General features: G+C 39.2%; 2 protein-coding genes across 4 annotated transcripts; both read left to right on the top strand.

Annotated features, from left to right (window-relative positions):
- The first annotated feature begins 6,239 nt into the window (after positions 1-6,239).
- Positions 6,240-42,998, top strand: LOC139746251 (ankyrin repeat domain-containing protein 49-like). The gene is made up of 3 exons (XM_071657259.1): positions 6,240-6,524; positions 39,996-40,156; positions 42,469-42,998. The coding sequence occupies exons 1-3, from the start codon at positions 6,386-6,388 to the stop codon at positions 42,814-42,816; spliced, it is 648 nt and encodes a 215-aa protein (XP_071513360.1). The 5' UTR covers positions 6,240-6,385; the 3' UTR covers positions 42,817-42,998.
- Positions 42,999-43,034: 36 nt separating this feature from the next.
- LOC139746250 (mitochondrial ribosome-associated GTPase 1) lies at positions 43,035-116,621 on the top strand. Of its 3 annotated transcripts, XR_011712118.1 has the most exons (7): positions 43,035-43,610; positions 66,792-66,946; positions 75,158-75,253; positions 76,495-76,668; positions 105,060-105,169; positions 107,167-107,325; positions 115,558-116,621. XR_011712118.1 is itself a non-coding variant. In XM_071657257.1 (5 exons), exons 1-4 carry the CDS (start codon positions 43,035-43,037, stop codon positions 76,652-76,654), a joined length of 987 nt encoding a protein of 328 aa, XP_071513358.1. In that variant the 3' UTR covers positions 76,655-76,668; positions 86,219-88,596. The 3 variants fall into 3 exon arrangements, 2 of the variants coding, with proteins under 2 accessions (XP_071513358.1, XP_071513357.1); XM_071657257.1 differs by lacking the exons at positions 105,060-105,169; positions 107,167-107,325; positions 115,558-116,621 and adding an exon at positions 86,219-88,596; XM_071657256.1 differs by lacking the exons at positions 105,060-105,169; positions 107,167-107,325; positions 115,558-116,621 and having other exon boundaries at positions 76,495-88,596.
- Positions 116,622-126,961: the final 10,340 nt, after the last annotated feature.

The following is a 126,961-nucleotide window of genomic DNA, read 5'->3' on the forward strand; positions in this document are numbered from 1 at the left end:
CTCCACATCTTGATATTTTGTTGAATGACAGATTAGGGCTGAAGACGTCTTGTCATGTTCCGGTGATATATGAGAGGCAGCCATAGCCTGCAAATATCTTTTAATTCGTTGGACTCCGTCCCTCTCTTTATTTTCCATGAATGCATCATTTTCGTGGTCTGATTTATGCCTCATTCATTCGTTTGTCTTGTTTATTCCGTGTTTTTCTTCTCTTTTTATTGTATCCCTATATAACATTATTCTCTTCTCCCTTCTTCGCTTTTTCCTATCCAATGTAATCCTCATTGTCAATCTTTATTTATTCGTCTTTCTATTTTATGGTCATTTTATGCGTATGAGTGTCTTACCTAGTATTCAAGGGGTACAAATTGCTTCTGTTAAAAGCCAATTCTAGTTTCCCTATCCAGAACTCTCCGCCGAGTAGGTAAAAGCATAAGGAAGGTAATTACTCCCAGTAATGAGAGAAATGTCAAATAGAAGAACTGGGTTATATCAGACAGACCCACATCATGGAAATTTGAAGCATCTATCACTAAAATGTTCGTGCCAACCTTCTCACCATGATGCCCAAATTACCTTTGTTTCTATACATTATATACATTATTTTCCTTATTCTATCAAAGCGCTGTGAGAGTAGAGATAAATGAAAAAAAAGAAAATGTACATGGCGGGCGGATCGCCCTAGTGACTGTGAATCTAACTAAATAACTTAATCATTAGTAGAGCTGATAGAAATTTGTAAAAAACAATTCCACGAATGCTCATAGATCCTGTCAAAGAATCTATTATAGCAAATTTTGTTCGGGACAGGGAATCATGCTCTACCATGCCTGAACAGGTAATATGTAAGAAAAATTACGTATAAGAAGATTGATGGAAATGTCGGTACTGATCATACGGCCGACTGAAGGATAGATCAGATGACAGTTTAGGGAGTATAGCAACGGTGTGGTGAGGAGAAAAGCCCATTTGGGGAGGTCAGTAGGCCGCCGCTGACATGATCGCTGTAATGAGAGTAATGAGGCAGGTACACGAACACCCGCCACTCCTCCTCCGCCTCCTCACTGCTTGAAGAAGAGAGAAAACTGGATATAAAGGGAAGGGGATGCCACTCGGAAAGAGGATGACTTAAACGAATGCAAGTTAGGCCTACGTTTTGTTGGTCTGTTTCATTCCTTCGCTGTTAAACTTCAAGACATGGTTTGATGGTTATGATCTGCGCCTTTCAGTTCCCACACCGTTGCACGATATACTACCTCGTGATTTCGTAGTTTCCAAATTCTTTATAAACGAATAGAAGTATCATTAGATTGACAAGAGTTAAGAACTTTGTTTAATGATGCCTCTCTTTCTTTCACAGTTGTATGTTGTACATGTACTCCCTTGTGACCAGTAGATTTCTGTGAACAAACATTTTCTATCCGAAATTGCCTCCATTATCTTTTTTCCTTTTAAGAAATTAATCTTTTTTGGGATCTTCAAATAAATGATCAACCATTTCCCTTTACCTCTCTCGTGAACGTGTCTCCTGTTGCCCCGGAATTGCCTCCATTATTTTTTTTCTTTTTTTAAGAAATTAATCTTTTCTAGGATCTTCAAATAAATGATCAACCATTTCCCTTTACCTCTCTCGTGAACGTGTCTTCTGTTGTCCGACAATGTCAAGCCATCACGGGCCAGCTAAGAACAATTTTTAAGCCATTGATATCTATTATGATATCCAAGGATTATACATCATATGCTACGTGTTTGCCTGAAATCAAAAGGTAAACCCTCCACAGACTCGGATTATCAATGAAACAAAGCGAACCAGGAAGAGAGGGTTTAATGTGGCCACCAGATGGCCATCGCCTACCTCGTCATGGCACCGTAACCCGTAAGACAGGAGGGAATTTTTGTCGTCAGGATCATCCGTCACCGAGGGATGAGGACGAAACGGACCAACGCTCGGGGACAAAATTTGGGCTAGTAGGTTGTCATGCCTCTGACCACTTAGTGGACCCGTTCGCTTGTCATTGATAATAAGGTCGGTAGTCTCATCCAGAATGTCGTAAAAATCAGCCGTAGGAATGCCTGTGATTTTCTTGCGAGTCTCAAGAATGTTTGGTAGGAAGATAAGAGCAAACTGAAGGGGATCGTCCCGTAGAGGTACGGACACACCTAAAGCGAGCGAACTTCGAGCAGCAGACGGCCGCGATCATGCCGTCCTAAGCAGCAAAGTTAGCAACAGTAGCATTACGTTCGTTCGTCATGCTACGGTTGTCGTTCTTGTCAGAAAATAGCTACCGTATTCGCAGATTAGGGAGAAAACGTGTATGGGTTCATGCCATAAACAAACTTCGACACCCATATGGAGAATATCATTACCTGATGCCACAACTAAAACAAAATGGGAGAAAGGTTCAAAGAATATTCACTTTCGTAATAGGACCCCATTGACGTTCGACAGCCTACTGTAATTAGCTCAGAATTCCTTCAGCGAATAAACAACAAATTACAGACCACCTATAAGTGCTGAGGAACATCTCTCTCTATGACTCTGAGGTAAGCGAGCATATCTTTTAATATATAAAACCTGGTTTAGATAACTTTAACTGGTAGGCGTGGGTGGTGGTCGAGACGAAGGTTTAGGTAGGTCTAGGCATTATATCAGAATTGAATTAGTCCTTTAAGAAAAATAGTTATAAAACACTCACGGAGCTTAATAACATTTAGTCCTCATGATTAAAGAAAATATTGATATAGAAACTTTTCATTTCAAATGAGCAAAATGAATATCAGATAATGTTCGACTGCCAGGACTCGGTCGTCAGTAAATTCCCTCGAAACACCTCTTCGTCGCTCCCTCGCTCGATTTCGCCTGGTCGCTTTTGGTGTGTCCGTACCAGAACTTGTACCCCGATGATTATGGAGTTTTACTCGAAGCTTTACCTGCCATGTTTGGTTACCTTTGCACTGTTTGATTTCCTTATTTCTTAATCTTTCCAACATATGGAACGAAAAGTTATTGCACAAACTTGGTCACATTGTTCCTTAGTCGCGGAAGACGTAAAGATGGGGATCCCTGCTGTATAGATAACGGAATTATTAGATATATTTCAACTGGAGTCGATTATCACATATAAAGGTACTTTACAAAACCAAAATCGATATTTCGTAAGTTTTATTATTTTAGAAAGAACGTAAACATGTCAATATGTTTTACAGACAGGGGTCAGGAGAAGGTCAGGTAAGGAATACAACCACATGAAGCAAGGGCCAGGTCATGGAATAGGGTCTTCAACTTGTGATTCATTTTAGCTATGGAGAGATCAAATTTGTGTATACCTAGACTAATACTTATATTGATTTCAGAACTGTTTAATATTTTGCTAGATTTTATGATGTTTCTATCAAAAAGTGTGTCAGTAGATCACGCCTTTTCGATGTAAGTGACAGAGAAGTCATGAAATGAAACATAAGGTATCATTTTCATTGCCTATGTACATTGAAGACAAGGAAAACAGACGACCACTTAGATTTCTGGGAAGAAAGATATATACCGTATGCATAAAGGACCGGGCTCTAAGGTTAAGCTGGGCTTATATACTGTACGCGTAAGGATAAATTGGGTTTATATACATTGTGCATAAGGCTAGGTTGTACTTATAGACAGTGTGCATACGCCTGATTTAGGCTAATAAGCAGTGTGCGTGAGGTAGATTTGAATTTATGTGACTTTACCTCGTGCATTGTATATATATATATATATATATATATATATATATATATATATATATATATATATATATATATGTATGTATGTATATATTTTATTTTGCTTTGTCGCTGTCTCCCGCGTTTGCGAGGTAGCGCAAGGAAACAGACGAAAGAAATGGCCCAACCCACCCCCATACACATGTATATACATACACGTCCCCACACGCAAATATACATACCCATACATCTCAATGTACACACACACACACACACACACACACACACACACACACACACACACACACACATATATATATATATATATATATATATATATATATATATATATATACATATTTGCGCATGCACACAGTTCACACTGTCTGCCTTTATCCATTTCCATCGCCACCTCGCCACACATGGAATAACATCCCCCTCCCCCCTCATGTGTGCGAGGTAGCGCTAGGAAAAGACAACAAAGGCCCCATTCGTTCACACTCAGTCTCTAGCTGTCATGCAACAATGCCCAAAACCACAACTCCCTTTCCAAATCCAGGCCCTACAGAACTTTCCATGGTTTACCCCAGACGCTACACATGCCCTGATTCAATCCATTGACAACACGTCGACCCCGGTATACCACATCGATCCAACTCACTCTATTCCTTGCCCGCCTTTCACCCTCCTGCATGTTCAGGCCCCGATCACTCAAAATCTTTTTCACCCCATCTTTCCACCTCCAATTTGGTCTCCCACTTCTCTTCGTTCCCTCCACCTCCGACACATATATCCTCTTGGTCAATCTTTCCTCACTCATTCTCTTCATGTGCCCAAACCATTTCAAAACACCCTCTTCTGCTCTCTCAACCACGCTCTTCTTATTTCCACACATCTCTCTTACCCTTACAGTACTTACTCGATCAAACCACCTCACACCACATATTGTCCTCAAACATCTCATTTCCAGCACATCTACCCTCCTGCGCACTACTCTATCCGTAGCCCACGCCTCGCAACCATACAACATTGTTGGAACCACTATTCCTTCACACATAGCCATTTTTGCTTTCGGAGATAATGTTCTCGACTTCCACACATTCTTCAAGGCTCCCAGGATTTTCGCCCTCTCCCCCACCCTATGATTCACTTCCGCTTCCATGGTTCCATCTGCTGCCAGATTCACTCCCAGATATCTAAAACACTTTACTTCCTCCAGTTTTTCTCCATTCAAACTTACCTCCCAATTGACTTGACCCTCAACCCTACTGTACCTAATAACCTTGCTCTTATTCACATTTACTCTTAACTTTCTTCTTTCACACACTTTACCAAACTCAGTCACCAGCTTCTGCAGTTTCTCACATGAATCAGCCACCAGCGCTGTATCATCAGCGAACAACAGCTGACTCACTTCCCATGCTCTCTCATCCCCAACAGACTGCATACTTGCCCCTCTTTCCAAAACTCTTGCATTCACCTCCCTAACAATCCCATCCATAAACAAATTAAACAACCATGGAGACATCACACACCCCTGCCGCAAACCTACACTCACTGAGAACCAGTCACTTTCCTCTCTTCCTACACGTACACATGCCTTACATCCTCGATAAAAACTTTTCACTGCTTCTGACAACTTGCCTCCCACACCATATATTCTTAGTACCTTCCACAGAGCATCTCTATCAACTCTATCATATGCCTTCTCCAGATCCATAAATGCTACATACAAATCCCTTTGCTTTTCTAAGTATTTCTCACATACATTCTTCAAAGCAAACACCTGATCCACACATCCTCTACCACTTCTGAAACCACACTGCTCTTCCCCAATCTAATGCTCTGTACATGCCTTCACCCTCTCAATCAATACCCTCCCATATAATTTCCCAGGAATACTCAACAAACTTATACCTCTGTAATTTGAGCACTCACTCTTATCCCCTTTGCCTTTATACAATGGCACTGTGCACGCATTCCGCCAATCCTCAGGCACCTCACCATGAATCATACATACATTAAATAACCTTACCAACCAGTAAGTATATATATATATATATATATATATATATATATATATATATATATATATATATATATATATATATATATATATATGTAATGTGCATGAGTTATAGTTTCATGAAAGTTTTTTATTTAATACTCTGTGAGTAGAAATCTGATCAAAAGAACAAGATAAAAGTTGAAAATTAAAGAAATAAAAGTGTAAAGATTAGCTGAAAGATGAAGTTAAATGAGAAAGTAAGAAAGAGATATTGATGAAATAGCGTGAAGTGGAATCGAGGTCGTTTATATGTACCCAGTGCGGAGTAGATTTTATTTCATTAAGCAAACTAGTTGGTCACATTACCTGTTTAGGAGCTGTCATATCCTGAGGACAGTTTAAGGGATTTTGTCTTTTCTTCAGAGAGTATTAATTCCTTCAAGAGGAACCTAAGATAGATTTGATGACAATGGCTCATTATTACTTAAGGGTCCCATGGTTCAATATCATAGAAAATGGGTAACAACAGCTGATGTTTGTTTTGATCGGCGTGAGGTTGGCGTGTCCATGGAAGTGAGTATTATCCATCGCTGCTGAATTTTGACGCCGCGGAATAAACCGTATATTTTTGTAACAGTTATGTGTTAAGAGTGACTGGATTATTCAGACACCTTTGTTCTAATGAGTGACAACGAGGAAAACGAAGGGACCGCATGTGACGTTGGGGGTGAGGATCTTGAGGAGCCTGAGAGACCCATGACATGGACCTCGGGCTGGGACGATGAGAGCAACGATGTGGAGGCTGACCCGGACCCTCACGGTGCGTCCTGTTACTGCTCTCTCTCTCTAGTCGTCAGCATATTATTGAGCACAGTTTTAGCCTGAACAGTATCTGTGTTGTAACACTTATATTTTTGAATAGCTTAAACTTTATAATCACCAGTAAGCTAGAAACAGTGAGTTGACACTAGTAAGAAATTAAAATTCCGGCACATCTGTTGGTAATAGGTAGAATATAAGACGGTGGTTCAAGGTTGTGGAGTATGTATGTAGCTAAGAGGCTACACTGGTAATGTTTTATCCTGTTGTTACCAAAGAAACGGTTAATAGGAGTGGAAAACAAGTACATCACTGGACTAAAAGCAATCAGTAGAAGGTATATAGAGGGATGCTAATGAGATATAACGACCTCGTGTAGTCCTATTTTAATGAATAAGATGATTGTGGGAAGGTTTTGAAGCATAGAGAGAATTTAGGTTTGAGTGAATTAGATGTTGGCAAGGTAACTTTTTAGAAATTGGACTCCATAAATAAAAGAAGTCAATGAAATTGGTACAAGAGCATCTTTGCATTGTGTAGAAGTGATATAGGGTGTTGAATGTTAGGTGCAGTACCTGTAACTCCATCAGGTCTAAGTGTTTGTTAAGTTGGCTGGGCTCTGAAGTAGAGAGAATGTAGGGTTATGTTGGCTGAGCTGTGAAGTAGAGAGAGAATGTAGGGTTAAAGCACTCAAAATCAGTAGTTTACAGTGTTGATGATGCATTTGTGACAATTTCATTGAAATCTTGCAAATATTAAACAAATAGGAGGGACACCTATGGTGTCTCGACTGTCCCCTCATCCCATTCCTGTTTCCTTCTTGGTCTACCCCTTACCCATACTCCCCCCACGTCTGATTTGTACATCCTCTTATCAGTCTTTTTTCCTTTTTTTTTTTTTTTTTTTTTTGCTTTCCTCTCCCTGCACTAATACCTTTTGAGCACACCCTGGTCAGCTGTGTTAGTCATGCTGCACTTATTACCGCACCTCACTCTTACGCTGTCATCTGTTACATGATTGACCTGCCACACATATAAAGAGGGATTGGTAGAAGTAGGTTCCTTGCAGAGTAGTGAAACCACTTATAGTGATCCAGCATAAAGAAAGGGATGGGTAAGTCCTTCCATGAGACATTTCTGTCCATAAATGTTACATTCAAATTCCTCTCTTTCTCTAAGTGTTTTTCACATTAATATTTCAAGGCAAATGTCTAGGTCATACATCCATTATTGCTAAAGCCACATTGCTTCTTTCCAGTCTGATTCTCTTTGTATGCCACCACCCTTTCACTCACCACACTCCACAAGTGTATATATATCTGTAATTGAACATTTACTTTTGTCAGGGGAGATATAGCAGTTTCTTGTATCTCTCCTGATGATATTTTAATCACATGAAAGTGCACTTGGAATTATTGTGTTTCATTTTTCCCCATGGTTGTCAACAAATATTAGATCACACACATCACTGGGACCTATTGCAATATATGTGCATAAACTTTTTACTTTTTACTTGCTCATCCTATGTTCTATGCTAAAGCACAAAGTGTGAGGAAGTTGGCCTCAACCTAAACCTTCCTCAGAAACGTTGTATTAGAATCAGCTAAAAAGGTCTTTGATATTTGTTTACCACCTTTGTCAGAGATTATCTTAGCTTAGACTTTGTAGGTCTACACTGTGTGGCTCTAGGGATTCCTCCTTTGTTAGAAATTTTAGTTTGCACTGATTCACCCTTGAGGTTGAATATTTTCACCTTTGGGTTTAAACTCTTTACCTGAAAGTTTTTCCCTAAACTTTCTTCCATGGAGGTATGCTCTCATGCTTGTGGGATAGAGTGCCAAGTAGAGAAGGTAGGTTTTGAAATTTGAAGAACCTTTTGCCAAGGTGATGTGAGCATTTTTTTTTCTACCCTTTTCTGCCTTCCACTCCCCTCTTTTTAGAAAGAAAAAACTTACCATGCCAACTTTGACCACCACTGGGTTGATGTCTGTGGTTTGCTTATTCTCAGTTGAAGGATAGGTTGATGACTTCATGTCTGTGGTGGTCTCTGGTTGGTGAAAGGTTCGTCTAAAAGGACCAAGCTGCAGTCTTCCTGTTGCAAGGATTGTGGTGGATGGGAAATGTCTGTGTTCTTAACTATTATTTTTCAAGAGAGTATCAATGAAAGTCTCTCGTGCTTGTTGAATGCTTTCTGGAATTTTTTTTATTATCAAAACTACTTTTTTCCTAGATAAATGTAAATGTCACAGATTACACAAGTAACTACTCATTAGGAAGTACATGCTTATTCTTTTTTTCCATTTTTCATATATATTTGATGAGTTGGTACAACATTTCTTAGCCTTCACTGTTTCTTTTGGATGGCATTCTTATAATGTGAGGCAAATATGAATTTTCTGACACCCTTGAAATAGGTACCTTTGACTTTTATTATTTAGTTTTGATGTTAAACCATGATAAATAAATACAGTAGTATTGGAACAGGAGTGTTTGCTGATGACCTTGTATTAAGCCTTTCAGTCATACAGTGTACTTGATATACTTGGGGCCAGAGACCCCCAAACATGCATGAGATTCTTGCTGATGTTTCCCACCCAATGTTAAATCTGGAACAGATATGAGCCATATATTAAAATATCACCAGCAGTAATAATTTGCCCTCAGAACTTTACAGCTGTCAGTTACCGTATAAGCACCATGATGGAAGGACTATAATTGGAATGTGCGTTTGGCTGAGATATATATGTGGCATTAGAGAGGGGAAGAAAATAATAATCATGCAATTTGAGGGAAATTCTTGAGTAGGAAGAATGTGATGGTAATGTTTATGGGTATGTTTTGTGGGCCGTGATGACAGTTTAGTGGCAGAAATGGGCTTATGTTCATACTGCTGAAGAAACAGCTGCCAGTGAAGTTTAGTTTTGTTCTGTTTGAATGTTTTATGTCATTTAACATTGTGTTGCATTCATTTTTGAACCATTTTTTTTGTATTACTTAAAAGGACCTTTTTATGTCTGTAGAAGAGCATTCCAAATTGAGAGTTTTTTCACATACAGTTGTCAATGCCAGTATCCTGACATCACTGATATAAGGATTATATTCCCCTCCCTTCCTGTGATACATTTTTCAATAACTCAGACTTACCTCCATCATCCCAGCTTGGCTGAGTACAAGATCATTAATGAGTTGGTATTGGAACAGTTACTGCAACATTTTTACCTATATGGACTGTATATTGTATGAGAATTATCTTGAAAACCTGAAGAAGGTGCTAAAGATTTTAATGATGGCCTTAATGAACTTGGAAATTAATAATCCTAAAGTCCAAATATGAAGAAAAAACTGTGTTTAGTTCAGTTTGTCCTTATGAATTTTAGGTACATATTGTGTTAGCTTAGGTAAGATGTTAGGTTAAATGAGGGTTTTTAAGAATTTGGTTGTTTTGTTTAGGTTTAGGTTTGGTAGGGTGTATTTACTGAATCATTCTTAATCTCACATAAAGAATGGTTTATTTTTAATTCCTTGCATTGAAGCACCATAATTTGACTGTACATTTTACCATGTAAATTTATCCTGCTTGTGGTTATACCAAGAGTGAAAGGTTGCCTTTAGTGAGGTTGTATCATCAGAGTGCAATCTCAGCATAGCATAGTGCTTGTCACTCCTTAGGGATCCATCCCTTTTCCAATCACTAATTGTAACAGCCTAGAAGCTGCAGGAACCCCTGAAAAAGGAGTTGTTTGGATTATGAAATTAATGATAATGAATTGTAGTGATATTAGTAATTATAATGATAATGATTATGATAGTAGTAATGATAATATTATAGTACTGTGGGGTTAGGTAACACTGAATATTTAAGACTAAATGATGGAAGATATTTCATAAGTGCCATTGAATTGCCTAAGTAGTTGAAAGGCCTTTGGATGCTCATGAAAAGTGGTGTCAAAATACTATTGAAGTGCTTACTGATGATGATAAGGCCAGACATTATTGATTTTTATCAGTTTAAAAACCTGGAAGATAAACCTTGGTATAGAATTACTGTGCTGTCATTAGCTTATCCAGATGTATACACCTGAAAGTTTTATGTGTTTATTTTGACTTTCATTATAGATGTCAAATAGAAAGCACATCTTCCCAGCTTGTGGTAAACACTAAGTAAAAGTAATTGTTTGCTGGTTATTATCAAACATTAGCCAGGCTGTGACTGTTGTAGTGATGCTTCATTATCAGAATTTTTGTGTTTACCATGGACACTGGGGTACTTTGTGTTGGCACTAGTTAACAGACAAAGAAATCAGTATGTAAAACAGTTATGAAAAATAATCAGACTTGAAAACCTGTTTATTCTGATGGCAGTAGAGTAATATTTTATCAAAACCTTTTGGGAATAAGTCAAGATTAAACATTCCCCCAAAGTACTGGCACATAGCATTTTACTTTTAAAGACTTAGCAGTACTTAAGAAATGATGCTGGACATCCTATTAATTGGCAGCAGTTGATTATAATTGGGATCTGTAAATGGTGTCCCATGAGATGAAAATACATTGTTGTACTTGGGAAACAGTATTATGCAAGCTTGCAATAGAGCCCATATTGAATGCATTTATATGTGTAGTTTTGAATTGTGAAAAGTAAAGATATACTTTGCATCCAGAAGACATGAACCTACCCAGCTTTGGGAAAAAAGAGATGTGTAAGAATGGGTCTTAATGTTTCGTGTACTGTAAATGATATAGGAATTAATTCGTAGGGGGGTATGATAGGTGGAATTAGCAAAAGGCATAATGACATCATTTACAGAATGTCCAAATTTGTAGAAATTGTATTATGAAATGCTAATGATACCTCTTGATATTTTCTTTATACTATCACCACATAACAGGGATTTTAACACTGCTTTTGCAGCATTAGTGAAGTCTTTGAAGGGATAGTTGCATACAGTACTTTGGGCATGCCTTTAATCTTAAACCTGTACTGCATTTTAATTTTCTCCATAAATGCCTAGCTTATAATGTAACATTGCTTTTGAAGGATATGTTGCAGCTATGGAAGTTTTAAGTGCATGGAACAGAAGAAGTATTTTGATAAAAGATTTTAATAGAAGTGTTTTTAGTGATTTAAATTGATGTATTTTGTGGCAAGAGCATTATTTAGATGTGTATTCTATAATACATGTAATAATCTTAAAGGAAAACTGAGAAAACCATGTTCTGTTGGTGATGACATGCCATCTTGGCTGTGTTTGGAACCTCACAATCATCAGTTTCTTCTACCAACAACTACTGGAATTTCACATATTAATAAGGTAAGATTTTCTTTTTTCATTACACTTATTTTCTAAGCCAGGTTAGGGTAAGGAAATTTTAGTTTGAACTAATCCAAACCTTACCTAATGTTTCATAGATGTCGTAAATGCAGTTATTAATTTGTCTATTGACATAACATAGAACATCATATTCCTAGGGGAATGAGGTAATTTGATAATGCGTGTTTAAGAAAGTACACGTCTTTTGTACATTTTATGAGATAAGATGTGATCTTTACAAGTGTACTTTGCAAGAAAGTTTTAGTCATGCACTCAGGCCAGCGACATTTATCAAATATGTTAGTAAATATGCTATTTGAGGTCACTTCACTTCTAACACAGGATTATCATTTATTTCATTCTGCAGTAGCAGTGTATTATACAGATAGTACAATAAGGCTAATGAAATTATTTGGACCATTAATATCTTATATTGCAATAGCAAAAAAGTTGTTAGTGAGGAGGACTATGAAGATCTGGGAAAATGTGGGATTAGATAATGTTGAGGTAGGTAAAACACTTCAAGAAATTAACAAAACCTTTGAGGTTTACCAAAATTTCACTGTTATTTGAAGTATACAGGTTAGCCCAGGTTAGCATTGAGGTTACATACCTAGAAAGTGCAATTTTAAGTGAAACAAAGTGAATCCATTCTTCACATAGGAATAACATTGAGGTTGCATACCTAGAAAGTGCAATTTTAAGTGAAACAAAGTGAATCCATTCTTCACATAGGAACCCTTGTGTAAGGGATGTTTATGTTCCTTGGGACCTAACTCGGGAATAATTTCTATAATAAAAGACTATAGAGAGATATACACTGCATGTCATTTATAAGTATTATTTTGATATAAAGAACATCATAGATAACAGGAGCACTCTCGAGAGATCATTGTAAATTTTGCTTATAGAAGTGGAATGATATGGAGGGGCAAGACTTGAGTTAATGGAACAAATGGGCAAGATAATTTGTGAATGAAGCTGTAAGTGAAATTGTATGTGTGGAAACATGTGGCTTCTCCTGCTGCTTAGATTTGGCCTTGAAGAACTTATCAGAAGTCAAGCAACTTGGGAACTAAGGCTTGTCTAGAATCATTCTCACTGAAAACATCTGATGCTTCTTTGATAAAATGGAAAGCTTCTAGCTTTCATTTTGTAATTAATACTCACTTAGTTTATTCATCAGAAAGAGCTTTTGGACATTGTGATTTGTTAACAGATCTTCTCCATGTGATTCAAGCAATTCCTTTACATCATCAGCTTCAGTGATTTAAGAGACTTCAAAACTTATAGCAAATCTGTTCCTAGAGTGTAGACTGTGTTCCGAGGTTGTAGAGGGCTCTGAAGCAAAGTAGCTTTAATCAGGATCATGTTGCTATATACAGTTCTTTATCTTTGTGACTGTTATTGTCTTAGTGTTTGAATCCAGTTGCTAGGAGATTTCTAGGCTGTGTGTGTTCATGTGCTTACAAACACATCTCTCTGCATGAATGTGTTAAGTGCATATCCTTCACCATGTTGCAGATGACAATAGTGCTGGGATATTTGAGCTACAACATTAGAAATTTAGATATATCTTGGCTGGTAGGGGAAGTTGGCGAGTTTGTAGGGATTCTGTTGAGTTCTCAAGTGTTTCATTGCTTTTACATTCATCATCCCAACTTTTTCTCTGATTTTCATAACCCTTTGCGTTATTGACTTATCATGGTATAGAAGATGAAATGCTTCAAATCATGCATTGCTAGTCTTATTGTATTCTTTATACTGTATTACATTTTACCATTGGAAAATGAAATATTTGATATTCTAAATTTAGATTTGAAATTACCATAACACACTGATGTTTTTATGTCACCCATAAGGTTATGCATGCTTCCTGATAATGCATAAGGCATCACAAAAAAAATGAGCTCTCATTCTGATAATGCTATAAGAGTTATCCGTTTTTGAAGTTCACCAAAAATCCAGTTTTGCATTATACAGTGGATCAGATATAAGAATGAATTATACATGACTAGAAATAGGACAGAAAAATGAGGTGTATTTGAATATATATTGTGGTACTAGTCAGACTCTCATTATTATGTTCTTTCTTCCCTTTTCCTGGGGATGGGAAAAAGAATACTTCCCACGCATTCCCCGCGTGTTGTAGAAGGCGACTATAGGGGAAGAGAGCAGGGGGCTAGAAACCCTTCCTCCTTGTATTTTAACTTTCTAAAAGGGAAAACAGAAGAAGGAGTCATGCGGAGAGTGCTCATCCTCCTCGAAGGCTCAGATTGGGGTTTCTAAATGTCTGTGTATGTAACCATGATGAGAAAAAAGGAGAGATAAGTAGTATGTTTGAGAAAAGGAACCTGGAGGTTTTGGCTCTGAGTGAAACGAAGCACAAGGGTAAAGGTGAAGAGTGGTTTGGGGTTGTCTTGGGAGTAAAGTCAGGGATTGGTGAGAGGACAAGAGCATAGGAAGGAGTAGCACTACACCTAAGCAGGAGTTGTAGGAGTATGTGATACAGTGTAAGAAAGTAAACTAGATAGATATGGGTAAAACTGATAGTGGATGGAGAGAGAAGGGTGATTATTGGTGCATATGCACCTGGTCATGAGAAGAAAGATCATGAGAGGCAATTGTTTTGGGAGCAGTTGAGTGAGTATGTTTGCAGCTTTTGATGCATGAGACCGGGTTATAGTGATTTGAATGCAAAGGTGAGTAATGTGGCAGTTGAGGGTATGATTGGTGTACATGGGGTGTTCAGTGTTGTAAATGGAAATAGTGAAGAGGTGTTTTGTTTTGTGTGCTGAAAAAGGACTGGTGATTGAGAATACCTAGTTTAAAAAGAGAGATATACATAAGTATACATATGGAAGTAGGAGAGATGGCCAGAAAGCGGTATTGGATTATGTGTTAATTGATAAGCACGTGAAAGAGAGACTTTTGGGTGTTAATGTGCTGAGAGGGGCAACTGGAGGGATGTCTGATCATTATCTTGTGGAGGTGAAGGTGAAGATTTGTAGAGGTTTTCAGAAAAGAAGAGAGAATGTTGGCATGAAGAGAGAGGAGAGAGTAAGTGAACTTGGATAGGAGACTTGTGTGGGGAAGTACCAGGAGAGATTGAGTGCAGAATGGGAAAAGGTGAGAGCAAATGATGTAAGGGGAATGGGGGAGAAATGGGATGTATTTAGGGAAGCAGTGATGGCTAGTGCAAAAGATGCTTGTGGCATGAGAAAAGTGGGAGATGGGCAGATTAGAAAGGGAAGTGAGTGATGGGTTGAAAAAGTAAGATGTTAGTAAAAGAGAAGAGGGAGGCGCTTGGATGATTTTTGCAGGGAAGTAGTGCAAATGAGTGGGAGATGTATAAAAGAAAGAGGCAAGAGGTTAAGAGAAAGGTGTAAGAGGTGAAAAAGAGGACAAATGAGAGTTGAGGTGAGAGAGTGTCTTTAGATTTTACGGAGAAGAAGATAATGTTTTGGAAGGAGGTAAATAAAGTGCGTAGGGCAAGAGAACAAATGGGAACATTGATGAAGGGGGCTAATGGGAAGGTGACAACAAGTAGTGATGAAGTGAGGAGATGGAGTGAGTATTTTAAAGGTTTGTTGAATGTGTTTGATGATAGAGTGGCAGATATAGGGTGTTTTGGTTGAGATGGTGTGCGAAATGAGAGGGTCAGGGAGAATGGTTTGGTAGACAGAGAAGAGGTAGTGAAAGCTTTGCGGAAGATGAAAGCTGGCAAGATGGCGGGTTTGGATGGTATTGCAGTGGAATTTATTAAAAAAGTGTGTGATTGTGATGTTGACTGGTTGGTAAGGATATTTAGTGTATGTATGGTTGATGGTGAAGTGCCTGAGGATTGGCGGAATGCATGCATAGTGCCATTGTATAAAGGCAAAGGGGATAAAGGTGAGTGTTCAAATTACAGAGGTATAAGTTTGTTAAGTATTCCTGGGAAATTATATGGTAGGGTATTGATTGAGAGGGTAAAGGCATGTACAGAGCATGAGACTGGGAGAGCAGTGTGGTTTCAGAAGTGTTAGAGGATGTGTGGATCAGGTGTTTGCTTTGAAGAATGTATATGAGAAATACTTAGAAAAACAGATGGATTTGTATGTAGCATTTATGGATATATGATTGAGTTGATAGAGATGCTTAGGAAGGTATTGAGAGTATATGGTATGGGAGGTGAGTTGCTAGAAGCAGTGAAAAGTTTATATCAAGGATGTAAGGCATCTGTACAAGTGAATGTCGGTTTGTGGCAGGGGTGCGTGATGTCTCCATGGCTGTTTAATTTGTTTATGGATGAGGTTGTTAGGGAGATGAATGCAAGAGTTTTGGAGAGAGGGGCAAGTATGCAGTCTGTTATGGATGAGAGGGCTTGGGAAGTGAGTCAGTTGTTGTTCGCTGATGATACAGCGCTGATGGCTGATTTGGGTGAGAAACTGCAGAAGTTGGTGACTGACTATGGTAAAGTGTGTGAAAGAAGAAAGTTGAGAGTGAATGTGGATAAGAGCAAGGTTATTATGTTCAGTGGGGTTGAGGGACAAGTTAATTAGGAGGTAAGTTTGAATGGAGGAAAACTGGAGGTGAAGTGTTTTCGGTATTGGGGAGTGGATTTAGCAGCAGATGGAACCATGGAAGTGAGTCACACGGTTGTGGAGGGGACATAGGTTCTGGGAGTGTTGAAAAATGTGTGGAAGGCCAAAATGATATCTCGGAGAGCAAAAATGGGTATGTGTGAAGCAATAGTGGTTCCAACAATGTTATATGGTTGCGATGCATGGGCTATAGATAGGGTTTGTGGACGAGGGTGGATTTGTTGGAAATTAAATGTTTAAGGACAATATGTGGTGTGAGGGGGTTTGATCAAGTAAGTAATGAAAGGGTAAGAGATCTGTGTGGTACTAAAAAGAGTGTGGTTGAGAGAGCAGAAGAGGGTGCATTGAAATGGTTTGGTCACATGGAGAGATTGAGTGAGGAAAGATTGACCAAGAGGATATATGTGTCAGAGGTGGAGGGAACGAGGAGAAGTGAGAGACCAAATTGGAGGTGGAAGGATGGAGAGAAAAAGGTTTTGAGCGATTGGGGCCTGGACATACAGGAGGGTGAAAGGCATGCAAGGAATAAAGTGAAACGGAACGATGTGGTTTACCGGGGTCGACGTGCTGTCATTGGATTGAACCAGGGCATGTGAAGCATCTGAGGTAAACCATGGAAAGTTTTGTGGGGCCTGAATGTGGAAGGGAGCTGTTTTTTCAGTGCATTACACATGACAGCTAGAGACTGGGTGTGAACGAATGTGACCCTTGTTGCCTTTTCCTAATGCTACCTCGCTTGTGTGCGGGGAGAGGTGGGTGCCATTTCATGTGTGGTGGTGTGGTGACAGGAATGGATGAAGGCAGCAAGTGTGGATGTATACATGTGTATATATGTATTGTCTGTGTATATATATGTATATATATGTTGAAATGTATAGGTATGTATATATGTGTGTGTGGGCGTTTTTGTATATATATGTGTATGTGGGTGGGTTGGGCCACTCTTTCTTCCGTTTCCTTGCGCTACCTCGCTAATGCTGGAGAGTGCGACTATGATAAATAAATTATAAACTTTTTTTAACATATAATGACTATGATGGTTGTACTGGTGGTACATAAAGTAATGGTCTTCATAGATTCTAGTAGGGAATAATTAACAAGGATTATATGTAAAGATAGATAACATTTGATTTGAAATACTGTGTACATGATATAATTATTTATGTATTTAATATTGGAGTATTTTTATATCTTTCTTTTTCTTTCATACTATTCCCCATTTCCCGCATTAGCAAGGTAGCATTAAAATCAGAGGACTGGGCCTTTGAGGGAATATCCTCACGTGGCCCCCTTCTCTGTTCCTTCTTTTGGAAAATTAAAAAAAACGAGAGGGGAGGATTTCCAGCCACCAGCTCCCTCCCCTTTTAGCCGCCTTCTACAACACGCAGGGAATACATGGGAAGTATTCTTTCTCCCCTATCCCCAGTATTTTTATATATCTATTATTATAGGAGCCTCTGAAACCACTGCTTTGAGTTGCCCTCTTCCATGGTCTGTTAAGGGTGAGGCACTAAAAAATAGCACTGGAGACTCTTTTGCAGTGGCCACTTTCTTGAGGGAGTGGCTGAAGAGATTTAGATAGATATTTGATGTTGGAAAACATTCACTCTCAACAAATACATGTAAACAAATAAAAGATGAATGGCCAGTGAAACATTACAGATTAGAATCATTTTTAGATATTCATGGGCTGGTCAGTCATGTGATACATGTAATATGTCAGTGTTCATACACAAGCAAGGACCAGTTATAGCTTCTAGCTTTAGGTTAGGACAAGTTTTGCAAATTTATCACAATCATTATGCCTTATATGATTTTTTCTTATAATTTCTCTACCCAGTGCTTTATGGTAGTGATGAATAGTACATAAGATGTTTTTAGAGAAATGCATGTGACTGAACTTATGAACACCATTTGGACTAAATTTTAATCTATAGTCCTTTGATGAAGCACCCTAATGTAGATGATTTCAAAGACATGTGTTCATAATATATCAGCAGACTATTTTCACCTTGGATATAGTTCATTCTGTATGAATAACTGTAATTTTAGGGTTCATCTTGATCATCTACTATTTGATTTCTCAAATTTTCTGTGGGAATATTGATTTTTTGATCATATGTAATTTCTAGTGGTTAGCATTGTTAAGTGTGATTTCTGACATGGATCCACTTGGGTTTGAATCTTTGGTGTGTTATGTGGCCCACATTCATTCTAGCTGTTAATCCCCTAAGAGTTGGTTGATGAATTGGTTACTTGGCTTGGGCTGGGGTATATGTATATGTAGCATATATGAGAGGCATTCATTTCATTTTGCCACCTCTGATACCATATAAAAGAAAATACACATAGGTTAACTTGTTTATAGCATATACTACAATCAAACATTATTTTTCAGTTTTAGATTGTGTTATTTGTCCAACAATATTCTGTTAACATAAGTTTGTAGCATTTTAAGACAGTGCTCATCTATTGACATAAGTTTGCGGCATTTTAAGACTGTGCTCATCTTAAAGTAGAACTGCATCTAAGCTTAAATGAGAAGCACTGGTTCTGGAATAAAATGTTTTTATACTCGATTACCGTTTCCTGCATTAGCTAGGTAGTGCCATGAACAAGCAAGGAGGCTACATTTGCTTACATCATTTCTCTAAATGTCATGAGTAATGCACTGAAACAACAGCTCCAGGCCCCAAACATTTCCATGGTTTACCCCTTATGATTCACATGCACTTGTTCGGTTCATTAACAGCATGTCAAGCTCTGTATATCATATCATCTCACTTCACTGTATCCTGAGCATGCCTTTCACCCTCCTGGAATAAATGTTCTTTGAATAATTTGTTAAGGTCAGAATTGAGGTTTCTGCTGTAGTTCATTAAAGCTGGCAGTTTTTGCAGGATACCATTGGCTTGTTTCTGTTACTTTTGTTGAACATTTCAATTACATTAGACTAAGAGTGCTAATGAAAGATTTTGATTGCTCTCGACTCTCAGATTAGGGTGTCTTGATAATAGCTTCAGTGACAATATGAAAGGAAGGTATATAATTATTTCCAAGTAATGCACCTGGGTACTGTTCTTAAGTTTTAAACATTCAGGGGAACATTTTGTTAACCCACCTTTCAACACCTGGTGACAGTTTGACAATAGATGTTCTTCATGTCAGATACCCATAGATTTTCATCCAAGATGGTACTATACACAACAGTGTTGTGGATTAACATCTCGTTAATCTTTACATGTTGCAAAGGCAATCATTAGGCAAAATAGCATCTTAGTAAAAGGAATGAGCCAGTACCTTTTACCAGATCCACATCAGAATACTGTTTATTTCTTAGATAAATCAATAACAACAGCAGATCACATAATGACTTCCATCGTTGGTTTAGGCTCAGCATCAAATAATTCTGCAGCGTTGAATGTATGACAATAAATACAGAAGCACAATCTATAATCTGTTCCTGATTCTACCTCACTAATATAGAAAATGTCAAACAAGTATTAAAGAGGAAAATATGAATACTTACTATGTGTCTTGAAAGGTGACTTAAAGGGGAGGGAGTGGGGGGCTGGAAATCCTCCCCTCCAGTTTTTACTTTTCCAAAAGAAGGAACAGAGAAGGGGGCCAAGTGAGGATTTTACCTCTTAGGCTCAGTCCTCTGTTCTTAACGCTACCTTGCTAATGCGGGAAATGGCGAATATGTATGAAGAATTCAAGAGAAGCATATGTACCATTTCTGGCATATAAATTTCTTGGTTTTCATGTAGATAGTGGAAAAATGGGTCTTTTCATAAAGCTGCCAATACTTAATACTGATTTCCCCCCCAAAAAAAGAAATAGCCATGTTAAAGGAGCCAAAACTAACATAGGATTATGGTTCGCTCACAATGAATCATTTCTGGTCATGCAATTCAAAGTATTTAGCAACCATTTTATATTCAATTTCAAGTGAAAATTCATCTAGAAATGTAGGTTAGATTAGGCTAAGGTAGGTAAATTTAGATTAGGTTTGTTGTGACTTGTTTGGTTAAAAACAATACACCATTTTCGTCAGATTTTTACCTTTGTGTACAAATCGGAAAGTATATCTATTGTAGGCTTAGTCATGTGTAATCTGTCTTCGCTTTTATGTGTCACTCTCTGGAAAATACAAAGTTTTTTTAATCAATTGGCATCTCTCTCATTTAGATAATTTCCAAAGAATCCAGGAAAACTTTTTGAGGGGACTGATGATGAACAAGATTTTTTTAGGCCAGTGACTATTTGGTTACCATTGAGCTCAATTATACTTTTGAATTCTTTGGAGTTTTCTTATTTTATGTGTTTTTCTTTGGTACGATTACTGCTTAGGTGGAAAAATTAGCTGTTGCCTAATTCTCCTCCTTCATGTTACCGCTTACCTCTGATAGGCATAATTCCATAAAATCTTCATTTTGTGAATCAGAGTCCCTCATTTCCATCTCATTCTCCTCAGCTGTCAACTGTTTCTTGCTTTACTTCATTTTTTGAAAGAATGGGAGAAAAGTGATGAAAGGGGCGATCTGGGAAAATTTCAGGAGACAGCCATCAGCTGTAAACAGATGCCACAAAATTCTTCAAGAAATGTTGCAAAATACATTGAATATAATGAAGTATTTTGTTATGAAGAGCATCTTTATGTATGTTAGACATTTGCTGAGCTTCCCATGATATATTTTCCATATCCTACCTATTTTATGATGAAAATGCTAAGATAATAGGAATCTTTTTCAGTAGTTTAGTAACCATCAAAGAAGGGTGTTTATTGATGTTTCTAGATACCAATGTTACTGCCAGATGGAATCATTTTGTTGATGTTAAAAACCATCATAGTATTCAGAGAAAACAGTAGATTACTGTTGAGAGGAGAATCTGATTACCACCAGTGACTGTTTCCTGTGCATGTGTACCATTGTTTATCGCATGTACTGTATTGCATATTCAGTGTCATCAAACCCCATAATCCTTTACATTATTTTCTTACCCAGTACATTGCACTGCCAATAGAATGTGATTTACATGCATAATTTTACAGAAATATATGCAGTTGATAGTTATCCATGAGGATAGGGAGAATGATACTGTCCACATATCTCCTTCATATTTTAGAAGGCAACAAAAAAGGGCAGGAGTTGGGTGGGGGGGTGTCTTGAAATCCTCTTCTGTATCATTTCTTTCCAAAAGCGGGAACAAAGGAAAAAGCTGAGAAAAGATTTTTTCTGGAACTTTCTGTTATCTGTTATTCATGCTACATGTTTATAGTGGTAGATAGTAAACAAGCATGAAAAAATAAACAAGTGAAGTGCCTTGAAAGTCGATGAACGATCCCTCGCCATTGATTATGGTGAAAGTCTTCCAAAGTATCAAGTGATTATTATGTCATTCCCTTCTGGAATGATGAGCAGAGTTTAAGGGATTACACTCTCTTCTAGGAACACATTCTGTCATGTAATATTTTTTTACTGAACTGTATCTGTTAGTGCAGACTCGAGTCCTGGACAAGGTAGGGAAGGTTTGGTTTAGTTTGAATGTAGAAATCCCTGAGTCTAACCCATCATTGGAAAAAAGTGTAGTGAAATTTTTTCTTACCTTATTTTTGCATATAAGTTACTGTATTTAGAAACAGGAGCTGATAAATGTAAAAACATTAGATAGACAGGAACTGTACCCATTAATGACAGAATTATTTGAAATTGCATGTATTGCATATGATTTTTATGAAATATGAGGTAATAGTCATACATTCCATTCCTAAAGATTTACATTTCACAGTTTGAAGCATATAGGTGAGGTTTTGCTCTAGAATGTCAATTCCGATAGTGTTAAAGCCTTTACTGTATTTTATCTCATGATTTTATAAGATTATATTGGCTCACCTACATGTTTTTCTGCATGTGTCACTGTTTTGTTGCAAGCTCATGTTTGACTTACCAGTTTCTGTATCTGTACCAAGAAATGTTATTGTGTACTGTTGAATACTTTCTGTGTTTGTTCCCTAAGTGTTAAGCTGAAGGACCATCTGCAATTCTTATTAGTTTGATTTCCATGTATGAATTTATATGATTACAATGCACTCGATCACTGGTTTGCAAAGCAATTTATTTTTTTTATCTGATGGTTGCTTAGTATAAGTCAAATGAAGTTGTTGACATAGGTGTGTGCTTATGTTTTATAACACTTACATTTTGAAGTTTATTGATAGAAATTTATTTATTTAATGAAATGTCTTTGCTTTGAAAATTTTAATGTTTCAGGTATTTATCAACACCACATTGAGATGATACTGTATTTCTAAACTGTAATTACTTAGTAAATAAAACTGTTATATATATATATATATATATATATATATATATATATATATATATATATATATATATATATATATATATATATATATATATATATATATATATTTGTTTATGGATGGGGTTGTTAGGGAGGTAAATGCAAGAGTCCTGGAAAGAGGGGCAAGTATGAAGTCTGTTGGGGATGAGAGAGCTTGGGAAGTGAGTCAGTTGTTGTTCACTGATGATACAGCGCTGGTGGCTGATTCATGTGAGAAACTGCAGAAGCTGGTGACTGAGTTTGGTAAAGTGTGTGGAAGAAGAAAGTTAAGAGTAAATGTGAATAAGAGCAAGGTTATTAGGTACAGTAGGGGTGAGGGTCAAGTCAATTGGGAGGTGAGTTTGAATGGAGAAAAACTGGAGGAAGTGAAGTGTTTTAGATATCTGGGAGTGGATCTGTCAGCGGATGGAACCATGGAAGCGGAAGTGGATCATAGGGTGGGGGAGGGGGCGAAAATTTTGGGAGCCTTGAAAAATGTGTGGAAGTCGAGAACATTATCTCGGAAAGCAAAAATGGGTATGTTTGAAGGAATAGTGGTTCCAACAATGTTGTATGGTTGCGAGGCGTGGGCTATGGATAGAGATGTGCGCAGGAGGATGGATGTGCTGGAAATGAGATGTTTGAGGACAATGTGTGGTGTGAGGTGGTTTGATCGAGTAAGTAACGTAAGGGTAAGAGAGATGTGTGGAAATAAAAAGAGCGTGGTTGGGAGAGCAGAAGAGGGTGTTTTGAAGTGGTTTGGGCACATGGAGAGAATGAGTGAGGAAAGATTGACCAAGAGGATATATGTGTCGGAGGTGGAGGGAACGAGGAGAAGGGGGAGACCAAATTGGAGGTGGAAAGATGGAGTGAAAAAGATTTTGTGTGATCGGGGCCTGAACATGCAGGAGGGTGAAAGGAGGGCAAGGAATAGAGTGAATTGGAGCGATGTGGTATACAGGGGTTGACGTGCTGTCGGTGGATTGAATCAGGGCATGTGAAGCGTCTGGGGTAAACCATGGAAAGCTGTGTAGGTATGTATATTTGCGTGTGTGGACGTGTGTATGTACATGAGTATGGGGGGGGGTTGGGCCATTTCTTTCGTCTGTTTCCCTGCGCTACCTCGCAAACGCGGGAGACAGCGACAAAGTATAAAAAAAAAAAAAAAATATATATATATATATATATATATATATATATTTTTGCTTTGTCGCTGTCTCCCGCGTTTGCGAGGTAGCGCAAGGAAACAGACGAAAGAAATGGCCCAACCCACCCCCATACGCATGTATATACATACGTCCACACATGCAAATATACATACCTACACAGCTTTCCATGGTTTACCCCAGACGCTTCACATGCCCTGATTCAATCCACTGACAGCACGTCAACCCCGGTATACCACATCGATCCAATTCACTCTATTCCTTGCCCTCCTTTCACCCTCCTGCATGTTCAGGCCCCGATCACACAAAATCTTTTTCACTCCATCTTTCCACCTCCAATTTGGTCTCCCACTTCTCGTTCCCTCCACCTCCGACACATATATCCTCTTGGTCAATCTTTCCTCACTCATTCTCTCCATGTGCCCAAACCATTTCAAAACACCCTCTTCTGCTCTCTCAACCACGCTCTTTTTATTTCCACACATCTCTCTTACCCTTACGTTACTTACTCGATCAAACCACCTCACACCACACATTGTCCTCAAACGTCTCATTTCCAGCACATCCATCCTCCTGCACACAACTCTATCCATAGCCCATGCCTCGCAACCATACAACATTGTTGGAACCACTATTCCTTCAAACATACCCATTTTTGCTTTTGGAGATAATGTTTTCGACTTCCACACATTCTTCAAGGCTACCAGGATTTTTGCCACCTCCCCCACCCTATGATTCAATTCCGCTTCCATGGTTCCATCCGCTGCCAGATCCACTCCCAGATATCTAAAACACTTTACTTCCTCCAGTTTTTCTCCATTCAAACTTACCTCCCAATTGACTTGACCCTCAACCCTACTGTACCTAATAACCTTGCTCTTATTCACATTTACTCTTAACTTTCTTCTTTCACACACTTTACCAAACTCAGTCACCAGCTTCTGCAGTTTCTCACATGAATCAGCCACCAGTGCTGTATCATCAGCGAACAAAAACTGACTCACTTCCCAAGCTCTCTCATCCACAACAGACTTCATACTTGCCCCTCTTTCCAAAACTCTTTCATTCACCTCCCTAACAACCCCATCCATAAACAAATTAAACAACCATGGAGACATAACATATATATATATATATATATATATATATATATATATATATATATATATATATATATATATATATATATATGTGTGTGTGTGTGTGAGGAAGTACCAGGAGAGACTGAGTACAGAATGGAAAAAGGTGAGAACAATGGAAGTAAGGGGAGTGGGGGAGGAATGGGATGTATTTAGGGAATCAGTGATAGATTGCGCAAAAGATGCTTGTGGCATGAGAAGAGTGGGAGGTGGGTTGATTAGAAAGGGTAGTGAGTGGTGGGATGAAGAAGTAAGAGTATTAGTGAAAGAGAAGAGAGAGGCATTTGGACGATTTTTGCAGGGAAAAAATGCAATTGAGTGGGAGATGTATAAAAGAAAGAGACAGGAGGTCAAGAGAAAGGTGCAAGAGGTGAAAAAAAGGGCAAATGAGAGTTGGGGTGAGAGAGTATCATTAAATTTTAGGGAGAATAAAAAGATGTTCTGGAAGAAGGTAAATAAAGTGCGTAAGACAAGGGAGCAAATGGGAACTTCAGTGAAGGGCGCAAATGGGGAGGTGATAACAAGTAGTGGTGATGTGAGAAGGAGATGGAGTGAGTATTTTGAAGGTTTGTTGAATGTGTTTGATGATAGAGTGGCAGATATAGGGTGTTTTGGTCGAGGTGGTGTGCAAAGTGAGAGGGTTAGGGAAAATGATTTGGTAAACAGAGAAGAGGTAGTGAAAGCCTTGCGGAAGATGAAAGCCGGCAAGGCAGCAGGTTTGGATGGTATTGCAGTGGAATTTATTAAAAAAGGGGGTGACTGTATTGTTGACTGGTTGGTAAGGTTATTTAATGTATGTATGACTCATGGTGAGGTGCCTGAGGATTGGCGGAATGCGTGCATAGTGCCATTGTACAAAGGCAAAGGGGATAAGAGTGAGTGCTCAAATTACAGAGGTATAAGCTTGTTGAGTATTCCTGGTAAATTATATTGGAGGGTATTGATTGAGAGGGTGAAGGCATGTACAGAGCATCAGATTGGGGAAGAGCAGTGTGGTTTCAGAAGCGGTAGAGGATGTGTGGATCAGGTGTTTGCTTTGAAGAATGTATGTGAGAAATACTTAGAAAAGCAAATGGATTTGTATGTAGCATTTATGGATCTGGAGAAGGCATATGATAGAGTTGATAGAGATGCTCTGTGGAAGGTATTAAGAATATATGGTGTGGGAGGCAAGTTGTTAGAAGCAGTGAAAAGTTTTTATCGAGGATGTAAGGCATGTGTACGTGTAGGAAGAGAGGAAAGTGATTGGTTCTCAGTGAATGTAGGTTTGCGGCAGGGGTGTGTGATGTCTCCATGGTTGTTTAATTTGTTTATGGATGGGGTTGTTAGGGAGGTAAATGCAAGAGTTTTGGAAAGAGGGGCAAGTATGAAGTCTGTTGGGGATGAGAGAGCTTGGGAAGTGAGTCAGTTGTTGTTCGCTGATAATACAGCGCTGGTGGCTGATTCATGTGAGAAACTGCAGAAGCTGGTGACTGAGTTTGGTAAAGTGTGTGGAAGAAGAAAGTTAAGAGTAAATGTGAATAAGAGCAAGGTTATTAGGTACAGTAGGGTTGAGGGTCAAGTCAATTGGGAAGTGAGTTTGAATGGAGAAAAACTGGAGGAAGTAAAGTGTTTTAGATATCTGGGAGTGCATCTGGCAGCGGATGGAACCATGGAAGCGGAAGTGGATCATAGGGTGGGGGAGGGGGCGAAATTTCTGGGAGCCTTGAAGAATGTGTGGAAGTCGAGAACATTATCTAGGAAAGCAAAAATGGGTATGTTTGAAGGAATAGTGGTTCCAACAATGTTGTATGGTTGCGAGGCGTGGGCTATGGATAGAGTTGTGCGCAGGAGGATGGATGTGCTGGAAATGAGATGTTTGAGGACAATGTGTGGTGTGAGGTGGTTTGATCGAGTGAGTAACGTAAGGGTAAGAGAGATGTGTGGAAATAAAAAGAGCGTGGTTGAGAGAGGAGAAGAGGGTGTTTTGAAGTGGTTTGGGCACATGGAGAGAATGAGTGAGGAAAGATTGACCAAGAGGATATATGTGTCGGAGGTGGAGGGAACGAGGAGAAGAGGGAGACCAAATTGGAGGTGGAAAGATGGAGTGAAAAAGATTTTGTGTGATCGGGGCCTGAACATGCAGGAGGGTGAAAGGAGGGCAAGGAATAGAGTGAATTGGAGCGATGTGGTATACCGGGGTTGACGTGCTGTCAGTGGATTGAATCAAGGCATGTGAAGCGTCTGGGGTAAACCATGGAAAGCTGTGTAGGTATGTATATTTGCGTGTGTGGACATATGTATATACATGTGTATGGGGGGGGTTGGGCCATTTCTTTCGTCTGTTTCCTTGCGCTACCTCGCAAACGCGGGAGACAGCGACAAAGTATAATAAATAAAAAAAAATATATATATATATACATATATTTTTTTTTTTTTCAAACTATTCGCCATTTCCCGCGTTAGCGAGGTAGCGTTAAGAGCAGAGGACTGGGCCATTGAGGGAATATCCTCACCTGGCCCCCTTCTCTGTTCCTTCTTTTGGAAAATTAAAAAAAATTGAGAGGGGAAGGTTTCCAGCCCCCCCGCTCCCTCCCCTTTTAGTCGCCTTCTACGACACACAGGGAATACGTGGGAAGTATTCTTACTCCCCTATCCCCAGGGAAAATATACATATATATATATATATATATATATATTTTTTTTTTTTGCTTTGTCGCTGTCTCCCGCGTTTGCGAGGTACTGCAAGGAAACAGACGAAAGAAATGGCCCAACCCACCCCCATACACATGTATATACATACGTCCACACACGCAAATATACATACCTACACAGCTTTCCATGGTTTACCCCAGATGCTTCACATGCCCTGATTCAATCCACTGACAGCACGTCAACCCCGGTATACCACATCGCTCCAATTCACTCTATTCCTTGCCCTCCTTTGACCCTCCTGCATGTTCAGGCCCCGATCACACAAAATCGTTTTCACTCCATCTTTCCACCTCCAATTTGGTCTCCCTCTTCTCCTCATTCCCACCACCTCCGACACATATATCCTCTTGGCCAATCTTTCCTCACTCATTCTCTCCATGTGCCCAAACCATTTCAAAACACCCTCTTCTGCTCTCTCAACAACGCTCTTTTTATTTCCACACATCTCTCTTACCCTTACGTTACTTACTCGATCAAACCACCTCACACCACACATTGTCCTCAAACATCTCATTTCCAGCACATCCATCCTCCTGCGCACCACCCTATCCATAGCCCACGCCTCGCAACCATACAACATTGTTGGAACCACTATTCCTTCAAACATACCCATTTTTGCTTTCCGAGATAATGTTCTCGACTTCCACACATTCTTCAAGGCTCCCAGAATTTTCGACCCCTCCCCCACCATATGATCCACTTCCGCTTCCATGGTTCCATCCGCTGCCAGATCCACTCCCAGATATCTAAAACACTTCACTTCCTCCAGTTTTTCTCCATTCAAACTTACCTCCCAATTGACTTGACCCTCAACCCTACTGTACCTAATAACCATGCTCTTATTCACATTTACTCTTAACTTTCTTCTTTCACACACTTTACCAAACTCAGTCACCAGCTTCTGCAGTTTCTCACATGAATCAGCCACCAGCGCTGTATCATCAGCGAACAACAACTGACTCACTTCCCAAGCTCTCTCATCCACAACAGACTTCATACTTGCCCCTCTTTCCAAAACTCTTGCATTCACCTCCCTAACAACCCCATCCATAAACAAATTAAACAACCATGGAGACATCACACACCCCTTCCGCAAACCTACATTCACTGAGAACAAATCACTTTCCTCTCTTCCTACATGTACACATGCCTTATATATATATATATATATATATATATATATATATATATATATATATATATATATATATATATATTTTTTTTTTTTTTTTTTTTTTGCTTTGTCGCTGTCTCCCGCGTTTGCGAGGTAGCGCAAGGAAACAGACGAAAGAAATGGCCCAACCCACCCCCATACACATGCCTTGATTCAATCCACTGACAGCACGTCAACCCTGGTATACCACATCACTCCAATTCACTCTATTCTTTGCCCTCCTTTCACCCTCCTGCATGTTCAGGCCCCGATCACACAAAATCTTTTTCACTCCATCTTTCCACCTCCAATTTGGTCTCCCTCTTCTCCTCGTTCCCTCCACCTCCGACACATATATCCTCTTGGTCAATCTTTCCTCACTCATTCTCTCCATGTGACCAAACCATTTCAAAACACCCTCTTCTGCTCTCTCAACCACTCTCTTTTTATTTCCACACATCTCTCTTACCCTTACGTTACTTACTCGATCAAACCACCTCACACCACACATTGTCCTCAAACATCTCATTTCCAGCACATCCATCCTCCTGCGCACCACTCTATCCATAGTCCACGCCTCGCAACCATACAACATTGTTGGAACCACTATTCCTTCAAACATAGCCATTTTTCCTTTCCGAGATAATGTTCTGGACTTCCACACATTCTTCAAGGCTCCCAGAATTTTCGCCCCCTCCCGCACCCTATGATTCACTTCCACTTCCATGGTTCCATCCGCTGCCAGATCCACTCCCAGATATCTAAAACACTTCACTTCCTCCAGTTTTTCTCCATTCAAACTCACCTCCCAATTGAATTGACCCTCAACCCTACTGTACCTAATAACCTTGCTCTTATTCACATTTACTCTTAACTTTCTTCTTTCACACACTTTACCAAACTCAGTCACCAGCTTCTGCAGTTTCTCACATGAATCAGCCACCAGCGCTGTATCATCAGCGAACAAAAACTGACTCACTTCCCAAACTCTCTCATCCCCAACAGACTGCATACTTGCCCCTCTTTCCAAAACTCTTGCATTCACCTCCCTAACAACCCCATCCATAAACAAACTAAACACCCATGGAGACATCACACACCCCTGCCGCAAACCTACATTCACTGAGAACCAATCACTTTCCTCTTCCTACACGTACACATGCCTTACATCCTCGATAAAAACTTTTCACTGCTTCTAACAACTTGCCTCCCACACCATATATTCTTAATACCTTCCACAGAGCATCTCTATCAACTCTATCATATGCCTTCTCCAGATCCATAAATGCTACATACAAATCCATTTGTTTTTCTAAGTATTTCTCACATACATTTTTCAAAGCAAACACCTGATCCACACATCCTCTATTTTGCTTTGTCGCTGTCTCCCGCGTTTGCGAGGTAGCGCAAGGAAACAGACGAAAGAAATGGCACAACCCACCCCCATACACAATATACACACACACACACACGCCCACACACGTAAATATACATACCTATACATCTCAATGTACACATATATATACACACACAGACACATACGTATATACCCATGCACACAATTCACACTGTCTGCCCCTGTTCATTCCCATCGCCACCTTGCCACACATGGAATACCATCCCCCTCCCCCCTCATGTGTGCAAGGTAGCACTAGGAAAAGACAACAAAGGCCCCATTCGTTCACACTCAGTCTCCAGCTGTCACGCAATAATGCCCGAAACCACAGCTCCCTTTCCACATACAGGCCCCACACAACTTTCCATGGTTTACCCCAGACGCTTCACATGCCCTGATTCAATCCACTGACAGCACGTCAACCCCGGTATACCACATCGATCCAATTCACTCTATTCCTTGCACGCCTTTCACCCTCCTGCATGTTCAGGCCCCGATCACACAATCTTTTTCACTCCATCTTTCCACCTCCAATTTGGTCTCCCACTTCTCCTCGTTCCCTCCACCTCCGACACATATATCCTCTTGGTCAATCTTTCCTCACTCATTCTCTCCATGTGCCCAAACCATTTCAAAACACCCTCTTCTGCTCTCTCAACCACGCTCTTTTTATTTCCACACATCTCTCTTACCCTTACATTACTTACTCGATCAAACCACCTCACACCACACATTGTCCTCAAACATCTCATTTCCAGCACATCCACCCTCCTGCGCACAACTCTATCCATAGCCCATGCCTCGCAACCATACAACATTGTTGGAACCACTATTCCTTCAAACATAGCCATTTTTGCTTTCCGAGATAATGTTCTCGACTTCCACACATTCTTCAAGGTTCCCAGGATTTTTGCCCCTTCCCCCACCCTATGATTCACTTCCGCTTCCATGGTTCCATCCGCTGCCAGATCCACTCCCAGATATCTAAAACACTTTACTTCCTCCAGTTTTTCTCCATTCAAACTAACTCCCAATTGACTTGACCCTCAACCCTACTGTACCTAATAACCTTGCTCTTATTCACATTTACTCTTAACTTTCTTCTTTCACACACTTTACCAAACTCAGTCACCAGCTTCTGCAGTTTCTCACATGAATCAGCCACCAGCGCTGTATCATCAGCGAACAACAACTGACTCACTTCCCAAGCTCTCTCATCCACAACAGACTTCATACTTGCCCCTCTTTCCAAAACTCTTGCATTTACCTCCCTAACAACCCCATCCATAAACAAATTAAACAACCATGGAGACATCACACACCCCTGCCGCAAACCTACATTCACTGAGAACCAATCACTTTCCTCTCTTCCTACACGTACACATGCCTTACATCCTCGATAAAAACTTTTCACTGCTTCTAACAACTTTCCTCCCACACCATATATTCTTAATACCTTCCACAGAGCATCTCTATCAACTCTATCATATGCCTTCTCCAGATCCATAAATGCTACATACAAATCCATTTGCTTTTCTAAGTATTTCTCACATACATTCTTCAAAGCAAACACCTGATCCACACATCCTCTACCACTTCTGAAACCACACTGCTCTTCCCCAATCTGATGCTCTGTACATGCCTTCACCCTCTCAATCAATACCCTCCCATATAATTTACCAGGAATACTCAACAAACTTATACCTCTGTAATTTGAGCACTCACTCTTATCCCCTTTGCCTTTGTACAATGGCACTATGCACGCACTCCGCCAATCCTCAGGCACCTCACCATGAGTCATACATACATTAAATAACCTTACCAACCAGTCAACAATACAGTCACCCCCTTTTTTAATAAATTCCACTGCAATACCATCCAAACCTGCTGCCTTGCCGGCTTTCATCTTCCGCAAAGCTTTCACTACCTCTTCTCTGTTTACCAAATCATTTTCCCTAACCCTCTCACTTTGCACACCACCTCGACCAAAACACCCTATATCTGCCACTCTATCATCAAACACATTCAACAAACCTTCAAAATACTCACTCCATCTCCTTCTCACATCACCACTACTTGTTATCACCTCCCCATTTGCGCCCTTCACTGAAGTTCCCATTTGCTCCCTTGTCTTACGCACTTTATTTACCTCCTTCCAGAACATCTTTTTATTCTCCCTAAAATTTAATGATACTCTCTCACCCCAACTCTCATTTGCCCTTTTTTTCACCTCTTGCACCTTTCTCTTGACCTCCTGTCTCTTTCTTTTATACATCTCCCACTCAATTGCATGGGAACTTCAGTGAAGGGCACAAATGGGGAGGTGATAACAAGTAGTGGTGATGTGAGAAGGAGATGGAGTGAGTATTTTGAAGGTTTGTTGAATGTGTTTGATGATAGAGTGGCAGATATAGGGTGTTTTGGTCGAGGTGGTGTGTAAAGTGAGAGGGTTAGGGAAAATGATTTGGTAAACAGAGAAGAGGTAGTAAAAGCTTTGCGGAAGATGAAAGCCGGCAAGGCAGCAGGTTTGGATGGTATTGCAGTGGAATTTATTAAAAAATGGGGTGACTGTATTGTTGACTGGTTGGTAAGGTTATTTAATGTATGTATGACTCACGGTGAGGTGCCTGAGGATTGGCGGAATGCGTGCATAGTGCCATTGTACAAAGGCAAAGGGGATAAGAGTGAGTGCTCAAATTACAGAGGTATAAGTTTATTGAGTATTCCTGGTAAATTATATGGGAGGGTATTGATTGAGAGGATGAAGGCATGTACAGAGCACCAGATTGGGGAAGAGCAGTGTGGTTTCAGAAGTGGTAGAGGATGTGTGGATCAGGTGTTTGCTTTGAAGAATGTATGTGAGAAATACTTAGAAAAGCAAATGGATTTGTATGTAGCATTTATGGATCTGGAGAAGGCATATGATAGAGTTGATAGAGATGCTATGTGGAAGGTATTTAGAATATATGGTGTGGGAGGCAAGTTGTTAGAAGCAGTGAAAAGTTTTTATCGAGGATGTAAGGCATGTGTACGTGTAGGAAGAGAGGAAAGTGATTGGTTCTCAGTGAATGTAGGTTTGCGGCAGGGGTGTGTGATGTCTCCATGGTTGTTTAATTTGTTTATGGATGGGGTTGTTAGGGAGGTGAATGCAAGAGTTTTGGAAAGAGGGGCAAGTATGAAGTCTGTTGGGGATGAGAGAGCTTGGGAAGTGAGTCAGTTGTTGTTCGCTGATGATACAGCGCTGGTGGCTGATTCATGTGAGAAACTGCAGAAGCTGGTGACTGAGTTTGGTAAAGTGTGTGAAAGAAGAAAGTTAAGAGTAAATGTGAATAAGAGCAAGGTTATTAGGTACAGTAGGGTTGAGGGTCAAGTCAATTGGGAGGTGAGTTTGAATGGAGAAAAACTGGAGGAAGTGAAGTGTTTTAGATATCTGGGAGTGGATCTGGCAGCGGATGGAACCATGGAAGCGGAAGTGGATCATAGGGTGGGGGAGTGGGCGAAAATTCTGGGAGCCTTGAAGAATGTGTGGAAGTCGAGAACATTATCTCGGAAAGCAAAAATGGGTATGTTTGAAGGAATAGTGGTTCCAACAATGTTGTATGGTTGCGAGGCGTGGGCTATGGATAGAGTGGTGCGCAGGAGGATGGATGTGCTGGAAATGAGATGTTTGAGGACAATGTGTGGTGTGAGGTGGTTTGATCGAGTAAGTAACGTAAGGGTAAGAGAGATGTGTGGAAATAAAAAGAGCGTGGTTGAGAGAGCAGAAGAGGGTGTTTTGAAATGGTTTGGGCACATGGAGAGAATGAGTGAGGAAAGATTGACCAAGAGGATATATGTGTCGGAGGTGGAGGGAACGAGGAGAAGAGGGAGACCAAATTGGAGGTGGAAAGATGGAGTGAAGAAGATTTTGTGTGATCGGGGCCTGAACATGCAGGAGGGTGAAAGGAGGGCAAGGAATAGAGTGAATTGGAGTGATGTGGTATACCGGGGTTGACGTGCTGTCAGTGGATTGAATCAGGGCATGTAAAGCGTCTGGGGTAAACCATGGAAAGCTGTGTAGGTATGTATATTTGCGTGTGTGGACGTATGTATATACATGTGTATGGGGGTGTGTTGGGCCATTTCTTTCGTCTGTTTCCTTGCGGTACCTCGCAAACGCGGGAGACAGCGGCAAAAAATATATATATATATATATATATATATATATGGGAAACGGAAGGGTAGAAGGTGACTAGAGGGGACGGGAGCGGGGGGCCAGAAATCCTCCCCTCCTTGTCTTTTAACTTTCTAAGATGGGAAACGGAAGAGGGAGTCACGCGGGGAGTGCTCATCCTCCTCGAAGGCTCAGATTGGGGTGTCTAAATATGTGTGGATGTAACCAAGATGAGAAAAGAGGAGAGATAGGTAGTATGTTTGAGGAAAGGAACCTGGATTTTTTGGCTCTGAGTGAAACAAAGCTCAAGGGTAAAGGGGAAGAGTGGTTTGGGAATGTCTTGTGAGTAAAGTCAGTGGTAAGTGAGAGGACAGGAGCAAGGGAAGGAGTAGCACTACTCCTGAAACGGGAGTTGTGGGAGTATGTGATAGAATGTAAAAAGGTAAATTCTAGATTAATATGGGTAAAACTGAAAGTTGATGGAGAGAGGTGGGTGATTATTGGTGCATATGTACCTGGGCATGAGAAGAAAGATCATGAGAGGCAAGTGTTTTCGGAGCAGCTGAATGAGTGTGTTGGTGGTTTTGATGCACAAGACCGGGTTATAGTGGTGGGTGGTTTGAATGCAAAGGTGAGTAATGTGGCAGTTGAGGGAATAATTGGTATACATGGGGTGTTCAGTGATGTAAATGGAAATGGTGAGGAGCTTGTAGATTTATGTGCTGAGGAGGGACTGGTGATTGGGAATGCCTGGTTTAAAAAGCGAGATATACATGGGTATACGTATGTAATGAGGAGAGATGGCCAGAGAGCGTTATTGGATTACGTGTTAATTGACAGGCATGCGAAAGAGAGACTTTTGGATGTTAATGTGCTGAGAGGTGCAACTGGAGGGTTATCTGATCATTATATTGTGGAGGCGAAGGTGAAGATTTGTATGGGTTTTCAGAAAAGAAGAGAGAATGTTGGGGTGAAGAGGGTGGTGAGAGTAAGTGAGCTTGGGAAGGAGACTTGTGTGAGGAAGTACCAGGAGAGACTTAGTACAGAATGGAAAAAGGTGAGAATAAAAGAGGTAAGGGGAGTGGGGGAGGAATGGGATGTATTTAGGGTAGCATTGATGGCTTGCGCAAAAGATGCTTGTGGCATGAGAAGCGTGGGAGGTGGGCAGATTAGAAAGAGTAGTGAGTGGTGGGATGAAGAAGTAAGATTATTAGTGAAAGAGAAGAGAGAGGCATTTGGACCATTATTAGTGAAAGAGAAGAGAGGCATTTGGATGATTTTTGAGGGAAAAAATGCAAATGAGTGGGAGATGTATAAAAGAAAGAGGCAGGAGGTCAAGAGAAAGGTGCAAGAGATGAAAAAGAGGGCAAATGAGAGTTTGGTTGAGAGAGTGTCATTAAATTTTTGGGAGAGTAAAAAGATGTTCTGGAAGGAGGTGGGTAAAGTGCATAAGACAAGGGAGCAAATGGGAGCTTCAGTGAGGGGGGGCTAATGGGGAGGTGATAGCAAGTAGTGGTGATGTGCGAAGGAGATGGAGTGAGTATTTTGAAGGTTTGTTGAACGTGTTTGATGATAGAGTGTCAGATGTAGGGTGTTTTGGTCGAGGTGGTGTGCGAAGTGAGAGGGTTAGGGAAAATGATTTGGTAAACAGAGAAGAGGTAGTAAAAGCTTTTCGGAAGATGAAAGCTGGCAAGGCAGTGGGTTTGGATGGTATTGCAGTGGAATTTGTTGAAAAAGGGGGTGACTGTATTGTTGACTGGTTGATAAGGTTATTTAATATATGTATGATTCGTGGTGAGGTGCCTGAGGATTGGCGGAATGCTTGCATAGTGCATTGTACAAAGGCAAAGGGGATAAGAGTGAGTGCTCAAATTACAGAGGTATAAGTTTGTTGAGTATTCCTGGGAAATTGTATGGGAGGGTATTGATTGAGAGGGTGAAGGCATGTACAGAGCATCAGATTGGGGAAGAGCAGTGTGGTTTCAGAAGTGGTAGAGGATGTGTGGATCAGGTGTTTTCTTTGAAGAATGTATGTGGGAAATACTTAGAAAAGCAAATGGATTTGTATGTAGCATTTATGGATCTGGAGAAAGCATATGATAGAGCTGATAGAGATGCTCTGTGGAAGGTACTAAGAATATGTGGTGCGGGAGGAAAGTTGTTAGAAGCAGTGAAAAGTTTTTATCGAGGATGTAAGGCATGTGTACATGTAGGAAGAGAGGAAAGTGATTGGTTCTCAGTGTATGTAGGTTTGCGGCAGGGGTGTGTGATGTCTCCATGGTTGTTTAATTTGTTTATGGATGGGGTTGTTAGGAAGGTAGATGCAAGAGTTTTGGAAAGAGGGGCAAGTATGCAGTCTGTTGGGGATGAGAGAGCTTGGGAAGTGAGTCAGTTGTTGTTCGCTGATGATACAGTGCTGGTGGCTGATTCATGTGAGAAACTGCAGAAGCTGGTGACTGAGTTTGGTAAAGTGTGTGAAAGAAGAGAGTCAAGAGTAAATGTGAATAAGAGCAATGTTATTAGGTACAGTAGGGTTGAGGGTCAAGTCAATTGGGAGGTAGGTTTGAATGGGGAAAAAGCTGGAGGAAGTAAAGTGTTTTAGATATCTGGGAGTGGATCTGGCAGCGGATGGAACCATGGAAGCGGAAGTGAATCATAGGGTGGGGGAGGGGGCGAAAATCCTGGGAGCTTTGAAGAATGTTTGGAAGTCGAGAACATTATCTCGGAAAGCAAAAATGGGTATGTTTGAAGGAATAGTGGTTCCAACAATGTTGTATGGTTGCGAGGCGTGGGCTATGGATAGAGTTGTGCGCAGGAGGGTGGATGTGCTGGAAATGAGGTGTTTGAGGACAATATGTGGTGTGAGGTGGTTTGATCGAGTAAGTAATGTAAGGGTAAGAGAGATGTGTGGAAATAAAAAGAGCGTGGTTGAGAGAGCAGAAGAGGGTGTTTTGAAATGGTTTGGGCACATGGAGAGAATGAGTGAGAAAGATTGACCAAGAGGATATATGTGTCGGAGGTGGAGGGAACAAGGAGAAGTGGGAGACCAAATTGGAGGTGGAAAGATGAAGTGAAAAAGATTTTGTGTGATCGGGGCCTGAACATGCAGGAGGGTGAAAGACGTGCAAGGAATAAAGTGAATTGGATCGATGTGGTATACTGGGTTAACGTGCTGTCAATGGATTGAATCAGGGCATGTGAAGCATCTTGGGTAAACCATGGAAAGTTCTGTGGGGCCTGGATGCGGAAAGGGAGCTGTGGTTTCGGGCATTATTGTATGACAGCTAGAGACTGAGTGTGAACGAATGGGGCCTTTGTTGTCTTTTCCTAGCGCTACCTCGCACACATGAGGGGGAGGGGGATGTTATTCCATGTGTGGTGAGGTGGCGATGGGAATGAATAAAGGCAGACAGTGTGAATTGTGTGCATGTGTATATATGTAGGTGTCTGTGTGTGTATATATATGTGTACATTGAGATGTATGGGTATGTATATTTGCGTGTGTGGACGGTTATGTATACACATGTGTATGGAGGTGGGTTGGGCCATTTCTTTCATCTGTTTCCTTGCGCTACCTTGCAAACGCGGGAGACAGCGACAAAGCAAAATAAATCAATAAATATAATACATAAACAGTGCTGTATCCAGATGAGACATATCAGATATAATGTGGAATTACTAATGATGGTGGATTTACATTTAAGAATTGTATTGATGCTTTTAAGATGATAGCTGTAAGGCTGTGGTATGGTTAACTGTTGTAATGATAGTGAAAGAATTCAGGGAATATACATATCAGTGGGTTTACACAGTATAGATGCAGAAAGGAATATGACAGGTTGGGTGCATGATGGTAACTTTTGAATATCCATTTTGTTTGCTTGTAGTTTTCATGTCATTTTGCTGTTTCTTATTCATGTTTGACTTCTGTGCAGGATTATATGCTGAAATACATCTTACAGACTCCTTCACATTTGTGAAACTGCAATTTTTACATTGTGATCCCCATGATCTCTGAATTTACTTTTCAAATATTTGAGACCCTTAAACCACTTGAGTCTCTCACCATTCTGTATATTGTGGTGAATTACTTGTCAAACACATCCACTTCTGTTTGCATTCACTCTCAGCTACAATTTCTTACACACACATTCAATTGATTTTGAATATTCAACGAGTCTTCTGCAGTTTTATCTATTTCCACAATATGATATTCTTTTGAGAAACAACCTATTTGATATTCTTTCTCTTTCACATCTGCTTATATGTATTTTGATGTCCTTTCCCTTCCACTTCAGCTTACTATACTTTCCATACATTCTTGTACAGTTCCACTTATATAGTAGTGCTAAATTGTTAGGGAACATAACACATCTGTCTCACTCCAATTTTAACCCAAAACCATTCTCACATACTTCTGCTTGTCCTCACACATTTAGTTAGCTCTTTCTTTGATAACCTATCTTCAGTTCATAGATTCCATATCCCTACCCCAAAAACCCTTAAAGCAATTCTACAGTTCCTTCTTGTCTGTTTATCATTTGTTTTTCCAAATCCATAAATTTTGTGTACATCGTATTCCTTACAAGCAGTTTCCTTAACTGTTACTCTCTCAGTGAATACTGTTTCTAATCCACTCAGCCGCTCCCATCCCAAAAAATTCACCATGCTCCTTCCTCACTGTGCTACATATTATCTTATTAGTTGCCACTTTTACTGTACTGTTGTACTACCTCTATATTACGTGTAATAGAACTTATCTATGTTATTATGTTTTACATTCTTGTTTGCCATTTCCTCTGTAATGAGGTAGCAGTTACAGGCAAAGAAAGGCCTTCTTTGCCCGTATCCATTCTCTATCTGTTATTTGTAATGCACCAAAACCAGAGCTCCCTATTTACATCCAAGCCCCACTGAGATTTTTGTGGCTTTTTCCTAACTGCTTCATATGCCCTGGTTCAACTCGCTCATTGGCCCATATACCACATTTCCCCTATTCAACGTATTCCATGCATGCCTCATACTGTCTCACTTGTTCATGTTCTTATGATTTAATTTTTTCATTTATTAATTTTTGAAATAAGGCTACTTTTGCCTGAAAATTGGAACTTGTGTCTGGTTGACCCTTTTCACACAATGTAAAAACAGGAGTTCAAGAGAATACAGCATGAACCAGTAGGTCACAGAGCTTGGCCATGTCAGAGTAGTGGGGTCAGAGTGAACCAAGTATTTCAAAAACATCCATCAGAAATGTTAATCTGTGCTTGGTATTATAGGTTGCTGCACTAAGGTAAAGTACTGAATCTCTGTTTTCTTTTTCTCTGTGTTCATGTATCTTAAAGAAAATGGTAAAAGCTTAAAAGAAGAAATTGGTAGCTCCTGTTGCAGAATACATATGTAGTGGTAAAATTTTAGAGAGAAGTACCTTTTAATTAAACTCATAAGTTTACCCATCCTAATGCCAGTGTTCACCTTGTAGAATCACCTTGATGATTATTTCATGTGAATGTTCATTTCATTTTATAGCAACACCTGAGCGTGAGATACTGTGGGCATGTGAGAATGGCAAGGAGAGTCTTGTAAAGAAAATTTTGCATCAACATCCAGAAGCCATAGGTGCAGTTGACAGTGATGGCTACACACCCTTGCATAGGGCTGCATACAGTGATTTCCCAGAGATAATTAAGGTAAGGATTTGGGACAAAAGTAAATCATTTATACACTGTATCTGGTAATATTTAAGATTAGCATAGGGTAGTAAGTTTTGTGTACGGTCTTTTGAAGGGATGGGAAATAACCTTATGTGATAATAGGGGATTTTATGTAACTGATAATGTGACTATATGTGTTTCAAATATGAAAGATTATGCCGACATAATGAATAACCAAATTGATATGACCAACATATGCATAGGTCACATGTAGAGGTTAGGTTAACATGTATAGGACATATCATAAACAAAAGAATATTACTTTAAGGCACAAATGGATGCTTTCTCTCATCACCTTTCCTACTTTTCATTTAATGCCTCTGTGTTGTTCTGTCTGGAGCTGGTGGAAATTTTGTCTGGTAAGCAATTCTAAGCTGGGTATTAATTAGTTCAAGTATGAGAAGATGACTTAAACATCCCAAAGAGAATCTGCCCAGTTTTGCAACCATGTACTGGTTAGAACAGGATGAGGTAAATAGAAGAGATGTTTGATGGTGCGGGATCTTTTTAGAAATATAGTGAGAATGATGAAGAGAGAGCTCTTTTTCTTCAGAGAAGGTGTTCTCTCCATCTCACATTGTATTTTGGATGATTTATGACACTGAATGAGGAAGGTTGGGAATTGTAAAATGAGAAATGTATTTTGAATGATTCATGACATTGAATGAGGAAGGTTGGGAATTGTAAAATGAGAAAGGTGCCTAGTTGTCTTCTTAAAAACAGGACTAACTACTTCAACTTTTCAGAAGATTCTACCCAAATTGAATTCATGTAAACAGTAGAAATGAGTTATGAATTTTTGAAAATTGCTCCTTCCTAAAGAGGGGCAATAAGCAAGGTAAATGAGAGAGAGTCCTACTCTCATTAACAATAATTCCAGTAATGCACTTCTGTGGTTTACCAGCCAACTGCTCCTAAAACCACAACTGTTACACATTGGGAGAGGTATCTATCAGGATTACCTTAAAACAAAAGCAACTAAACAAACTTTCAAGGAGAAACTTCAACACTTAAGGTGAGATGTGAAAGAGTAGTTAATAAAAATCCTTTGAGGTAAAACTTTTGTAGAATGATGGATATCATAATGCCTCAGCATTTCCTGAAATTATACAGGTGTGGTTTAACCCAGCCCCTTCATGATAGGAATCATAGTAAAGATTTTTCAGAGTCTGGAGAGCGCAGAAGTAAGAGCAATGGGGCAATAGTTGAAAGGGTTTTAAATGATGGACTGCACCCAGGTATGCTTTCAAGTAGAAAAAAAATTGGATTTTAAGTCAGTCAAGATAGACAAGCAAAGATCAGAACTAACTCAGTGGAACACATCCTTAGGATTTGAGGGGATATTCCTTGTGGGCCATACACCCTGTCCGCTTGAAGATAGAAAATACTTGGAAAACCTTGTGTAAAGAAAATATGGGCTAGAGCATAAGTCCACCAGGAGGAGATGGGGGAAGAAGACTGGATGAAAAATCATCCAAAGTAGAATTGCATTAGAATCAGGTAAAGAAAAGAGCATCTGCATCAACTATAGATTGATCATGTTAGAAGTGGGGATGAAAGGTTGAAATACAAAAATTATTAGATACTCTCATTTAAGAACAGATTGATTTATCAGTAAAATTCAGATCAGCACTCTTTCTTATTTAGAAGATGTTGCTTAACTTTCAAAAGAATTGCTTTGCAGAAATGGAATGTAGTGGGGTTCATGGGAAGGGAAGAGTTTCATGGCCCAGTATGTTCTACCCATAATGTGAGTTGCCATCAGAGTAAGAATGATCAAACTATGATTAAGTTTAGAAAAAATATGGAAGAAGATATGTAGGACTCCATTCCAGTCATGATAACCTCTTCTACTATGGTAGCACAAATGGAGGCACCTCATCCAGCAAAACATTACCCATATGAGGGAATGTTAGTAAGGAAGCTGTGCTAGGATGACTGTCAAGCATTCCCAAAGTGTCAGAGTTAGTGTATTAAGAGGGGATAGGGGCTGAGTGTGCCTGATTAGCATCGATGGAAATAAGATTGTGGTTGTAGGACCCAAAGTGGGCAGAAATAGGGTATGTATATTTTCTTTAATGCAGACTGTAGTGCAAAAGATACCTTTCATGATTGTTTTTTTGTAAGTCAGGACCTTGACCAGTTGAAATTATGGGAGGAGTTGGTATACATCGATATACTATATCTTATGAAGGATTAGAAGACAATATTTTGGATCAAGGTAGATGGAGAATTAGGCAGAACTGATTCCTGATGAGTTATATGCGTAAAAATCAATTTCTTTGCAGCTCCTACTGACTTCTGGTGCTTCAGTAACTGCTAAGACTGTGGATGGATGGACTGCCCTACACTCAGCTTGTCGTTGGAATCACAGTGAATGTGCTGTAATTTTGATTGAAGGTGGGAGTGACGTAAATGCTGTCACCAACAGCGGTCAGACACCCCTTCATGTTGCTGCTAGTAATCCTCAAGCACATAAGACTTTACAGTTGTTGTTGATGAACCGTGTGGTGAAGCCACTTTTGACCAATAGCAATGGAGAGACTGCAAGAGATCTGGCATTGAGAAGTGGACCATATGGATATTTGTTTGAAGTTACTGATCCTGTCTTAAGTGATTGTGAAGCCCATGATTGAAGAGGGAAATATTCTGTCATTGAATTTAGTTTGCAACATTGGTGCATTATTTATAGACTGAAATATTCAACTTTTACACTCTTTTTATCGATTTGATTATATTTTTATATGATGAGCTGTGCCTGTGATGCCCATAAGAACTTTTGATATGCAATAACTCAGTCAGTAACCAGACATATGAATTTATTATCGTAAGAGGTACAAGAGAACAGTAAGAAATGGCTGCTCTTGTTGTCAGGCATGGATTGCCAATGAGGGAAATTTTTATTGTTGCAAATCGGGAAGTTGCTAATTGGTTCCCTGGTCATATGTCAAAAGGTTTGAACCAAATGCAGCGGCAACTGAAGAATGTTGACTGCTTAATTGAGGTTCATGATGCAAGAATTCCAGTATCTGGGAGAAATCCCAATTTTGTAAGTAGATTAGGCTTACAAATGCTCAAGCCACACATTCTTGTTTTGAACAAGATGGATCTAGCTGATCTTCAGCACAAAAACGAGATAGTAAGTTATTATGAGAATCAGGGAGTGAAGGATATTATTTTCACAAACTGCAAGAAGCCTGATAGTCAAGGAATAAAAAGCATAATTCCAAGAATTTCTTCACTTTTACAAAGCTCAGAACGTTACCATCGCTCTGACGTAAAGGAATATCAGCTAATGGTCATTGGAGTTCCTAATGTTGGGAAGTCCTCACTCATCAATGCTCTAAGGTCTAAGCATCTGCGCAAGAGTAAAGCCACAAAAGTTGGAGGAGTGCCTGGCATTACTCAAAGTGTATTGGAAAGAATAAAGGTAAGTATTACCCTGATGTCTCATAAAGTGTTATCAGATGAATTAGTAGCCAACATGCAGCCAACATATTAAGTGTTCAGGATATTAGGCAAAAAGATTGCATTGAGAACAAGCAAGATTTTCACTTTAAGAATGAATGATTGAAGTGTGAAATATCACGAAATTGTTTGAATATTAAGTTGAAATTCTTGAATTCTGGTTTACTACATTGAATAGAAATAAAGGAATGTAGGATGACATATGTATGAATGCTATACTGTTAAAGGTTATTAAAAGTTATATTATTTTCTTCAGTATCTAGATTTTGAATAAACATTTGGCAAACAGAATACAGATGGTAAGATTTTTCTCGTAGTGTTTTTGTTCTGCAAGTGTAAGAGATTTCTTAGGATGATATCCAGAAAAATTGGGGTTAGGACCTTCTAAAATAATGTCTTTCTGATAAGGAAACACTAGCATTGCATCCAGTCACTTTTCTCCAAACAAGGAAGCAGCAGCTCCTGCAGAGATCACCACAGAAATGATGTTAATGACCCACACAAACCTGGCTGTCTGTCAGACATCTTCAGCCAGACTCCCATTTTCCATCCCATGGATTAGAATACTTTTTTCTTTTTATAATTTCACCACATTAAGATATGGTTTACTGTTAGTGTGTAGTCATTGTTTTAAGATGTACCTATATCCTGCCCAGGGAATACTTTCTGTCTTCATGAAATATCACTAAATTGGTTGAATATTAAGTTGAAGTTCTTCAATTCTGGTTTACTACATTGAATAGAAATAAAGGAATGTAGGATGACATATGTATGAATGCTATACTGTTAAATGTTATTATTATTTTATTTATTTTGCTTTGTTGCTGTCTCCCGCATTTGCGAGGTAGCGCAAGGAAACAGATGAAAGAAATGGCCCAACCCACCCCCATACACAATGTATATACATACACGTCCACACATGCAAATATACATACCCATACATCTCAATGTACACAAATATATACACACACAGACACATACATATATACCCATGCACTTAATTCATACTGTCTGCCTTTATTCATTCCCATCACCACCTCGCCACACATGGAATACCATCCCCCTCCCCCCTCATGTGTGTCAGGTAGCACTAGGAAAAGACAACAAAGGCCCCATTCGTTCACACTCAGTCTCTAGCTGTCATGCAATAATGCCCGAAACCACAGCTCCCTTTCCACATCCAGGCCCCACAGAACTTTCCATGGTTTACCCCAGACGCTTCACATGCCTTGATTCAATCCACTGACAGCACTTCAAACTCGGTATACCACATCGATCCAATTCACTCTATTCCTTGCCCTCCTTTCACCCTCCTGCATGTTCAGGCCCCGATCACACAAAATCTTTTTCACTCCATCTTTCCACCTCCAATTTGGTCTCCCACTTCTCCTTGTTCCCTCCACCTCCGACACATATATCCTCTTGGTCAATCTTTCCTCACTCATTCTCTCCATGTGCCCAAACCATTTCAAAACACCCTCTTCTGCTCTCTCAACCACGCTCTTTTTATTTCCACACATCTCTCTTACCCTTACATTACTTACTCGATCAAACCACCTCACACCACACATTGTCCTCAAGCATCTCATTTCCAGCACATCCACCCTCCTGCGCGCAACTCTATCCATAGCCCACGCCTCGCAACCATACAACATTGTTGGAACCACTATTCCTTCAAACATAGCCATTTTTGCTTTCCAAGATAATGTTCTCGACTTCCTCACATTCTTCAAGGTTCCCAGGATTTTCGCCCCCTCCCCCACCCTATGATTCACTTCCGCTTCCATGGTTCCATCCGCTGCCAGATCCACTCCCAGATATCTAAAACACTTTACTTCCTCCAGTTTTTCTCCATTCAAACTTACCTCCCAATTGACTTGACCCTCAACCCTACTGTACCTAATAACCTTGCTCTTATTCACATTTACTCTTAACTTTCTTCTTTCACACACTTTACCAAACTCAGTCACCAGCTTCTGCAGTTTCTCACATGAATCAGCCACCAGCTCTGTATCATTAGTGAACAACAACTGACTCACTTCCCAAGCTCTCTCATCCACAACAGACTTCATACTTGCCCCCCTTTCCAAAACTCTTGCATTCACCTCCCTAACAACCCCATCCATAAACAAATTAAACAACCATGGAGACATCACACACTCCTGCCGCAAACCTACATTCACTGAGAACCAATCACTTTCCTTTCTTCCTACACGTACACATGCCTTACATCCTCGATAAAAACTTTTCACTGCTTCTAACAACTTGCCCCCACACCATATATTCTTAATACCTTCCACAGAGTATCTCTATCAACTCTATCATATGCCTTCTCCAGATCCATAAATGCTACATACAGATCCATTTGCCTTTCTAAGTATTTCTCACATACATTCTTCAAAGCAAACACCTGATCCACACATCCTCTACCACTTCTGAAAACCACACTGCTCTTCCCCAATCTGATGCTCTGTACATGCCTTTACCCTCTCAATCAATACCCTCCCATATAATTTCCCAGGAATACTCAACAAACTTATACCTCTGTAATTTGAGCACTCACTCTTATCCCCTTTGCCTTTGTACAATGGCACCATGCACGCATTCCGCCAATCCTCAGGCACCTCACCATGAGTCATACATACATTAAATAACCTTACCAACCAGTCAACAATACAGTCACCCCCTTTTTTAATAAATTCCACTGCAATACCATCCAAACCTGCTGCCTTGCCGGCTTTCATCTTCCGCAAAGCTTTTACTACCTCTTCTCTGTTTACCAAATCATTTTCCCTAACCCTCTCACTTTGCACACCACCTTGACCAAAACACCCTATATCTGCCACTCTATCATCAAACACATTCAACAAACCTTCAAAATACTTACGTATGTAAGTAGGAGAGATGGCCAGAGAGCGTTATTGGATTACATGTTAATTGACAGGCGTGCAAAAGAGAGACTTTTGGATGTTAATGTGCTGAGAGGTGCAACTGGAGGGATGTCTGATCATTATCTTGTGGAGGCTAAGGTGAAGATTTGTATGGGTTTTCAGAAAAGAAGAGTGAATGTTGGGGTGAAGAGGGTGGTGAGAGTAAGTGAGCTTGGGAAGGAGACTTGTGTGAGGAAGTACCAGGAGAGACTGAGTACGGAATGGAAAAAGGTGAGAACAATGGAAGTAAGGGGAGTGGGGGAGGAATGGGATGTATTTAGGGAATCAGTGATGGATTGCGCAAAAGATGCTTGTGGCATGAAAAGAGTGGGAGGTGGGTTGATTAGAAAGGGTAGTGAGTGGTGGGATGAAGAAGTAAGATTATTAGTGAAAGAGAAGAGAGAGGCATTTGGACGATTTTTGCAGGGAAAAAATGCAATTGAGTGGGAGATGTATAAAAGAAAGAGACAGGAGGTCAAGAGAAAGGTGCAAGAGGTGAAAAAGAGGGCAAATGAGAGTTGGGGTGAGAGAGTATCATTAAATTTTAGGGAGAATAACAAGATGTTCTGGAAGGAGGTAAATAAAGTGCGTAAGACAAGGGAGCAAGTGGGAACTTCAGTGAAGGGGGCTAATGGGGAGGTGATAACAAGTAGTGGTGATGTGAGAAGGAGATGGAGTGAGTATTTTGAAGGTTTGTTAAAGGTTATTAAAAGTCATATTATTTTCTTCATTATCTAGATTTTGAATAAATATTTGGCAGACAGAATACAGATGGTAAGATTTTTCTCTTAGTGTTTTTGTTCTGCAAGCGTAAGAGATTTCTTAGGATGATATCCAGAAAAATTGGGGTTAGGACCTTCTAACATAATGTCTTTCTGATATGTTTTGTGTGAGGCTGTGTGAAGAGAGCACAGGACAGTAGCATAGTAAGTGCTAAGTGTCTCTTTTATGGTAGCTGTATTGTGGGCATGAAGGGTTTTGCGATATTATTTTTCTTTTTTTTTTTCTTTTTGCTTTGTCACTGTCTCCGGCGTTAGCGAGGTAGCGCAAGGAAACGGATGAAAGAATGGCCCAACCCACCCACATACACATGTATATACATACACGTCCACACACGCAAATATACATGCCTATACATCTCAATGTACACATATATATACACACACAGGCATATACATATATACACATGTACATAATTCATACTGTCTGCCTTTATTTATTCCCATTGCCACCCCACCACACATTGAATAAGAACCCCCTCCCCCCTCATGTGTGCGAGGTAGCGCTAGGAAAAGACAACAAAGGCCCCATTCTTTCACACTCAGTCTCTAGCTGTCATGTAATAATGCACCGAAACCACAGCTCCCTTTCCACATCCAGGCCCCACAGAACTTTCCATGGTTTACCCCAGATGCTTCACATGCCCTGGTTCAATCCATTGACAGCACGTCGACCCTGGTATACCACATCGTTCCAATTCACTCTATTCCTTGCATGCCTTTCACCCTCCTCCATGTTCAGGCCTCGATCACTCAAAATCTTTTTCACTCCATCTTTCCACCTCCAATTTGGTCTCCCACTTCTCCTCGTTCCCTCCACCTCTGACACATGTATCCTCTTGGTCAATCTTTCCTCACTCATTCTCTCCATGTGACCATTTCAAAACACCCTCTTCTGCTCTCTCAACCACACTCTTTTTATTTCCACACATCTCTCTTACCCTTACATTACTTACTCGATCAAACCACCTCACACCACATATTGTCGTCAGACATCTCATTTCCAGCACATCCACCCTCCTGCGCACAACTCTATCCATAGCCCATGCCTCGCAACCATACAACATTGTTGGAACCACTATTCCTTCAAACATACCCATTTTTGCTTTCCGAGATAATGTTCTCGACTTCCAAACATTCTTCAACGCTCCCAGAATTTTCGCCCCCTCCCCCACCCTGTGATTCATTTCCACTTCCATGGTTCCATCCGCTGCCAAATCCACTCCCAGATATTAAAACACTTTACTTCCTCCAGTTTTTCTCCATTCAAACTTACCCCCCTTATTGACTTGACCCTCAACCCTACTGTACCTAGTAACCTTGCTCTTATTCACATTTACTCTTAACTCTCTTCTTTCACACACTTTACCAAACTCAGTCACCAGCTTCTGCAGTTTCTCACATGAATCAGCTACCAGCGCTGTATCATCAGCAAACAACAACTGACTCACTTCCCAAGCTCTATCTTCCACAACAGACTGCATACTTGCCCCTCTTTCCAAAACTCTTGCATTCACCTCCCTAACAACCCCATCTATAAACAAATTAAACAACTATGGAGACATCACACACCCCTGCCGCAAACCTACATTCACTGAGAACCAATCACTTTCCTCTCTTCCTACACGTACACATGCCTTACATCCTCGATAAAAACTTTTCACTGCTTCTAACAACTTGCCTCCCACACCATATATTCTTAATACCTTCCACAGAGCATCTCTATCAACTCTATCATATGCCTTCTCCAGATCCGTAAATGCTACATACAAATCCATTTGCTTTTCTAAGTATTTCTCACATACATTCTTCAAAGCAAACACCTTATCCACACATCCTTAACCACTTCTGAAACCACACTGCTCTTCCCCAATCTGATGCTCTGTACATGCCTTCACCCTCTCAATCAATACGCTCCCATATAATTTACCAGGAATACTCAACAAACTTATACCTCTGTAATTTGAGCACTCACTCTTATCCCCTTTGCCTTTGTACAATGGCACTATGCAAGCATTCCGCCAATCCTCAGGGACCTCACCATGAATCATACATACATTGAATAACCTTACCAATCAGTCAACAATACAGTCACCCCCTTTTTTAATAAATTCCACTGCAACACCATCCAAACCTGCTGCCTTGCCGGCTTTCATCTTCCGTAAAGCTTTTACTACCTCTTCTCTGTTTACCAAATCATTTTCCCTAACCCTCTCACTTTAGACACCACCTCGACCAAAACACCCTGTATCTGCCACTCTATCATCAAACACATTCAACAAACCTTCAAAATACTCACTCCATCTCCTTCTTACATCACCACTACTAGTTATCACCTCCCCTTTAGCCCCCTTCACTGAAGTTCCCATTTGCTCCCTTGTCTTATGCACTTTATTTACCTCCTTCCAAAACATATTTTTATTCTCCCCAAAATTTAATGATACTCTCTCACCCCAACTCTCATTTGCCCTCTTTTTCACCTCATGCACCTTTCTCTTGACCTCCTGCCTCTTTCTTTTATACATCTCCCACTCATTTGCATTTTTTCCCTGCAAAAATCGTCCAAATGCCTCTCTCTTCTCTTTCACAAATAATCTTAATTCTTCATACCACCACTCACTACCCTTTCTAATCAACCCACCTCCCACGTTTCTCATGCCACAAGCATCTTTTGCGCAAGCCATCACTGCTTCCCTAAATACATCCCATTCTTCCCCCAATCCCCTTACCTCCTTTGTTCTCACCTTTTTCCATTCTGTACTCAGTCTCTCCTGGTACATCCTCACACAAGTCTCCTTCCCAAGCTCACTTACTCTCACCACTCTCTTCACCCCAACATTCTCTCTTCTTTTCTGAAAACCCCTACAAATCTTCACCTTCGCCTCCACAAGATAATGATCAGACATCCCTCCAGTTGCACCTCTCAGCACATTAACATCCAAAAGTCTCTCTTTCACGCGCCTATCAATTAACATGTAATCCAATAATGCTCTCTGGCCATCTCTCCTACTTACATACGTATACTTATGTATATCTTGCTTTTTAAACCAGGTATTCCCAATCACCAGTCCTTTTTCAGCACATAAATCTACAAGCTCCTCACCATTTCCATTTACAACTCTGAACACCCCATGTATACCAATTATTCCCTCAACTGCCACATTACTCACCTTTGCATTCAAATCACCCATCACTATAACCCGGTCTTGTGCATCAAAACCACTAACACACTCATTCAGCTGCTCCCAAAATACTTGCCTCTCATGATCTTTCTTCTCATGCCTAGGTACATATGCACCAATAATCACCCATCTCTCTCCATCAACTTTCAGTTTACCCATATCAATCTAGAATTTACTTTCTTACACTCTATCACATACTCCCACAACTCCTGTTTCAGGAGTAGTGCTACTCCTTCCCTTGCTCTTGTCCTCTCACTAACCCCTGACTTTACTCCCAAGACACTCTCAAACCACTCTTCCCCTTTACCCTTGAGCTTCGTTTCACTCAGAGCCAAAACATCCAGGTTCCTTTCCTCAAACATACTACCTATCTCTCCTTTTTTCTCATCTTGGTTACATCCACACACATTTAGGCACCCCAATCTGAGCCTTTGAGGAGGATGAGCACTCCCTGCATGACTCCTTCTTCTGTTTCCCCTTTTAGAAAGTTAAAATACAAGGAGGGGAGGGTTTCTGGCCCCCTACTCCTGTCCCCTTTAGTCGCCTTCTACGACATGTGATGAATGCGTGGGAAGTATTCTTTCTCCCCAATCCCCATGGATATATATTATTATACTATTATTATATAACAATGTTATATGGTTGTGAGGCATGGGCCATAGATAGGGTTGTATGGAGGAAGGTGGAGGTGTTGGAAATGAAATGTTTAAGGACAGTATGTGGTGTAATGTGGTTTGATTGGGTAAGTAATGTAAGTAGTGCTATGTGGATATAAAAAGAGTATGGTTGAGAGAGCAGAAGAGGGTGTGTTAAAATGGTTTGGACATATGGAGAGAATGAGTGAGGAGAGGTTGACAAAGAGGATATATATGTGTCAGAGGTGGTGGGAACAAGGAGAAGTGGGAGACCAAATTAGAGGTGGAAGGATGGAGTGAAAAAGATTTTGAGCGATTGGGGCCTGTACATCCTGGAAGGTGTGAGACATGCAAGGAATAGAGTGAATTGGAACAATGTGGTATACTGGGGTTGACGTGCTTTCAATGGACTGAACCAGGGCATGTGAAGCATCTGGGGTAAACCATGGAAAGGTCTGTGGGGCCTGGATGTGGATAGGTAGCTATGGTTTTGGTGCATAACACATCACAGCTAAAGACTGAGTGTGAACGAATGTGGCCTTTTTGTCTGTATTCCTCTTGCACCTCGCTGAAGCAGGGGATAGCAATGCTGTTTTCCTGTGGGGCGGGGTAGCAACGGGAATGGAAAGTGAGAGGGTTAGGGAAAATGGTTTGTAAACAGAGAAGAGGTAGTAAAAGCTTTGCGGAAGATGAAAGCCAGCAAGGCAGCGGGTTTGGATGGTATTGCAGTGGAATTTATTGAAAAAGGGGATGACTGTATTGTTGACTGGTTGGTAAGGTTATTTAATGTATGTATGGTTCATGGTGAGATGCCTGAGGATTGGCAGAATGCTTGCATAGTGCCATTGTACAAAGGCAAAGGGGATAAGAGTGAGTGCTCAAATTACAGAGGTATGAGTTTGTTGAGTATTCCTGGTAAATTGTATGGGAGGGTATTGATTGAGAGGGTGAAGGCATGTACAGAGCATCAGATTGGGGAAGAGCAGTGTGGTTTCAGAAGTGGTAGAGGATGTGTGGATCAGGTGTTTGCTTTGAAGAATGTATGTGAGAAATACTTAGAAAAGCAAATGGATATGTATGTAGTATTTATGGATCTGGAGAAGGCATATGATAGAGTTGATAGAGATGCTATGTGGAAGGTATTTAGAATATATGGTGTTGGAGGCAAGTTGTTAGAAGCAGTGAAAAGTTTTTATCGAGTATGTAAGGCATGTGTACGTGTAGGAAGAAAGGAAAGTGATTGGTTCTCAGTGAATGTAGGTTTGCGGCAGGGGTGTGTGATGTCTCCATGGTTGTTTAGTTTGTTTATGGATGGGGTTGTTAGGGAGGTGAATGCAAGAGTTTTGGAAAGAGGGGCAAGTATGCAGTCTGTTGTGGATGAGAGAGCTTGGGAAGTGAGTCATTTGTTGTTTGCTGATGATACAGCGCTGGTGGCTGATTCATGTGAGAAATTGCAGAAGCTGATGACTGAGTTTGGTAAGGTGTGTGAAAGAAGAAAGTTGATGGTAAATGTGAATAAGAGCAAGGTTATTAGGTACAGTAGGGTTGAGGGTCAAGTCAACTGGGAGGTAAGTTTGAATGGAGAAAAACTGGAGGAAGTGAAGTGTTTTAGATATCTGGGAATGGATTTGGCATCGGATGGAACCATAGAAGCGGAAGTGAATCATAGGGTGGGGGAGGGGGCGAAAATTCTGGGAGTGTTGAAGAATGTGTGGAAGTTGAGAACATTATCTCGGAAAGCAAAAATGGGTATGTTTGAAGGAATGGTTCCACCAATGGTTCCAACAATGTTGTATGGTTGCGATGCGTGGACTATGGATAGAGTTGTGCGCAGGAGGGTGGATGTACTGGAAATGAGATGTTTGAGGACAGTATGTGGTGTGAGGGGGTTTGATCGAGTAAGTAATGTAAGGGTAAGAGAGATGGTGGTAAAAAAAAAAGAGTGTGGTTGAGAGAGCAGAAGAGGGTGTTTTGAAATGGTTTGGTCACATGGAGAGAATGAGTGAGGAAAGATTGACCAAGAGGATGAGGAAAGATTGACCAAGAGGATATATGTGTCAGAGGTGGAGGGAACGAGGAGAAGTGGAAGACCAAATTGGAGGTGGAAAGATGGAGTGAAAAAGATTTTGAGTGATCAGGGCCTGAACGTGCAGGAGGGTGAAAGGCGTGCAATGAATAGAGTGAATTAGAACGATGTGGTATACCAGGGTCGACGTGCTGTCAGTGGATTGAATCAGGGCATGTGAAGTGTCTGGGGTAAACCATGGAAAGTTCTGTGGGGCCTTGATGTGGAAAGGGAGCTGTGGTTTCGGTGCATTATTACATGACAGCTAGAGACTGAGTGTGAACGAATGTGGCCTTTGTTGTCTTTTCCTAGCACTACCTCGCACACATGAGGGGGGAAGGGGTTGTTATTTCATGTGTGACGAGGTGGCGGTGGGAATGAATAAAGGCAGACTATGAATTATGTACATGTGTATATATGTATATGTCTGTGTGTGTATATATATGTATACATTGAGATGTATAGGTATGTATATTTGCTGTGTGGACATGTATGTATATACGTGTGTATGTGGGTGGGTTGGGCCATTCTTTCTTCTGTTTCCTTGCGCTACCTCGCTAACGCTGGAGACAGCGACAAAGCAAGATAAGGAAAATTTAAAATATGTGTGGATGGGCCATTGTTCGTCTGTTTCCTTTTGCTACCTTGCTGACGCGGGAAACAGTGATTATGTAGAATTGATAAAAGAATAAAGATTATTATAATTATTATTTATTATTTATCATACTTGATTGCCGTTTTCTGCATCAGTGAGGTAGCACCAGGAAACAGAGAAAGAATGGCCTATCCACTCATATACCCATATATATGTACATAAATGCCTATACACACACATATACATATACATATCAACACATACACTTATATTTATACATTATACACACATACACAGACATATATATTCATGTACATATTCATGTTTGCTTGCCTTCATCCATTTCTGGTGCTACCCCACCGCACAGGAAACAGCATTGCTACCCCCTGCTTCAGTGAGGAAGCACCAGGAAAACAGACAAAAAAAGGCCACGTGCGTTCACACACAGTCTCTAGCATTCATGTGTAATGCACCAAAACCACAGCTCCCTACCCACTACCAACCCCCCCTGACCTTTCCATGGTTTACCCCAGATGTTTCACATGCCCTGGTTCAGTCCATACACAACACGTCAACCTCAGTATGCCACATCATTCCAATTCACTCTATTACTTGCACACCTCTCACTCTCCTGTATGTTCAGGCCCTGATTGCTCAAAATCTTTTTCACTCCATCCTTCCACCTCCAATTTGGTCTGCCACTTCTCCTTGTTCCCTCCAGCTCTCACATATATCCTCTTTGTCAACCTTTCCTCACTCATTCTCTCCATATGTCTAAACCATTTCAGCACACCCCCGTCTGCTCTCTTATTACTATTATCATTTATTATCCATATATATTTATATATAAATGTGTTGTATTTTTAACTTTCTAAAAGGGGAAACAGAAGAAGGAGTCACGCAGGGAGTGCTCATCCTCCTCGAAGGATCAGATTGGGATGTCTAAATGTGTGTGGATGTAACCAAGATGAGAAAAAAGGAGAGATAGGTAGTATGTTTGAGGATAGGAACCTGGATGTTTTGGCTCTGCGTGAAATGAGGCTCAAGGGTAAAGGGGAAGAGTGGTTTGGGAATGTTTTGGGAGTAAAGTCAAGGGTTGGTGAGAAGACAAGAGCAAAGGAAGGAGTTTTGGGAGTATTTGATAGAGTGTAAGAAAGTAATTTTTAGATTGATATGGGTAAAACTGAAAGTGGATGGAGAGAGATGGGTGATTATAGGGACCTATGCACCTGGGCATGAGAAGAAAGATTATGAGATGCAAGTGTTTTGGGAGCAGCTGAGTGAGTGTGCTAGCAGTTTTGATGCACGAGACCGAGTATGAGAAGAAAGATCATGATTGGCAAGTGTTTTGAGTGTGCTAGCAGTTTTCATGCACGAGACCGGGTATGAGAAGAAAGATCATGATTGGCAAGTGTTTTAGGAGCAGCTGAGTGAGTTTTTTAGCAGTTTTAATGCACAAGACCAGGTAAAACTGAAAGTGGATGGAGAGAGATGGGTGATTATTGGGACCTATGCACCTGGACATGAGAAGAAAGATCATGAGAGGCAAGTGTTTTGGGAGCAGCTGAGTGAGTGTGCTAGCAGTTTTGATGCACGAGAACAGGTTATAGTGATGGGTGATTTGAATGCAAAGGTGAGTAATGTGGCAGTTGAGGGAATAATTAGTGTACATGGGGTGTTCAGTGTTGTAAATGGAAATGGTGACGAGCTTGTAGATTTGTGTGCTGAAAAAGGACTGGTGATTGGGAATACTTGGTTTGAAAAGAGAGTGATACATAAGTATGCATATGTAAGTAGGAGAGATGGCCAGAGAGCGTTATTGGATTATGTGTTAATTGACAGGCACGTGAACATGAGACTTTTGGATGTTAATGAGCTGAGAGGTGCAACTGGAAGGATGTCTGATCATTATCTAGTGGAGGCAAATGATTTGTAGAGGTTTTCAGAAAAGAAGAGAGAATATTGGAGTGAATGGTGAGTGTAAGTGAGCATGGGAAGGAGACTTGTGTGAGGAAGTACCAGGAGAGACTGAGTGCAGAATGGAAAAAGGTGAGAGCAAAGGACATAACGGGAGTGGGGGAGGAATGAGATGTATTTAGGGAAGCAGTAATTGCTTGCACAAAAGATGCTTATGGCATGAGAAGTGTGGGAGGTGGGCAGATTAGAAAGGGTAGTGAGTGGTGGAATGAAGAAGTAAGATTATTAGTGAGAGAGAAGAGAGAGGCATTTGGACAATTTTTGTAGGGAAATAATGCAAATGGTTGGGAGATGTATAAAATAAAGAGGCAGGAGGTCAAGAGAAAGGTGCAAGAGGTGAAAAAGAGGGCAAATGAGAGTTGGGGTGAGAGTATCATTAAATTTTAGGGGTGAGAGAGTATCATTAAATTTTAGGGAGAATAGAAGGATGTTTTGGAAGGAGGTAAATAAAGTGCGTAAGACAAGAGAACATATGAGAACATCGGTGAAGGGGGCAAATGGGGAGGTAATAACAAGTAGTGGTGATGTGAGAAGGAGATGGAGTGAGTATTTTGAAGGTTCGTTGAATGTGCTAGATGATAGAGTGGCAGATATAGGGTGTTTTGGTTGAGGTGGTGTGCAAAGTGAGAGGGTTAGGGGAAAGGATTTGATAAACAGAGAAGAGGTAGTGAAAGCTTTGTGGAAGATGAAAGCTGGCAAGGCGGCTTGTTTGGATGGTATTGCAGTGGAATTTATTAGAAAAGGGGTGAGTGTGTTGTTGACTGGTTGGTGAGGATATTTAATGTATGTATGGCTCATGATGAGGTGCCTGAGGATTAGTGGATTGCATGCATAGTGCCATTGTACAAAGGCAAAGGGGATAAAGGTGAGCGTTCAAATTACAGAGGTATAAGTTTGTCGAGTATTCCTGGGAAATTATATGGGAGGGTATTGATCAAGAGGGTGAAGGCATGTACAGAGCATCAGATTAGGGAAGAACAGTGTGGTTTCAGAAGTGGTAGAGGATGTGTGGATCAGGTGTTTGCTTTGAAGAATGTATGTGACAAATACTTAGAGAAGCAAATGGATTTGTATGTAGGATTTATGGATCTGGAGAAGGCATATGATGGAGTTGTTAGAGTTGCTCTGTGGAAGGTCTTAAGAATATATTGTGTGGGAGGCAAGTTGCTAGAAGCAGTGAAAAGTTTTATCGAAGATGTAAGGCATGTGTACAAGTAGGAAGAGAGGAAAGTGATTGGTTTTCAGTGATTGTTGGTTTGCAGCAGGGGTGTGTGATGTCTCCATGGTTGGTTAATTTGTTTATGGACGGGGTTGTTAGGGAGGTAAATGCAAGAGTTTTGGAGAGAGGGGCAAGTATGCAGTATGCTGTGGGAATGTTGAAAAATGTGTGGAAAGCGAGAACATTCTCTCGGAAAGCAAAAATGGGTATGTTTGAAGGAATAGTGGTTCTGACAATGTTTTATTGTTGCGAGGTGTGGGCTATAGATAGAGTTGTGTAGAGGAGGGTGGATGTCTTGGAAATGAGATGTTTGTGGACAATATGTAGTGTGAGGTGGTTTGATCGAGTAAGTAATGAAAGGGTAAGAGAGATGTGTGGTAATAAAGAGAGTGTGGTTGAGTGAGCAGAAGAGGGTGTATTGAAATGGTTTGGTCACACGGAGAGAATGAGTGAGGAAAGGTCGACAAAGAGGATATATGTGTCAGAGTTGGAGGAAACGAGAAGTGGGAGACCAAATTAGAGGTGGAAGGATAGAGTGAAAAGGATTTTGAGTGATCGGGGCCTGAACATGCAGGAGGGTGAAAGGCATGCATGGAATAGAGTGAATTGGAATGATGTGGTATACTGGGGTCGACGTGCTGTCAATGGATTGAACCAGGGCATGTGAAGTGTCTGGGGTAAATCGTGGAAAGTTTTGTGGGGCCTGGATGTGGAAAGGGAACAATTGTGAACAAGTGTGAACAAATGTGGCCTTTGTTGTCTTTTCCTAGTGCTATCTCACACGCATGCTGGGGGAGGGGGTTGTCATTTCATTTGTGGCGGGATGGCAACGTGAATGAATAAAGGCAGCAAGTATGAATTACGTACATGTGTATGTATGTATATGTCCATGTATGCATATATATTTATACGTTGAAATGTACAGATATGTGCGTGTGTGGACGTGCGTGTATGTACATGTGTATGTGGGTGGGTTGGGCCATTCGAAACTTTCGTATGTTTCCTTGGGCTACCTCACTAATGCGGGAGACAGTGACAAAGTATAATAGATAAATATAGATATGTTTATTATACTTTGTCGCTGTCTCTCGCGTTAGCGAGGTAGCGCAAGGAAACAGACGAAAGAAAGGCCCAACCCACCCACATACACGTGTATATACATACACGCCCACATACGCACATATTTATACCTATACATTTCAACGTATACATACATATACATACACAGACATATACATATATACACATGTACATATTCATACTTGCTGCCTTCATCCATTCCCATAGCCACTCCGCCACACATGAAATGGCACCCCCCCTCCCCCATGCGCGTGCAATGTAGCACTATGAAAGGACAACACAGACCACATTCATTCACACTCAGTCTCTAGCTGTCATGTGTAATGCACCAAAACCACAGTTCCCTTTCCACATCCAGGCCCAACAAAACTCTCCATGGTTTACCCGAGACGCTTTACATTCCCTGGTTCAATCCATTGACAGCACGTCGACCCTGTTATACCACATCATTCCAATTCACTCTATTCCTTGCACACCTCTCACCCTCCCATATGTTGAGGCACCGATCGCTCAAAATCTTTTTCACTCCATCCTTCCACCTCCAATTTCCACCTCTCCCACTTCTTGTTCCCTCTGCCTCTGACACATATATCCTCTTTGTCGACCTTTCCTCATTCATTTTCTTCATATGTCCAGACCATTTCAACACTCCCTCTTCTGCTTTCTCAACCACACTCTTTTTATTTCCACACATCTCTCTCACCCTTTCATCACTGACTCTATCAAAACACCTCTCACCATATATTGTCCTCAAACATTTGATTTCCAACACATCCACCCTCATCCGCACAACCCTGTCTATAGCCCATGCCTTGCAATCATATAACATTGTTGCAACTACCATTACTTTGAACATAAACATTTTTACTCTGGGATAAGATTCTCTCCACACGTTCTTCATCGCTCCCAGAAACTTTGGAGTCTCCCCCTTCCTTTGACTCATTTCTGCTTCCATAGTTCCATTCACTGTCAAGTTCACTTCCAGATATATATCTAAAACACTTTTTTCAATTTTCTCCATTCAAACTTACCTCTACCCTGCTGAACCTAAAAACTTTGCTTTTATTCACATTTACTCTCAACTTTCTCCTTTCACATACTCTTCCCAACTCAATCATCAACTTCTGCAGTTTCTCACTCGAATCAGCCTCCAGTGCTGTATCATCAGCAAACAACAACTGACTCGCTTTCCAGGCCCTCACAAAATCCAATAGACTGCATACTCACCTCTCTCTCCAAGACTTGCATTTACCTCCCTCACCACCCCATCCATAAACAAATTAATCAACAGGGATGACATCATACACCCCTGCCACAGACCAACCTTCACTGGGAACCACTCACTCTCCTCTCTTCCTACTCGTATGCATGCCTTACACCCTTGATAAAATCTTCTGCTTCTAGCTGCTTACTTATCATACCATATATTCTTGAGACCTTCCACAAAGCATCTCTATCAACCCTATCATATTCCCTCTCTAAATCCATAAATGCCACTTACAAATTCATGTGTTTTTCTAAGTATTTCTCTCACATATTCTTCAAAGCAAACTCCTGACCTATGCATCCTCTACTACCTCTGAAACCACACTGCTCCTTCCCAGTTTGGTGATCTGTACATGCCTTCACCCTCTCATTCAATACCTTCCCATACAATTTATCAGGTATACTCAAGAGACTTGTTCCCCTGTATTTTGAACACTCACCTTTATCCCCTTTGCCTTTACACATGCATTCTGCCAATCCTCAGGTACTTAACCATAATCCATACATACACTGAATATCCTTACTAACCAATCAACAACACAGTCACCCACTTTCTTCACAAAGTCAACTACAATACCATCCATTCTTGCTGCCTTGCTGCATTTCATCTTCCATAAGGCTTTCATCACCTCTTGTCTCTTCACCAAACCACTCTCCATGACTCTCTCACTTCGTATACCACCCCAGCCTAAACATCCTACATCTGCCATTCTATTATCAAACGCATTCAACAATCCTTCAAAATACTTGCTCCATCTCCTCCTCACTCTGTCACTACCTGTTATTACCTTCCCATTTGCCCCCTTCACTGATGTTCCCATTTATTCTCTTGTCTTTCACACAGTTCCCATTTGTTCTCTTGTCTTACACACAGTTCCCATTTGTTCTCTTGTTTTTTACACATTATTCATTTCCTTCTAAAACATCTTTTTATTCTCCCTAAAGTTTAATTATACTCTCTCACCCCAACTCTCATTTGTCCACTTTTTCAACCCCTGCACCTTCCTCTTGACTTCCTACTGCTTTCTCTTATACATCTCCCAATCATTTGCACTTTTTCCTTGTAATTACTGTCCGAATGCCTCTCTTTTCTTTTTCACAAGCACCTTCTTCATGTAACCACTCACTACCCTTTCTAATCTGCCCACCCCTAACCTTTTGCATGCCACAAGGATCTCTTGAACATGTGGTTACTGCTTTCCTAAATACCTTTCATTCCTCATCACTTCCCTTACATCACTTGCTCTCACCTTTTGCCATTCTTTGCTCAATCTCTACTGGTATTTCTTCACACAAGTCTCCTTTCCAAGATCACTTATTCTCACCACTTTCAAGTAAGGATGCAGGGGTAGAACCACCCCAGATGGGTGAGCAGGAATCCATACAAGAATGAATCAATTCTATGTGTAGATGGGGCAACTGTTGAGAAGAAAAAAAGTTTCAACATCTAAACAGGACATCCAGTTTCTTAGTGGCAGACTTAGCTATTCCTGTAATGTGGGTTGTCCAAGTGAATATTACAGTAATACTAAGTATGTTCATAGAGGCAAGAGTTAGAATTACAGAACTGTCAAAGGAGAGACAAGAGTTTTGAGAAGTGTTGGATAGAGATGGGTAGAAACAGGAGCTTGGGGGCTCTAAACTTCACAAGATTTCATCTACCCCACTGAGATATCTATCAAAGTCTGAGTTAATTGAGGAAACTGTGTCAAGACAAGATGGAGATCAAGTGAGAGAAGGAGCAGAATTGAAGGATGTGGTCGAGCGAGAAGAGGTGGAGCAGAATTGAATGATGTGGATGAATGCAGTGTTGAGGTATCAGCATATGAGTGCATTTGATTGTTTGTGGAGGAGAGGAAATTGTTGAAAAAAAAGGAGAGAAAGTGTAGGGGACAAGGCAGAACCTTGAGGGACACCGCTGTTGATGGAGAAAGGAGAGAGGCTGATCCATCAACAACCACAGAGATAGATTGGTTGGAATGGAAGCTAGATATGAAGGAGCAAAGTGAGGGAGGGAAACCAGAAGAGGGGAGCTTAGAAATGAGACCCTGATGCCACACCCTGTCAAAAGCTTTGGATGTTTCAGAATGTTTCAGAGATGATGACTAGACAGTAGTAAGATAGGAAAGAATATCACCAGTGGATCTTGTCTCACAGAAGCCTTACTGGTGATCAAAGAGAAGACTATGAGTTTTGAGTTGTCGAAGGATATGGGAGTTGAGGAGGGATTCAAATACTTTGGAAAGGATAGATGTCAAAGCAGTAGGATGATAGTTAGAGGGGCCAGAAATGTCATCCTCCTTGGGGATGGGATGAATCAGTGCTTACTTCCAAGGAGAAGGAAAAGTTTTGGTTTTTTAAACAGAAATGGAATGGACAAGCAAGCACAGGTGCAAGTTCAAAGGCACACTCTTTCAGTGCATGGGGTTGGATGCCATCAGGACCATAAGCTTTGTGTCCAGAGAGAGGCTTTTTCTGGAAAATCCAAAGAGAGATTGTAGGGAGGGGCATAAGATTAGTAAGAAGAACATTAGGGGATGAAGGAATGTTCGAGTCACCCAAATTGGAGTTGAGGAGAAACGAGAAGCAAAGAGAGTTGCTTTGTCTGCAGAAGAGACAGCTATGATACCATGAGATAGAGTGACAGAAGTTTTTAGAGATGCTCGTAACTAAAGATTAGAAAGAACTATCAGTTGTGAGGCATGGGCTATAGATAGGGTTGTGAGAGAAGGTTGACAGAGAGTATATATGTCAGAAGTGGCTGGAAAAAGGAGAACCAGGAGACCAAGTTGGAGATGGAAGGATGGAGTGGAAAAGATATTGAGTGATTTGGGCCTAAACGTGCAGGAGGATGAAAGGCGTGCATAGGATAGAGTTAATTTGAATGATGTGGTATACAGGGGTTGATGTGCTGTCAGATGACTGAACCAGGGTGTGTGAAGCATCAAGGATAAACCATGGGAAGGTCTGTGGGACCTGGATATGGACAGGGAACTATGGTTTCATTACATTGCACATGACACCTAGAGAATGGATGTGAGTGGATGCAGCCTTTCTTCATCTGTTCCTAGCTACCTCATTAACACGGGAAATGTTGATCAAGTATGAAAAATATAATTAGATATGTGAAATTATATTTTTTATTTCTTTCATTCTTGTTTGCCATTTCTCTAGTTAATGAGGTGTCACCAGGAACCATTAAATAAGCTTCATGTGCTCACATTCATTCTCTAGCTATCTTGTGTAATGCATCGAAACCACAGCCACCTTTGCACAACCAGGCTGCACATACATTCCTATTGTTTCCCCTCACAGCTTCACATGCCTTGGTTCAGTACATTGACAGCATATCACCTCTGTATACTAGATTGTCCCATTACTCTATCTTGGGCATGCTTTTCACTCTCTTGCATGTTTAAGCCCCCAGGCACTCAAATTTTTTTCATTCCATCCTTCCATATCCAGTTCCACCCTCTTGTCCCCTCCACATCTGATGCATATATCCTCTTTGTCAGCCTCTCTTCTCATTTTCTTTCTATGTTCATACCTTTTTTGGCACACCCTCTTCATCTTTCTTAACCATATTCTTCTCATTACCACATCTTATTACCGTATCTGTCTCTTACTCTGTCATTACTTAGTCAACCCGCCTTCACACCACACATTGTTCTTAAACGTTTCATTTTCAGACCATGCACCCTCTAAATGCATTTACATCCTTAGCCTATGCCTTGCAAACATACAACATTGATAGGAGTACTTTATCTTCAAACATGTTCATTTTTGCTCTCCCAGTTAGCAACCTTTCTTTCCACACACTCCTCGATGCTCCCAAAACCTTCACCCCCAGGTATCTCAAGCACCCAACTTTCTCCTTTAAAGTCATTTCCCAACTAATCTCTTTCTTTGCATTGCTAAATCTAATAACCTTGCTTTTATTCACATTTATTCTCATCTTTCTCATTTCACACAATTTTCAAAGTGCGACACCAACTTCTGCTGTTTCTCACTTGAGTCTGCCATCAGCATTGTCATAAGCTAACAACAGCAACTTACTTTCTGTCCCCCGCCTCCCTTTTTTTGTTTTACAAACTGAATACCTGCCCATCTCTCCAAGATCCTTGCATTTATCTCCATCACAACTCCATTCATAAACAGATTAAGCAGTCATGGTGACATCACACCCCTTCTGCAGACCCACCTTCACCTGGAATCACTCAACCTTCTCTGTACTTATTTGTTCACATGCCTCATTCTCTTGATAAAAACTCCTCTGCCTGTAAAAGCTTCCATCCCACACCATGTATTTGTAACATCTACTAGAAATCTTCTCTATCACCTGTCACATGTTTCCTCCAGATCCATAATGCAACAGACAAATCCTGTTTCTGTTCCCACACACATTCTCTAATGTAAAGATGATCCATACATCTTCTGTCACTCCAGACACCATGTTGTTCCTCCCCAGTATAATGTCCAGTGCATACTACTACCCTCACAGTCACCACTCTCCCATACAACCTTCCAGGCACACTCAACAAACCTATACCTCAGTAATTTAAATACTCTACTGTGTCCCCCTTGCCTTTGTACAATGGCACTATACAGGCATTTTGCCTATCCTCAGACACCTCACCTTGTTCCATACCAGCATTGAAAATCCTAAATAACCAATCAACAACACTCACTCAAGTCTCCCTTTCTTGAGAAATTTAACTGCAGTACCATCCACTCATGCAACCTTGCCACATTTCATCTTACATAAGGCTTTCCCCACCTTGTCTCTCTTCACCAATCCACTTACCATGACTCTAACTTTGCATACCTCCCCAACCAAAACAACCTACATCTGCCTCCCTATCATCAAATACATTAAACAATTCTTTAAGACTTAATTCAATTCTTTACCTTATCACTGCCTGTTGCTACTACCTCATTTACCTCCTCCACTGATGCTCCCATTTGTTCACTTTTTTTTGCCCACTGTTATCCATCTTCCAAAATATCTTATTCTCCCTTAAGTTTGCTGATACACCCCCTCCCAACATATGTCTGAGTTCCGTTCTGACCAACCGGTCGGATCTCGAAATGGGCATAAGGCAGAAGTATGTCAGCATGGCATGTAGAATTTGCATACCTGTACAACATTCATTTATCCTATTCAATTTCTATCATGATTGTCTCATTTTTTGTTCACCAGCTTTATTAGATGATTCTTTAGTATCATTTTACCTTTTATTTAAGATTCTGTAGTTCATATTTCATGATTTTTATTTTCTGATTTATATATTTCTTTTGGTCATATGTATGGCTTATCATAAATTGCATAAGTTGTAAGTAGGGGAGAGCTTGTACTCTAGTTCTCATTTGCCCTCTTATTCAGCCCTTGCACCTTCCTCGACCTCCTGTCAATTTCTCTTTTACATCACCCAGTCATTTGTATTACTTCCTGTACGTACTGCCCATTACCCGTCTTTTCTCTTTCTCTTATGAACTGTACCCTCATTCATTTTCCTAAGACTTTATTCGCAATCTGCAAACTCTGAGCTGTTAGGCAACCAGAAGTAAGTAGGTCAATGATGTCATCTCCATGGTGGTCTCTTATTCTCCTAAGGTGGGCCAGAAATGAACAGGCTGCTGCTTCCTTGTTGGGTGGTTAGCAACAGGCAGGAAACCATTGTTTTCTCACCAGGAAGACAGGATAATATGGTTCTTACCTTGATTTTCCTAGATTTTTTTTTTTTTTTTTTTTTTGCTTTGTCGCTGTCTCCCGCGTTTGCGAGGTAGCACAAGGAAACAGACGAAAGAAATGGCCCAACCCACCCCCATACACATGTATATACATACGTCTACACACGCAAATATAAATACCTACACAGCTTTCCATGGTTTACCCCAGACGCTTCACATGCCTTGATTCAATCCACTGACAGCACGTCAACCCCGGTATACCACATCGCTCCAATTCACTCTATTCCTTGCCCTCCTTTCACCCTCCTGCATGTTCAGGCCCCGATCACACAAAATCTTTTTCACTCCATCTTTCCACCTCCAATTTGGTCTCCCTCTTCTCCTCGTTCCCTCCACCTCCGACACATATATCCTCTTGGTCAATCTTGCCTCACTCATTCTCTCCATGTGCCCAAACCATTTCAAAACACCCTCTTCTGCTCTCTTAACCACACTCTTTTTATTTCCACACATCTCTCTTACCCTTACGTTACTTACTCGATCAAACCACCTCACACCACACATTGTCCTCAAACATCTCATTTCCAGCACATCCATCCTCCTTCGCACAACTTTATCCATAGCCCACGCCTCGCAACCATACAACATTGTTGGAACCACTATTCCTTCAAACATACCCATTTTTGCTTTCTGAGATAATGTTCTCAACTTCCACACATTCTTCAAGGCTCCCAGAATTTTCGCCCCCTCCCCCACCCTATGATACACTTCCGCTTCCATGGTTCCATCCGCTGCCAGATCCACTCCCAGATATCTAAAACACTTCACTTCCTCCAGTTTTTCTCCATTCAAACTCACCTCCCAATTGACTTGACCCTCAACCCTACTGTACCTAATAACCTTGCTCTTATTCACATTTACTCTTAACTTTCTTCTTTCACACACTTTACCAAACTCAGTCACCAGCTTCTGCAGTTTCTCACATGAATCAGCCACCAGCTCAGGACACCATCTTAGAGACATGAGTTTTTTCAATTTTCAATACCCATGATTTTACAGGCTGTTGTGGATGAAGAATAGAAAGTGAGGAAAAATTTTCGTGATGGAAAAAGAGATGAGAAAGGAGAAATGTTAGTAAAGGATATTATACTTAAGGTATATGAACTTGTGAATGGATGATGGACAAGAAGTCATTTTTGTAATATATCAACAATGAATGGAAGGAAAAGTGAGATGTGTGCATGTAAAGAGGCAAAAATAAAAGGATTTTAAAATTTGCTGTAAGGGCAATGAGTGAAGGAGGTTCTGCATGGATGGACCACCAAGTTTTTTTAGTGGAAAATGGTTTCTGCATGATCCTCAAAACTATATAATATAGTGGGCATTGGTGTCAGATTTTGATTATATTTAGAACTGAATTATAGTTTATCATTCAACGGTAATATTTTTTGTTGTCTAATGTATAGAATGCTCTCAACATATAGTTTACTAAGGGGGACATACATTGCTGAAATTTTCATCTTACACATGATCTTTTGCTGTATATTAAGGTAATTTTTTATTCTCTGAGTTGAGTTAGGGCAAAGATTATTGTAGAAGTGTCCATGTCATGGAAAGATGTTCAAATTTGATTATTTTTCACATTCAAAAGATGTAAGTGAATTTTTTTTTTTTTTTGCTGCATTTTTATGACATTTTAAGATAAAAGTTTCCTCTTCTTTCAGGTGTGTGAACACCCTAAAGTTTATTTGTTAGACACTCCTGGTGTGATGGCACCAAAGATCGGGAATACAGAGATAGGACTCAAGCTAGCGTTAGTTGCCACCATCAAAGATCATCTAGTAGGGGAAGACATGATTGCTGATTACCTTTTGTATAGGTAAGATGATACAGTAAGATAGGGGAGGAAATAAAGATTTTTTTGGGGGGGAATTAGAATTGATGAAAATTTAAATGAGAATAACAAGCTGCAGTGCACTTTTGCAATTTCAAGTTGCTCAGGATTCAAACTTTCCTGAATTCTAGGATTTCCCTTTTTTGTTTTATTTAGTACTTCTCAAAAAATGGCACCAGCAGTTGCTATTTTCATGAAATATTTGAAGAATTGTGCATTACAGAATTCTCTCTCAAAGTCCAAGAGGCAGAATGAATGAATGCAGAACTCCCACTGTACACTTCACCATTAGGTGAGAATAAGCAGTTACTAGACAAGCAGAAAGAGAGACAGGCTGACAGAAGTCAGAGAGAGAAATGAACAGAGAAACACGGATAAACAGAATTGTTATCTGCCAAATTTTATTAAGTAAGAGGCTGTCTTCTCGGTTACATTTCCTTATCCAGTTTACAAGCATCCAGTCTCTAACATTTTTACATCTTAGTGAGTTTTAATGTGAGACAAGGATTTCAGCGTTTATGAAATGGCTTCTCATTATATCTATTTACATGCTTAATTGATTTATGAAGTGAGACCATGTTTATATATCATTATATAATACATATGACAACAGCTAGAAAGTGGATGCAGCCTCTCTTCATCTTTTTCTGGTACTACCTCACTAACGCAGGAAAATGCAGTCAAGTATGAAAAGAAAAAATTATTACAGCCAATTCTTTTTGACATGATAGTTATGTTTGTAGAAAATAGCTGGTTATACGAAAACATGTTTTATTGATTGATGATGTATGGGAAAACAGGATTATGTTCCAGAGATGATGACTAACATAAAAGATTATGAGTAAATGGAGAAATCAGTTGCTCAGGAAGTGCCATCAACATTAGTGTATTGTGAAATAATTTTTAATAGTTCTTACCTTAGATTTTACTATGAATTAAAGGGTTGCTGAAGATGAAGATCCAGGTGATGGTTGGAACTGTAGTTAGCATATTCAGAAAGATCAAGGAAATGAATTGGTGTTGGCATTGTCGTGTATCATTAACATTCATGATCAGTTTTGTTATGTGAATGATAAGGTAAATTGGATTTTCCACAAATTTTTTCTATGCATGTCTTTCTAGTAGGTTTTCTTGCATTGCATGAAATAATAATTACAGAAAACCCTCAATTTAATAGACTATAAGGGGGAGGGGGTGTAAGTTAATGCCGAAAGTCCGTTAAATCAAGTGTAACTTATTTCTGTGCCACATTTAAGTTCACACTTTCTTTTAACACCTTTATCATTGTAGGGTTTAGTGTGTGGTAGGATAGTTGGGCAGCAGGCACCTGGCAGCATGGGAACACTCACCGTGCAGTTGGAGGCAGAAGTCAGACTGAGAGAGAGGTGATGACATCCCTCTCCTACACTTCTTACATGGCGCAGTGAGTTGGAATCGAACCTACATGGGAAAATTCCAGGTTATTACAAGGCTGCTCACCTTCTTCAGGAGATGGGGTGCACCAAAGGAAATAGACTTGGACATGGAACCAGTCTAGACAGCGAGGAGATGGGAGCTCTCTGCAAAAAATGGGGAATCATGGCCTGCATCTCCGCAGCCCACTTTTCCAAGTCCAAGAGATGTGCTGAAGCAGCTGTAAAGGCAGCCAAACAGGTGTTGAGGGGCAACACGAGTGTTGAAGGTAGCCTGCACAGCAGCAAAGTGACCAAGGCTATGCTCTGATATCTCAACATCCCCTTAAGATAGGGGAATAAGTCATCTTTGCAGCTGGTAGCAGGAAGACAGTTGCAAAATGATGTCCTGGTGCCCCTGCAACAGTATTTAATAAACTGGTGATAGAGAGCTGCTTTGTGAAACAGGGAGCGGGCCAGAGCAGAGAGTCAGGCTCTTGTGCAGGGCAGGTCCAGCAGATGACGCCGTTACACTGCCCCAGCTGTCCGTAGGCACCCCTGTCTGCGTGCAGGACATCACTTCGAAGGTGTAGGACAAGTCAGGCATGGTAGTGGTGGTGAAGGAGCTGAGACAATACTCAATGAAGCTGGACAGCAGTGGCCTCCTGTCTTTAGGAAACTGATGTCACCTACACCAATCCCCACGACACCCATAGGTCAAGTGTCTCCAGCAGTGGCTTCATCCCCTAGTTGTGGCGACACCCAGCCTCAGGTCACGGTGCTCTCACCATGTGAGACACTGCCCCACAAACTTGCAAGATCATGTCTGTGGTTGCTTCCATGAAGAGTGAACACACTAATTTATGTCATTTTTGTTCTGCTTGCATGTAGAGGAAGTGTATTGTTGTTGAGCAGTGATGTGTGGCTTGTCAAAGCTCAATTTCATTCTCTTTTTTGTTGTTTTCTTGTTTTTAGTTTTGTTTTTGTTTATTTTTTTCATACTTATTCACCATTTCCTGCATTACCAAGGTAGTGTTAAGACAGAGGACTGAGCCTTAGAGGGAATGTCCTCACTTGGCCCCCCTTCTCTTTTCCTTCTTTTGGAAAATAAAAAATTGGAGGGGAGGATTTCCAGCCCCCTGTTCCCTCTCCCTTTAGTTGCCTTCTGTGACAAGCAGGAAATATGTGGAAAGTAACAAAATGTCACATTTAGTTAACAAAATCACATGAGGAGGGTGTATGGTTTGGTGTGTGGTACGATAGTTAGGTGGCGGGCACCTGACAGCGTAGAAATGCTCCCTGGGCATTTGGAGGCAGGAGCCAGACAGGTCGAGATGATGACACCCCTCTCCTGTGAAAGGATACTTCTTTATAGTAAAGTGAGGGTGGACTACCTGCTTTCATTGCACCTCTTACGATCACTTGATGCTATTTTGAATTGTAAGGATTGCAACTTTATATAATGCATAAAGTCACAGTTCTGAAATGACAGGAACACTCTGTATACAACCTGACCACACGATAGCTTGAGACATGCAAACTCAGACCGAACCAGATTGAGTCTACCCCATTTTTTCAAAAAGAAGTGCGATATGAAATGCACATATTGTGGCGTTTGAGATTTTTAATTTTTTTTTTGATTACTATTAATTATTGTAGCATATTATTTGTCCATAAAATCTGAAGTCCATTATATTGGGGTCTGTTGAATTGAGGGTATACTGTATTTACCTTAAGGGTTTAAGGCTTAAATCTGGTGAACCATCCTTGAGAATTCTTACACATTGTATCTGTATCTAGTTCATCTTGGAACATCTTGGCCTGCCAGTTTCACATTGGCTCTGAGAAAGCCACCCCCTCACCCTCACACGTACACTAACGAAACCTCTCATATAAAATTTGATCCATATATTGGATATTTACTTGGTGAAAGTTTTACTCTTATTCACTTGAGCAAATCACTATATAGAAAAAATAAGAAAATTTTCTCTGTGTGTTTCTTGATATCATAAATTGTTGAAGTGCTGGCACCAAATTCATCCGTGAGCTTTTTACAGATGTTCATTTCCCAATTTTTTTGTAATGATTGAACCTTATACCCTAGTCTGGAGGACTGCTTACACATCTAGAATAGCTCTTCCTGTACCTCTTTATTAACCAGATTGGAATCAAAAACTTTTCATCTCATTAACTCTTCAGGCATCTCCTTTCTTCAACCATCTCTCTCTGCATGCTGTGATGTTGCTGCTGTTTCCCTTTTCTACAGGTATTATTCTGCCCACTGTTTTCTTCAATTGTCTGCATGTATCCCAGCATTCAATGTGATGTATAAAGGTGGTTGCTGCTTCTCATTTTCTCTGCGGAGACTGGCCTCTTGAGAATTGACCTATATGGTACTTCCTTCTCTCAAACAGTTAAGCTTTGGAACTCTCTACCTCCTTCTGTCTTTTTTTATTTATATAAATTTTATCCTTTTAAGAGTCTGGTCTACAAACACCAGCAGAACCCTGTTAATTTCTGCTTTCTTTTCATGCCAATTACTTTCACCTGAGACAGCCTTGATTGGGATATGTTTTGCCTATGCTATGTCAGTCACAAAAAAAGAAAAGAATGGGATATCCTCTGTATTTTCTTTCTGTTATCACATTTTCCTCTTTATCTCTTATTGTCTACTTTCTTTTATTTTAAAGTGTTTATTTATGATACCTGTCTTAAACTTTACAGTTCTGGCCTTCTTTCCTTCTTATTTTTTTTATCTATAAAGTCATATCCCTGGGGATAGGGGAGAAAGAAGATGGCCCACATATTCCCTGCATGTCATAGAAGGTGATTAAGATGGGTGGGAGTGGGTTGCTGGAAATTCTCCATTCCTGAATTACTTTCCAAAAGAACGAATAGAGCATGGAGCCAAGTTAGGAATTTTCCCTCTATAGCTCTATTAGCATTTTTGTTGCTACCCTGCTCATGTCGGAAATGGAGTGCATATATGAAAAAAAGATTTATTTATACATAATCATTGTTTCCCGCGTCAGCGAGGTAGCATCAGGAAACAGACGAAGAATGGTCCATCCACTCATATACACATATATATACATAAATGCTCACATATGCACATATACATACATGTACTTATCAGCATATACATACATATACATACACAGACACTACATACATACACATGTACATATTCATACTTGCATGCCTTCATTCTTTCCTGTCGCTACCCTGCCCCACAGGAAAACAGCATTGCTATCGCCTGCTTCAGCGAGGTAGCGCCAGGAATACAGACAAAAAAGGTTATGGTCTTCTTTTATTTTTAATTTTATGCTGTATTTGTGGTATCAGTCCTGAACTTTATAGGTATGGACTTCTTTTCCACGTAACTTTTTTCACTCTTGTTAGCCATTTTCTGCATTAACAAGGTAGTACCAGGAACAAAGAAAGGTCTTATTCACTCACATCCATTCTTTATCTGTCATGGATAATGCAATGAAACTACAATCCACTATCCACTACCAGGCCCCACAAACCTTTACATGGATTCCCCTGGCCACTTCATATGCTTTGGTCCAGTCCATTGACAGCATATCATCTTTGTACCAAATTGCTCCACTTCACTCTGTCATGCACATGCCTTCCACCTTCCTTCATGTTCAGGTCGTATTCGCTCAAAATCATTTTAACTTCATCATTCCATCTCCAATTTGGTCTCCCTTCATTTTCCTTGTCCATTCTATTTCTGACACATACATATCCTCTTTCTCAACCTCTCCTCATTCATTCTCTCCATATGTTCAAACCATTTTGGTACAACTTCTTCAGCTTTCTCAGCCACCCTCTTCTTATAACCACCTCTCTCTTACAAATTTATTGCTTACTCGATCAAACCTCCTCACACCACATGTCCTTGAACATTTCATTTTCAATACATCTGCCCTCCTTCTCATATCATCTTTAGTCCATGCCTCACATCCATACAACAACTTAGGGACTACTATACCTTCAAACATACCCATTTTCACCCTTCTAGATAGCAACCTCTCTTTTCAAACATTCCTCATTGCTCCCATAAGCTTTACCCCCTCACAGACCTTATGACTCACCTCTGCTTCCATGTTTCCACTCACTGCCATTTCCACTTCTAGGGATCTGAAACGCTTCATTTCCTCCAAGTTTTCTCCATTCAGACTCACATGTCATTAACCTGTCCCTCCGTCCTGCTAAACCTAATAATGTTGCTTTTATTAACATTTTTTCTTAACCTTCTCCTCTCACACACTCCCAAACTCTGACAACAACTTTTGCAGTCTCTCAGTTGAATCTGTCACCAATGCTGTATTATCAGCAAACAACAACTAACTCACTTTCCAGGCCCCTGACTCCCTACAGACTGCATATTTGCTTCTGTATCTAAAACCCTTGCATTTACCTCCCTCATCATCCCATCAGTAAACAAATTGAACAGTGATGGTGACATCACACGCACACCCCTGCCAGAAACCAACCTTCAATTGAAACCATTCACTCTCATCCCCCTTAACTTGTACACATGCCTTACACCCTTGATAGAAACTTCTTAATGCTTTTAGTAGCATTCCTTTGTAAGACCCCCACAAGGTATTTCTCTCAACCCAATCATATGTTTTCTTCAGATCCTTAAATTTCACATACAAATCATTCTGTTTCTCAAAGTATTTCTCACATATCCATAAAGGAAATGCTCAATCCACACATCTACCACTCCTGAAACCACACTGTTCTGGCCCAATCTGATGCTGAGTACATGGCCTCACCCTCTCAGTCATGTCTCTCCCATACACTTTACCAGATAAACACATCAGATTTATACCTCTGTAGTTTGAACACCTACCTTTGTTCCAATTACCTTTATGCAGTGGCATTATACATGCATTCGTCCAGTCCTCAGGCCCTCACCATTGTCCATTGTACACACTGAAAATCCCAGCTCACTGGCCAAGAACACAGTCACCCCCTTTCTAATGAAATTAGACTGCAGTATCATCCACTCCATCTGCCTTGCTACGTTTCATCGTCCACAAGTCTTTCATGACCTCTTCTCTCTTCACTAAACTTTTCTTCATGACTTTTATTCTGCATACCTCTCTGAGTCTGCCACCTATTGTTAAATACCTTCAACAGTCCTTCTGAATTCTCACTCCATCTCCTCATCTCAACAGTACTTGTTTCCAGTTTCCCATTTGCTCCCCATCATCGATGTCCCAATTTGTTCTCGTATTTTTCGCACATCATATGCTGTATTTTTTATTCCAGTCCCAAGCTTTGCAGTTTTACACTTATGAGGCTCCATCACTTGAACATTCTCTATTATCATACAAAATTTTTAGGTTTATGTATGCTGTATCCTTTAACCATAACCACTCTCATTCTGTTCCGTTCATCCTTCTCTCTTATACTGTAAAAGTACTTCTTTACATCACGTTTCATAAGTTTCTAGCTTAATTTCATTATATGTCCTTTAGTTGCCCTGTTCCTATGTCTCTTGAAGAACTGCTTTCTGTCAACATCATCACTTTATTTTAAAAACTTAAAGGTTGTGATCAGGTCACCCCTCCTTGCTTCAAAGGTTGTGGTCAGGTCACCCCTCACTCCTTTCAAGGTGGGCAGATGTAAAACTTTTAGCTTTTCTTTGTAACTTTTTTCTTTCATACTTGTTTGACAAAGAAAGGCCTCATTTGCTCTCATCCATTCTCTGGCTGTCATGTGTAATGCACTGAGACCACAGTCCCCATCTCCAACCTGGCCCCACAGACATTTCCATGGCTTCCTTTAGCTGCTTCATATGTCTTGGTTCAGCCCATTGACACCATGTTTCCACCCTGTTTATCACATCCCCACAATTTATTCCATCTAGTGCAATTCTTTCACCCTCCTTCATCTTGAGAACCTGAGCATTTGATATGTATTTCTATCCATCTCCAGTTAGCTCTCTTAATTCCCGTACTGTCTTTTTTGCCCTATGGACCCTCTGTTTTAGCTGTTATGTGCTTCTTTAAATGTGATCAAACTTGAGAAGCATATCCTTGTTTTGGCATTATTTAGGATGTGAACAGCTTGCTTAATATTTCCTTATCTGTTAGGAGGTAGGCAGCCAATGACCAGGAAAGTACAGTATATTACCAGTACTACCTGCCTGGGTATTGAGATAGTTAGTGGCAACTGCTTAGTGAGCCATCACTTCAGTGGTTGTCAGGTTAGACTCTTCTGACCCAGATAGCTGTCTTTTCTTTCTCCCTCACCCACACGTGGACTACTGACATTCTGTCCAAAAGCATACAGTCTCTCCATACCGTACTTAACACTTGACAACACTGAACTCACATAGCTCATTCTTTGTAACTAGATTTTTGTGTGACATGCACTATGCACTAGCTTTTCCTTTTGGCAAAATGGTTATAGTAGTTGACAGAAGTAGTAGGTAAGAACATTAGGAAGAAACGTTAGGTAGAAGTAGTAGGTAGGAGCATTAGGCAGAAGAAGCCAGTAGGAACATTAAGAGGGAACCTCTGCATACACTGCATTAGACTTGCCATCGCCCAGTGGCCTGTCAAGGGTGAGGCACTAAAGGCTAGGAAGCGGAACTAGAGTTCACTGGTTTTGGAGACTCTGTTGCCATGACCTCCCCTTTGAGGGAGTTCCAATTGGAACTGGCATCAGAGATACAGATGGATTGATAGAACTTTACAGTTCTGGTAAACTCAGAAGTTTGATTGTAGTGGCTCTCAGTTACAGTCACAACTTTCCTATTCTGTTTGTATTATTACAGGTTGAACTTCCAAGGAAATCATTCCTATGTCAGCTACCTTGGATTAGATGAACCAACTGATGACATTCAGCATCTTCTGGGAAAAGCAGCAGTTAGGTATGAAGTAAGAAACCATTTGAATGCTGTAAAATGCTTTTTTAATGAAATTAGAGTATACATAAAAGTTGAATGATAGTATAATTGAATAGTTTGAAAAAGATATAGGAATGCATTAAGGTGTTTAACATTAATGTGAGTCTTTAGCATTGTTATGGATGGAATGTTATGAGGCATGTCAGCCTTAGTTAGGGAAGGCTTTAGAGTTACTGACTTAAAATAGGTTTGGTGTAGTTGAGGATGTAGTAAAGGGTGATACTAGCGTGGAAGACATGTCAGCCAAAGGCAGGCCAGGCTAGAGATGTACTAATTTAAGATAGGTGTAGTGCAGTGAAGGATGAATTATCATTCTGGTCAGAGATTCTATCAGTACATCAAGACATTGTCTCAAACGCTTCAAGGTGCAGGTGAGAATTGGTGATGTAATTTGAGGCAGATCAGAGGAAATTGTAGGCAGGTATAAGGCTTTTATTTCTAAGCTCAGAGAGAGCCATGAGAAACTAGTTATATTAGGTTTACTGATCAGATTCAACATAGATTTGCATCCTTTAAGCCAAGTTGAGTGTGTGTGGAGAGGAAGAAAATGTGACATCATGACAGAAGCCTTTATGTTAGAGACAGCTTCCATCTGAAAAGAACTGCAAAAGCCTATTATGGCAGAGCTTTAGAGAAAAATGTCGACATGTTTGATAGAGGGTAAGTAAGAAAGCTAATACAGGAGAAAGACGGCACAGGAAATCGGGGTACAAGAGGGCCAGGGAATGTGGCCTTTCCAGAATAGGATAATTTGAGTTAGACACAGGTCATTGACTGTCTTATTATACAGGACTTCCTACCCTTCTACACTTAGGTCAAGGGATGAGGGATCAGGTAACACAACCATGATGCAGGGAATGAGAGTAGAAGCTTGTTTACTTTAGACTACTGACCAGGCCCTGGTAGATGGGATTTCTCACCACTGTTCAGATGTACATGCCACAGTTGATTTACATTTGTTAGTGGGCATTAATAAATCGAAAGCAAAATTGAAGTCACACATTAGTGAGCAAAAATTATTTTCAGGTAGACATTTTTCATGAAAAATTATATGATTGGTATCTTTGTATCTTGAATAGATATTCAGAATAGGGATTCCCTTGCAGAATATGTATTTCCAAGTTATGTTCTGTTTGATAGTGATAGCAGGAACAAATTAGGGGCTGGTGTCTTATTGGTAATTAAAGGAACGTATATTGTTTCAGAAACAACTGGCTGAGAAAATATCGCAGCTTTAGTGGCATTCAAGTTGTTCCAGATCTTTTGCACAGTGCAACTACATTTATCAGAGGGTTCAGATCTGGAAAGTTTGGACCAATAATGCTTGATGATCTTTTAGAGGACATCAGCGAGAGAAACCAGTGACTTAGAATTCTGCTGTAAGGCTGTGTAATTTTCTTTTTGGCCATTCTTATGTAATGAAGTTGAATGAAATAAGAAGCATTTTAAGTGATTGTATTTAATGAACGGGTATGATTCTTTTACAACCATAATTTGTTTTATTCAGAGAATTTTTTCTCTTAGTCATTCTAGCCAATGGAAAATGTAAAAGCTACAATTGTAAAGATACTAACTAAACAAGATATTGCGCAAATCCTCACCTTTTCTTTCATGAATTGAAATGTAGATAACTTTTCATGAATGTCCACATGATAATCAGAAAATACCATTATAATGATTTGACACTTTTCTCTTTCTTTTGTGATTTCATATAGTGCACATAAATCACCTTTACTCTGAGTCATTTTAAGTTGATTCCTCATTAGGATATGGTGATATAACTTTATACACTATGAAGAATCGTTTGAGAAATTATTAAGTAGATTCCACGACATGTTTAATCTAATTATTTCTGTTAATTTGTTTTTTAGTTTTCTTGCATCCAGTATCTATTATGCTCAAGAGAATTTGATCGAGCTTACTCATTATCCCATACCATTCCTGGCGCCTTTTCATCACCCCTCATAGACTCGTCATACTGTAATCTTGTATTGTTCAGGTTTCTTCACTCTGCAGAGATAGAAATCTCACTAATGTACATCCTTCTTATCCATGTACTCTTTATCCTTAAATAGTGTCCTATATTGTAGTTTAAACTAGATTGGCTCAACTTGACTCTTCAGCCTTTCTTGCATTTATGTTGCTTCAGTTTCTGATAAACATGAAATTTTGCAGCTTCCTGTTTTTCTTTGATTTTGATATTATTTGATCAGCTTAGAATAAGATCTAACTAGATTACATAAGAACTCTAGCATAGGGAATACTACATAAGGCACTGTGTGCAGTTACAGCTTATATAGAAGTGCTGCTTTGTAATTTCACCAGGATTTACAGTGTTAAATGTGCTTGTAGATTAAAAAGAAATTTTACCGATGCGGAACACACACCAAAGACATTGATATTATTTCATGATGTGTGAAAGTTGATGTAGACATACGTACATGGAATTAGAAAAACCTGAGCTTTGACTCGTTTAACAGAACAGCCCTTTGCATTTTATGCTCATATGACATCAGAATATCACTCCAGAATTGAGTGTATCATGTTATAAAATGAGGATGTAAATTTCTTTTACAGTGAATTGATCAGTTGTTATTCTAAGGGGAAAAGAAATAGACCTCCTAGCCCATTTACTGGATTTCAAAAATGTCAGGTGTAGAATATTATATCAATACACATTTCATTGAAGCTGGTACACTAGTAAGGGATATAAAGGTATAAGGAATTGCAGTGTTGAATATTGTAAGTATAACTGTTGAATGGCTGATTATGTGTATAACTTTCATATTCACAGCAGCTATCGACGTATGATTGTGTGAACTTTGTATTTCTGCAGTGCACATAAGAATTTAGATTTCAGTAAAAACTGACATATCTGCTACAGCATGTATGTTTGACCAAAATTCATTATTAACAAATTCAAGAAAGTGGGCAGTGCATAGTATAATCATTTTATTCCATTTAGGGCCTGTGAATAAGAAAATCACATAAGTTTTGTTTGTTTTACATTTATAAAACATAAGTTTATCAGGGGTACTTATGTTATTCTTGTAGGTTCTTTACTTAACATGAAATGTGTATATATATATATATATTTTGAGGCTAAATATTTTTTTTCTCAAGAGGTCTGATTAAGGTAATGTTACTGTCATGTCACAAATAGTTAGTTTGGTTGTTATTTACATTTACCTTAAGAATTAATTGTAATGAAATAATAATGGGAGATATGACTGTCTAACATTCATTTTAGTAGCAGATGTAAGGCCAAAGGCCCATCCAACATCTCTTTCAGAGGGTCCTTACTCAATGTCATATATATTTGAATTATTCTATTTAGAAAGAGGGGTCATTCTGCTTGTAAGGCTTATTGATGTTAAGGAATTGTTTTAAAACTGAGGATTGGAGTGTACTTTTTTCCTGAATATTACAGTGAAAGATTTATTGACAGGTCCTAGATTATTGAACATGTGAAGAAGATTCATAAGCAAAGAGGGGCATGACCAACATTGAATATACTTGTGAGTCTAAATATTGATATTATCTGTAATGTATTCAACATTTTGTTAATGAATAATTCTTTCAAAATTTTCTATACTTTTGCATTGGCCCAAAAAGAAATGAACACTAAATTTGAATTGATAACAGACCAATTAGCAGATGTACTGTTGATTGCCTTTGATAATACTTCAAACTTTAGAAAGTAGTGTATTGATTTTATTATTTTCAATTATGAATATAGGGAAAGCTTTATTATGTGGCACCTGCCACACTTTGGGCAGTGCTCAATATGACAGTATGCTGGTTGCAAAAGCACTTCCCTAGTTATTTTACTGGGAAACTTTCTAACACCATTGTTGTACTGTTTTTGTCTGGCTATGGATAAAAGATTGCAGTTCCAAAGTGCATTGAGTTCCCAAACTCCATGAGCTTGGGGTTGTTCCGTAAGGTTGTATCATTGGAGCACAATTGCATCAGAGAACTTCTTACCCCTTCCATTCCCACCTACTTATTATAGCACAGCTTTGAATCTTCAGGAACCCTTAGAGAAGGGTTTCCAGGAGTTGTACATATGTAATAATATCTTTCCATTGCTTTTCTATTTCACTTACAGTATAGCTGTCTCTCTAGATGACAAATCAACATTTATTTCTTCTCCACCATGACTGACTCCAGCACTTCCAAATCCCCTTACATCTCTAATTGATCCTGTGCTTCTCCCTGTAATCTCATCAGATAGTCCAAAAAGTGCTCTTCTCTTTGGACATATGCAAGGCATATGGAATAGGTGACATTTCTCCTTGGGGTTTTAAAGACTATGCTTCCAAACTTCTGCCCATGCTTCCTGTTCTTCACTGTTTCTTAAAGCCAGAACTTTTTTTTTCAGTTCTATGCATTGAGAGAGCCTGTCCCAAATATGGGGTACTGATCTAACTTTCCAGTTATCATCCTCTTGCTTTGACTTTTTCCAAAATCTTTAAATTTCTTAACTCCTATTTCCTTTAACAATTTGAATCTCATAGTTAACTATCTGATCATCTTGATGGATCTGACAAGGTGAGATCCATGAAGATGATCAGATAGTTATCTTACTAAAGTGTGGTCATCCATTCTGATAAACTAAGAAATCCAGTGTTGTAACCCTTAATATGTTAAAGCTTTGGACACAGAGTGGCATTAGGATCTGATCTCTAAGATTATTTCTCTGTCCTTGTTCTCTAATGCATACCTTTCTCTCTAACTGGTCTATTTCTATGACTGCATATTTGTGTCTCCTTATGATTCGGAGAATTCATCAGAGTTTTGTCCTGTCTCCAATACTCTTTCTCCTTTTTATTAATTGTTTCATTTCCTCAAGAACTAAGTGCACTCATACAGTTACAGCTCAACACTACACTCCTGACTTCTTTCGGGACTCCTGCATCATCTTTTGCTCAGTATACATCTTGTTTTGTGACACTTTTGTTCGGCTAGGCTAACACCAGACCATTTTAATCAAGTTTTGTGGGGCCCACAGGTCGTCAAACTTAAAGCATCACTGTGGAACTTTTCTCTTGGCTGATGCCAGACCATTTTAATCATGTTTTGTTGGGTACATGGGTTGTCAAACTTGAATGCTAGACCTTTCAGTCAGGTTTTTTGGGACCATGGTTTGTCAAATTTAAAGCTTTACTTTGGTACTTTTCTTCTGGGTAATGCCAGACAATTTTAATGGGGTTTTAAGGGGCTTAAGGGTCATTAAACTTAAAGCATCACCATGGGAGTTTTGTTCTGGCTAATGCCAGATCATCTTAATAGGGTTTGGCAGGGCCCATGGGTTGTCAGACTTAAAGTTTCACCATGGAACTTTTATTTTGGCTAATGCCAGACCATTTCAGTTGTGTTTTGTGGGGCCCAGAAGTAATCAAACTTAAAGCTTCACTCTGGGACTTTTGTTCTGGCTAATGCCAGACTATTTTGATTTGGATTTCCAGGGCCCAAGGGTCATCAAACTTAATGCTTCCTTCTGCGACTTTGTTCTGGCTAACGCCAGACAATTTTGATTTTGTTTTATGGGGCCCAAGTGTCATCAAACTCAAAGCTTTATTCAAAGATGTTTGTTTTGATTAATGCCGGACCATTTTGATTGGGTTTTGTATGGCCTGTGGGTCATCAAACTTATTCCTTCCTTCTGTGACTTTGTTGTGGCTAGCTTCAGACCATTTTATATGGGTTTTGTATATCCCAAGGGTCATCAAATACTCTTTGATTGGGTATTTTAGGAAACACGGGTCATCAGTTTTAAAGTTTTGCTTTGGTACTTTTACTCTGCGTAATGCCGACCATTTCAGTAATATTTTGAGAGATCTAAGGGTCATTGAACTTAAAGCATCGCTCTTTTAGTTTTGTTCTGGCTAATGCCAGACCATTTTAATTGGGTTTTATATGGCCCACAGTTTGTCACATTCAAAGCTTTACTCTGGGACTTTTCTTCTGACTAATGCTAGACCATTTTAATGGGTTTTGTAGGGCCAGAGGTCATCAGACTTAAAGCTTCACTCTGGAACTTTTGTTCTTGGTAATGCCAGACCATTTTAATTGTTTTTTTGGGGGGTTCACAGGCGGTCATACTTAAAGCTTTCCTCTGAGACTTTGTTATGGTCAACACCAGACCATTTTAATCAAGTTTTGTATGGCCTACAGGTCATCAGACTTAATGCTTCCTTCTGTAACTTTTGTTTTGGCTAGTACCAGACCATTTTAATTAGGTTTTGTAAGACTCGGAGGTTGTCATACATAAAGCTTCACTCTGGAACTTTAGTTCTGGCTAATGCTAGACCATTTTAATCAGGTTTTGTGGGATTCATGAGTGGTTAGTCTCAAAGCTTTACTCACAAGCTTTACTCTGAGACTTTTGGTTGGTTAATGCCAGACCATTTTACTTGGAGTTTTGTAGGGCCTCTGGATCATCAGACATAATGCTTTCTTCTGCAACTTTTGTTGTAGCTAACTTCAGACCATTTTAATTGGGTTTTATGGGCCTCACTGGTCCTCAAACTTAAGGGTTCATTCTGGGAATTTTGTTTTGGCTAACACTAGACCATTTTATTTGGGTTTTGCAAGGGCCATGGGTCATTAAGTTTAAAGCATCTTTCTGACATTTTTGTTTTGGGTAATGCTAGAGCTTTTAATCGTTTTTTGGGGGACCCACGGGTCACTAAATTTAAAGCCTTACTTTGGTGCTTTTTTGTGTCTAATGCAAGACCATTTTGATGGGGTTTTGCAGGGCCTGAGGGCCATCAGACTTACAGTGTCACTCTGGAACTTTCCTTCTGGCCAACGCCAGACTATTTTGATCTGGTTTTGAGGGGCCCATATGTCATCACACATAATGCTTCCCTCTGCAACTTTTGTTCTCTGAAGCCAGACCATTTTGAATTGGATTGGTTATTAATCTTAAATGGTCATTCTGGGACTTTTGTTCTGGCTAACACCAGATCATTTTGATTGGGTTTTGTGGGGCTCATGGGTCATCATACATAATGCTTCCCTTTGCAACTTTTGTTCTGGCTAACACCCAACAATTTTAATGGGGTTTTGTGGAGCATAAGGGTTATCATATTAAAAGCTTCACTCTTTGGCTTTTGTTCTGGGTAATGCCAGACCTTTTAAATGTTTCTTAGGGAGCTCACATATTGTCAAACTTAAAGTCTAAATCTGGGACTTTTGTTTTTGCTTATGCCAGACCATTTTGATTGGATTTTGAGGGCCCATGGGTCATTAAACGTAAAGTTTCATTACAGGACTATTCTGGTTAACACCAGACCATTTTAATCAGGTTTTGTGCGATCCATAGGTTGTCAGACTTAAAGCTTCACTCTGGGACTTTTGTTCTGGCTGATGCCACACCACAAAGAAAAAAAAAAAAAAATTTATATATATATATATATATATATATATATATATATATATATATTTTTTTTTTTTTCATACTATTCGCCATTTCCCGCATTAGCGAGGTAGCGTTAAGAACAGAGGACTGGGCCTTTGAGGGAATATCCTCATATGGTCCCCTTCTCTGTTCCTTCTTTTGGAAAATTAAAAAAAGAAATGAGAGGGGAGGATTTCCAGCCCCCCGCTCCCTTCCCTTTTAGTTGCCTTCTACGACATGCAGGGAATACGTGGGAAGTATTCTTTCTCCCCTATATATATTTATCTATTTATTCACTTTGCCCCGTCGCCGTCCCCCGCTCCAGCGAGGCAGCGCAAGGAAACAGACGAAAGAATATATATATATATATATATTATATGGGAGGGTATTGATTGAGAGGGTGAAGGCATGTACAGAGCATCAGATTGGGGAAGAGCAGTGCGGTTTCAGAAGTGGTAGAGGATGTGTGGATCAGGTGTTTGCTTTGAAGAATGTATGTGAGAAATACTTAGAAAAGCAAATGGATTTGTATGTAGCATTTATGGATCTGGAGAAGGCATATGATAGAGTTGATAGAGATGCTCTGTGGAAGGTATTAAGAATATATGGTGTGGGAGGCAAGTTGTTAGAAGCAGTGAAAAGTTTTTATCGAGGATGTAAGGCATGTGTACGTGTAGGAAGAGAGGAAAGTGATTGGTTCTCAGTGAATGTAGGTTTGCGGCAGGGGTGTGTGATGTCTCCATGGTTGTTTAATTTGTTTATGGATGGGGTTGTAAGGGAGGTAAATGCAAGAGTCCTGGAAAGAGGGGCAAGTATGAAGTCTGTTGGGGATGAGAGAGCTTGGGAAGTGAGTCAGTTGTTGTTCGCTGATGATACAGCGCTGGTGGCTGATTCATGTGAGAAACTGCAGAAGCTGGTGACTGAGTTTGGTAAAGTGTGTGGAAGAAGAAAGTTGAGAGTAAATGTGAATAAGAGCAAGGTTATTAGGTACAGTAGGGGTGAGGGTCAAGTCAATTGGGAGGTGAGTTTGAATGGAGAAAAACTGGAGGAAGTGAAGTGTTTTAGATATCTGGGAGTGGATCTGTCAGCGGATGGAACCATGGAAGCGGAAGTGGATCATAGGGTGGGGGAGGGGGCGAAAATTTTGGGAGCCTTGAAAAATGTGTGGAAGTCGAGAACACTATCTCGGAAAGCAAAAATGGGTATGTTTGAGGGAATAGTGGTTCCAACAATGTTGTATGGTTGCGAGGCGTGGGCTATGGATAGAGATGTGCGCAGGAGGATGGATGTGCTGGAAATGAGATGTTTGAGGACAATGTGTGGTGTGAGGTGGTTTGATCGAGTAAGTAACGTAAGGGTAAGAGAGATGTGTGGAAATAAAAAGAGCGTGGTTGAGAGAGCAGAAGAGGGTGTTTTGAAATGGTTTGGGCACATGGAGAGAATGAGTGAGGAGAGATTGACCAAGAGGATATATGTGTCGGAGGTGGAGGGAACGAGGAGAAGAGGGAGACCAAATTGGAGGTGGAAAGATGGAGTGAAAAAGATTTTGTGTGATCGGGGCCTGAACATGCAGGAGGGTGAAAGGAGGGCAAGAAATAGAGTGAATTGGAGTCATGTGGTATACAGGGGTTGACGTGCTGTCAGTGGATTGAAGCAAGGCATGTGAAGCGTCTGAAGTAAACCATGGAAAGCTGTGTAGGTATGTATATTTGCGTGTGTGGACGTGTGTATGTACATGTGTATGGGGGGGGGGGGGGCATTTCTTTCGTCTGTTTCCTTGCGCTACCTCGCAAACGCGGGAGACAGCGACAAAGTATAAAAAAAAAAAAAAAAAAAAAAAAAATATATATATATATAAATATATATATATATATATATATATATATATATATATATATATATATATATATATATATATTTTTTTTTGTGGGGGGGCATGGATCAACAAACTTAAATTTTCAGTCTGGGACTTTTCCTCTAGCTAGCATTTGACTTTTTAATCAGGTTACGTAGGGCCCAAGGGTTGTCAAACTTAAAGGTTTACCATGGTACTTTTCTTCTGTTTAATGCCAGACCAATTTGATTAGTTTAGGTGGGGCCCACAGATCGCCAGAGTTAACACTTCCTGTTCTGACTTTTATTTTGGTTAATACCTTTCCATTTTAATCAGATTTTGTGAGGCTCGAGGATCATCATTCTTAAAGCTTCATTCTGGGACTTTTGTTATAGCAAATGCCTAACCATTTTAATCTAGTTATGCAGGGCTTTACAGTCCTCAGACTTAAGCTTTGCTCTGGTACTTTTCTTCTGGCTGATGCCAGACCATTTTAATCAGGTTTGATAGGGTTCATGGGTCCCCAAAGTTAACGCTTCCCTCTGTGACTTTTGTTTCAGCTGTTAGACCAATTTAATGGGGTCTTACAGAGTTCACAGGTCATCAGACTTAAAGCTTAGATATGGGCCTTTTTTCATGGCTGATACCAGACCATTTTAATTGGGTTTTATGGGGCTCAAAGGTTGTCAAACATAAAGCTTCCCTCAGGGATATGTGTTCTAGCTAATACCAGACCATTTTGATCGAGTTTTGTGGGGCTCAGGGGTCGCTGTACTTAATTCTTCCCTCAGGGACTTTGTTTTAGCTAACACTAGAACGTTTAGATCAGATTTTGCAGAGCCCATGGGTCATCAAACGTATAGCATTACTCTTGGACTTTTGTTTTAGCTAATACCAGACCATTTAATTGGGTTTCTTGGGGCCCAAAGTTCATCCGATTTAAAGCTTTGCTCTGGTGCTTTTCTTCTGGCCAATGCCAGACCATTCTTATAGGGTATTGCAGGGCCTACAGGATGTCAGTCTTAAAACTTCCCTCAGGGACATGTGTTCTAATCTGGTTTTGTGGGGCCCATATGTCGTCAGACTTAATGCTTCACTATGCAACTTTTGTTCTAGTTAACACCAGACCATATTGATTGTGTTTTGTTGGGATCACAAGAAAGCAGAATATATGCAGTGTTAGTCACATTGTCATCATATTGAGTAGAACAGTGTTAAGGTTATAGAAACACTGTTGAATCATCTCTTATCAAATAGAGATAGCGATTTGAATCAATATTATGGTTTCCATTAATTAGATAACTTTTAGATATGCTTTCCATAACATAGGCTACTCTCAGTAGAGATATCATTGTGAATAAAAATTTTGGTTTATACTAATTAGATAACTTCTAGGTATGCTTCCCAGAACATAGGTTAACCTCAGTTTGTAACCTGAGAGGTGAGGTCATCAAAGGTGACCTGTGCCTTAATCCCTTCAGCTGTTTCTTAATTTATATGCCTGACCCACCCATAGGTGGCTGGTATATCGTATTCTGGTTTCTTTAACTGCATTCTGTCCTGATGTCATTATACAAAAGTGCTTGACACTTCATATTTTCCATTTCCTTGTGGCTTTGCCTGCATCTTATGTACACTCGCTACTAGTATACTTCTTGCATCATTGGATACCATCCGTTTCTTCCAGAACCTTGCTGCACTTAATCCTGGACTGGCTCCCTTCATGTATGAGTTCTTCTGGTCTCTGTTGAAGGCTCGTAAGCTAAGGTTATGTATCAAGTTTCTTCAGAAATGTATGGAAGAACAAGTGTTAACAAAATCTGTTCTCTCACAATGACTGATATGGATGTTTGATTGCCCATCCATTTGCTACACTGAAGTAAAGGAAGCTTTCCAGTAAAATGTGTGAATTGGAATAACTTTCAGTGTGCTAACATTGGATCATAAAGAAGTACTTTTAGATTACCGTTTTGAGGAAATGAGATCTGAATGTGATATTCTGTGTAAAACATTAAACCTTACTTTGCAAGTATTTATTGACAGCAGTGTTTGTCGAAATATGTAAACCTGTCTTGTTGCAAATCTTTCAGACAATGCACATGATAAAGTTGCTACCACAGCTTTAGAATACAGTCTTAAGTTTTGCTAGTAACCTGAATGGTCAAAATGCTGTGGAAATTGTTAGGGCATTTTGCAATCTGGAAAAAAAGTAAAGCTTTGCCTAAAGATGACATCAGTGTTTTGTAGAGGAATGGTTCATAATGCTATATCCAATAGTGCACCTCCAAGTTTGTCCAGCTCGTTTTAAGAGTGCTCTTGTTGATTTGATAAAGGATGGATCTGCACATCACTAAAGCTGACAAGTTGAATGCCGTAGTGATTTTGAATAAAGATTATCTAGATAAACTGTATGCTTTATTAGAAGATAGAAGTATGTATTCTCCTCTTAGAACTGATCCCACAGAAACGGTAAGAAGCAAGTTAATAAGAAAACAAAAGAGTTGCTTAAAGATAATGATGTATTAAGAAATTTTCTTCTTTTAGTCCTTCCTTGCCCTACATGTACGGTATATTTGAGACCCATAAACTAGGATACCCTGAAAGACCTATAGTCTCTTCGGTTGGTTCAACAACATATAGATTGTCAAAATGGCTTGTCAGTATTCGCAGTCCATTAACTGACACAATATCCTGGTTCTGATACCAAAAACAATATGGATCCAGTAGAAAAAGTTAGTAGTGCCCAGCTTGATTATATGATTAAGCGTATTAGTTTGGATGTGTCGTTATTTATCGAAGTCCTTGTTGTTGATTTATTATGAGTTTTTGGCAGAAGAATTTGACAGACATACTTTACCAATGCTCCCAAGCACCATTTCAGAGTTAATTGAACTGTGTTAAAGATTGTAACTTTTAGTGCAGTGATAGTCTCTTAACACAGCTGGAATATCCTCCCTCAGCCCTCTAAAGTAATTTATATATGAAATTTTTTGAAAGCAAGATACTTTCTGACATTTTACCAAGTGATAGTAAATGGTCAAGTATGTTGATGATATATTTTGTTTATGACATTGTTAAAGATGAACATTTTTTTCTTGACAATTTGAATTTTTTGGTGGAATAGAAAAGTTCACTCTTTGACACAGATACAGACAATACATTGGTATTCTTAGACTGCAATATTCATAGGGATGGATATAACCTAAAGTTTAGTATACACTGTTAGCCCACATAATGTGTGTTCATATATTCACTACTACTTATCACAGTAAAGTGCAACATTTTCTGTTTTTATCAAATGTTTCTTAGAGCACTTCGCCTTTGTAGTTCAGAATTCATCGATGATGAACTCTGCAATATCTGTGACATTGGTTATGAATTGTATTATTCCAAAAATTTCCTTGTTTAGTTTGTAATTTTGCGAGAAAATCTTTTTACAATGTTCAACCTAAAGAACCATTTGTGAACAGAACCATGGTGTTGCCCTATTGTGAGAAGTACTTAATGTTCATGTTTTGTTAAAAATCTTAAATATTGATATAGTTTTGAGCAACAATATTACTGTTTGGGAAAGTCTTATCAGAAAATCTGTAACTTCCTAGAAGGGTTGTGTGAACAATATCCCATGTAAAGATTTTAATCAGTTTAACATTGATTAAACTGGTAAGGTTTTCAATATCAAGGTTAAACAACATGAAAATGGTTTTAGGTATGGCCAAGAATATAGTGCAGTGTTAAGGCTATTACATACAGTAACTCGGTAATGTATAGAAATTTTGTTGAATCGTCCCTTCTCGAAAATAGTAGAGATACTAATATCAATCAAAATGTTGGTTTGTATGAGTTATATAACTTTATAATTGACAGAAAAAATGTAAATGTGTTTCCCACAACATAGGGTAACCTGAGAAAGGTGAGGTCATTAGAGGTGACCTATGCCCCAGTCCCTTCACCTGTTTCTTAATTCATTTTCTAGCCCCACCCTGTGGTGGCTGGTATATTATATTCTGGTTCTTTCCATCTGTACTCATTCCTGACAATGTAATTATACGAAAGTGCTTGACACTTTGTATTTTCCTTTCCTTATGGATTTACCTGAATCTTATGTATGCTTGTCACTGATTTGAGTGAGAAACTGCTGAAGTTGGTGACTAAATTCAGAAAAATGTGTGAAAGGAGAAAGTTGAGAGTAAATGCAAATAAGAGCAAGGTTATTATCTTCAGTAGGGTTGAGGGACAAGTTAATTGGGTTGTAAGATTGAATGGAGGAAAAAATTGAAGGAAATGAAGTGTTTTAGATATCTAGGAGTGGACTTAGCTGCGAATGGAACCATGGAAGCAGAAGTGAGTCACAGCGTGGTGGAGGGGGTGAAGGTTTTGGTAGCAATGATGATTGTGTGGAAGGAGAGAATGTTATCTCAGAGAGCAAAAAATGGGTATGTTTGAGGGAATAGACGTACCAACAATATTATATGGTTGTGAGGCATGGGCTATAGAGAGGGTTGTACGGAGGAGGGTGGATGTGTTGGAAATGAAATGTTTGAGGACAATATGTGGTGTGAGGTGGTTTGATCGAGTAAGTAATGAAAGGGTAAAAGAAATGTGTTGAAATGAAAAGAGTGTGGTTGAGAGAGCAGAAGAGGGGGTTTTAAAATGGGTTGGACATATGGAGAGAATGAGTGAGGAAAGATTGACAAAAAAGGATATATGTGTCAGAGGTTGAGGGAACAAGAAGTGGGAGACCAAATTGGAGGTGGAAGGATGGAGTGAAAATGATTTTGAGCGATTAGGTTCTGAACACACAGGGGAGTGAGAGGCTTGCAAGGAATAGAGTAAACTGGAACGATGTGGTATACCGGGGTCGATGTGCTGTCAATGGACTGAACCAGGGCATATGAAGCGTTTGGGGTAAACTGTGGAAAGTTTTGTGGGGCCTGAATGAGAAAGGGAACTATGGTTTCAGTGCATTACACATGACAGCTAGAGACTGATTGTGAATGAATGTGGCCTTGTGTCTTTTCCTAGCGCTACCTCATGCGCACGCGGGGGGAGGGGGTGCCATTTCATGTGTGTCGGGGTGGCGACGGGAATGGATGAAGGCAGCAAGCATGGATATGTATATGTCTGTGTATGTATATGTGTGCATATGTTGAAATGTATAGGTATGTATATTGCGTGTGTGGGCATTTACGTATAACGTGTTTATGGGTGGGTTGAGCCATTCTTTCATCTGTTTTCTTTGCTCTACCTCGCTAATGTGGGAGACAGCGACTAAGTATAATAAAGTATTACTGAAACCACAGCTCCCTATTCACATCCAGGCCCCAGCCCAGAGACCTTTCTATGATTTACCTCAGATGCTTCACATCCCCTGGTTTAGATATGATGATGATGTTTGGCCTGAATGGCTATCGTCCCTGGATTGTGAGTTTCTCTTTAATAAATTGAATGACATTCACCCCACCATCAAATAAAAGAATTAATGGGAAAAGAAGGCAAATTCCCATTTCTTCATGTATTGATAACTTGGAATCTGATCACTTGTCTGTCAAGGTTCTATATCTATGTTTTTAAGAGCATTACAGATATATGATCCCATAAGTCTGGTAGATGAATGTAGTCATACAAACGTATCTTAGGCAGTTTTGTTATCCTAAGTGGTTGTGAATAAGGCTTACTCGAAAGCTAGGAAGACATTTTATGCATCCAGTAACAAATATGTGGAAAAGGATGATAGGTCTAAATGTTTAGTGTTGCCCAATTCTCCTAACTTGGCTACTGTAAGACAGTTACCTAGAAGCAGTGCTTTTAATGTTGCCTTCCAGTACAATAATATTGTCAGTAAGATCTAAGTTGAAATTAGGCCAAATTATCTGAAAATTGGATGTGTTTACGCCATCAAATGTAATACATGTAAAGATGTATACATTGGCCAGACCATTAAAACAGTAACTGAGAGATGCTTCTGGCACCATCATTCATTATGCAGGGATGACCACAGATATGCGATCGTCATAATAATAATAATAATAATAATAATAATAATAATAATAATAATAATAATAATAATAATAATAATAATAATAATAATAATAATAATAATAATAATAATAATAATAATAATAATAATAATAATAATAATAATAATAATAATAATAATAATAATAATAATAATAATAATAATAATAATAATAATAATAATAATAATAATAATAATAATAATAATAATAATAATAATAATAATAATAATAATAATAATAATAATAATAATAATAATAATAATAATAATAATAATAATAATAATAATAATAATAATAATAATAATAATAATAATAATAATAATAATAATAATAATAATAATAATAATAATAATAATAATAATAATAATAATAATAATAATAATAATAATAATAATAATAATAATAATAATAATAATAATAATAATAATAATAATAATAATAATAATAATAATAATAATAATAATAATAATAATAATAATAATAATAATAATAATAATAATAATAATAATAATAATAATAATAATAATAATAATAATAATAATAATAATAATAATAATAATAATAATAATAATAATAATAATAATAATAATAATAATAATAATAATAATAATAATAATAATAATAATAATAATAATAATAATAATAATAATAATAATAATAATAATAATAATAATAATAATAATAATAATAATAATAATAATAATAATAATAATAATAATAATAATAATAATAATAATAATAATAATAATAATAATAATAATAATAATAATAATAATAATAATAATAATAATAATAATAATAATAATAATAATAATAATAATAATAATAATAATAATAATAATAATAATAATAATAATAATAATAATAATAATAATAATAATAATAATAATAATAATAATAATAATAATAATAATAATAATAATAATAATAATAATAATAATAATAATAATAATAATAATAATAATAATAATAATAATAATAATAATAATAATAATAATAATAATAATAATAATAATAATAATAATAATAATAATAATAATAATAATAATAATAATAATAATAATAATAATAATAATAATAATAATAATAATAATAATAATAATAATAATAATAATAATAATAATAATAATAATAATAATAATAATAATAATAATAATAATAATAATAATAATAATAATAATAATAATAATAATAATAATAATAATAATAATAATAATAATAATAATAATAATAATAATAATAATAATAATAATAATAATAATAATAATAATAATAATAATAATAATAATAATAATAATAATAATAATAATAATAATAATAATAATAATAATAATAATAATAATAATAATAATAATAATAATAATAATAATAATAATAATAATAATAATAATAATAATAATAATAATAATAATAATAATAATAATAATAATAATAATAATAATAATAATAATAATAATAATAATAATAATAATAATAATAATAATAATAATAATAATAATAATAATAATAATAATAATAATAATAATAATAATAATAATAATAATAATAATAATAATAATAATAATAATAATAATAATAATAATAATAATAATAATAATAATAATAATAATAATAATAATAATAATAATAATAATAATAATAATAATAATAATAATAATAATAATAATAATAATAATAATAATAATAATAATAATAATAATAATAATAATAATAATAATAATAATAATAATAATAATAATAATAATAATAATAATAATAATAATAATAATAATAATAATAATAATAATAATAATAATAATAATAATAATAATAATAATAATAATAATAATAATAATAATAATAATAATAATAATAATAATAATAATAATAATAATAATAATAATAATAATAATAATAATAATAATAATAATAATAATAATAATAATAATAATAATAATAATAATAATAATAATAATAATAATAATAATAATAATAATAATAATAATAATAATAATAATAATAATAATAATAATAATAATAATAATAATAATAATAATAATAATAATAATAATAATAATAATAATAATAATAATAATAATAATAATAATAATAATAATAATAATAATAATAATAATAATAATAATAATAATAATAATAATAATAATAATAATAATAATAATAATAATAATAATAATAATAATAATAATAATAATAATAATAATAATAATAATAATAATAATAATAATAATAATAATAATAATAATAATAATAATAATAATAATAATAATAATAATAATAATAATAATAATAATAATAATAATAATAATAATAATAATAATAATAATAATAATAATAATAATAATAATAATAATAATAATAATAATAATAATAATAATAATAATAATAATAATAATAATAATAATAATAATAATAATAATAATAATAATAATAATAATAATAATAATAATAATAATAATAATAATAATAATAATAATAATAATAATAATAATAATAATAATAATAATAATAATAATAATAATAATAATAATAATAATAATAATAATAATAATAATAATAATAATAATAATAATAATAATAATAATAATAATAATAATAATAATAATAATAATAATAATAATAATAATAATAATAATAATAATAATAATAATAATAATAATAATAATAATAATAATAATAATAATAATAATAATAATAATAATAATAATAATAATAATAATAATAATAATAATAATAATAATAATAATAATAATAATAATAATAATAATAATAATAATAATAATAATAATAATAATAATAATAATAATAATAATAATAATAATAATAATAATAATAATAATAATAATAATAATAATAATAATAATAATAATAATAATAATAATAATAATAATAATAATAATAATAATAATAATAATAATAATAATAATAATAATAATAATAATAATAATAATAATAATAATAATAATAATAATAATAATAATAATAATAATAATAATAATAATAATAATAATAATAATAATAATAATAATAATAATAATAATAATAATAATAATAATAATAATAATAATAATAATAATAATAATAATAATAATAATAATAATAATAATAATAATAATAATAATAATAATAATAATAATAATAATAATAATAATAATAATAATAATAATAATAATAATAATAATAATAATAATAATAATAATAATAATAATAATAATAATAATAATAATAATAATAATAATAATAATAATAATAATAATAATAATAATAATAATAATAATAATAATAATAATAATAATAATAATAATAATAATAATAATAATAATAATAATAATAATAATAATAATAATAATAATAATAATAATAATAATAATAATAATAATAATAATAATAATAATAATAATAATAATAATAATAATAATAATAATAATAATAATAATAATAATAATAATAATAATAATAATAATAATAATAATAATAATAATAATAATAATAATAATAATAATAATAATAATAATAATAATAATAATAATAATGATAATGATGATAATATTAATAGTAATGATAATAATGGTAATAATAATGATAATAATAATAATAATAATGATAATGTATAAAGTCACATATTTCGCTATGAATGAAGGTTATCATGCATAAACATACCATCTAAATGATCGCCACTGTCTTGGGGTGACGAAGTAAATGCAGTGATGGTGGATAGCAAGAATGAGCAATATCCTCCGCCAAAGTCTTGGGAGGGCAAAGGGCAAGGCAGGACCCAGAGGGCAAAGGTCAAGGGTTGAAGGTTAAGGGCCTCTTGAAGACCTAAGGGCCAACAGAAGTTGGACATTAGGGATTTGGACATGATTAAACTGGGAGATAAGGACTGTGAGGTAAGTAAGGGCCTGAGGAGGATGTAAGGCCATGAAAAGGATGTAAGGGCTGGGACAGAAGGTAAGGGCCAATAGAAGAACTGCATGACCTAATACTAAGCTCCCTTTGCCCTTAATTCTCTCGTCAACTGATTGCCAATTGTCCCATGCATCAGTTGACCCTAACGAGGATTAAACGTGGCATCAATCAATCCTGACATCGGGCTCATATCAATTGAGAGCAACATGAATTTCTACTTATACAAGTAAGTTCCTAAACTCTATTAATCTCTACTACAATTAATCCTGACATCAGTTAATCATTGCATCATTCAATCTCTAGATCAGTTTATCCTAAAGTCAAATTGTCTGGATGTTAATCATGACATTGATTCATCTTGCTGTAATCAAATCTTAAGTCAATTATCCTCAGCATTTTTCACAGCTCATGTAAAACTACTATTCAGATGTGGGCTATCAGGAAGATAAATCAGCGACAAAAAACTAGATTTCAACAACAACAACAATAACAACAATAAGAAATATAAAACAATACACGAAGCCAAAACGCCACCATCAGGGATATTCAGATGGAGTCTCAGCTGTTAGGCTTTGAACCCGCCGACAGAACATGTTTTTGGCATGTGGGGCAAATGGACCAGCCGCTGATGTATTGACATGATGACAAGGCTCCGTAATTATCGTCAAATGCAAATTACAGTTGACCCAAGACTGTGTGTCACACGAGTGTGTGTGTCTTTTAGTGCATGATAGATGGATATATATATATATATATATATATATATATATATATATATATATATATATATATATATATATATATAAGCAAATATTCCTGTTTCATGATAAGAGAAGTGGACCAGGCAGTATGATACAGTGGTTAAATTGATGAAAACTACTATTGACATTTGTGTGAATAAATTATACATTTCCCTTTTCCATAGCCAGAGGTTGAACCATTATGTGACATTCATATTTTTAATTTCATTTCAAGCTAGAAGTTTCAGTTTTCTAAATTATTTCTTTCATTTTTCATATGTATATATATGTATATGTGTGTATATGTGCGTATGTATGTGTATATGTGTATATATATGCATATATATGTATATTATCCCTGGGGATAGGGGTGAAAGAATACTTCCCACGCATTCCTCGCGTGGCGTAGAAGGCGACTAGATGGGACGGGAGTGGGGGGCCAGAAACCCTCCCCTCCTTGTATTTTTTAACTTTCTAAAATGGGAAACAGAAGGAGTCACGCGGGGAGTGCTCATCCTCCTCGAAGGCTCAGACTGGGGTGTCTAAATGTGTGTGGATGTAACCAATATGTGAAAAAAGGAGAGATAGGTAGTATGTTTGAGGAAAGGAATCTGGATGTTTTGGCTCTGAGTGAAACGAAGCTCAAGGGTAAAGGGGAAGAGTGGTTTGGGAATGTCTTGGGAGTAAAGTCAGGGGTTAGTGAGAGGACAAGAGCAAGCGAAGGAGTAGCAGTACTCCTGAAACAGGAGTTGTGGGAGTATGTGATAGAATGTGAGAAAGTAAATTCTCGATTAATATGGGTAAAACTGAAAGTTGATGGAGAGAGATGGGTGATTATTGGTGCATATGCACCTGGGCATGAGAAGAAAGATCATGAGAGGCAAGTGTTTTGGGAGCAGCTGAATGAGTGTGTTAGTGGTTTTGATGCACGGAACCGGGTTATAGTGATAGGTGATTTGAATGCAAAGGTGAGTAATGTGGCAGTTGAGGGAATAATTGGTATACATGGGGTGTTCAGTGTTGTAAATGGAAATGGTGAAGAGCTTGTACATTTATGTGCTGAAAAAGGACTGGTGATTGGGAATACCTGGTTTAAAAAGCGAGATATACATAAGTATACGTATGTAAGTAGGAGAGATGGCCAGAGAGCGTTATTGGATTACGTGTTAATTGACAGGCATGCGAAAGAGAGACTTTTGGATGTTAATGTGCTGAGAGGTACAACTGGAGGGATGTCTGATCATTATCTTGTGGAGGCTAAGGTGAAGATTTGTATGGGTTTTCAGAAAAGAAGAGTGAATGTTGGGGTGAAGAGGGTGGTGAGAGTAAGTGAGCTTGGGAAGGAGACTTGTGTGAGGAAGTACCAGGAGAGACTGAGTACAGAATGGAAAAAGGTGAGAACAAAGGAAGTAAGGGGAGTGGGGGAGGAATGGGATGTATTTAGGGAATCAGTGATGGATTGCGCAAAAGGTGCTTGTGGCATGAGAAGAGTGGGAGATGGGTTGATTAGAAAGGGTAGTGAGTGGTGGGATGAAGAAGCAAGATTATTAGTGAAAGAGAAGAGAGAGGCATTTGGACGATTTTTGCAGGGAAAAAATGCAATTGAGTGGGAGATGTATAAAAGAAAGAGACAGGTCAAGAGAAAGGTGCAAGAGGTGAAAAAGAGGGCAAATGAGAGTTGGGGTGAGAGAGTATCATTAAATTTTAGGGAGAATAAAAAGATGTTCTGGAAGGAGGTAAATAAAGTGCGTAAGACAAGGGAGCAAATGGGAACTTCAGTGAAGGGCGCAAATGGGGAGGTGATAACAAGTAGTGGTGATGTGAGAAGGAGATGGAGTGAGTATTTTGAAGGTTTGTTGAATGTGTTTGATGATAGAGTGGCAGATATAGGGTGTTTTGGTCGAGGTGGTGTGCAAAGTGAGAGGGTTAGGGAAAATGATTTGGTAAACAGAGAAGAGGTAGTAAAAGCTTTGCGGAAGATGAAAGCCGGCAAGGCAGCAGGTTTAGATGGTATTGCAGTGGAATTTATTAAAAAAGGGGGTGACTGTATTGTTGACTGGTTGGTAAGGTTATTTAATGTATGTATGATTCATGGTGAGGTGCCTGAGGATTGGTGGAATGCTTGCATAGTGACATTGTACAAAGGCAAAGGGGATAAGAGTGAGTGCTCAAATTACAGAAGTATAAGTTTGAGTATTCCTGGTAAATTATATGGGAGGGTATTGATTGAGAGGGTGAAGGCATGTACAGAGCATCAGATTGGGGAAGAGCAGTGTGGTTTCAGAAGTGGTAGAGGATGTGTGGATCAGGTGTTTGCTTTCAAGAATGTATGTGAAAAATACTTAGAAAAGCAAATGGATTTGTATGTAGGATATATGGATCTGGAGAAGGCATATGATAGAGTTGATAGAGATGCTCTGTGGAAGGTATTAAGAATATATGGTGTGGGAGGCAAGTTCTTAGAAGCAGTGAAAAGTTTTTATCGAGGATGTAAGGCATGTGTACGTGTAGGAAGAGAGGAAAGTGATTGGTTCTCAGCGAATGTAGGTTTGCGGCAGGGGTGTGTGATGTCTCCATGGTTTTTTAATTTGTTTATGGATGGGGTTGTTAGGGAGGTGAATGCAAGAGTTTTGGAAAGAGGGGCAAGTATGAAGTCTGTTGTGGATGAGAGAGCTTGGGAAGCGAGTTAGTTGTTGTTCGCTGATGATACAGCGCTGGTGGCTGATTCATGTGAGAAACTGCAGAAGCTGGAGACTGAGTTTGGTAAAGTGTGTGAAAGAAGAAATTTAAGAGTAAATGTGAATAAGAGCAAGGTTATTAGGTACAGTAGGGTTGAGGGTCAAGTCAATTGGGAGGTAAGTTTGAATGGAGAAAAACTGGAGGAAGTAAAGTGTTTTAGATATCTAGGAGTGGGTCTGGCAGTGGATGGAACCATGGAAGCGGAAGTGAATCATAGGGTGGGGGAGGGGGCGAAAATTCTGGGAGTGTTGAAGAATGTGTGGAAGTCGAGAACATTATCTCGGAAAGCAAAAATGGGTATGTTTGAAGGAATAGTGGTTCCAACAATGTTGCATGGCTGCGAGGCGTGGGCTATGGATAGAGTTGTGCGTAGGAGGGTGGATAAGCTGGAAATGAGATGTTTGAGGACAATATGTGGTGTGAGGTGGTTTGATCGAGTAAGTAATGTAAGGGTAAGAGAGATGTTTGGAAATAAAAAGAGTGTGGTTGAGAGAGCAGAAGAGGGTGTTTTGAAATGGTTTGGTCACATGGAGAGAATGAGTGAGGAAAGATTGACCAAGAGGATATATGTGTCAGAGGTGGAGGGAACGAGGAGAAGTGGGAGACCAAATTGGACGTGGAAAGAAGGAGTGAAAAAGATTTTGAGTGATCGGGGCCTGAACATGCAGGAGGGTGAAAGGCATGCAAGGAATAGAGTGAATTGGGACGATGTGGTACACCGGGGGCGACGTGCTGTCAATGGATTGAACCAGGGCATGTGAAGTGTCTGGGGTAAACCATGGAAAGTTCTGTGGGGCCTGGATGTGGAAAGGGAGCTGTGGTTTCGGTGCATTATTACATGACAGCTAGAGACTGAATGTGAACAAATGGGGCCTTTGTTGTCTTTTTCTAGCGCTACCTCCCGCACTTGAGGGGGGGGGGTTGTTATTCGATGTGTGGCAAGGTGGCGATTTGAATAAATAAAGGCAGTTTTAATTATGTACATGTGTATATATGTATATGTCTGTGTGTGTATATATATGTGTACATTGAGATGTATAGGTATGTATATTTGCGTGTGGACGTGTATGTGTATATATGTGTATATATATGTATATATGTATCATTAAATTTTAGGGAGAATAAAAAGATGTTCTGGAAGGAGGTATATAAAGTGCGTAAGACAAGGGAGCAAATGGGAACTTCAGTGAAGGGCGCAAATGGGGAGGTGAAAACAAGTAGTGGTGATGTGAGAAGGAGATGGAGTGAGTATTTTAGTATTTTGAAGGTTTGTTGAATGTGTTTGATGATAGAGTGGCAGATATAGGGTGTTTTGGTCGAGGTGGTGTGCAAAGTGAGAGGGTTAGGGAAAATGATTTGGTAAACAGAGAAGAGGTAGTAAAAGCTTTGCGGAAGATGAAAGCCGGCAAGGCAGCAGGTTTGGATGGTATTGCAGTGGAGTTTATTAAAAAAGGGGGTGACTGTATTATTGACTGGTTGGTAAGGTTATTTAATGTATGTATGACTCATGGTGAGGTGCCTAAGGATTGGCGGAATGCGTGCATAGTGCCATTGTACAATGGCAAAGGGGATAAGAGTGAGTGCTCAAATTACAGAGGTATAAGTTTGTTGAGTATTCCTGGTAAATTATATGGGAGGGTATTGATTGAGAGGGTGAAGGCATGTACAGAGCATCAGATTGGGGAAGAGCAGTGTGGTTTCAGAAGTGGTTAAGGATGTGTGGATCAGGTGTTTGCTTTAAAGAATGTATGTGAGAAATACTTAGAAAAGCAAATGGATTTGTATGTAGCATTTATGGATCTGGAGAAGGCATATGATAGAGTTGATAGAGATGCTCTGTGGAAGGTATTAAGAATATATGGTGTGGGAGGCAAGTTCTTAGAAGCAGTGAAAAGTTTTTATCGAGGATGTAAGGCATGTGTAGGTGTAGGAAGAGAGGAAAGTGATTGGTTCTCAGTGAATGTAGGTTTGCGGCAGGGGTGTGTGATGTCTCCATGGTTGTTTAATTTGTTTATGGATGGGGTTGTTAGGGAGGTGAATGCAAGAGTTTTGGAAAGAGGGGCAAGTATGAAGTCTGTTGGGGATGAGAGTGCTTGGGAAGTGAGTCAGTTGTTGTTCGCTGATGATACAGCGCTGGTGGCTGATTCATGTGAGAAACTGCAGAAGCTGGTGACTGAGTTTGGTAAAGTGTGTGAAAAAAGAAAGTTAAGAGTAAATGTGAATAAGAGCAAGGTAATTAGGTACAGTAGGGTTGAGGGTCAAGTCAGTTGGGAGGTAAGTTTGAATGGAGAAAAACTGGAGGAAGTAAAGTGTTTTAGATATCTGGGAGTGGATCTGGCAGCGGATGGAACCATGGAAGCGGAAATGGATCTTAGGGTGGGGGAGGGGGCGAAAATCCTGGGAGCCTTGAAGAATGTGTGGAAGTCGAGAGCATTATCTCGGAAAGCAAAAATGGGTATGTTTGAAGGAATAGTGGTTCCAACAATGTTGTATGGTTGCGAGGCGTGGGCTATGGATAGAGTTGTGCGCAGGAGGATGGATGTGCTGGAAATGAGATGTTTGAGGACAGTGTGTGGTGTGAGGTGGTTTGATCGAGTAAGTAACGTAAGGGAAAGAGAGAGGTGTGGAAATAAAAAGAGCGTGGTTAAGAGAGCAGAAGAGGGTGTTTTGAAATGGTTTGGGCACATGGAGAGAATGAGTGAGGAAAGATTGACCAAGAGGATATATGTGTCGGAGGTGGAGGGAACGAGGAGAAGTGGGAGACTAAATTGGAGGTGGAAAGATGGAGTGAAAAAGATTTTGTGTGATCGGGGCCTGAACATGCAGGAGGGTGAAAGGAGGGCAAGGAATAGAGTGAATCGGATCGATGTGGTATACCGGGGTTGACGTGCTGTCAGTGGATTGAATCAGGGCATGTGAAGCGTCTGGGGTAAACCATGGAAAGCTGTGTAGGTATGTATATTTGCGTGTGTGGACGTATGTATATACATGTGTATGGGGGTGGGTTGGGCCATTTCTTTCGTCTGTTTCCTTGCGCTACCTCGCAAACGCGGGAGACAGCGACAAAGCAAAAAATATATATATATATATATATATATATATATATATATATATATATATATATATGTGTGTGTGTGTGTGTGTGTGTATATTTATTATAGTTATTCATAGATGGATTTGTATGTAGCATTTATGGATCTGGAGAAGGCATATGATAGAAATGATAGAGATGTCCTGTGGAAGGTATTAAGAGTATATGGTGTGGGAGGTAAGTTGTTAGAAGAAGTTAAAAGTTTTTATTGAGGATGTATAGCATGTGAAAGAGTAGGAAGAGAATACAGTGATTGGTTCCGAGCGAATGTCAGTTTGCGGCAGGGGTGCGTGATGTCTCCATGGTTGTTGAATTTGTTTATGGATGGGGTTGTTAGGGAAGTGAATGCAAGAGTCTTAGAAAGAGGGGCAAGTATGCAGTCTGTTGTGGATGAGAGGGCTTGGGAAGTGTCATTTGTTGTTTGCTGATAATACAGCACTTGTGGCTGATTCGGGTGAGAAACTGCAGAAGCTGGTGACTTGGGTTAGTAAAGTGTGAGAAAGAAGAAAGCTGAGAGTAAATGTGAATAAGAGCAAGGTTTTTATATTCAGTAGGGTTGAGGGACAAGTCAATTGGGAGGTAAGTTTGGATGGAGAAAGGCTGGAGGAGGTGAAGTGTTTTAGATATCTGGGAGTGGATTTACCAGCAGATGGAACTATGGAAGCAGAAGTGAGTCACAGGGTGGGGCAGGGGGTGAAGGTTCTGGGAGCGCTGAAGAATGTGTGGATGGCGAGAACATTATCTTGTAGAGCAAAAATGGATATGTTTGAAGGAATAGTGGTTCCAACAATGTTATATGGTTGTGAGGCGTGGGCTATAGATAGGGTTGTGCGGAGGAGGGTGGATGTGCTGGAAATGAGATGTTTGAGGACTATATGTGGTGTAAGGTATTTGATCAAATAAGTAATGAAAGGGTAAGAGAGATGTGTGTTAATAAAAAGAGTGTGGTTGAGAGAGCAGAAGAGGGTGTATTGAAATGGTTTGGTCATTGGAGAGAATGAGTGAGGAAAGATTGACAAAGAGGATATATGTGTCAGAGGTGGAGGGAACAAAGAGAAGTGGGAGACCAAATTAAAGGTGGAAGGATGAAGTGAAAAAGAGTTTGAGTGATCGGGGCCTGAACATACAGGAGGGTGAAAGGCGTGCAAGGAATAGAGTGAATTGGAACGATGTGGTATACCGGGGTCGACGTGCTGTCAATGGATTGAACCAGGGCATGTGAAGCATCTGGGGTAAACCATGGAAAGTTTTGTGGTGCCTAGATGTGGAAAGGGAGCTATGGTTTGGATGCATTACATATGACAGCTAGAGGGTGAGTGTAAACGAATGTGGCTTTTGTTATCTTTTCCTAGCGCTACCTCGCACGCGGAGGTGGTGGGGTGGAGGGGGGCTGATTTCATGTGTGGCGGGTGCCGACACGAATGGATGAGGGTAGCAAGTATAAATATGTACATGTGTATATATGTATATGTCTGGGTATGTATATGTATGTACACGTTGAAATGTATGGGTATGTATATGAGCGTATGTGGGCGTGTATGTATATACATGTGTATGTGGGTGGGTTGGGTCATTCTTTAGTCTGTTTCCTTGTGATACCTTGCTAACGAGGGAGACAGCGACAAAGTATAATAAAAGAAATATTTATTTATTTATTTATCTATTTCATACATTCGCAATTTCCCGCGTTCGCGAGGTATTGTCAAGAACAGAGGACCACTGTATACGGGTAACAAGCTCATCCTAACCGTCTCCATATATACGTTTTCGTTAACAGGTAAGATCTCATCGGTAAGATGGCGCAACTGACGGCTTATGACAACTTTCTGTTATTACTGGTAATCTCAAGTAGTTACGCTTCCCAAATACATTGCTTTTAAACTCAAGAGTCAACTTTGAAGGACTCGGTATGCTTTTTCCTGGAGCATTGTCGGCAGTCGGTCTTACCCTGTGTGTTTGTTTATAGCAGTGTTTTAACCCGTTTCTACATTCTACCAGTGATATACCTGTGTAACGTTGTGAAAACTATTTACATACTGGTGAATAGAACATTGGTTTCTATTCCTAAATCATCTCCATTTGGCGTACAAACGTTCCGAAAACTGTAAACATTCAGTTGTTATGCCGTGGAGATAAATCGTTTATCACAAGAGGCAGCGAGCGAGTGGAAGCCAAAAGTCACATACTGAGGATGTCGGTGACCCATGATGGATTTTTCGTGGAAGTTACAGACAGACATGTTGTGTCACTCGTGGGGAATCACTGAGTGACGTAGGACTCAGGTGAGTTGTTTTCTCAGTATTATACCCATGTCTGTACTTTGATTTTAACGATACTTATAGAAACTTTAACTGAATAGTTGTAATTTCTATAGATTTTGTAGAAACTATACATCCTTTTTTAGAATGCGAATGTAACAAGATATTTTTTTTCATTACATCGTTATTGTAAACAGGAATATCTATCTGTTTCATACATGTTTATACCAGAGAAAATCCATTAGAGGTGTTGTGTCCAACGATGTATTACTTTAATGTTCTTACGAGATGTTCACAATGCCCAGTGTAATTGAAATGGTTTAAGCTATTCCGAAACGCTTATCTGCCATACAGTGGAATCTTCCTGCATAATGGCAAGACAAAGGCTACTCGCTTCCTAACAGACGTCGGTGTAGAAGGAATCAGTCGAAGTACTGTGTCGTGGAATGAGCTAACGACGTGTATCAGAGACTGTCACCGTCGTTTTTCAGGGAGTGTGCAGCGTCTCTCTCTCTCTCTCTCTCTCTCTCTCTCTCTCTCTCTCTCTCTCTCTCTCTCTCTCTCTCTCTCTCTCTCTCTCTCTCTCTCTCTCTCTCTCTCTCGTGCCATTCAGGAAGCCATCGTTAGAGCGTTAGTTGAAGCAGTTTTCGATTTGCATTTGAGTCGAAGCCAGCTAGCGACGTCTGTCAGGGAGTTTTTTTTTTAGTATGTTACGCAAGAAGCCACCGTTGTGTGTCAGAGTTAATTGAATTAGTATGCCGTGGATTGAGCTACCAACGTGTGTTAAAGCCATCATTTCATTTAGATAAAACTCCCAAAGTGAAGCCTTAACTTTGATGTCCTGTGAGCCCCGCAAAAGGTTATTAGCTTTTGCGGGGCTCACGGATTCCCTTTGGAAATTTTATTTTAACTGACGCCAGACGATTTCATTCAGCTTCTGCTGGGCCCACGGGTCTTCAAGCTAAAAGCTTCACCTTGAGACTTTTGATTTAACAGATGCCAGACAGTCATACTTAGCATGGGTTGTCATACTGAAGCTTCTCCTCTTTGAGATTTTTTATTTTAGCTGCCGACAGACAATTTTGTTCAGCTCTTCGACTCATTAACCTAAAGCTTCAAGCTGAGCCTTTTATTTCAGTTGACCCCAGACGATTTTTTTTCTTAGCTTTTGAGGGGCTCACAGATAGTCTGACTAAAGCTTCAGTTTGAGGTTTTTTTTTCCTAGCTGACGCCAGAAAATGTAGAATGAAGTCATTAGTTAGAGACTTTGGTGTATATTACTTACTGGCTCAAGCGACAGCTTTTGATTGTTCGTTCTGCAATGTGTGTCCCGTCATACAGGTTATTACCGTTATACGTTAGTTTGTCAATTACTAGTTTATCTCAATATCGGAATGACTATTTGCGTTTTGGATTTGCAGTATACAAACAATATGAGAGACCAGCTTCTGAAACTCCTTGTGCTGGTGAAAGAAAAAAGAAACCGCCTTTTTTACCCTAAAGATTCAGAGATCAAGAATAGTAACATTGCTATTGAGTTTTTTGTCTTCGCAGTTGTCACCACTCTTAGCGTATATGTAAAGATATATGGTAAATTAATACCCTCACAGAAACACTGGTAGGTGTTACATACAAAATATCGTAATTCAATTCAATGTATGTTAATGCATAACTATGCCTTAATGCATTTAAGTTGAAACAATGTATATTAATACATGAATATGTTTTAATGTATTTAAGAAGAAATAGAAATTTAAACACCGTTCATTTACAGAATTCCTGTCAACAACGAGTTGGTGTCCAGGACCACGCCACCCTCAGCCACCCGCGGACGTCATGAGAGCACCCGTCAGGTGGCGTGCAAGGAGTTTACCTCCCTCACGTGTAAGTTTGACAAGGAGGGTAAACCTTTGTCGATTCGAGGCGTGAACCACCGATATAAGTAAGGGACCGAGATGACGGTATGTGGTAGAAAGGGACCCTCCAATGTATGTTAGGGAAGGAAGTGTGTGTTTTTCAGGGTGAGTTATGCTCTGAAGGTATTATCCGGTATGCCACGGTTGTGTGTCAGGGAGTGAGTTGCCGTAGCATCTCAGAGAGAAAGAAGGGAGTAAAAACCCCGAGGCGTGGGAGTAAGGTACTGTTGGATGTTAGGGAATGAATGGCTAGGATGTATTAGGCGTCGTCGCCAGTCTGGGTGTCATTTGCCGTCGTGGCAGGATATGTGTAGACGCATGTCAGCTGGTGAGACGGTCGTTTGAAAGTGAGCAGCTTTGATGTTAGGAGGAGATGGGCGGTATTGCTCGTCAGGTGGGGTGAAACTCTGGTGTGCCAGAGGAAGGGTCGCCGTAGTGAACCATTTTACATGGGCGCATAAGCCTCCGACGCGTGCTAGAAATGAAGCCACAAGCGCCTGTCAGGGAGTAAGCATCATTTCGTTTCTTTTCCGCCCTTGTCTGCCAGGGGAATAGTCTGTCACGGAGTTAGGTGCCGACGTGTATCAGACACGAAGCACCGACGTCTGTCAGGGAGTGAACTGTGGTTTTAGTGTGTCAGGTAGGAAGCCACCGTTGTGTGTCAGAGATATTCGAACTGGTTTGCCATGAAGTGAGCTTCCGACGTGTGATAAGAGACGAAGCCTCGATGACTGTTGGAGAGTGAGCAGAGTTTCCTTTTTAAGTTCGTCGAAGTCATGTGTGGTGAAGTAAGCTACCGACGTTTGTCAGAGACTGAGCCACTGACGTGTACTGAGAGTAACTTTTTTTTTTTTCTCGCCTTTGTAAGGCAAGAGGCCGAATTGTTAGTAAACGAATTGGTCGAAGTAGATTGTCGTGGAATAAACCAACGACGCCCAAACTAAAGCATCCTTTTAGGACATTTATTCTGGCTAATGCCAGATGATTATATTCAACTGCATGTGTCGTCAAAGTAAAGCTTCACATTGGGAACTTTCTTCTGGCCGAAGTCAGACGATTTCGTTCAGCTTTTGTTCTTTGGCTTCACGTATTATCAAGTTTCACTTTGGGAATTATGTTCTGACCGAATCTTAGACAAATCTACTCAGCTTTTGCGAGCTCTGAGGGTCCTATAAAGGCGAATGGGACAGAGGTGAGTGTTTAGACGACAGAGGTGTACATTTGTTGAGTGTACCTGGTAAGTTGATATATGGAAAGGTATTGATTGAGAGTGAAGGCATGTGCAGAGCATCATATTGGGGAGGAGCAGTATGGTTTCAGAAGTGGTAGAGGATGTGTGAATCAGGTGTTTACTTTGAAGAACGTGTGTGAGAAATACTTAGACAAAACAGTCGGCTTTGTACGTAGCATTTATGGATCTGGAGAAGGCACATGATAAGGTTCATAGAGATGCTTTGTCTTAACAAATGTTTGAGGACAATATGTGGTGTGAGGGGGTTTGATCGAGTAAGTAATGAAAGGGTAAGAGAGATGTGTGGTAGTAAAAAGCGTGTGGGTTAAGAGAGCAGAAGAGGGCGTGTTGAAATGGTTTGGACATATGGAGATAATGAGTAAGGAAAGCTTGACAAGTGGAGGGAATAAGTATATGTGTATATATGCATATATATGCATATATACATATGTGCATGTGGGTGGATGTGTCTTCGTCTGGGTAACGGCGGTCAAAATTAAGGTTGGGGGGAACTTTGATGAGGTGTCTACCATAGTATCTTGTATTTGAATTATGATTTGCATTTCGTTATTATTTTCAATATATTGTTTATTGGTTGTTTAACGGGCATTCTTAGTGATCCTGACCTAATTATCTGTTTAGATGTGGTCCTGATAATGTGAATTTGATGTCAGAGTTATATTTCTCGGCCTTTACGTAGGTGGCCAGTGTATTAACGAAAATTATAATTTCAGGAAATAAGTCTGGGCTACTGTGTTAAGCGGTCGAGAACCGCCATAGTTTGAAGATGGTTGGGATCGTAAGATATGGTGGCCCATTCAGGAGATTGTACCATTGTAACGAGGTGAAGTGTACCAGTGTGAGCCAAAGTGAATACTCTATTGTAACTACAAGTAAGTGGTAACAGTCTTCATTAAGTGTAAACAAATGTACTTGTTGTGTGGTTAGGTCAGGTCATTTATTTTACTGTGCGTAAAACCAACCCCTGTGGCAATTATGGCAGAAAATACCGTGAGCAAATTTGTGGAGTCCCCAAACTTGCATGATTTGGACCAGTGCCCTAAAGATGAGTCGTTCCATTAGCAGGCATACATGAATTTGCTTAAAACCAGGTTCTTAAAGTGAAAGATAGGCCGACTTGGTGGAAAAGCTAAAGTCTATCGTTGTTAATAGGAGATGAGGAAGAAAAGGTGAAGAATGTTAAACATGATGCAGAGACAGGCATGAATGAACGTGTTATGTTAGAGAGGTTTTTATTACAATTGGGGTTTAAGAAAAACACAGATGCAGATTAAGACAGAAAATAAGAGAACACAGGTGCAGATTGAGGCAGAAAATAAGAGAACACGAGTGTAGATTGAGGCAAAAAATAAGAGAAAAGTGCAGATTGAGGCAGAAGATAGAACACAAGTGCAGATTTAGGCAGAAAATAAGAGAACACAAGTGTAGATCGAGGCAGAAAATAAGTGAACACAAGTGTAGATTGAGGCAGAAAATAAGAGAACACAATTGCAGATTGAGGTAGAAGATAGGAGAACACAAGTGCAGAGTGAGGCAGAAAATAGGAGAATGCAAGTGCAGATTGAGGCAGAAAATAGAACACAAGTGCAGATTGAGGCAGAAAATAGGAGAACACAAGTGCAGATTGAGGCAGAAAATAGAACACAAGTGCTGATTGAGGCAGAAAATAAGAAAACACAAATGCTGATTGATAGAAGATGAAGAGTTTAGATTGAAAAAGATAGAGGCTGATGCACAGATGAGTCTCAGGCAAGCAAGAATTGATGTGGATGCCAGAGGAAAAGGCAGAGGATTTCTTTGATCAGTTTTAGAAAGTAGCCACTTTGAAAAGTTGGCATTAAAGTGATTAAGGAATTCCTCTTCGGACAAAATTTAGAGGTAAAGCAAGAGAGGCACGTACATATTTAGGTATAACGAAATGTATTGATTATGAAGTAGTGAAAGAAGCTGTGTTAAAATCTGTTCAGATGAGTCCAGAAGTCTACAGGAGGAGGTTTAGAGGTCTGAGGAAATTTACTGAGCTGACTCATGAAGAGTTAACGAGATTGTGTGGAATGAAATTTGACAGATAGTGTAAATCTGAGGATGTCAAAACCATAGAAGGCTTGAGGCAAATGATTTTGCTGGAGCAATTTGATAATGTAGTACATCCTAATATCAAGTATGAAAGCAATAAGAACAAAATTGAGGATCTGAAAGAGGCTGCGCGTTTTGCGGATCAACCAGCAATAGCGCATAAAATGTTCAGGGAAGTGACATTAAACAGAGTGGACACAATTTAAATGCAAGCCAAGTGACAGAGGTCAGCAAAACCAAACAAAGGGTTCAAAAAAAAGAATTAAGGTTCAAATTGTTATATGTAAAACGTGGGTGATAAGGTGTAAGGTCAACCACAAATAGATGTTACTAAATCACAGTCAGGTCCAATAACACCGGCAAGTTAGCAGGAGAGGCTGTAAGATATGAATGTGGAGAAAGAGGTTATGTCGAATTTCAGTGTGAAAATACCCTAAGTTAGCTGGGTTAACTGTTGCTTGTGGAAGCCTCAGAAAGTCCATAGTGAGATAAGAGGTACCAGGGACAGTGAAATTAAGAACTATGAGGTTAGCTTTAAACCATTTATGACTGGCAGGGGAGGGGAGAGATATCACTAAAGAAGGGTCCTAAGAGGAAATATGATCCTTAAGGTCACCGGAGCTAACCAGATGCTAGATCTCAAGGAATTGTTAGAGCGGACTGCATAGTCATACTCTGGTGAAGAGGCTAGAGTTAGAGGGTTAGGAGCATTATGTTAACTTTGAGACTGGATTTGTTAATGGTAATATTAAAGTTGGTGTGAGTGATGAACTTCCTGTCCACGGAGTGGACTTGTTATTGGGAAACGATCTTGGCTGGAGACAGAGTAGTTTCAGAACCAAAAATGATTGATAATCCCCTTGACCTTGTTGAACATAACTATTGGTTTGTCTGGTCCTAAATCAAATGTTGATGTCTCTGTTCCTAAAAGTAATAAAACAGAAAGTTCGGAAGATGTAAAGGGAGACCCTGATGGGATACTAACATGTACCCTTCTGACTAATATTCTTTACCTGATGATTATGACAATGTAAAAAATTTGTATGTTGAAAATGCTAATGTATATCGTGCTTGTGTTGTTACTAGAGCTATGACTCAGGTTGGAGATGTAGATGATACAGGACTGGGTGAATTATTTGGGGACTGGTGTGATGTCAAGTTGGGTGACAAAGTGGAGTTAAAAGAGGATTATCTTTCATATTTCCAAGTTGATAAAGCTTCAATTAGAAGATAGTTTTCAAAGGAAGGTTGGAATGAAGCTGAGAGAAATGGCCTGTTGGATTCTGTATTTATGGTGGTGTGTCAGTGAGAAAGTGGAAACCTCCAAATGTTCCTGCATTAGATCATTGGAAGATGAAAAAGCACATTGTAGTTCCTCAGGTGTTATAGGAATAATATCATTGCTTTATCCCAGGATCTAGTTTATCTGGGTATTTAGGAGTGAGGAAGACAGCAAGTAGGCTACTGATGCATTTTATTGAGCTGGTGTTAAGAAAAATGTTGCTGAATTTTGTATAAAAAGGAAAACCAAATAAGAGTATTCACCCAGCTCCACTAAAACTTTTTCCAGCTTTTGGCAAGCCTTTTAATATAATCATAATGGATTGTGTTCAATGTTTGCCAAAAACTTGAAGTAAAAATAATTATTTGTTGACTATCATATGTCTGTCAGCCTGCTTTTGCAAAGTGATTTCCCTGAGGAGTATCCAGATTAAAACACTGCAAGAGCCTTAAATAATTTTCGTGGGTAGGATTGCCAGAAATAATTGTCAGATCAAGGGAACAATTGTAGTTCACTATGTTTTAAGAAGTTTTGAAAGGGTTTCACATTGAACAGAGTCTTTCAAGTTCATACCACCCTCAAAGTCGAGGTACTTTAGAATGTTTGCATCAAATATCAAGAAACTTTGAGGGTGTCCCGTTTGCTGTTTGCCTTGAGAGACGCTGTGCAGGAGTCAATAAGGTTTAGCTCATTTGAGCTTGTTTTTGGTCACGATGTGAGGGGACCATTGAATATGTTGAAGGAAAAGTGTTTGATGACTCCAAATTTCTTGAGTTATATGTGAGATTTCAAGAGTAGACTATTAAGAGCTCGTGAGCTGGATAGTGAGAACCTGAAGGAGTTTCCCAGGATGACATGAAAATCTGTTATGATCGGAATGCCATAGCCCAAGAGTTCCAGCCAGGAGAGTTGTTATAGTGTTATTGCCAGTGCAAGGTAACCCTCTCAAAGCAAGGCATAATGATCTATGCTTCACTATATTTTAAACACATCAGACAGGTGCAAGAAGAACCAACTGTCATGTTAATTTAATGAAGCCTTATTTTGAGAGAAAAGTGAAATGTGAAAGGAAAGACATTATTGTAAGGAAATAAGTGAGTTGTTGATGTGTAAAGGTTGAAGTTGAGAAATTTGGTGATCAGATGATGTGCTAAATTAAGGTGAGGAAAAGATTTTGAAAAACTCTTTGTGGGAGATGAAAGCTGGCAAGGCAGCAGGTTTGGATGGTATTGCAGTGGAATTTATTAAAAAAGGGGGTGACTGTGTTGCTGACTGGTTGGTAAGGTTATTTAATGTATGTATGATTCATGGTGAGGTGCCTGAGGATTGGTGGAATGTTTGCATAGTGCCATTGTACAAAGGCAAAGGGGATAAGAGTGAGTACTCAAATTACAGAGGTATAAGTTTGTTGAGTATTCCTGGGAAAGTATATGGGAGGGTATTGATTGAGAGGGTGAAGGTATGTACAGAGCATCAGATTGGGGAAGAGCAGTGTGGTTTCAGAAGTGGTAGAGGATGTGTGGATCAGGTGTTTGCTTTGAAGAATGTATGTGAGAAATACTTAGAAAAGCAAATGGATTTGTATGTAGCATTTATGGATCTGGAGAAGGCATATGATAGAGTTGATAGAGATGCTCTGTGGAAGGTATTAAGAATATATGGTGTAGGAGGCAAGTTGTTAGAAGCAGTGAAAAGTTTTTATCGAGGATGTATGGCATGTGTACGTGTAGGAAGAGAGGAAAATGATAGGTTCTCAGTGAATGTAGGTTTGCGGCAGGAGTGTGTGATGTCTCCATGGTTGTTTAATTTGTTTATGGATGGGGTTGTTAGGGAGGTGAATGCAAGAGTTTTGGAAAGGGGCAAGTATGCAGTCTGTCGTGGATGAGAGAGCATGGGAAGTGAGTCAGTTGTTGTTCGCTGATGATACAGCGCTGGTGGCTGATTCATGTGAGAAACTGCAGAAGCTGGTGACTGAGTTTGGTAAAGTGTGTGAAGGAAGAAAGTTAAGAGTAATGTGAATAAGAGCAAGGTTATTAGGTACAGTAGGGTTGAGGGTCAAGTCAATTGGGAGATAAGTTTGAATGGAGAAAAACTGGAGGAAGTAAAGTGTTTTAGATATCTGGGAGTGGACTGGCAGCGGATGGAACCATGGAAGCGGAAGGAATCATTGGGTGGGGGAGGGGGCGAAAATTCTGGGAGCGTTGAAAAATATTTGGAAGTCGAGAACATTATCTCGGAAAGCAAAAATGGGTATGTTTGAAGGAATAGTGGTTCCAACAATGTTGTATGGTTGTGAGGTGGGGCTATGGATAGAGTTGTGTGCAGGAGGGTGGATGTGCTGGAAATGAGATGTTTGAGGACAATATGTGGTGTGAGGTGGTTTGATCGAGTAAGTAATGTAAGGGTAAGAGAGATGTGTGGAAATAAAAAGAGTATGGTTTCGAGAGTAGAAGAGGGTGTTTTGAAATGGTTTGGTCGCATGGAGAGAATGAGTGAGGAAAGATTGACCATGAGGATATATGTGTTAGAGGTGGAGGGAACAAGAAGTGGGAGACTAAATTGGAGGTGGAAAGATGGAGTGAAAAAGATTTTGAATGATGGGGGCCTGAACATGCAGGAGGGTGAAAGGCGTGCAAGGAATAGAGTGAATTGGAACGATGTGGTATACCGGGGTCGACGTGCTGTCAATGGATTGAACCAGGGCATGTGAAGCATCTGGGGTAAACCATGGAAAGTTCTGTAGGGCCTGGATGTGGAAAGGGAGCTGTGGTTTTGGTGCATTATTACATGACAGCTAGAGACTGAGTGTGAACGAATGGGGCCTTTGTTGTCTTTTCCTAGTGCTACCTCGCACACTTGAGGGGGGGAGGGGGGTTGGTATTACATGTGTGGCGAGGTGGTGATGGGAATAAATAAAGGCAGACAGTATGAATTATGTACATGTGTGTATATGTATATGTCTATGTGTGTATATATATGTGTACATTGAGATGTAGATGTATAGGTATGTATATTTGCGTGGGTGGACGTGTATTTATATACATGTGGATGTGGGTGGGTTGGGCCATTTCTTTCTTCTGTTTCCTTGTGCTACCTCGCTAACGCGGGAGACAGCGACAAAGCAAAATAAATAAAATATAAATAAATATTATGTTAGACAGTAAGCTTGACCATTTGGACACTGAACAAAGACCTGAGATTGTGGAAATCTTTTTTATTATTATTTTTGCTTTGTCGCTGTCTCCTGCGTTTGCGAGGTAGTGCAAGGAAACAGACAAAAGAAATGGCCCAACCCACCCCCACACACATGCACACACATACACATCCACACACGCAAATATACACACCCACATATCACAGTGTACACATATATATACACACACAGACACATACATATATACACATCCACACAACTCACACCATCCGCCCCTACTTGCTCCCATCGCCACCCCACCACACTCGGAATAACATCCCCCCCCCCATGTGCGCGATGCAGCGCCAGGAAAATACAAAAGGCCCCACTCGTTCATACTCAGTCTCCAACTGTCATGCAATAATGCCCGAAACCACAGCTCCCTTTCCACATCCAGGCCCCACAGAACTTTCCATGGTTTACCCCAGACGCTTCACATGCCCCGATTCAATCCATTGACAGCACATCAACCCCGGTATACCACATCGATCCAATTCACTCTATTCCTTGCCCGCCTTTCACCCTCCTGCATGTTCAGGTCCCGATCACTCAAAATCTTTTTCACTCCATCTTTCCACCTCCAATTTGGTCTCCCACTTCTCCTCGTTCCCTCCACCTCTGACACATATATCCTTTTTGTCAATCTTTCCTCACTCATTCTCTCCATGTGCCCAAACCATTTCAAAACACCCTCTTTTGCTGTCTCAACCACGCTCTTTTTATTTCCACACATCTCTCTTACCCTTACATTACTTACTCAATCAAACCACCTCACACCACATATTGTCCTCAAACATCTCATTTCCAGCACATCCAACCTCCTGCACACAACTCTATCCATAGCCCACACCTCGCAACCATACAACATTGTTGGAACCACTATTCCTTCAAACATACCCATTTTTGCTTTCCGAGTTAATGTTCTCGACTTCCACACATTCTTCAAGGCTCCCAGGATTTTCGCCCCCTCCCCCACCCTATGATTCACTTCCGCTTTCATAGTTCCATCCACTCCCAGATATCTAAAACACTTCCTCCAGTTTTTCTCTATTCAAACTTACCTCCCAATTGACTTGACCCTCAACCCTACTGTACCTAATAACCCTGCTCTTATTCACATTTACTCTTTAACTTTCTTCCTTCACACACTTTACCAAACTCAGTCACCAGCTTCTGCAGTTTCTCACATGAATCAGCCACCAGCACTGTATCATCAGCGAACAACAACTGACTCACTTCCCAAGCTCTCTCATCCCAACAGACTTCATACTTGCCCCTCTTTCCAAAACTCTTGCATTCACCTCCCTAACAACCCCATCCATAAACAAATTAAACAACCATGGAGACATCACACACCCCTGCCGCAAACCTACATTTACTGAGAACCAATCACTTTCCTCTCTTCCTACACGTACACATGACTTACATCCTCGATAAAAACTTTTCACTGCTTCTAACAACTTGCCTCCCACACCATATATTCTTAATACCTTCCACAGAGCATCTCTATCATATGCCTTCTCCAGATCCATAAATGCTACATACAAATCCATTTGCTTTTCTAAGTATTTCTCACATACATTCTTCAAAGCAAACACCTGATCCACACATCTGATGCGTCAAGAGGATTGAATGTTGTAGTTCATGATGTAGGGGTACAAAATGTTTCTCCAATTAAACATCTTTATTTAGTAAGTCCAAAGAAATGAAGAATGATTTGATAGAATCAACAACCTGATTTTCCTCATAGATTCTGTACCATTCATACTGTTGAGAAACTCTTCACTTTGATTTTGAGTTTACAAAACTCATGTTTACTTAAAAGGGGCTAGGAAAATCAGTTTTAGTTTTTGTCATAATCCTTTATTTTTTGTACAATATGAAGAATGTTCCTGAGAGATTAATCTGTTAGAGTCATGTTATAATATTTGACTTGGTCATCCAGCATGTAAGAGGGGAAAGATAATCCTGTTGCAGATTCATTTTCCTACATGCCCTCTGGTCATGAATTAACTTTAGGGGTGACTAGTGGCTTTTTTGGGGACAGGAATTTTGTCATTTTTACCAAAAAGTTTTTGCATTGTCCCTTAGTATGCCATTACATAATATAAATTTGGGGAATGGTGTAAATCATATGGAGTACATTGCATTCTTTTGTCATTGACATCTTGTAGAAATTATTACTTATTTGTATAGAGAAGTACTGTTAGTATAATAATATTAGGAGCTGGAATGTAGATTCATTCACTTTGTTGCACAATAGGAATCTGAATGTGTGCACTTTCATCTTGAATAAATTAGGATCTTATTTGTCGTCAGTTTTTGATTAATGATTAAATCGTAGGACAAAGGTATAGATATTAATTTGTAAATGAATAGCAGTATTTACATTGTAAATTTCATAAATTAGAATAAGTACTTTGATGGCAAGTTCTCCATTGTGTCTATCTTGTATTTGGATTTTTTGTTTTCAATATAGTTTGCTGATTGTTTAAAACATACTTTGTGATCCTGACCTAATTACTAAAGTCTAAATTTTTTTTTTTGTTACAGATGCTACTCTGGTGTCTAAGTGGCCTAGTGTTGAGATCCACTGTAGATGAAGACAGTTGGGATTGTAGCAATATATGTAGCAACACCCCAAAATAAAAGAATCTTGAAACCCTCACAAGACATATTTTTGTGCATAGTGAATATCGTTTAAAACTTCTTAACCAAATGCATAGTGGCACCCTAATGGTATTATCTGCAGTACCTTTATTTTTCGAGCAAATCCGAATGTTTTGTCATAACAATGTATTGTGGCTCCTGTTCAAATATACAGTACCTAATCCTATCCTATCTGCTCTTGATGGCACCATAATGCAAGCTATTTAACTGCCTCTCCTATCAAAACTCATCAACCCCAATAATTATCCCAGTGCTGCCCCCTAAGTGGACAATAATGACTGTCCTACAACCTTACACCTGACTGAACCATCATCATGGTCAATATTATCTGATATGATGCCTGCTATTATCTTACAGCTCCTCCTGACCTTACAATTATATATAAATCTTCAAAATATTTCTCTGTGTATAATGGTTTCTATATCCCCCTTAAAATCATATACATCTTCATATTTATTTTGCTTTGTCACTGTCTACCACGTTAGCAAGGTAGTGCAAGAAAACAGACGAAAGAATGGCTTAACCCACCCACATGCATATGTATGCACATACACGTCCACACTTGCAAATATACAAATGTATTCATACATACATACACATGTACATAATTCATACTGTCTGCCTTTATTCATTCCCATCGCCACCTCGCCACACATGAAATAACAACCCCCTCCCTCCTCGTGTGCGAGTTATTGCTAGGAAAAGACAACAAAGGCCCCATTCGTTCACTCCAGGCCCCACAGAACTTTCCATGGTTTACCCCAGACGCTTCACATGCTCTGGTTCAATCCATTGACAGCACGTCGACCCCAGTATACCACATCGTTCCCACTCACTCTATTCCTTGCATGCCTTTCACCCTCCTCCATGTTCAGGCCCCGATCACTCAAAATCTTTTTCACTCCATCTTTCCACCTCCAATTTGGTCTCCCACTTCACCTCGTTTCCTCCACCTCTAACACATATATCCTCTTTGTCAATCTTTCCTCACTCATTCTCTCCATGTGACCAAACCATTTCAAAACACCCTCTTCTGCTCTCTCAACCACACTCTTTTTATTACCACACATCGCTCTTACCCTATTATTACTTACTCGATCAAACCACCTCACACCACATATTGTCCTCAAACATCTCATTCCCAGCACATCCACCCTCCTGCACACAACTCTATCCATAGCCCATGCCTCGCAACCATACAACATTGTTGGAACCACTATTCCTTCAAACATAGCCATTTTTGCTTTCCGAGATAATGTTCTCGACTTCCACACACTCTTCAAGGTTCCCAGAATTTTCGCCCCCTCCCCCACAATATGATTCACTTCCGCTGCCAAATCCACTTCCAGATATCTAAACACACATTATTTTCCAAACATCTCACTCCAGCACATCACCTCCTGTGCCCACACCTCTAACCATAACCATGCTGCCACACCATACAACATTGTTGGCCACTTTCCTTCAACATACCCATTTTGCTTCTCCCAAATATTTTCGACTTCCACACATTTTCAAACCTCCAAGCTTCGCCCCACTCCCCCACCCTATAATCCACTTCCGCTTCCAGTTTTCCATCCCTGCAATCACCCATTCACTCAACCCGATTTGGCATCAAACCACTACACACTCATTCACTGCTCCTAAAACACATGCTTCTCAATCTTTCTTCTATGCCAAGTGCATTGACCAAACTCACCCACTCCATCTCACATGTCACCACTGATCCAACAAATCCCCATCTTTCTAAATTTTCTTCACAACCATATTAACCAATCTAAAATTTCACCACTTCTGCTTACATCTTCTATCACCTACATCTACACAAAATATTAACTCCCACATACTTAACACAATCTCAGCCTAAATAAAAAAACTAATACAACTCTTCAAAATATACACTTCATAATTAATGTAGACTTCAAATCTCAAACAGATTACAATACAAACACTCAACTGTCAATGATAAATCCTTCTCACACAGAAATATATAATAAACTTCACTCAACATACATCCCTTAACACTCAACATAAACGCTTCCATTCTGCAACTTACTCTCTCGTTACCAAACTTTCCCACCTCTTTCCACTCGCAAAACCTATGACTTTACTCAACCACAACAACATCCTAAACAAAACTCTTCCCATCCTTTACCACCACATTGACTCATTCCCCACTAAGAGCCAAACATCCGTTCTTTCCTCATATTACTCACCTACTCTCCTTTTTTATTGTCGCTCCAAACAATTTAGACACCCCAACGAGCTCTTCGGAGCGATATCACGCACATCTCCGCCCTTGTACTCACTCCTCTTCTTTTCCCTTTTAAAAATCCAAAATTACCAAGGAGGAGGCTTCTGCCCCCTCCTGTCCCCTCTATCGCCTTTCTATACACTGCAAGCTTGCATGAATTATTCTTCCCTACCCCTCAATATATGTACCCATTACTCGAAAATCAAATGGGTATTTTGAAGGAATAGTGGTTCCAACATTTGTATGGTTGCGAGGCATGGCTATGGTGAGTTGTGTGCAGGAGGGATGTTCTGGAAATGAGATGTTTGAGGACAATATGTGGTGTGAAGTGGTTTGATCGAGTAAGTAATAATAGGGTAAGAGAGATGTGTGGTAATAAAAAGAGTGTGGTTGAGAGAGCAGAAGAGGGTGTTTTGAAATGGTCTGGACACATGGAGAGAATGAGTGAGGAAAGATTGACCAAGAGGATATATGTGTCAGAGGTGGAGGGAACGAGAAGTGGGAGACCAAATTGGAGGTGGAAAGATGGAGTGAAAAAGATTTTGAGTGATCGGGGCCTGAACATGCAGGAGGGTGAAAGGCGTGCACGGAATAGAGTGAATTGGAATGATGTGGTATACCAGAGTTGACGTGCTGTCAGTGGATTGAACCAGGGCATGTGAAGTGTCTGAGGTAAACCATGGAAAGTTCTGTAGGGCCTGGATGTGGAAAGGGAGCTGTGATTTCGGTCCATTATTACATGACAGCTAGAGACTGAGTGTGAACGAATGGGGCCTTTGTTGTCTTTTCCTAGCACTACCTCGCACACATGAGGGGGGAGGGGGTTGTAATTCCATGTGTGGCGAGGTGGCGATGGGAATGAACAAAGGCAGACAGTATGAATTATGTACATGTGTATATATGTATACGTCTGTATGTGTATATATATGTATACATTGAGATATATAGGTATGTATACTTGCGTGTGTGGACGTGTATGTATATACATGTGTATGTGGATGGGTTGGGCCATTCTTTCGTCTGTTTCCTTGCGCTACCTCGCTAACGCGGGAGACAGCGACAAAGCAAAATAAATAAATAAATATATGTACCTAGGACAGCTTTCTCCCATATTTCCCCCAATGAATGTACTCCACACAGCTTAACTTCTACATATCCAAGACACAGTATACTATACAACTTTTTTGTTCACAGATTTCATGATAATGTTTAGGAATATATACATTTTTTCACATTTCCCAAAGTTAATTTCTAACCAAAATACCTTTTTCAACAGCTTTCCCCTAAATCTTTTTTCATAATTTTCCTCTATGACTTTCCAACATAGCTTTTTTTCACACCACTTACAAATTCAAAATGACTTTGCCCATCATTTTGTTTTCACACATCATCCACAATGACTTTGCCCCTTCACGTAACCAACTTTACGAAGAGAATTATATCTCTCCTAAGCCACTCGTGTGCAGGATCAGTTGGGCCACCTGCATTGAATCAAATGGCAGCAAACAATAGCCATTTCTGTCTTTTCATTTATTCTTCACAGTTCCTTGCATGTGACCCACTGTCTGCCTCATTGTCTTAAATCTTTGTTTTTCAGCATATTTTACTGTGTCCTTATTCGTTAATGTCTGTCATGTTTTTAATGTTCACTTCTTTCTTCTGACGAGTGTTTGTCCTTGGCTTCGTTTTACCTTTATTTTTGTGTTCTTCATTTATCTTTATTAGAATCCATTAATTTATCCTTTCATTCTTCACATTAAATTCTTCCCATCATTGTTAGTCCATAGCCATGTTCCAGTCTTGTGTCCTTGTCAGATTATTTTCAGTCTTTGTTTCTCTCCTTCTCAGAGTCTATGTTTGTTTTTATACCAACCAACATCTTTCTCTTGCCATCATCATTTCAGTGTTACATAGAGTCTCTCTCTCGTGTGTGTGTATGGTCCTTAACGTCTGTCTATGTAGTTCCTCATTTCTGTCTGTTTGGTCCCCTATGTCTTGTCTGCCTATCTCTTTCATCTAAAATAAAAGCACAACGACAAACTCTTCATTATGCAGCTTTTCAAGCATCAGTCCTCTGGGACAAAGCTTCAATTGTCTACAACATTTCGACTTATGCAATATACAAGTGACCTTTGACGCCTCCAATGGTAGTTAACAGTACTTAACTATCTGCCATCAACAGTTGGACTAAACAACCCAGGTATGATCAAGAAATCGATGCACAACTTTAATAACAATACTGCATAAACCATCACCAGTTTTAAGACCATAGAAAACTACGGTAAACCAGAAAGAAATCTGAATAATCAAGATTATTTTTTGTTTAACTTCTATCAACAAAAGAATTTGTCTACATTTATCTTTAAACAACAATATACTAGCATTATTATGAAGTATGTATACTGAGATATACATAAGTATACATATGTAAGTAGGAGAGATGGCCAGAGAGCGTTATTGGATTACGTGTTAATTGACAGGCGCGCGAAAGAGAGACTTTTGGATGTTAATGTGCTGAGAAGTGCAACTGGAGGCGAAGGTGAAGATTTGTATGGGTTTTCAGAAAAGAAGAGAGAATGTTGGGATGAAGAGGGTGGTGAGAGTAAGTGAGCTTGGGAAGGAGACTTGTGTGAGGAAGTACCAGGAGAGACTGAGTACAGAATGGAAAAAGGTGAGAACAAAGGAGGTAAGGGGAGTGGGGGAGGAATGGGATGTATTTAGGGAAGCAGTGATGGCTTGCACAAAAGATGCTTGTGGCATGAGAAGCGTGGGAGGTGGGTTGATTAGAAAGGGTAGTGAGTGGTGGGATGAAGAAGTAAGATTATTAGTGAAAGAGAAGAGAGAGGCATTTGGACGATTTTTGCAGGGAAAAAATGCAAATGAGTGGGAGATGTATAAAAGAAAGAGAAAGGTGCAAGAGGTGAAAAAGAGGGCAAATGAGATTTGGGGTGAGAGAATATCGTTAAATTTTAGGGAGAATAAAAATATCTGGAAGGAGGGAAATAAAGTGCGTAAGACAAGAAAGCAAACGGGAACTTCAGTGAAGGGGGCTAATGGGGAGGTGATAACAAGTAGTGGTGATGTGAGAAGGAGATGGAGTGAGTATTTTGAAGGTTTGTTGAATGTGTTTGATGATAGAGTGGCAGATATAGGGTGTTTTGGTCGAGGTAGTGTGCAAAGTGAGAGGGTTAGGGAAAATGATTTGGTAAACAGAGAACAGGTAGTAAAAGCTTTGCAGAAGATGAAAGCCGGCAAGGCAGCAGGTTTGGATGGTATTGCAGTGGAATTTATTAAAAAAGGGGGTGACTGTATTGTTGACTGGTTGGTAAGGTTATTTAATGTATGTATGATTCATGGTGAGGTGCCTGAGGATTGGCGGAATGCGTGCATAGTGCCATTGTACAAAGGCAAAGGGGATAAGAGTGAGTGCTCAAATTACAGAGGTATAAGTTTGTTGAGTGTTCCTGGTAAATTATGTGGGAGGGTATTGAATGAGAGGGTGAATGCATGTACAGAGCATCAGATTGGGGAAGAGCAGTGTGGTTTCACAAGTGGTAGAGGATGTGTGGATCAGGTGTTTGCTTTGAAGAATGTATGTGAGAAATACTTAGAAAAGCAAATGGATTTGTATGTAGCATTTATGGATCTGGAGAAGACATATGATAGAGTTGATAGAGATGCTCTGTGGAAGGTACTAAGAATATATGGTGTGGGAGGCAAGTTGTTAGAAGCAGTGAAAAGCTTTTATCGAGGATGTAAGGCATGTGTACGTGTAGGAAGAGAGAAAAGTGATTATTTCTCAGTGAATGTAGGTTTGTGGCAGGGGTGTGTGATGTCTCCATGGTTGTTTAATTTGTTTATGAATGGGGTTGTTAGGCAGGTGAATGCAAGAGTTTTGGAAAGAGGGGCAAGTATGCAGTCTGTTGGGGATGAGAGAGCTTGGGAAGTGAGTCAGTTGTTGTTTGCTGATGATACAGCGCTGGTGGCTGATTCATGTGAGACACTGCAGAAGCTGGTGACTGAGTTTGGTAAAGTGTGTGAAGAAGACAGTTAAGAGTAAATGTGAATAAGAGCAAGGTTATTAGGTACAGTAGGGTTGAGGGTCAAGTCAATTGGGAGGTAAGTTTGAATGGAGAAAACTGGAGGAAGTAAAGTGTTTTAGATATCTGGGGGTGGGTCTGGCAGCGGATGGAACCATGGAAGCGGAAGTGAATCATAGGTTGGGGGAGGGGGCGAAAATCCTGGGAGCCTTGAAGAATTTGTGGAAGTCGAGAACATTATCTCGGAAAGCAAAAATGGGTATGTTTGAAGGAATAGTGGTTCCAACAATGTTGTATGGTTGCGAGGCATGGGCCATGGATAGAGTTGTGCGCAGGAGGGTGGATGTGCTGGAAATGAGATGTTTGAGGACGATATGTGGTGTGAGGTGGCTTGATCGAGTAAGTAATGTAAGGGTAAGAGAGATGTGTGGAAATAAAAAGAGCGTGGTTGAGAGTGCAGAAGAGGGTGTTTTGAAATGGTTTGGGCACATGGAGAGAATGAGTGAGGAAAGATTGACCAAGAGGATATATGTGTCGGAGGTGGAGGGAATGAGGAGAAGTGGGAGACCAAATTGGAGGTGGAAAGATGGAGTGAAAAAGATTTTGAGTGATCGGGGCCTGAACATGCAGGAGGGTGAAAGGCAGGCAAGGAATAGAGTGAATTGGATCAATGTGGTATACCGGGGTCGACGTGCTGTCAATGGACTGAATCAGGGCATGTGAAGCGTCTGGGGTAAAACATGAAAAGTTCTGTGGGGCCTGGATGTGGAAAGGGAGCTGTGGTTTTGGGCATTATTGCATGACAGCTAGAGACTGAGTGTGAACGAATGGGGCCTTTGTTGTCCTTTCCTAGCGCTACCTCGCACACATGAGGGGGGAGGGGGATGTTATTCCATGTGTGGCAAGGTGGCGATGGGAATGAATAAAGGCAGACTGTGAATTGTGTGCATCTGTATATATGCATGTGTCTGTGTGTATATATATGTGTACAATGAGATGTATGGGTATGTATATTTACGTGTGTGGACGTGTATGTATATACATGTGTATGGGGGTGGGTTGGGCCATTTCTTTCGTCTGTTTCCTTGCGCTACCTCGCAAACACGGGAGACAGCGACAAAGCAAAATAAATATATAAATAAAAATGTATGCTGAGATTGGTTTTCTGAACACGGTGAAAAAAATTTATAGAGAACGAAGATGCTGTCACAACTGGAACTCGGATATTGCATGCACGTTTAACGAGTTCATATGAGAGGCTATTAGTGGAGTGGGATGACAGCAGCATACCTGGACAATACTGACCCCCTGGGCACCATGGAATGACCCTTGGGCAGGACTGGTATAGCCCCTGAGCACGGCGTACTACCTATGGCCAACGCTACATGAACCTGAGCAAAAACCTCAGAAATCCACATTGGAAACAAAGCAAGTAGGCTAAACTTGGGCAACCACGTTTGCAACTCATTTCCTGCGTTGGTTATCTGTATATAACAGATGGGAAGAACGACAGCTAAGCTTGAATCTAGGAGTCCATGATGGAGGTGAACAACAGCTGAAAAGAGAACCCTTGACAACTGAAGCATCTATTCTGGACAACACATTTATTTGAAATTAAGGCTCTTGTGTGCTGCAAGCACAATGCCTACAACGGAATGCATCACATGAGTTACAGAGCCATGTTAAGAATCCAAACCTTCCTATCACTGGAATCAGAACACTCATGAAATCTCTGAATATCTACACTTGTTTCCAACAACCCAAGCTGGAATCAGTATTTTTATATTTAAATTCCAAGCTCCTATAATCAAAATCACCATCAGTGGCTTCAATTTGGATATTTATACTTGACTAATTAATTCTATAGGAGTCTTAACTCATATTCTCCCTAAAATTTAATGATTCTTACCCCAACTCTCATTTGCCCTCTTTTTCTTCACCTCTTGCACCTTTCTCTTGACCTCCTGCCTCTTTCTTTTATACATCTCCTAGTCATTTGCATTATTTCCCTGCAAAAATCATCCAAATGCCTCTCTCTTCTCTTTCACTAATAATCTTATTTCTGCATCCATCCACTCACTACCCTTTCTAATCTGCCCACCTTCCACGCTTCTCATGCCACAAGCATCTTTTGCGTAAGCCATCACTGCTTCCCTAAATACATCCCATTCCTCCCCCACTCCCCTTACCACCTTTGTTCTCACCTTTTTCCATTCTGAACTCAGTCTCTCCTGGTACTTCCTCACACAAGTCTCCTTCCCAAGCTCACTTACTCTCACCACTGTCTTCACCCCAACATTCTCTCTTCTTTTCTGAAAACCTCTACAAATCTTTACCTTCGCCTCCACATGATAATGATCAGACATCCCTCCAGTTGCACCTCTCAGCACATTAACATCCAAAAGTCTCTCTTTCACGTGCCTATCAATTAACACATAATCCAATTATGCTCTCTGGCCATCTCTCCTTCTTACATACATATACTTATGTATATCTCGCTTTTTAAACCAGGTATTCCCAATCACCAGTCCTTTTTCAGCACATAAATCTACAAGCTCTTCACCATTTCCATTTACAACACTGAACACCCCATGTATACCAATTATTCCCTCAACTGCCACATTACTCACCTTTGTATTCAAATCACCCATCACTATAACCCAGTCTTGTGCATCAAAACCACTAACACACTCATTCAGCTGCTGCCGAAACACTTGCCTCTCATGATCATTCTTCTCATGCCCAGGTGTACATGCACCAATAATCACCCATCTCTCTCCATCAACTTTCAGTTTTACCCATATCAACCTAGAATTTACTTTCTAACATTCTATCACATACTCCCACAACTGTTTCAGTAGTAGTCCTAGTCCTTCACTTGCTCTTGTCCTCTCACTAACCCCTGACTTTACTCCCAAGACATTCCCGAACCACTCTTCCCCTTTACCCTTGAGCTTCGTTTCACTCAGAGCCAAAACATTTTATTTCTTTGCTTTATTCATTTTGCTTTGTTGCTGTCTCCCGCGTTAGCGAGGTAGCGCAAGGAAACAGACGAAAGAATGGCCCAACCCACCCACATACACATGTATATACATACACGTCCATACACGCAAATATACATACCTATACATCTCAAAGTATACATATATATACACACACAGACATATACATATATACACATGTGCATAATTCATACTGTCTGCCCTTATTAATTCCCATCGCCACCCCACCACTCATGAAATGACAATCCCCTTCCCCCTCATGTGTGCGAGGTAGCGCTAGGAAAAGACAATAAAGGCCACATTCATTCACACTCAGTCTCTAGCTGTCATGTAATAATGCATGAAACCACAGCTCCCTTCCCACATCTAGTTCCCACAGAACTTTCCATGGTTTACACCAGACGCTTCACATGCCCTGGTTCAATCCATTGACAGCACATCGACCCTGGTATACCACATAGTTCCAATTCACTCTATTCCTTGCACGCCTTTCACCCTCCTGCATGTTCAGGCCCCTGATCACTCAAAATCTTTATCACTCCATCCTTCCACCTCCAATTCCGTCTCCCACTTCTCCTCGTTCCCTCCACCTCTGACACATATATCCTCTTTGTCAACCTCTCACTCATTCTCTCCATGTAACCAAACCATTTCAAAACACCCTCTTCTGCTCTCTCAACCAAACTCTTTTTATTACTGCACATCTCTCTTACCCTATTATTACTTACTCGATCAAACCACCTCACACCACATATTGTCCTGAAACATCTCATTTCCAGCACATCCACCCTCCTGCGCACAGCTCTATACATAGCCCACATCTTGCAACCATACAGCATTGTTGGAACCACTATTCCTTCAAACATAGCCATTTTTGCTTTCTGAGATAATGTTCTCGACTTCCACACATTCTTCAACGCTCCCAGAATTTTTGCCCCCCTTCCCCACCCTATGACTCACTTCCACTTCCATGGTTCCATCTCCTGCCAAATCCACTCCCAGTTATCTAAAACACTTCACTTCCTCCAGTTTTTCTCCATTCAAACTTACCTCCCAACTGACTTGACCCTCAACCCTACTGTACCTAATAACCTTGCTCTTATTCACATCTACTCTCAACTTTCTTCATTCACACACTCTACCAAACTCAGTCACCAGTTTCTGCAGTTTCTCACATGAATCAGCCACCAGCACTATATCATCAGCGAACAACAACTGACTCACTTCCCAAGCTCTCTCATCCACAACAGACTGCATACTTGCCCCCCTTTCCAAAACTCTTGCATTCACCTCCCTAACAACCCCATCCATAAACAAATTAAACAACCATGGAGACATCACACACCCCTGCCGCAAACCTACATTCACTGAGAACCAATCACTTTCCTCTCTTCCTACACGTACACATGCCTTACATCCTCGATAAAAACTTTTCACTGCTTCTAACAACTTGCCTCCCACACCATATATTCTTAATACCTTCCAAAGAGCATCTCTATCAACTCTATCATATGCCTTCTCCAGATCCATAAATGCTACATACAAATCCATTTGCTTTTCTACGTATTTCTCACATACATTCTTCAACATTTATGGATCTGGAGAAGGCATATGATAGAGTTGATAGAGATGCTCTGTGGTAGGTATTAAGAATATATGGTGTGGGAGGCAAGTTCTTAGAAGCAGTGAAAAGTTTTTATCGAGGATGTAAGGCATGTGTACGTGTAGGAAGAGAGGAAAGTGATTGGTTCTCAGTGAATGTAGGTTTGCGGCAGGGGTGTGTGATGTCTCCATGGTTGTTTAATTTGTTTATGGATGGGGTTGTTAGGGAGGTGAATGCAAGAGTTTTGGAAAGAGGGGCAAGTATGAAGTCTGTTGTGGATGAGAGAGCTTGGGAAGTGAGTCAGTTGTTGTTCGCTGATGATACAGCGCTGGTGGCTGATTCATGTGAGAAACTGCAGAAGCTGGTGACTGAGTTTGGTAAAGTGTGT

Source organism: Panulirus ornatus, chromosome 64 (assembly GCF_036320965.1).
Source record: "Panulirus ornatus isolate Po-2019 chromosome 64, ASM3632096v1, whole genome shotgun sequence".
Taxonomy (NCBI): domain Eukaryota; kingdom Metazoa; phylum Arthropoda; class Malacostraca; order Decapoda; family Palinuridae; genus Panulirus; species Panulirus ornatus.

What these genes read in the sequence shown, in the direction of transcription:
- LOC139746251 (XM_071657259.1), top strand. Translation starts at nt 6,386, where the DNA reads ATGAGTGACAACGAGGAAAACGAAGGGACCGCATGTGACGTTGGGGGT. An exon ending in GGCTGACCCGGACCCTCACG is followed by an intron (nt 6,525 to 39,995) that starts GTGCGTCCTGTT and finishes TTCATTTTATAG; the next exon opens with CAACACCTGAGCGTGAGATA. An exon ending in ATTTCCCAGAGATAATTAAG is followed by an intron (nt 40,157 to 42,468) that starts GTAAGGATTTGG and finishes ATTTCTTTGCAG; the next exon opens with CTCCTACTGACTTCTGGTGC.
- LOC139746250 (XM_071657256.1), top strand. Translation starts at nt 43,035, where the DNA reads ATGGCTGCTCTTGTTGTCAGGCATGGATTGCCAATGAGGGAAATTTTT. An exon ending in GTGTATTGGAAAGAATAAAG is followed by an intron (nt 43,611 to 66,791) that starts GTAAGTATTACC and finishes CTCTTCTTTCAG; the next exon opens with GTGTGTGAACACCCTAAAGT. An exon ending in CTGGGAAAAGCAGCAGTTAG is followed by an intron (nt 75,254 to 76,494) that starts GTATGAAGTAAG and finishes ATATTGTTTCAG; the next exon opens with AAACAACTGGCTGAGAAAAT.